This window comes from Cinclus cinclus, chromosome 10 (assembly GCF_963662255.1).
Source record: "Cinclus cinclus chromosome 10, bCinCin1.1, whole genome shotgun sequence".
Lineage (NCBI taxonomy): Eukaryota > Metazoa > Chordata > Aves > Passeriformes > Cinclidae > Cinclus > Cinclus cinclus.
The window spans coordinates 378,817-481,778 of record NC_085055.1 but is presented as its reverse complement, the minus strand read 5'-3'; the positions used below and the strand labels follow the sequence as shown (position 1 = coordinate 481,778).

The window sequence follows — 102,962 nt, the reverse complement described above, 5'->3', positions numbered from 1 at the left end:
AAAGGAAAGGAAAGGAAAGGAAAGGAAAGGAAAGGAAAGGAAAGGAAAGGAAAGGAAAGAAAGAAAGGAAAGGAAAGGAAAGGAAAGGAAGAAAAGGAAAGGAAAGGAAAGGAAAGGAAAGGAAAGAAAGGAAAGAGAAAGGAAAGGAAAGGAAAGGAAAGGAAAGGAAAGGAAAAGGAAAGAAAGGAAGGAAAGGAAAGGAAAGGAAAGGAAAGGAAAGGAAAGGAAAGGATGCAGTCACATTGCTGATTTCAAAGGCAGCTCGGAACAAAGGCTCCAACCCACGCAATAAAAGAGAAATTAAATGTTTTAAAAAGGAGCAGCATCCCCTTAGTTATTTTATCCCTCTGGGCATTGAACGAGGCAGATATTACTGTAATCGAGCGCCTGTGAGGTGTCTGGATGCTGCTGTACCTGATGAGATTCGTCGTCCCAACATCCCTGCGTAGGGGAGGAGGAGGCTGAGCCCTGTTTGGTCTGGAGCTGGTGTAGAACACTCCCACAGCCAGAGACAGCCCCTGTCGCAGTACGTGTGATGTGCACCAGCGATGTTTCACTGCAGCTCAGCCTTGGTAACAGCACAGGATGGAGCCCAGCGGTGCGACAGAAATCCCCATCACAGCTCCCTGAGCTCGCCCTGGGCCGGCGATCCTGCCACAGCCCCGCAGCCAGCCCAGGGCAGTGCCAGCTGGGCTCCGAGTCACCAGCAGTTCCACTGGAACCATCTCAGCCGTGCCAGCCAGCCCGGCACCAGCGGGCACGCCCCGCACCGCCTGCCATCGTCCCTGCCCGGGGGATGGAGCACCGGGGATGCAGCACCGGGGGAGGGAGCACCGGGGAATGCAGTACTGGGGATGCAGCACCGGGAAATGCAGCACCGGGGCATGGAGCACCGGGGGATGCAGTACTGGGGGGATGCTCTGCTGGAGCCTCCTCCTCCGCGGCAGCTCAGCGGGTCCCTGGCCCAGGGCTCCTGGTTCTGCTGCAATGGCCAATTCAACAACAGCGCCTGCAGTCCCACTCGCTCTCGGGCTGTCCGGTCACACGAGATTGCTGCCCAAAGAAAAGAGCCTTCCTTCAGGAAGGCTGGCTCTGCTGCTGCCGCAGCAGGATTTCATCCCTCTGTCGCAGAAGGCTCCAATTTGCACATCTTACCCCCCACGTCCATACTTCAGGTCAGAACACGTTGTAGATCACACCTGAAACTGCCTATTTATTTAATTCTAGAGATTTTTTCCAACCTAAACAATACTATGTGTCTGTAAGACTGCTCCCAGCCTCCTCTGCAATAAACGGGAATGTCCACGGAGGAGAAAAAACCCGTGTTCTGGGGTCGGGGTTGGCTGTTTTGTATCTACATTCACAAGCCCATTGTCATCAGTTATGTATGTCTGTGTCAAAGCTGCTTTTCAAAATACTGCCAGCCACGGCAGCAGAGAACACGACTGCCGTTCAGTTGCCACAGAGAGTTTCAAAGTCCAGCATATCCCAGATTGTATCCTGAAGCCTGGATTCACATCTCCACCTCAACATGCCACTGCATGCTTCATTGGAATGAGCTGCCTCCTCTTCCTGTGCCCCACATCATCTCACATGCGCTGTTTTCACTCCTTTGTTTCTAGGTTAGCTGTACCTTTGCTGAGCAGAAATACTGCAATTCCAAGGAAAGCAACAGTGACAAGTCACTTCAAACAGTGACAGCAGTCATGACTGCTAACACATGGCATAGCAAGGCTGCTGAGCAGGGACTGTCACTGTCATTTTACAGATAGGCCAATAAACCCCTTCAGGAGGCAAGGGTGCAAAAAAGGCAGATGCAAACTGGCGCTTTCCAAGTGACCAGATTAGCTGCTTTTGAATGCCAATAATCACTTGTGTTTGCTCTCCATTTGCCACGTTAATCCCACTGAGCATGTGTCAGTGACCCACTCTCCCCTCTTCCCCTGAACAGACACAGATCTTCTCATCTCACCCTTTGATCAGTCACCAAACACCATTATTGGACAATCTCTCTGACAAATCACTTACACAACTAACTCCATTTCAGTACTTCACCCAGACTGAGGTGGTGCACAAAGGGACCACCTATTTGAAGTCCTGACATACACTATTCACTGAATCCATATTTACTTGCTTCTTAATATTTTTTGCTGTTCCTTCATGTTAGTCTACATTTTTCTTAATAAATTTATCTTCAGTATAGGAAAAGGTGCTTCTACTAAGACTTTTCCTACTGTTGTGCTAAAGCCAAGGAATTTAGGCTGTGCTATCCTTTTAAGTGTATTCCAAAAACTGAGCCACACCTTGTCCTTCAGAAGCACCTGAGGAGTGGCATTAGTCAGTGCTGCTCTGTGCTCCATCACTGTCCCTTTGCAAGAGCTGGAAATGCTCTGTGGACAGTATGGGATGAACAGGGCAGCAATTACTAGGGCAGCAGACAAATGAACATGGACATTTGTGTCTGCCCAGCTGGGTGAGGATGCATTTGTGCATGTGTTCTTTTTCAACAGCAGATAAGTCTATGGCTAAAATACTAGCTTTTCAGGTGGCAGCTTTTAGGGAGCTGGCAGTGAAGCACAGCCTGTTTCAGTGGCCAACACCTGCTTGTTGATGATGGAAAGGCACAACCACATGACACAGCTGCTGCAGGACAAGTCTGATCAGCGCAGCCTTGCACTCAGCCAGGAACAAAGCACCATGCTCAGACATCTCCTGTGGCCCACATGCCTTCTTTGTGCTTGTGCAGTGCTCCATCCCACAGGGCTGATCTCTGGGGAGATCCCACAGCCTCTGGGAGCACAAATAATCACCACAGATCACTGCTGTTGGTCCTGCTGATGTCAGGCTGATCAGGGAAAACAGAAACTGAAAGGTGCTTTACTTTGACCTAGCAGACAGTAAATTGGGGTTGAAAATACCCAATGGCAGAAAATAGATAGACAAAGCCAAGTAAAACCAAGTTATCTTTTCTTATGTAAAACATCAGTTGCTCCCACTCACATGGCTGACAACTGCTGGCCTGTCTCCATGAGCAGGCAGTATTGCAGAACCAGCCTGGCAAACAGGAGGTTTGGGGTTGTGCAAACTGACTCACACTTGAGAGTGAACAGAGATCTGTTCTGCCTTTTTGATAGTGGAAATAAAGAAAAACTTCACAAGGAAATATGTTATGGGCCAAAGTCCACACATAACATTAGCAAATGGAAGATGTGCCAGCCTGGGAGGAACATCCAGACCCAGAGCTCTTGTCACTGCTCCCAACACCTCTCTCTGCCAGCCTGGCCCCGTGGAGCCCAGCATGGGTTTGTGGCAGGGCAGGATGGCTCCACTTCCAGGTGGAATGGCAGCACTTGGACTTTCTCCATACTGAGAGGTGAAACAATTCTACATCAGTTGGTGTAATGCATTTCTGTACACTTCTGTTACACAAGTGTACAGCAGAGTGCCTCTTCTGCTGTCCAAAGACCCAAGGTGTTGCCGAGATGCAGATTCAAATTACCTCAAAGAGAAATAAATATCAGTCACTGCTTTACAATTCAAATTCATATGAAGAAGCCAAACTCTAAATGCAAAATTAGATCAACCCACATTCACAACCAGCTCTTGTACATAAACAGAGCAAGTTTGCTCAATCTTGGATTTGTGCCACTTTCAGTGTTTTTCTAGTCTTGCCATGTTCATCCTAATCCAGGGACCCAGGGGAGCAATGTTTCTGATGTGCTGCAATCACACAAACATCGTGGTGTTTCCCTGGTATTTCTGCTCTCTGTCCCCACATGCACAAGGGTGTTGCAGATGCAGTTTGGAATAGCCTAGCCCTACCTGCTTCAAGGCTTCACCTCACAGCTGTCTCCATGGTTTATAACACTGCCTGGCTACTATTCCACCTGTGTTTGTCATGCCAAGAGTCCATCTCAAATGGAAGTATTTGGACATGTGAGAAACAAATCAGGTAGTTTTAAGAACAGGGAATAAGATACTGCTTTAATTAGATAAACATTAGCCACTGCAGCTTCAGCAGAAGGTTTGACAGATGAGGAACCAGTAAGCCACACAGGAACAACACCAGAGAGAAGTACTGTGGAAGGACTGTATTGCACACACAATGTAAACTGCCCTGAGGAATTAAGTCAGAACAAGGTTAAATATTTCACTGGGATTAATACTTCCTATTGAATTTATTTTTATAAATCAATCTGCATAATGTATGCGGGCATCCTTTATGTTTCAATTTTGCTTACAGTAATAAAACTAATTCTGCAATTCATCCTTGGCTGTATGTTATTTTTACATCCAAGAGCACCAAGTGATAGAAGCTTGGCAGGACAGATCTGACTAAGAGAGAGAAAAAGCACTGTACTTCCCCAACATAGCAGAACAAGCCGATTTCAAAGCAGTAGGATGAAAATGATTCAGCCTACAGTTAAAATTAGAGGTATGGTGAGATTAAGACTGTGAGAGAAGTACTGAATTAAATGTGTTTTTACTTGACTCCAACAAGCTTTTTTCATTAGTCCCTAAATGAAATACTAGCAGCTTTGAAGACTGTGAAACAGCCAAATCCACAAGGTCTTTCATGGAGGAAATGCCCCCTGCCATTGTCACCAGTGCAGTGACAGCATGGGCAGATGCCACAGATCTGGCTCCCCGTGACTCTCTGGTCACTCATCCCCTGCCACCAGTGCTGGCATGGGAGGACAGGGCAAGGCTGGGATAAGAAGAGAAGTGGCAGCGCTGTGCCACACACGTGCCTGCTGGCAGCAGCACCCAGGGCTCCCAACAAGAGCCTTGGCAGCTGCCTTTGCCTCCTCCTGTTCACTGGAGTGGTCGTTTCCCTAAGGAATGGTGGTTTCCCCAAGGCCCCCTCTCTGCCCAGCACCTGCTTCCATTTCAGTGGGGAGAGGCCAGGGCTCCATCTCCCATCCCTGAAGCAGCAGCCGTGGTGCTCAGCAAGCAAAGCCTGGCTCAGGTCAAACCCTGACACCTGCACAGCCACGAGACACCTGCCTCAGAGCCACCCTGACACTGTGGTCTGCATCTCTGCTGCTTCACTGTGCTCAAGAGACAGACACACAGCAGTTCTGGAGCCTCTTATAATGAATAATTACTGAACCTCACCCCAAAATATGTATATGTATATGTATATGTATATGTATATGTATATGTATATGTATATGTATATGTATATGTATATGTATATGTATAATGTTGTTAATATACATAAAGGAACATAAACCCCACAAATATTTTGAATGCTAAATGAAAAAAAATCATTAACTGGAACTGTTCACTCATCCAAATAACCAAATGAAGATATTCCCATTCCCCTCCTCCCAGACAGACTATTTACAGCCATCAGGAATGTGTCACTGCTCAGCATTCCGACCCACTGCCTCCGCAGGCTTTTCCTTTCTCCAGCAGGAAATCCTCCAGCTGGCCCTACTTAGTTCTGTAGCGCATTTCAAATTCAGCTTCTTTGCATCAATTGAATGTAGGTGCATGCAGGCATTTGGTACCTGCATGTGGGTGTTCCTCCTGGTGAGATTTCCTTACTTTCAATTTCCTTATGAGCAAATTAAAAGGAAAAAATAAAAAGAAAAGAGTAATTCCTTCAGTGATCTTTCTGCAACACACACACATGCAAAATTCTTACAGAAATGTAGAAAACAACAGCCACTGAAGGACTCTGCATCTCCCAACTTGGATTGACCAAGTCCTGCCTAAGTTTATGTTGAGCGGTTTGCTCAAGTAAGTGTTGCAGAATTCTCCTTAACAGGAAAATTTATTTCCCAAGCCTTTATGCTTAGAGGCAAAATTATTTGCAAGTTGGTGTCATATAACACCATGGGCCCAATGTTACCCTAGACATGGATTCCATAGAAACTTAAGCAAATAGATATTGAGTCTGTCTCCAGTTTTCCTGGGGATGCGCCGTGCCCACGGTGGGAACTGGGCTGTCAGGGGTAGGGGGCTTGAATCCAAGGGCAGAGAGCCTCAGGTCCTGCTCCAGGACAGAAAAGAGGCACAGGTTATGGGTGAGCAGGGAAACTAAACCCTGGGTTGGGCTGTGGGTAGAGCTCCAGGGTGTGAATCACTCTCTCAGAAGCAGTACCCTTAGCCTGGGGCTAAAAGAAGCAAAAGAGGGAGTAAGGTAGGACACTTGCTAGGAAGAGTATTCTTGGTTGGTTTGGTTTGGTTTGTTTGTTGTGGGTTTTTTGATGTTCAACAGCCCTCACCACTAAATAGCAGAACCTGTGACAATACAGAAGCTGTAATTGCTTTGCTCTAAGAACATGAACCACATTTTCACCAAACAAGAATAGACGTGTTGGGTTGTTTGAATTCCTGGTCTAGTTGGGCACGTCCTATCCCTGGCTCCAAAAAATGGAAATGCATAATGAGGGCAGCCATTTATCTCGTAGGTAACTGAACACAATTCCCAGCACAGGATAGCACTGTTGGCAAGATGTGGTATCAGTACAGGGAAACTTAGTACTGCCAGCTGAATAGATCCGTCAAATTTCTTTCTGCAAAATGTTATGTCTACAACTACTAGAAATAGCACAGCTGAGTGATAAAACTTAAACAAGTGTGAAAAATATTTGCTTTATTTTCAAGTCTGTTTTCCTTGTGAATCTGACAGCATTTTTTCTCTCAAAGTCATGTTTCATGTGCCCAAGGACTGCATTTTTCCACTCCCTACACCTGTGTTCTTATAAACAACAGCGGTGCTTAAACAGATTCTGCAGCAGCTTGTACAGGACTGAAAAGTCAGGCTTGTTGGACACGTTCATCTAAAAAGAAATAGGAATAAAACAACTTTATATAAAAATATTGCTCTTAAAACACTGAAATGCTCTTTAATGTCTGCTTGATGAGGCCTGGCCCTACAAAGACTGAAAGAATTTTCACATTGCCAGAACCTTCCTTCCATGAATAGGTACTGATTTCATGTACTACTTTAGGATCAGGTCTTAGAGGACACTATTTTTAACTATATGAAGACCAAACACGTCTAAAACACCTTAACCCTCAGGCTGAGGCTACACATACTTTAAAGCCATTCTAATATATGCATATCAGTAAATAGTAAACAGCAAGTGTTGCAATAACTCTCCTGTCAGTAATTTTAATACTGTACCAAAATATGCTACTGTAAATTAGCTAGTACATTATGGAGTGTCATAAATAATTAAAACTAAAATTATAACTGGCAAAATGAATGAAGCAAGAACATACTGTAACCCAGTGCTCTTCCTACTTGACTTCATAATTTTCTAATTTGAGTAAAATACTAAATCTGATTTTGTCTGAGCACAAAAAGGATATTGTTCATGTAATTTACTAATTTGGAAAGTAGCCTGGTTGGAAAGAAATTGAAACATGTTAAAACCTCCACATAAGCCATTCTATGATGGCACATCTGTCTACATGCCACACAACACAAACTGCTCTTTTTTCATCATTCCCAGGTCCCCAGGTGAAGCCAAAGGAAGCACATCCAGCAAGTGAGAACCTCCCAGGACAAAACTCTACTGCCAACAGTGGGACACAAAGCCCTAAGGAAGAGCCCATCCTACCTGGTCTGCAGGAGAGAGACGGAGCTTCTGCAGCCAGCCCAGCTGACACGACAGGAGGGAGCAGGACCTCTGTGACTTCATGGGCCAGGCTCCCCCACAGCACACCTGGACAGCACCAGGGCAAGGACCACTGCTGAGGGCAGGAGAAATAGGTTCTGCTTTGACACATGGAGTTAGAGCACTTCAGCTTTTGACATCCAGAGGTGAGAACAGACAGGTGAACAGCACAGGAGTGACATCACTGTATCCTTTACGGGACTTTTAAAGCAGACCAAAGGTGATTTTATGCAAGTTGGTAGAATTTGCTGCTCCATTACTTCAATCAATAGGAAGTGTCAAATTATTTTTGCAGAAGTCTTCTGTTCTGTATTTTTTTTGCTTTTTAATTTTCATTCTTTGGTTTCACTGAAATAACAGGTCTCCTTTTTTAGACAGACATAAAAGAGGCTGACAGGCAATGTCTGCTGCTTCATTGTCTCCAGGTGGATTCCATATTCTGCTCCTTCATTCCTCTCACCTTCCTGCTCTGTCTTCTCTGAAGTACCATGGGAACCTTCCACCTGCCCATTTTTAAAAAAAAAATTAATGCATTGGTGTTTATTTACTGGACAAAAAACTGTATAAATTAATCTGTTTATGCTGCCTGAGCTCACCCTGACTTTCACTGGAACAGAGCACCATCCCACCAACACACCAAGGCCAGACCTGGCATCCTGACCATGCAGTCCCTACCCCTCCAGAGCAGTGGGAAGAATGCTGAGGGGTGGTGGCCCTAGGATGAACTCTCAGGGAGAGATCCCTATGGAGTTTGAGCTCTGACCTTGTTTCTGCAGCCTCCAAAAAGGGGGTTCCTCCATCTCTGGAGCCCACCATGGTACAGAAGGATCTTTAGTGGCCCTGGCTTGGGCAGGTCCATGGCTGCACCCACTACCCCACCAGGGGGAAAGGGGAGATGAACAAAGGAAAAGCTTCATCTCTCTGTACGAGCCTGACTTGTGCAGTTACACTGCAGCAGACAGAAATCTTTGGGGACAACAATATGCCTGTTTCACAGGGTAAGGCAGCTCCCCCTGGCACAGTGGGTGGGCACAGCACTGAGAACATCCCAGGGGAGAAGCTTATTTAGAACTGCCTGCTGAGAGAGGTAAAAATGATCCTCTACCCATCTGTCCTGCCCACCCTGGCTGTGGCACCCTCCTGGAAGGCTGAGCAGGGGACACACAGCCTGTTCCTAGTACAGACAGCCCCCAGGCCACCCCAGGGAGTCTCAGGACCATGTGAGGAGCTTCACCAGGCACTGGGAGATGCTGGAGAGAAAGGGATGCTCCTGTGGGGATGCACTTCCCCCGGAGATCTTGAGGTCTGGACAAAGTTGTGTAGCTGAGATTTTAATATCACTCTGCTGTGGACAAGGACACTAGGGGGTTGCACTGGGTATAAGTAAGGACAGTTTATGGTTCTCAGGTTTTTAAAATAATGATGGATTAATCCTTTTCTTGCTAATCTGCCAGGACAGAACAGCTGACATAAGATTCCTCCAAGCTGCAATGAGTGTCCTCAGCTGCAAGAGCCAGCAGCTGTTAAGCACACAGTTAACTCCCGCAGATCAACTATTTCCCTTTTTTTTTTTTTTTAATAACCATTTCTTTAGGCAAGTGTCTCCTGGTATTTTAAAAATTCATTTAAATCAATTTAAAATTAATAACAAACCAGCAAAATCCTTAGGGCCTGAAAGCTCCAATCCCTGCCACTCTGGAAGTGATGAGTCAGCTGCAGCGTGGTGGCCACAGAGCAGCTGAGGGCTGCCCAGGAGAGCTGAATTAGGTCACTTGGTTTGCTATTCATGGAACCGTGGCTGTCCCTGCCATTCTAGGAGAGCTGCTGCACTCCAAGGGCACTGCCACAGCCCTTCAGAGCTGCTGGTGCTGCTGTGGCTCTGTCCTGTGCACTGGCCAGGTGGGAGAACCAGGATGGAGCCTCTCCAAGAGGAGGGAAGGGACAGTGGCTGCAGGACCCAGGGCACATGTCCCACTCCCTGGTGGCTGCAGGTGTCTCCTCAGGTTCCTGCCCTGGTCACTAAGCCATGCTCTGCTCAGGCTAGGAACAGGAACCAGCAGTGCCCAGAGCCAGACTTGTGGCTCCAAACTCTTCCTAAAGCATGGCTCACACCCAGCCCAGCACCACTCTCTTCCCAAGGGAACACTCACTCCCTGGGGACTGGAGCAGAGCTGCTCTGCTGCCTCACTCATCACTGTGTCTCACACAGGTGCCATGGTCCCGTGGCAGCTCCCTGCAAAACGCTGCACTGCAAGTTACCCACAGCACAGGCTTCCTGTGCTCCTGGCAGGTTTTCTTACACCAGTCATTCTGGAACCAGCTCAACTACAAGTATTCCATGACCTGGGAAGGCAAAGAGAACAGACATCAAAGGCTGCAGGACCAGACTCACCTGAGTCCAATTCCTGCTCTGGAAAATGTTTCTTCCTCCCAACATTCCTGTTCACCAGCTGCCTGAACGCCCAAGTGCCCCTGTTTCTACAACTACAGTCTCCAGAGATCTAGAAAAACATCTTCTGAACATCCTGGGAAGCACATCTGTCCTGTTGCTGCAGGGGAGTCCAGTGCCCATGTCTGCTTAAGCCTCTTGTATTCAAGGAGTGGTTTTGTCCCTGCCAGAGGGGCCCAACATGACAAAATAACAGCCTGTTCACCTGTTGATATTCAGCTGTGATAGACATGAAAGATTTTGGCTCACAACCTCATTTGTTCACTGAAGAGAAATCCAAATGAACCATAATGGTTGAACATTTTGTAAATTAGTAAGTATTGAAGCTCCACTTCTCTGGAAGGCTGCAGAGTGACAGACGTAGCGCAATGGCAAGTGACAAAACTTCAAAAGACCTTCCTTTAATGTCCCAGACTGAGCACAACAGGCATTCTTGAGGTAAATAACAGATTTATTAAAAAACAAACAAGCAAAACTTTCTTTAAGAGAACACGATGGCAATTTCTGTGCAATTTCTGCAGGATCTGTCTAAGGGCATCCCACAAATGCTCTGTGCCCTGCAAGGCATTCTGGGCACCCCACCTGTCCCTGTCCTCCTGCTGGTCAGCACAAAGCCTCTGAAGAAGACTGAAATTCAAAGACAGACTTTGTAGCGAAGCAACAAAACAATAGTTAGTGCTTTAATGATAAAATCTGATATGAGTGCCACCATTTTGGTTCCCAACTTCAGTTTCTTTTATGACTACTTCAGTGCTTGGACAAGAGTTTTGACTAAACCAGTCTCTTGTTGATAAGATCACAGGCACCCAAGAACAAAACTAAATCTACTTCCAGTTACTTCTGTGGCAGGAAAAGATGGTTCTAAATTTCTGATGTGTGTGTGTGGCCTGAGACATGGTGCTTGCTAAATGAAAAGTATGAACACTGTATTTTCAAAGCTCATTTTTCTTTTTTTTCTATTTGTTCAGTATTTTCAAGGGTAATACATGGAGGAAAAATGAGGTAACTTAGACGATTCTGAAATGTTACCTTCTTAGCACAAAGTGAAAATACAAATGCATTCCTGCATGAGCTCAGCAAAAGAAAGGGTGGCCATCCTCACCACATCCTGAAACATAGCCAGGTACTTTGTTCAGGACCGGCATTACCTTCATTCAGCATAGCCCAGGCATTAGCTTAAATCTGCAGCACATTTCCAGCGTACTTAACTTACAGCAACTTCCACCGTGAACCTGCGCGTACATTAAAGGGTGCTAATGATTATAATGCACATACTAGATCAAGCGGATTCTGCGACAATATTTTAACTTTCGTTTCGATTAAATTTAAATTATTATTTACACCACACTGCTAAAAAAACAGGGAAAGAAGTGCTGTAAGCGTAGCAGCAGGCGCACATATCTTCATGAATTCTGTATTTTCATCTTAATGAACTTAACAGACTCGCAAGTGCAAATACATTGAAGCTCCATCTAGTGCCAGGGGCCGGGAAGTTAGTGGGAGATTTTCACTGCGAAAGCAGCAACCGCTGCCGGAGGAGTCCGGGGAGCAGCAGCAGCCTGGACGGAGCGCGGAGCGGCTCTCACGGGGAGCGCCGGGGCGTTCAGGAGCTGCAGCAGCTCAGGCCAGGCACAGCTCGGCTCCAGAGCCCAGCAGCTCAAACGCGGAGCCACCGTGCTGAGAGGGCACCTGGCTGCCCCTGCTCCATCACCGCTCCCCTCTGCAGCCAGGGAGCCGGCTGCTGCCGTGCGTGCCAGCTCGCCCCGCTGACCTCTGTCCAGAACCAGCCCACCAGCGCCTCTGAAACGCCCTCGCTGTTTAACACAGGCTTGAGCATTTGCTAGCAAGCCACCACTGTCCCTGCCACAAACATCTACTAATGGCAGCACAGAGAATGGGCGTCTACTGCCGGCACACAAAATAGCCTAGCTGGTGCTAATGCTCCCTTCCTCTCTTTTTCTGTGTTTCTTTTCTCCAATGGCAAGTGCTAGAACTGCACCTGTTTCTAGCTCTGTAACAAAGCCACGCTGTCTGTCCCAACCCCTGTAAGCACACACTATTCTAACCCAAAACGAGGAGGAGGCTGGTGTAGCACAGGACAGTTGTTCAGACGGTTCAGTCAAAGCAGTAACATCAGAAGTTTGGTTTTATTTTTTTTTTACATGTGGAAATCATGTTTCTTCATTTAAGAAAAGTGGTCTTCATTGTGCATTTTAGATTTCATTTTCAAAGAAAACAGTAATGGAAGGAATCCTTTCGTTGTCCTAGTTAAATGTAACCCACCCAAGTCATAAAGCTTTGAAAAGCAGTATGCCAAGGGGACACAGAGTAGAGACAAATTGTATTAGATGCATCTGTCCCACATTTGTCTGAGCATACACTGGGAACTCCACCATTCCAAACAGACAGGACCCAGCCGCACGTGGGAGTGGCTGCAGGCACTCCAGCACCAACTGAGGATGCACTGCAAGCTCCACTGATGCATGAGCATGGCAGCAGAACAGACAGCTGAGGATGGAGAGTCACACAGCACATGACTGGACTCTTCTTCTTCACACTACCACCACCATGACTCTGCTTGAAGTTGTGTAAAGGCTGATAGCAAAAACTCTGCTGTGTCTGCTCCAAAAGAGCATCCTGCCTGAGACCCAACACTTCCTCCACACTTACTGTGGGGCACAGCCCATCCATGGCATGGGGGTACAAGCAAGGCCATCCTGGGGGTGCCAGATGAGTGCAGTGCTGAAGGAGCTACCCCAGTCACCCAGCAGTGACTCTGCTCACCAGGCTCACCCTCCACAATTAAGAGTTTGGCTGAGAGACAGAATGATTTATTGTCTTTTGAGAGGTACTTTGAAAGAAGAGAAAACATCCTAAATGAAACCACAACATTCTTAAGCTACTTTCCCCTTCATTAATTTCTACTTTTCCCCATTCCTCCCATTTTCACATTCTTAATGTTTCCTTTCACTTGTAGCAGAGTGGCTGCTGTACAGTTGCACAGTGTTAGACTTCCAGACTGAATACACCTCTTCTAAGATTACAAAGACAACTTTGAGCAGAATAATTTCCATATACTTTGCTCCTGAAAAATGTGGTATTTATTTGAGTGGATGCAATTGAGAAAAAAAGCACACCTATGGCAGAAATAATTCTCTCCATGATGAAACTGAGTAGTACTTCAACTACCAAAAATTCACACCAAAATATCCTAAATATTAATTACACACTGGCTCTTCTTTGACAACCTAATAGCAGACAAATTGACTGCTGCTTATAGCAAGGATCAAGTTTTTTGTGGCTAAATAAAAATCTGGTATTAGGTTAGAATGGTATCATTTTGCTGGAAAATCATGGCTTTTTAGATTTCATAATTATTATTAAATGCTTTTGAAGACACTGAATGTTTAAGGTATAAATTGTGTATCACAGATACATTTATGTATCCATGATTCAAAAATCCTTTGGATTTTTAAACAAGTAACAAGCATTAACAACAAAATCAGAGGTCAAACAGCATGCAGATAAACATATTTGTAGATTCCACCAGTGAAAGCAAGTCGAATGAAGAAAATAACACCCTGAGCAAAGCTCTGGTGCTCCCCAGCTGCATCATGTGGGTGACTGAAGGTGCAGCAGAAAGCAGTGCAGAAACAATCCCCTACAGTACCTGTGAGCTAGAGAAACAGAACTGTCTGCCAGGCTGTCACCAGGACACAGCTGGGACAATGCTGCTGCCCAGGGTGGTGTCCCCTGGAGAGGGTCCCATGTTCCTGCCATGCACCACAACAGTCCAGACTGGGTTTTCTTCTTAATGTGTGCTAGCACAGTGAAAAAATGCAGATCAGCTATTAAAAACCTAAATTTTTTTCTACCAGTCAACTGCAGCAGAGAAAAAAACAAGCAGATGAAGCCTGTGAAAAGTTAAATGTTCTTATTCATCTTTTATCACTTCTCGCTGTGGTCAGTGAAGTGTGCACAGGGGTCACAGGTTCAGACTTTACACCACAGTAAGATTGTTAACTGTCCCTGTTAAACCACACTGCACAAATATTCATTAAAAAATGACCGTGTCAAGAGCCCGTGCTTGCTGCGCTTCATTTTCTGCTTTTCTGCTTCTCTCCCTCTAACTCTGTGCTTCTTCAACCCTTTTATTGCATTTCTTAGCCTTAGTTTGGCTTTTAAGATTAACTTCCCCACAACCTTTCCCCCACTGCAACAGCCAGCAGCTAAAGGCATGGGATGAGTCACCACGAGTTTGGGCAAAAGAACATAAAGACCTTAGAACTGAGTATGTTCCCACCTTCCCAACACTGTGTCAAGCTATCTACAAACTTAATGAATTTCACAGTTTCGTACCCTTATTTCATAACTGAAAAGTTAACAGTTACTTGAGTTCTGTTAGCTTGACTTTAAGCAAAACAAAATATTGCAGGATCTAAGTACACCTAGGAGTCTGACTGCTTGGTAACTGTGAGGCACTGAAAGCTGCATCACATGGGCCTAATTCTGTACTTACTCCTATAGGGACTCATCAAAGACAACATTACGAACCTGACACTACCTCTCCAAGTAAGAATTTACAGACAATGTACTTTAATTTCTAAGAATAAGGTTTATTTTCTGTTGGCCACCAGTAAGAAAAAAAGTCCCCGTTAAAAATCCTAAAGATGAGCAAAGTTCCATGACTTTAGACATCTTCTTTAGTGCTTTGGCCAGTCTGTAAATCACATGCCCAAAGAACAGTCCTTCCTCCTATTTTAAGTACTTCTGGAAGCCATTGAAACGGAGGCAATTTCATGCTCTTATATAACATGGCCATATCCCTGTGCTTGCATCTGATTTTCAGAGTTACATTGTGGGTTTGTTCTGTTGGAACTTGATGGTTAAACAAAGAATAAGCAAGGGAAACTTGCTTATTCTCAGAATAAGCAGAACTCAGAACTACTTACATCACTTTGTCTTACATAGGAAGACAAAGGTTTTGCTGAGCTATCTTATTGGTAAAACCATATCAGTCCAAAATCCTCTAAGGAGATGAAACTCTCATCATAGAGAGTTAGCATGGAGTTGAACCATCATTCCAAACAATGCAAGATACACCAGAAAAGAAGTTTATTTTTCAGAACTTTCTGTATGGTTTAAGTGCCATTGTACAAGGCTCTCTGCCGTGCAGCCAAAGCTATGCTGGCATGGGACAGGACCTTCTTCATGCACAGGTGTAGAAGCTGTGCAATAAAATTCTATACTGTGGTCTTAACGATTGTTGCATTTTGAATTACCACATTTTTTTAAACCTAGTTCCAAATTCTCCACATATTAATATGTAATTTTCACAATTTGTTTCTAGCTAACACTCATACCAGTCTCTGGTGGCTGCTGAGGTTTCTGCCAAGTCCCTAGGGCAGCTGTGGAAGGATCCTGCCCAGCCTGACACTTCCCAGGCTGACACACAGCTCGTGGCTGTACCAGAAGAAGAGAATCTGCTGACTTGTAGCACCGGTGAATTGGTGTTTCCCTCTATTCTTCCAGAAGCACTTGTGGTGAAGAGACAGACACAGAGCCCAGCAGGAATCCAAAGCCACCAGAGCAGCACCCGGTGGGCACCAGCTCCCAGAGCCCAGCTCTGCAGCTCGTGACCTCTGCCTCTGGGAGGTTTATCTCCACAAAGAAGCCCAGCTGCATTCTACTCGTGGCTGACTGCCCTCCTGTCTGTACACAAGTGCTGCTTACAGTAACCTCCAAATGGTGAAAAGCACCAATTTGGTGAAGAACTGTTAAAACTTGTGACATTACAATGGTTGGACTAAATGATCTCAAAGATCTTTCCCAAGCTAAGCAATCCTACTGTGACAAGTCCTGCCTTTGGCTGTCTCATCATTCCAAGCACAGCAGCAGTACTCGTAGCTACAAGACTTCACAGAAAAACCCAAGTTACATTACTCACAATACACAACCCTCCTTCAAGTCTTAGGCCAATTTCAGTTTTTCTGTTAACAATAAGAAGCAGTCAAGTTTCTCACAAAGCTCTAAATAGCGAGTACATTCTGGTTAAGCACAGCTGGTACTTTAGAATTCTTTCAAATTATTATTTTTCTCTTATATGATCCAACATCAATTTTAGACAAAGTTCTAAACTGAAGCAAAAGACCGGTAATTGTTACGAGCTGCACAAAATCCTACCAAACGTGGCTGTAGTGTGCAATTAAATTCCAGAAAGAACAACTACCAGGTGAAATGGAGGAAGAGACTAAAATGCAAGAAATAATGATTTCACAACTATTTACCATATGGCTACAGCTTACAAGCAGTCCATTTCATATGTGAGTCTAGGCACTGATGTTAAAATGATCTACTATGTCTACCAATTTTAACAAGGATATTTTTAAACATATACAAGTATTTAGCTTCAGAAACGCCTCAAATTCCACCTAACTCTCATAGCAAAAAACCCCAACAACCCAAGAGGTCCCTGCTCTTACAATCTTTAACATACAGAGCATGCCCTCATTTTCTCAAATCCAGCATTCTCAAAGGCGTTGCTGCAGTAGTGACTACATAAACAGTACTGTAACAACTGTATAACATAGCACACAACCAAATGAGGCACTTAAGAGTGAAAATAAAATTAAAGACTCATGATTTTCAGAAACACTGCTGGTGACTGCTGAATCGGCAAACTATACAAAGCTACCTGGTAGCTTTGAAACATTAAATAATAGCAACCCAATTTAGACTTCACTTTCTAAATATATTAGTAGAGTTAGCTCACAAATAACATGACTAGAAGCTGAGCTACCAAGCAAGTGAGAACTCCTCTATTCTGATCCAACCACTTAAGGAGATCCCAGACTTCCATGCAGTTATTTCCAATTTAAATTGTTCAAAGCAGATGTCTGTATTCCCTGTATCACTAACACAATCTGCACACCAAAACAGCCCTGACACCATGATCACCTGGTCTGTGCAGCTGTCACAAAAGCTAATATTCCCCTTGAGGCAGCAGCAATATCACTGGCCTGCTCTGCACTCTGACACACAGGTGAAACACTTGTCAAAGAGGCAAAACACTGAAGTACCACACATCCACCTAGCACGGCTCTGGACTCTGGGGATGCAGCAGCTTCTCCCCACACCCTGGCCCAGCTCTGGGCTGGCAGTGCCCACGGGGTCCCTGCCTCCTGTGGAACAGGACTAGATTACGGGCTGCAAGGGCTCAGGAGGGCACAGATTGGGCAGAAGAGATGGACAAACATGCTGGAGGGTAAGATCCCTTCAGGCAAGAGGGGCATAGCCTTTGGCTAAAGTCCTGGAAACCCACAGGTTCCTGTGTGAGACACCTGCATGCTTGTACCACACAGCCTGCTGTCCAAGAGAAGCCCACCTCTTATTAATCAAAGGATGATGACACCAGCATAGCAAATAAGCAGCTCCAGAAGCCTCAAGGCCTGCCCCTGGGTCACAAGATGTGTGTCTCTATATCCATTAAATCCATTTACTAAAGTAACACAATTTGGAAACCTTATTGCAACTTGAAGACAATCAACAAAAAAAATCAAACACATTTTGGTTGAACTCTAAACTAACGGGCTCATCAGCCTTCCATTCATTTCAGAGGGATGCATTCCATTTTGTGCCAGTAAGAATGTTTATCTGGGACCTCCTACAGGCCAGGAATAAATAGAGAAGCAACCCTCAATGGCATCTTCAAACAGAAGAGAACCATTTCTCCTTCCCATGGAAGGAACCTCTGGAGGCAAGATGATGAAGGCAAGCCAAACTTCACAAAAAAGCTTTAGCCATTTTAAAAGCTGAAAGCAACTTTAAAGTCTGTAACTCATTGGTAGATACAGTAACACGAGAATATTTCTGGGATACATGGATGATGCTGTCCAAATTCTGAGGGGTAAAGGCACTGTGAAAACAAAATAGAGAAAAAACCTCCAATGGAATTAAGGTAAAACATGCAAATGAGCTCTTTTCCAAGTATCTAGTAATCCAAGCAATTAGTAGTAAACAACACTCAATCCCATGAGCACAGAACTAGGTTGTTAAAGGACTAGGAAACCCTGAAGTGTGCTCTAGGGGTATCCATTATAAATACCTGTGGACTTAAGGTAAAGGAAAAGAAGGGTAAAGGGAAAGGTTAAGGAAAGGTCAGGAAAAGACAGATCCATTTATTACATTCTATGCCTTGGCATATTCAGGAATGAGATCTAACACTGAATTTTAGCCACAAAACTATAGACATAGACAGCCACGCCACATCCCACCAGTCTCCATTGCCCCAAGAACCACAACAGTCATCCAGTAAAGCAAACCCACCCTGCTCAAAAGCAAGATGATCCTCCCACCAATTTCAGTGTTATGGAAAAGAGAGCAATTGCCTCGAAACACGCCCTTAAGGTGCTGGTGAACACTCCTTCGACCCAGGACAGCCTTGGAGCAGCCAAGCCATCCTGCCCAGGGCCCAGCATCAGTGCAGCAAACAAACGGCACCGGCCTCGGGTGTTGTAAAGGAACGTGGAACTAAATTACTGCCATAGAGACTTGGTGGAACCTGGAACAATAAAGCCCAAAATCGCCATTTACGACCCCTTGTAGAAATAAAACGTAGCGGATGCTGGTGTGTGAGACAGGAACGCAGCCGTGAGGTCCGGGAGGATGAAGGGCACGGGCGAGGCAGGCAGGGGCTCAGCCGCTCTCCGAGGGGCGCGCAGGCAGGCGTGAGATCATAAGGACAGCACGAATGCAGGGATGCACGGGGAGCGGGGCACGGGAGGGACGGGGCGCCGGTCCCTCTGTGCACGGCAGCGGGCGGCGCTCTGCCCCAGCGGCGCAGCCGTGACCCCTGCGGGCTCCGCGGGCACCGCCCGCCGGGAAGGCAGCGCGGCGCCGCTCCCCGAGCCCCGGCGGCCGCGGGAGCCGGCCCGGGCCGGGCCCAGCCGGGCCGGCAGGCGCCACCGCCGGTACTCACCGATCCCGGCCGCCGGTGGGGCCACGAGGGCGGCCGCACGGGTGTCCGGCCCCGCCGCGCCTCTGCCCCGTGCGGTCCGAGCCGGGCTCGGGGAGAGTCCCGCACCACCGACTCCGCAATTCTGCCGGGCCGGGCCCCCGCAGCAGTCCCGGGACTGCCCGCACCGACCTCCGACGGCCGAGCGGCCCCCGCCCCGGGCATCGGTGCCGGTCCGGCAGCAGCCCCGCCCCGGCCCCGCTGGCCCCCCCCCCCCCCCTCCCGGCCGCGGGGGCGGTGCCGGCCGCGCCCCTCCTCCCCCCGCCCCCGGCGCGGCAGCGCAGGGCTGGGCTGGGCCGCGCCGCCGCCGCCGCCGCAGCGCTCGGTACGCTCCGCCGCCGCACCGCCGGGACCGCCGCCCGCCCCGCGCCCCCGGCCCGCCCGCTGCCCGCTCGCCCTCGCCCGCCGCCCCGCGACCATGGCCGGCTGGCAGAGCTACGTGGACAACCTGATGTGCGATGGCTGCTGCCAGGAGGCCGCCATTGTGGGCTACTGCGACGCCAAGTACGTCTGGGCAGCCACGGCCGGCGGCATCTTCCAGAGCATCACGGTGAGCGGGGCCGGCGGGAGCGGGGGCGGTGGGCCGGGGTAACCTTGCGGGCGGGGGGCGCGGGGCCCAGCCGCCCGCACCGCCTTTTTGTGCGGGTCGGGAGCGGCGCGGGGCCGGTCCCGCGGGCGGGGGAGGCGGCCGGCCCGGGGCGGGGCGGGGGATGCGGACGGCGGGCCCGGTGCGGATCGGGCGGGCGGCGGAGGAAGGCGGCTCGAACGCCGCCGCGCCGCCGGCTCCATGTTTTCTTCGCCAAGATGGCGCTCTGCCATTGATGCTCCCCCGCCCTGCCCGCCCGCGCCCCCGGCCCTCCCGGCTCCGCGGCCCCGCCGCCCCGAGAGAAGGCCCGAGCGGGGCGGCCGGCGCGGCTCCCCCCGGCCGCGGGCGGCCCCGCCCCGGGCGCGGCGGGCCCGGTCCCGGTCGAGGCGGAGCGGGGCCGCCTGGGCCGCGGTCGGGGGGCCGGGCCCGCCGTGACGCTGCACTTTGCGGCCGCCGCGGTGCGGCCGGGCCCGCGCCGCACCCCCCAGCTCCGGGCCCGGGGTCCTTCCCGAGGGGGAGGCGGAGGCGCCGCGGCCGCGGGTGCAGCCCGGGCCGCGCGGGCGGGCCGGAGCCGGGGTGATGCCGCGGGTGCGGGCAGGCCCCGGGCTGATCTCCCGGGACAGGTGCGGACGGAGTCCGCGCCAGCCCGGGGTCAGTCTCCGGAGAACGCCCTGCGCCGTTTAACGGGCTCGGGCCCGCAGTCGCCGAGGCAGAGGCTCCCCCAGGCGCAGCCACCGCCGAGCGGCGCAGACTGCGCCGAACAAAGCCCTGTGTTCTGGAGCACTTCCTGCGGGGAGCCGGGGGAAATCACTGCCTCGGCCTCTCCACACGAGACAGGACCGGTTCTAAACAGAAATCGCAGCAATATACCCTGCCCTGCTAACTCTGAACTCTTTCCTTTGACAGCCAGGAGAAATAGATATGATAGTAGGAAAAGACCGAGAGGGTTTCTTCACCAATGGTCTGACCCTTGGTGCAAAGAAGTGCTCTGTGATCAGAGATAGCCTGTATGTCGACGGTGACTGCACAATGGACATCAGGACAAAGAGTCAAGGTGGTGAGCCGACATATAATGTTGCTGTAGGCAGAGCTGGACGAGGTAAGCACCCTTTTTTTTTCCTCTATCTTCAGATCTCTCAATTAGGAGTGTGACCGTAAGCATAGACTCCAACTGTTAAGAAAACCAGACTCCTGTATTTAATGGCTAATTTTGGGAAGTGAAGCAAGGGGTGGATGGCGGTGCTCTAGCTGAGTTCTGACTGAGAATTACACTCGTCGCCATTCCCACCTACATCCCAGCCCAACACCAGGCTGAGCAATCGTTAACAGGTCTCTGACAGGCAAGAAAAAGCAGGCTGCAGCTCCAAGCAGGCTTAGCTGGTATTCCATCACTTGCTACCTGAAGGTCAGGAGGGGTCTCTTAATGACAGGCAGTGACTGCAGCGTTCTCCTTGTAAATTGCTTGATGGAAAGTTTATTCTGCAAAGATGTGAATCTCATGTATGAGCTGCTCCTACCTAAAAAGTTCTACACTAACTCCTCTTGCACTTCCTATTGAGCCTGCTGAAGTCTATCCAGGCAGAAAAAGCCTGTCTAGTCTGGTACCACTGAGAAATGTGCTTCATGCTCACATACCTGTTCCTCATGCTCTTCATTTAACTTCCAGTAAAACCTATTATGGGGCAGCCACTCATCTGGGATATGAAATACTACCTTGGAGTGGTGTGCCTTATGTTGGGACACCTGGGCTACCATTTTTGGGCTACCTGTGGAAGAGGTTCATGAGTGACAAGACTTTCGCTTATAGGTGTAAAACCAAAGGCAGAGCAATTGTCTGTGGGCTAAAGCCCACGGCAGGCATGCAGAAGAGGGCTGGCAGCACTGAAGTGAAACAGAGTTCTGACTTGTGAAATAACTGTCTTAAGCTTTTACAAGCAAATTGCTATGGAGATAGATTCATAGAGCCATTAAGGCTGGAAAAGCCCTCCAAGATCATAGAGTCCAACCCTTCTCCCAGTGCTGCCAAGGCCACCACTGCCCCATGTCCTCAAGTGCCACAACCACATGGCTTTGAAATCTCTCCAGGGGTGGGGACTCAACCACTGCGTGGGGCAGTTGTACCAGGGCTGAACAACCGTTTTGGTGAAGTTTTCCTAGTACCTAACCTAAACCTCCCATGGCACAGCTAGGGGCCCTGCTATATGATTATGTGTAGGCAGACTGGCTGCAGCATTCCCAGCCTGGCAAACAGTCCCTGGGCCGTGGCAGTTCAGTGCTCATGGTGTCCCCATCCCTGCTGGGGGACATCTGATGGCAGCTCACAGTGGCTGTTGCTGGTGAGCCTCCAGTGTTCCTTTCACCAGACAATCTGGGACACCTTGCTGGAACTGGGGGAGTGGGGAGAGCCTCAGCATGACAATTGTCCCTGTGTTGTGTCTTATGTAGAAAGTGTGGTTTATAGTTGTGTTATTCCACGGAAAGTCTCAGCCCAACTCACCCTTTGGGGGTTTTTACCAGCATCAGAGCAGTTACTCTGGTTCCTATACCAGCAGTGGCTGCTACAGCACAGAACATGGGAATTTTCTTTTGCCACTCTCCAGTCACACTTGCACACACACTGCACCCCTGCCCCACAGGTGTTTAAACTGCCACCAGGATTTCAATGCTTGGTTATGACTGATGGTGAGAGGCAGTGTAATGCTTTTTTGATAGCTGGTGGCATTTTTCTTAGCAGTGAACTCTTACAACTTCCACAGTTAGAAAAAATCCCTGAGGGTAGATTGTGCCTTCTCCCAGCCCTGTCTACATCTGTGTTTCAACAGAACTGTTAAACTAGCTTAATACCCAAATACTTAATCTTGAATTTGAGGGTGTTTATTGCACTGCTTAAAACTTGCATTATTTCCATGTCTAACACACTCTTTTAAAAACATTTTTTCTTTTCTCTTTCAGTCTTGGTCTTTGTAATGGGCAAAGAAGGGGTCCATGGAGGCGGATTGAATAAGAAGGCATACTCAATGGCAAAATACTTGAGAGACTCTGGGTTCTAGTTGTTAGGCAGACTGTTAAGTATTAGGGGAAGATTGCTATTAAACTTTCCTGGCGGTGAGCTTTAAACCTTACATTCTGGAAACTTTACTAGCAATGCAGGGTGATGGGGTATGAACCTGTGTCTCCTTTGTATCCCTTTGTTGGTGGGGAAAGGTGTTTTTTTTTTTTTTTTCCCCTTTAATTCTTTTCATTTCTGTTTTGTTTCCTTGTGTACTCCAGCATTGGTTATAGTCATGGGAAAGGAAGGTGTCCATGGAGGGACACTCAACAAGAAAGCATATGAACTGGCTTTATACCTGAGGAGGTCTGATGTCTGAGCAGCCTCTCCCCATCCACGTAGCAGCTGTCTGCACCACCACCTGCTTGTGCTCAGTGCTACCAGACCATAGATGGTAGTTGGTGTTTTTTTATTTACCCACTTCCTACTGTCATAACTCCAGTTCCCCCTTGTTCACCTCTGTAACCACTGTAGGTAACCGAGCCTGTCTGGCCACCACCATGACGATGATATGCATGATAACTTGAAACTTGGGAGGGGAACATGCCAAGTGTAGGCTCTGCTTCGTCTTAGCAATTAGTGTGATATTGACAACTAAACCAACTGAGATACTAAACAAGGTGCCGATTGTACAATCTAATTTGATCAATGCCTCTTCAGCACTTTGAGCAAGTCACAGCTCACTAGTCTTCCTTTCACAGAGCACAGTTGGGAGGAAAAAAGTGCGTGCATATCTTCACTTCTGTCCCTCTCTTTGTTTCTGTTTTTTAAACCCATGTGTTTGCTTACACCCATTTTTATAGTGCCTGGTTTGTTTAACGAATTTGCCACTCAAAAGCTATTAATGTCACATAGTTTTGTCATTGCACTTCACTGTAGGCTGAAGTCTCTTACTTTTTCTTGATGTTGTCTGAAGGTTGTACTGCTTAACAAGTGCAATCACAAAACTATGAAAGGGTACAGATGTACTTCCTCCCATAACCTTAAACCACCATCCGAGGGACTCCCCAGACATTCCATCATTACAATAGCTCAGGCACTTTTTTTTTTTCTTTTTTTTCTTTTTTTTTTTTTTTTTTGCCAGCTCCTGTTCTGTAGCTGACTTGTGCAAGGCTGCCACTGTAGCCATTAGCTAGCCTGGTATAACCAGCTGGAGTGTGTCTGGTTTCAGTTTCTCATAGGACCAACTTTAATTTGCAGCTTGGGGGTCGGGGGGTGGGGGGTGTTGTCTTTGGTTTTTAATATGAAACTGCAATGTCATTGTGCAAAACTGCCACCTTCAGCTACCCTAGGAGCTCTGACTGGCTTCAGTCTTTCTGCCCGACCACTCAGTGGTACAGAGTTTGGCTGCTCTGAAGCCACTGTTTGGATGAAGGTTGGTAGTTTGTAAGCTAAACTGTCAAAATACCATTTCAAATTAAAAATCTTCATCTGGCCTGTCATACCCTTGCTGCAGAAATGATGGAGTGAGCTGCCTTGTCCACAAGTCATCTGAAATGTAACCAAACTCAGTTCAGGCACGGTTCTGACCTGTATGTCCATTGCAAGAACTGCAGAACTCTGTATACTAAAGAATAAATGGGAGATGGTAGTGGTTGGAATAACTGACTTGGCTGTCTTGTGATGAATTTTTTAATATGTATTCTGTGCCATACTATTGTTAAAAAAAAAAAATGAACTGTTGCTATTGTGAGATGGATTTTAACTGACTCTGAGAGTTTCTTTTGACTGGCACTACCTTAGGGACATTCTAGTATTTGCTTCTATTGTTGGGCCTTGTGGATAATGTACAGATTTAAACAAATTCTTGTTGCTGATTTGTCCATTTCTTTCCCTGCACTTTGTTACATCTGGGATACAGTCTAACTCATCTGATTTAATATGCATTTCAAAAAATGCCATAACTATTAAAAACACCTTGTTTACAGACAGATGAAATAAATTTATTCCAACCAAACAAAACTGGATTGTTGATAATTTTTCCACCTCACACCCAGGAAATCTGAGGCCCTTCAGTGCATGGCTGGCCACACAAACAGGAGGACTAAGTGCAGTTTGAAGTTTTGTAGGACAGCAGTAAATAGTAGGATATGATAGTATCATAAGTAGTGTGATAATAGTCAAAAGTCAAAAGCCAGGCAGTCTTTGGGGTAGATCTTAAATTAGGAGATGATTTCTCATCTCTCAATTCCACATGTATCCAGCTCTCTTGTGAAGGGTGCCCCTGCCCTCTGAATGCCCAATACACCATTCCTGAAACAAGCGGAGGGTGACTTGGCATTGGACCTGGCAGAGGAGTCTGCGGTGGCCTGTCCAGGTCAGAACACCCAGGGTGGGAATGTACTCCCCTCACCCAGAGAAGGGACAGATTTAAGGTCTCCGTTACCTTAAAAGATTGCACCTGTATTTGTTACTTCTGCTGAGAACTAAAAACACAGGCCCAAGAGGCTGTGATGGTGAACCCTGGAGCTTGGGGGATGGGAGGACAGGCGAGCCCAGATCATGGGAGGTGAATCTGTAGACAGGCTCGGCCTTCTTAGGCCCTTGAACTAGTCAGGTGCTTCTGGACAGAACCTGAAAACACCTTTGTTCTCCCCTCCTTCCCCCACACCTTCATCATTGGTGGCAGCTGCACCTGTTCCTCTGCTTGGCACTAGACCTGGGTCTAACTAAAACCTTCCTATATATAGTGTTCATATTCTCCCACTGCCAAGTGGCTCTGTGTCTGAACTGGATCTCCCAGTGCCAAAGTTAGAGCAGACCAACACACACCCAGAGCAGATTCCTGTTGAGTAGTAACTGGTACAGAGGATGCAGATCTGCTTTCCCCATAAAACACCAGTGAAGCTGAGCTCAGTGTCTGAACGCAAAGCTGCACTCACCTTTTGACTGCAGAACTGTGTTTCTCCCTGGTTAGGAGGATGAGGGTATTACATTCCCAAAGCGGCTTCTGTGGTTAAGGTCAGAGTGGATGCAATCGACTGTAGCAGCACCTCACGCAGAGCAGGTGCTGGCAGCACGCACCAGGCACTTGTCATTACATTCCTTAGCATGATACTGTTCCTTTCTGACCAATGCCCCTCTCTTGAGGTGTATGGCACCTGTATACTTCTGCTTGGTTAAGAATTAGGTGTTGTTCAAATTACTTTATCAAATGCATTTGTTGGTGAATTGTCCTAGCGTAACTGTGTCTGCAACTGATTGCAGGCACTAGAATTACACAAGAGCCATATTACAAAGTTTAGTTCAGTTCATGGTTCTGGAACTCCTCAGATTTTAGGAAGCCTGGAATACATTAGCGAATAAACATACACACTCGCAGCAACAGCGGCGACCTATTTTAAGAAACATCTTTCAGCTTAGTAATTACATTTCCAGAAGCCATTTTCCCATTTGGACTCACCTAGACACATGCACGCTGAAGGGGAATTCTGCCTGGTGGAAATATACCACTACACTAACTGTCATTACCCCATGGCTGCTGGCAGCAGTGGTTTGAATATGAATCATCCTTTCATTATTATCCTTTCACTGTGCCTCATTGTGCAAAATAAACTTCCCTGCTCTCAGCCAGGCCCAGAAAAGCAGGGTGTGTGGCTGCCTACAGTGTTAGGTCAGAAATCCTATCTGGGCCCACCTCACCTGCCATCTTCTGTCCAGGTTCTAGAGCTGGGCTGTGGCTCTGCAGGTGCTGCCAGCTGGCTGGGAATTGTTCAGAGCACCCTGGTCTTCCTTCACACTTCCCCAGGCAAACTACTGACTCTGGCCAGTCCAAACTCCTCCTCAAGCTAGAAGTGAACAAAAAGGAAGGTTTTCTGCATAACTCAGACCCCTGCACATAGCACTGGTCATTCCTTATACTGTAATTCACTGTGTGACACAGGAAACGTCTGCTCAAGATCCCAACAGTTCCATGTTCTGCATCTTCAAAAGCACTTCACCCTCAGTAATATAAGCGTACACAAGGTCTCAACTGATGCAAAAGTTCAATAAACATCTGGTATTTAAAGTGGAAAACATGTTTATTAACATTCTTTCAAGCTTTCCTTAGTCAAGGCCATATAAAAAAATCTCCATTTGAGTATATGCATGGTTTTACTTTCTACATAGTTACAGAGGTATTATATAGAATCTTTTTTGTGATACACTGGTAAGTACTGAGTTCTGTGAGACAGGTGTAAGCACTTGTTTTCAAATCAGGTATTTGAAAAGAACAATTTTTTATATACAGTTTAGCAGACTAATGCAGCATAAAATGCTCTTAGTAAGAGGTATATGAGCCAAAGATCAATATAATACTTACCCTAAACTTCTTTTTCTATGTGAAACAAAACCTCTGTCTTGGTTGTCTCCCAACTCCCACCTCCTCACTGGAAACCAGACAACAAAGTAGTAGCAAGGAGGGACAATTAATGTGCTTATGGTGGACCTGACCTTGTGAATTGCTCAAAACTAAACATATATTCTAAGTTTCCTCATCCTGGGAATTGCTCAATGGAACTGCTTAAACTTAGCTACCATGGCAAACACCAAGGATTATTTGGAATCACTGCTTTGAGATAAAATTGGAATTTCTTCTGCTTTGTTTTGACATACCAGCACACAGAATATTGATCTGTTCTACATTTGCCTTTCAGCAGTGGTGACAGTTTTTAGGAAAACTATACAAACATGCAAATACAGTTTTTGTTGGGCCTAAGGGGTAACACATATCTACATGTAATAAATATTGCTCTCAGGATGACCCAGTTGTAGCTACAAAATGGAAAAATTTTTCCAGAGAAATCCCATTTCAACAAGAGACATTCAGTCTCTGAAATATTTCTATTGATATAAACTATTAACATTATTCATTAGCATTGTGAAGTCCAGTTTAACTGTTGGTTTTGAGAAGACAGAATGTGTGACTGAATACCTGAACCAAAAAATAAATCTACCTGTAATGATTTAACCAGAGTACTACTACATGAACTGCTGCTCCTATCAAAGAAACCAAATGGATTACAGATTAAAAGAGATTCCCTATGCCAAGGTTTGTAAATAGCCTTAAGAACCCTTTTGTTCATACACCTATGGGTCATTAGTAGTCTCAGACAGTGTTTGCCACTCTGTACTCCCTGTCCTCACTGGGCTGCAGCTGAACCACTACACTTTCTTCATTCATCCCATTTTCTGCATCACTGCTATCAACATTGTCATTGTCATCCTCCTCATACTCCGAGGACTCAGTCATGTTCTGATGAGAATGGGACTCTGACAGAGCCCCGAAGGACTGCGTGCTGACCGAGGCCAAAGGTCTGAGCAGAGGAGTGTTCTCAGACACCTCATTCTCCTCTTGGCTGCTGTCTGTCTCCGAGTCAGAGTCCCCCTGGGAAGGGACCACTTTCTGCTTACACACAGGACAGGTTTTCTTTGTTTTTGTCAGCCACGGGTCCACACACTTGCAGTGATATGCTGTTAGAAAACAAAACACAAGGACATAATTGTAATAGTGAAAAGGATAGGGAAACCTGCTAAACCATGTTTCTGTTCAGTGACACTGAAGAATTTCTGAATGTAACTCACATAGAGAATTTTAGTCCCAAATTTGCTGGCACATAGCCTGTACAAAACACCTCATGGCTTAGGATCTCACTCATGTGGGTATATGCAATGAATACCTGTGCTCTCTACTGAGTGAGTGGGAACAGGCCACATCTGATGACAAACCTTAAAGTTTTTTGAGCAATTCAATCCAATTTGCAGCAAGCATGCCCACCATCATCATCCTCACATTGCCTCTCACCTCTACACCAACATGTATCAAAGCACCTCACTATTAAATAATACTACCACATGATTTTGTGGATCTTAAATTACAGCTGCAATTGGCACTGCAACTAGACTGTTAAAAAAAAAAAAGTATTTTTCTTACTTACGATATTAAAAATTCAGCTCTTCTTAGTAAGAGAGACTTCTATTTGGCAAAGAGCTGGTATTTACATGGGCCAGCAATACCACACTCAGTACCTGGTCAAGCACACTGGAAACACGTTCTACACACAAACTGAGGGTGGGGGCTGGTGCTGTTCAAGTTAAGTTACCTCTGCAGTCCCCCTACTGGGGGAGATGCCATGGACCTGCTCTTTCTCTTCTGAGAACTCCTTGTTTGTCAGCCTGCTTTGAAATTGGTTTCCTGACTGAGGTTCTAAAAAGCTCAGCCTGTCACCTGCTGTGCTGGTTGTGTATAGAAGGCTGCTACACCTCTGCAGTGGGCCAGACTTGAGAAAGACTGTCACAGGGAAAAATATTTCACTAACTGACTTCCAGGCGCAGTCAGGCAGTGGTGTGCATGGCTGCAGACCTCAGGACAGACTCATCCCTTCAGCTGTACCTCTAAGTCACCAAGAGCTCAATTGAAGTTTTGTGGTTCACTTGTCTTGGGGAAAGCGAAGGCCTATTCTGTTAAATGTAAAAGTATTACAATAAATATGGGTATTAAGGGGACAGCATCAAGCCCAGGTTTTCTTTCTTGTGTACATTGAAGGGAAAATGCAAAGTGGGAATGCTAGCTCTTTAGTTTTTAAAAAAAGAAAGCGAGCTTTCACTTTTCCTACTTTGTACATTCAGTCTTACATATTAGCAAAATGGAATTTTATAAACCACTTACTAAATATATTTGCTGTAGGTTTTGGACAGTGTTTTGGAAAGCTGTTTTAATCTAAATTCAAACCTAAAATACAGCTGCTTACCATGAGAGCATGGAAGGATCCTGAGCTTGTCTCCATCCTCGTATTCATCCAGACAGATGGCACACACATCGTATTCATCTCCTACAGCACATAATTGAGAATTAGTTGGACCTTAAAGGACTTGCAGCAGACCCTCATGATAGCAGATTCCTCAGGCTGAAGGAACCATCATGTCCCCCTGCCCATGCAGGGCAGTTCCTGCCAGCTGCAGAGCTACTGCTGAACTTCGCGCCTCTCTGGGACCACAGTTCATCCACTCTGGGTTAATACAAATGTTTTAAACTGTGTGAAGTGCTATCTCTACAGTATTTTTTCATGCTTATTGAAAGTAAGATAAAAGTATTTAAAATACAGCATTCACTTTACTATACAGGTATTAGTAAGTTACTGACATATATAAACTTAAGGCAGAAAAATTGCAGCTAAGAAAACTGGATAAAGAATAATAATAACAATCATCATCAGAAATGATAGTCTGGCCACAGGAGGAAGTTCAGTCCTGAACTTCCTGAAGTCTAAACTTCACAAACAGGATACACAGCACCGACAGTACTGACACTGTGTATGTTGGTGTGATGCGTTATATGACCAAAGGAGAAATACTTTTTAGAGGTTCATGCATTCACATTTCCCTTTTTTGTCAAGGTTTTAACAACATGCTCCTTCCATCAGTTCCCACCACTCTTTCCCTATTCCTGAAGGCACTGGCCTCCAAAGCTGTTCCAGTCCTGGAGTGGAATCAGCCCAGTCACTCACTCCCCCCGAGGGACAGAAAAAAGGGGCAGAAGGAAAAAAGCGTGAAAACTTTCGAGAAAAAGGTAGTCCAGTAGGTAAAGCAAAAGCTACTTTAAAAGAAAAATAAGGAATTCATTCATTGCTTCCTATCACAGTTTTGAAACCGAACAGCAGCAAGCAGAACAACGCAGCGAGAGAACAAATAAAATTCCATGGTTTGGTTCTTAAACCCTCTTTCTCAACAAATGTGGATTCTCTCTCTCCAGGCAAGGACAGAAAGTCCTGAACCTTTGGTGCCTTCCTTACCCCTCTGCACCCAGGATTCTCTTCTGGGAAGTGCATAAGAGCTGTGTGGAAAGGGACAAGAGTGCCCTTTCCAGAGACAGCTTAGGGCACTTCATGAGTTATAAGAAGAATAAATAAAGAGAAAACAGGATCAAACCTAGCAGGGTTGTAGGCAATTTCCAGAACTAAAAAACATGCCACATCTCTCCTTGGACGCTGCCACAATAGCCAGGAAAGTTCTGTATGTGAAATGACTGGCTGTGGGCAGTAAAGGCAGTGAGGACTAGCAGAGAAAGCTGGGGCAGCTGCTTCTGGTGGTATTGGCAGTTCATTAGGCTGGAGGAAGGTTACTGGTACTGTCTTGTTAGAAAATTGCTTTGGAGTAATATTGATACACAGCCAAGGAGAGACACACAAGACATGATTAAGTAGGCATTATCCAGAGGGCACCTGAGATAGCAGAAATCTGTAAATCTGGAATAATGGCACATGAATTAAATTCACTACTATAAGATGCAAGCTACATACTTGGAAATTTTAGCTGAGATTTCATGAGTTGTAAGCATCTGAGAAGAGACAGGGTGTAGCAGTTGATCACTAGTACTCCTAATATGATACAAACGGGAAAAGAAAACTGCTGCAGCAGGACACATTCAGAGCAGTCTTCCCAGAGGATAAATACTGTTCAGTCTTGAACAAGGCCCTCCACACCCCTCAAAGATTAATTTAAACAGAAACAAAGAAAGATTATGATCATACAGCAGAGAAACTACTATGCTAGGAAAATAATTTTTAAGAGCCTGATAATTTAAACCCACCAATTTCAGGACTGAAACTTCTCTAGAAATGTCACAGAGAAAGAAAACCATGGCCAGAGAAGAAAGAAGCTGAAGGGGGGGGGGGGGTGGGAAGACTATCATCTGACCAGGAATCATCAGGTTGGAAGTAAAACCAAAACCTGACCACTGGAACAGCAATACTCTGAACCAGCCTTTCAGCACACACAGCCAGCAATCCTGGCAATGGGACAAACCTCCCCTTCTCCCTAAATGTAGTTTGAGGTCAAGGCTTTAGATGTGTGATACAAATTCCTAAGAGAACAGCATCTGGGAGGAGATAGAAATGGACTCCCAGAGTTGCATCTGAATGGTCAGACAGGAAAGTTTCCTTAACGTCTGCAAAAGCTGGTGAACTCTTCTTTCATACACCTCTTGAATTCAGACCCATCCAGTGCTGCTACCTTCTGTCTCCTGATGGTACTTCTCCCATTACAGCATGAGCACTGTATTCACAGCTGAACCTGACTGTCCTTTCACTGTCTAGCACTGAACCATGCCCCCTCAGGCAGCCACTTGCTCCTGCTGCATGCTCCCCTGCCCATGACGTGTTCTCCAGATGGGCAAACTCCTATACCCAAAAACAACCAGCCTGGCCCAGCCCATGTGTGCCCACCACATGGCTGGCATGTGTGGCAGCAGCTTTCCCATCACTTTATGGACACGGTTGTTTGAGGGACTGGACATTCACAGGTTCAAGTGCTGCACTTCATGTTAGTCCATCTCATCACATGGGCAGTCATCTGCCCAACATGTGGTGCTGGGTGCTGTGCCCTGCTTACACACTGTTCAGCAAGGGAAGGCACCAAGGACAGTGTCTCAGGAAAAAAAAAGGGGGTGTGGCCCACATTGCCTAAGGATGGACAACCCAGATCCATCCTGCAGTACCCTGAGGGAGTCCAAAGAACAGTGCTGCAAAGTGACAGCTATTCTCAAGCAGGCTCGTCTTCCCAGGGCATCCCCTGGCCAAGAACAGCAGCACCTCAGAAGAAAATGACACAGCATTGGAACTTCATACTCATGTCTATGACAGGTAGATGCATGTAAAGTTTCCTGCCACCACAGGTATTTCTCCCACTCCTGGCAATACTGCAGCCCTGGCCCTCACCACAAAGCAATGTGCAACAAACCCTTGGCCCTGCTGCTCCAGCAGTGGTCACAGTGTCCATCCACTGCAGTCCAGTTTCTCCCCAGCTCCCACAAATCATCACACCTGAATTAACCAGTGCTGTTCTGAGGTGTCTGCTCCCCCAGTGCCTTGGGGAAGGGAGACAGATCCACACAGCCACCGAGGTCAGGGACACCAGCCCTCCTTGGCACACAGGACTTCTTTCTCCTGGACTAGTTCCCAAGCTGTTCCAGCTCCATGACCACATGCCCCTCAAGATCTAATTTAATTTCTAAAAGGGACCCTTTTCAAATATTTTCATCTCAAATTCCCACTACTCTTAAAATAGAAGCTAACTCAGAACCATTAAAAGAATAATGAAAAACAAAGTACGAACATAGCTGCAAAACAATCTTCCTTAAATAAACGGTGTATGAAAAGTATCTCGTAACCAAAATTATCTTCTAACTACTTGGCACATATAAATGAAAAAGAATATTTTCAGAAATACAGAATTACCTAGCCACACATGTATGTGTGCTTTGAGCAATGCAGAATACAAAACTACAGCTGAGACTTTGGCAGGGTTTCTGTTGCATTTTCTCTATTAAACCACAATGAACTCTGCAGTCATGCAGATGGGTCACTAATGAACAGTAATTGGACCAGTTATAATCCCATTTTCAGGAAAAAAATAATTAATTTAGGAATACATAATAAACTGCAGAACTCCACTTACTGTAACAGTCTTTAAAAGTCATTAAGACATCCTCATGGCCCACTATTGCACAATCACATGTATCTGCATATACGTACACAAAAAGTCAACACACATAGTATTTGAATAAATTAATGAGAACTTAATGAACAAGTTGAAGAACAAAACCTTGGGAACCTTCATGCAATTTCTGCACTGATTTTTTTTTTAAGCAATGTTTTAATGATCAGCCACAGTCTTCTCTGCTTCTCTACATTAAAGAAGTTTTAGAACAGGGTCAAGCCAAACATTTTGTAAGCTTTCCTTCAAAACTTTTCTATTTCTTTCAAATGTACTTAAAATTACCTCTGAAACTTAATACCCCTTTGATTTACAAGGTTTTTGGTGTTAAAAACAATAAGGTCCAATGAGTCAGACAAAGAATGCACTTGCCTTTCTTAAACTTATGCACGGGAAGTTTCTTAAGCTGATCCTTCCTAAGCCGATTCCTTCTTGCTCTGTGTCTGTCCTGAACAAATTTTGTTATCTGGAAACAGACAAGATAACATGAACAATAAGTTACACCAGTAAAGAACAATAGAAGTTTTGATTTATGAAGCTTGGCAGTAAATTGATCAAAAGGGGAGCCCCAGCTAACACAGAATAACCTCTTCCCTTGCCTGAAGCCAAGCAAGCCAAAAGGATGTTCTCCATGAACACAGCACTTGGAACTGAGAATACACAAGGATTTTTTTGGGAGCAAAGAGAAACAAAATGGTATGTATACTACATAAAATAACGTCCATTGCTGCAATCCTGTACTGAGGCCTGTGAAAAGCAGGAAGCATACTGCAGAGTAAAACACAATTCAGTAAGTTTAAACAGTTTTCCTTACAGATTTAGATTATTCCAGCTGTTTCAGAGGTTTATTCCCATATTCATCAGAACTGCTTCCATATTACCTAAAATACCACTTTGGGGAATAAAGTAAAGGGTTTACTTCAAGTCATTGCCATACTAGGATAGCTCAGTAGAAAAAATGACTAAATAACTAGTAATACCAAGCTCTCATTACATAACTATAGCCAAGAATCCATTTCCATTTTCTTGGTAGTCCCTAATGCTATTTCTGTTCAATTTCTAAATCTAGCACCTATGACACATTTCTTTTCAAATATCATGACAAGCAAAGAAATGAACAAAGGGTATTTCAATCTAAAATGTTTGTTCAGACTCTTTCACCACAGCTAAACAATAAGCTGTATGTACAAACTGCAGTTTTTTTCTGCTGTAATCCAGATCCTTAGTGACAGAGTCTCACATGAATCTCCTAGTTAAAAACGAGATTGTCTCAAAGAAGCAGGGACAGAAACAGAAAAGAATGAGGACCAAATCCAACCTGAGACCTCACTGGGATCAATTTCACTGCCCCAACTAATTGTCCAGTGCTCTAGTCTGTTGAGCTGTCTCTGTGAAGGCCTCTCTATAGGCAAGGGAATCAGCATCTCCTAGTTCAGTAACCTTGGCAAATTTACTCAGTGTGTCTGGGTTGCTGACAGCAGCACTGCAGAGAACTGGCTGCAAAGCTGAACCCTGCTGCGCACCACTGATGCCAACCACCAGCCAGGTGTCCCCCCTTCCCTGCCACTCCCTGAGCCTGACCCTTCTGACACCTCACCCACCGTCATCTGTACACAATCAGCTTCAACACGGTGGTTTTGTCCAGAAGGACACTGTAAAAGACAGTAGTAAAAACTTTGATAAAAAAATTTCATCTTTAGATCATTCTGCTTTGTCTTCAGAGAGCAATTGCAATTGTGCCAAACATGCCCAGGATTGTTAATGAAATGTGTAACTTGCAGTGCAAAAATACTAATGTAGAAAAATATTTTATGTAAGTGTTCATACAACAGTTGATGCAGTACTTGCTTTTTATTAAAAGGCAAAATAATAAATTAGGCACACATTATAAAAATGGGTGCTAAGTATCCTGAAATACGTAGCTATGCTACCATACCATTTCAAGGAAAGATGTCAGAGCTGAGAACCCCTACAGGCAATGCATGTGCTGAGATCAATGCTCTGTGCTCACACATTGATAACTACACCTACCTGCAGTACAAAACAATGAGCCCTGCACCCCGGAGCAGTGGGACTAATGATTATTAAGTCTGGTAAGGCGGGATATGCTCTTAGTGTACAAGAGCATAAGGACAGGTCACTCTGCACAGGGCCAAAAAGCAAGCACTTGTGAAGTGTAAGAATGGCAGTGAGAGCAGTTCCTATAAGCAGTTACATGATAGGGAGAACATCCTGAAGACCCCTGATATCCTTTTGACAAAATCCTACACCTCTTTTATTGAGAAATTAAGTGATTACAGGTAAGCATGGTACAGGTATGTGCAGCACACACAGCTTCACTCTTCCTTTACAGTATACCATCCTCTAATTTCAGTGTGTGACAGTCCCAGATGATTTGAAACAAAAAAATATTATTAAAAGACTTACCATAAATATGACGATGAGAATAAGACAGATCCCTACTATTATTAGGAAAGGGATTAAGTAGTACTCCAAAGGAAGACTGAACTCTGGGATTAACACAACATGGCCACTGTGGGGAAGAAGAGAATTAATGAACAAGTTGAGGAAAAAATACAGTAAGAAAATAAAGCAAATGATTGTCACACAAGATCCACTACAGGAATCCTACCTGTGCATAACAACATAGAAAATTCAGTCCATGCCCACACAATGTAAAGCTGATTAAATTAAAACACTGTTTTCTTAGAACATTATTTGAGTTAAAACTATTTACTGACCTCAATCAAACCTAGAGAAACCAGGAAAATCACCTCATAGCTGCTTTGACAGCAGAATGAAAAAAATAGAACATGACTATCGAACAATACAGTGAAACCATTCTTATTTACTAAAACATTACAGGTTGCTCTCAGGTACAAGATTTCACCTGAAACACATATAACCTCTGCTATCACAACATCCTATTTTAAAGCCATAAATATTCAAAAGAGACAATGATCTAATTAATGCAAGGAGTCACACAGGGGCATGTGAGTTAACCTACCCTTTTTCATACGTAAACTCCTCTTTAAGAGAATTAGCTGACTTCTCACCAATAAAGACAGAAGGAATGTCAATCTTCTTTAAAATCTCAACTGTATAAAAAATAGGGAAATAAAACTATTATTATGTGGTCAGTCTCTGGGTACTCAAGATACAAGACCTGAACATTATGAGACTATCACAACAGGAAGACATTTTTACATATGACATCCAGACCAACACACATGCATGTTACAGCTTTACTTCATATAAGCGCTATTATTTTTCCTACACAATTTCTAGGAAATTCACTGCAGGTAGAAAAATCAAAAAATCCTAATGGAATAAATGGAGCCTAAAAAAAAAAAGTTGACAAAAGAGGATCACGATTTTAACCAGAACACCATTCTTCACTCAGAGATTCAGTTGATTTCCAGAATTTTTGGCAACTTACATGATTTTGTGAACTGGTTCTATAAGTTTTAATTAAATCTGTCTTCCCTCCTTTTCACCCCAAACATAAATAAGCACACTGGAAACAACTGTGGCTAGATAAGGTCAAAAGGAAGAAAGAAAAAAATTAACAAGTCCCACACAGTTTCCCCTCAAGAAACTGGATGAGCTGTTGTCTTCTGTTTAACAGTGAAGGCAGTAAAAAATGAAAACTTATCGAAAGATAAATCCCATATCCTAGAAAACTTTCTCCTCAGCTTCATTTTATATTGACTTTCCCCCTAATATTTTACATTTAAGGCTCAAAGTAACCTGCATTTAGTCCATCTTAAAGCAGTCAGGTTCCCCAAGGCAAAAGCACACATGGCTGAACATCAGCTCACACTATGAGGTCTGTGTTTGTTGTGGACTTGTTCTATGCTTTGGTTACTCAGTGAAACCTGAAAATAAGATTCACATGGGTTGAGAATTCATTAAACCCACTTTCATGTAACTGCCCGGGCTGCTCAGTTCCCATTCAGTTTGTCGAAGTTCATTCCTAGTTTACTCAATGGCATTTCCACTGGCAAAAGATTTTATTTTCCTTTTATTTACCTTCTTGTTCCATGCTGAACAGCTTGAAAACCGGACAAAATAAAGAAATGCCACAAAGAAAGCAATAACAGCACTAGAAACACAAAGCACATGCCACAGAATAAACCAAACATTCTGACTAGATTTCAAGATGTTCTGAATGCATTCACTCCATGAAGGTTAAAACTGGAACAGCGAACACAAGAAACAAACAGTAAATGGTGCACTGGTCTCTAACTACTCTTTTTCCAACTGAAAATAAGTGCATGTGATATGCTAGAATGCATTTGTTCAGACAAACAGGAAGATGCACCCAACAGAGCAACAACGAACTGGAATGACTATCACAGATGAACTTCATGATCTGAAGTCTTTTCCAACCTAAATGGTTCTAGGATTCTAAATACAAAAATACCATAGAAGTTTTATTGCCTTCCAAATGTGCATTTTCTACTTTTCCTTTATTTCTACCTAACTAGCAACACATCAGCTCTTTTCTACATCAGTAATATAAATCTAGGTCAGAACACTTGAACTAAAATTTGAAGGCATACCAAAAGAAACGTTCAGAGGAGGCACAAGTCAATGTATTTGTTCTTAATGCAAATACCTCCTGTTATTAAATCCTAGAAGCAAGAGGATTTATCTGGGTTTTTTGTTTAGTTTGGTTTTGGATTTTGTTCGGTGGTGGTGGCGGTTTTGTTGTTGAGGTTTTGAGGGGTTTTTGGTGGTGGTGCTGTTTCCAGTGGGTGAAATGATATTCAAACAGGAGAGAAGAAGTGATACCTGTACTTACTGTCGTTGGATCCCATGCTTATGAGGTCATCAGAATCAACATTGTGAACTATAGCTGCCTTGTATCCAGCCCTCTGGGCATTTAAGACCTGAAAGCCACACAAAATACTTACTGGAAAGACTATTGCTTCCAAATACAGTAGCCTGTCTGCGCTTTCCCAGATAAGGTGCACTTTCACAAAGTGCTTAATACGGGCACAATTTGCACTTATAAACCACATGTCACTTTCAAAGCAAAATCTTATCATTATTCTTACACTCATGTAGTTATTTTTTTTCAGAAAGCCATTTTACTATTGTCTGCAGACAGACTATTTATATATATTAAAAACAGAATTAAAAACTTTCTACAGGTAATTAAAATATTTCAGTGTAATTGAAAATAAAGGCACTAACTCACTTTGGTAATCCAGAAATTACCACTTGATAGTCCATTAAGTCAGATGAGTAATATCTTTTCTCTGGTTTAGAGATGTGGAATACCACGGCTGAAAGCCCAGGTATAAGAAGCTTTCTCATGGAAAAGTGCAAAATTATAACTATGGGTACAAAACTATTAACATCCTGTGTACCAGTCACATTTCTAATATAGACTCACCTTTTCACCAATACAAGGAAAACCCAAGGTCCATGAAAATGGCATTTACTGCAGCAATTATTACCAACATAAACTTAGATAAGTTACAGCTGTTCATCTTGGATATTGCTTTTACTCCATCCACCACAGTATAAAAAAACTTCACAGAAGCTGCAGAAAGCACTTAGAGCACTTTGAGACAATTTTGGGCTTCATCCCAACAAAACTGATTCTCTTCCCAATATTGCTAATGACTATATTTCAAACAGCAGAACAATTATATTGGAAGATGCAGAATGCAGACACCTTGAGAAATCCCAATATTGGGAAAAAAAAAAAAAGTAAATCCACTTAAGAGATATTAACTTACATGCATGGTTGGGAGTTCGGCCAATATTGCATCACCACAGAAAATATTCATAGTGCATACATAAGGAAATCAAGAAATAGCTATGTACCTGCACTTGTAATTTTCAACTTAAATAGAAAGAGAGAGAGGTCTTCTGATTTTTGTTAAAATATGCATTGACAGAATATGCATTCTGTCAGTCAAGTAGCTGATGGGTAATTCAGCTCACATCTCAGCACACGTGCCACTTCTTGGCAGAAAATTTAAGGCAAAATGCTGAACTACACATGCAACAATATAATGCAATATTGCAAGAGTATTAACAACATACTAGAAACATGGATTCACTGGGTGCAGAGTATGCAGATACCCCTGCTCACCTTGGAAATGCTGACCCACTTGTTACTTTGTTCTCTGTCTAACAAGAAATGAGTGGGAACCCTCTTTTCTATCAATATTATACAAAATATAAAATGTAACCAAAAATTCTTATATACAAAACTAATGTGACAATCCTTAAAGGACTGACTATGGAAATCCCTCAACAGCAGTGGAGAAATCTCCCAAATTCAGACTTTCTCCTTTAACCATGTCTCCAGAAGCAAGACTGTCCTGTCAGTGTACGGACAACAATTAGGCAGACAAAGCAGACATGTAAAAAAGGCCAGTAGCCACTTCCCCCTCTTTCTTTTCCCCCTGAGCCGCATGCACACACAGGGGCAGGATTCCCAGGACAGACTACATGCCATCCCCGAGCCTGATGTGAAGGCAGATTACATGCAGTGAACCTGTATCTGCAGGTGGAATCTACAGTCTAGGTAGAATTTACATGTTTAAATCACCACGTAGCTCAACCCACCACACAGCAGCAAAAACAAATACAGATGAATCTCCTTTTAGTTCATGAAATCTAACAACAAACTGAAGAGCCCTGTTTTCCTTAAGACATTCTTAGCTGCCCCATTTAGGTTATCAGGTTAATTTTCAAGAAAACCATAGTCAAACACAAATTCTAATTTTGCATTTTTAAAATCATACAATGTTAAGGGCTGGAAGGGACCTTAAAGATGTGGCCAGAGCACGTCCAGAGAAAGGAATGGAGCTGGGGAAGGGTCTGAAGAACAAGGGGTGGCTGAGGGTGTCTGGGGCTCAGCCTGCAGAAAAGGAGGTTCACAGGTGACCTTTTCACTCGCTACAACTCTGACAGGAGGGTGCAGCCAGGTGGAAATAGGGCTCTTGTCCCAGGCAACCAGCAGTAAGACAAGGGGACATAGTCTTGAGCTGCTCCAAGGAAGTTCAGGTTGGACATTAGGAAGAATTTCTTCACAGAAAGTGTGATAAAATATTGGCGGTGGTAGAGTCTCCATCCCTGGAGGTGTTTAGCAAAAGACTGGACATGGCACTCAGCGCTCTGGTCTTGTTGACATAATGGTGTTTAGTCACAGGTAGATCATTGGCTGGGCTTCGTGAGCTCTGCTTTATCTGTCCGGAGACAATAAAATTCTCCCTCCCTTTCATATCAGTATCTATTCCACTGTTAGCTATAGAAATTTTTCTGAAGCAGCAGTAAACTCTTCAAAACAGAGGGTAGGGGGAAATCAAATTTTACCTTGACATCAAAGTTGCACTCCAGCCTTCGGATCAACACAATAAAAGCACCAGAGGAGTTGTCTCTCAGCGGAGGTGGGGCTATAGGCTCACATGCATTCTCTGGTTTGGAATTTATTAGAAATCCCTAGAAAACAAGACCAGAAAAAGAAGCTTAATTTCTCTTTAACAAAAGGGTCAGTAGTCAAGTATATGGAAAGAAAACTGCACATTTTCATACAACAGCTAAATAAATTCTTATTATAGGCTCAGTCCTATATCATAGTAAGATTTCTACTTCCCTGACTACGTATTTTGTTTCATCAGAATTTTTATGTCTGTAAAGAATTAGAAAGTTTAAAAGAAAATAAGAGTTTTCCTAATCCCATCATACTCAGACTCTGCAGTGTAATTCAAGAAAAAAAGAAGACGGCGTATACTACCTTGATAAAGTGTGACTATTGCTTTAAGACAATATATGGATAATATGGAGACTAATCAAGAAACCAGAAGTACAATGGCCTAAGAAGCACCAATACAAACTCAGCATTTGCCAATTAACAACAGCACACAATAGTTCCAAGTATGACTCCAGCACTGACCTAGCACACAAAACAGCTGGTTTGCTATGCCAAGCAAAGATCACTCAATAAGCTACAGCTGAAAGCTTCAAGTAGGGAACTCTGGCAATATCTACTTTGAAGCAATCTCTGAGTTGTTTTTAGGTGGCTGAGACGGTAGCCTTCTGCTGGCAGTCTGTAGCCACTTACTATAGAATCTGACAGATTGTGTTTTACAACTTGCATGCTAATAAATCTTAATAACAAGCACTGAAAGAGTATACCATTTTCGTTGTATTGTAACAAATATCATAGCCTTTTTAAAAAGTAATTAAAATCTTAATGCAAACAAAAAAAAAATTTAGTATAATATTCAGGTCTAAAAAGCCATCATTTCTACACATGTGATGACATCTATCTTAATTAAGACACTGAGCTAACAGTTAAAAAGGTCAGAATCAAAGCTCCTTATATCTATTTCTGGTGTATTAAATTGGCTCACTACATGGGTAAATCATTTAATCACCCTCTCATTCTCAATATAGTCAGTAAACAACTACACAGCTTTAACACACCTTCTCCCCACGATAATACCCACTGGGCATGGAAATGAAGCCTGCTCAAGGGGAATTGCAGAGAAATTCCTGAGTTACAGGAATTCTTGCAGTACTTCATTACACTTTGGGATTAAAAGGGCAGCATGGAATTAAAGAGTGATCCACCCTTTTACCTTCTCACCAGCTTCTTTTTTTTGTGTAGTGGTTACTCTCAACACTGCAACATTAACAATGCTGCAGAGCCAGTTTTTGGGGCCATACAGGCTTACAGACAGAAGCAACACAAAAATAACTCCCTGCCCACATGGGCTATTCACAGTCTCCATAGGGTATATATGATAGAAATTCCCCTTCTCCGGAACTTGGAAGGTGGTCTGCCTAAATTTTTGTATAAGAATTCTAAGCTGTAAAAGCATACACATCTCAGTCATAAACCCTCATATGCTGTTCAAAGGGGACAGCAAGACAAATAAATCACTGCCACATGACTGATTCCATGTAGCCACTTCCACAGTAAAAAAAAAGGAAGGAAGACTGAACTTCCCACATGCCCTAAATTGCCTGGATGGCCAGACACAACACAGCCTCCTTTCTCATGGACAAGTGTTCCAATTGCCAAAGTGGAACAGAAAAGACGTTTTATTCAATGAACAGACTTACTGACACTGACTTGTATGAATGTGATCTAAAGGAAACAAATGGCTCCTGTCACTGCAGAGCACCTCAGGTCAGGCAAGCAGAAAGAGGGAGTGTGCCCCTTGGGGCTCAACTCAGCACAACACACCAAAACGCTTCAGCTGCATCATCTCAGCAACAAACTACCTCAGAGAATGTGAACCCTAGAACCAAAATGGATATTCATCTGGCTTTAAGTACTTTTCTAAGCAACAGGACTATGACACCAGTTCACAGCATATGTAATTTATTCTAAAATAATTTAGTTTCTACCTCCTCTATCTTATATTACAGAGATAAAAGGAATAAAAGCCTTGGCACCAGTTACTACTGCCACCAGAATATCTGGACAGCTTCAACCACAGCAGAAGCCAGAAAGAGTAGAATGAACCTTATCATTGCTGTCTAAGGAAAATGTATTTATTTAACCTCTCACAGTTCCTTCCCATTTTACTTTCAACTTAATCTCTCTTCTGTTAATTTCCCTCAGTCCACCTACGCATCCTCCTGTGTTCCAACTGAGTGTACTGACCATATTAAAGACATGAAAAGTAATTATCCTGCTGTACAAAACATTCTTGCTGCTGTATTTCAGAAGACATCGGGTCTTCAGAATTTCTAATCCAGCACAAAATAATGATAAAGCCTAACCTGTACTCCCATGGCCATATCCATCTTGGACAGTTTTTGCATATTAATAATTTTGCATGAAGTCAATACAGTTTTTCCCATTCCAGTTCCATTAGCATTTGCAAACCTTTACATCTTACTTCCGTCTTCTCCAAGATTAGATTAATTTTACAATTTCGTATTATATGTTTTTCCATGTCAATGACAATGAGATTAAGAAAAATTTTAAAAAAATTAAAACCCACATGCCTGTTTTCTGCTAATTCAATAGATCAGCAGTTCCCAGTGCCTTCTCTTGATAATATGAGGACCAGCTTTCAAGTCACCAGCATCCCGACCTCAACATGATGCTATTTCAGGAAGTAAAGACACTAACAGATAAGTAACAAGTTTTCCCCACGTATTGATACAGAGTAAAATAAAAGAGCATGAGTGTAACCTAGGCTTTAAGGGACACTGGGAGAAAGGGGGGGGGGGGGGGGAGGTGGGACCTTCTCCCCTGCTATGGGGTGTGCACCGCAGTTGAAACGAAACTACATAAGGAGAGGTCACAGGGCCAGTCACAATCCCTGCCCTGACCCACCCCAGTGCCAGGCACAGCGCACAGGCACCAGGGCACAGCTGCAGCTCCCGAGCCTCCCCACGGGGCTGCTTGAGCAATGCAACAAGAGTAGCAAACGCAACAGTTGTAACTTCCCAAAACACTGAGCTACAGTTGCTTTACCCACAACACATAACCCGGGCCAAAGGAAAGGAAATAATCTCTGTTGGAGTGCCACCCTTCCCAGCATGAAAGGGCTTTCCCACCACAGGACTGTACAGAGACGATGAATCTTCCAAATACCTTTTCCAAAATATTGTAGTAGACAAAAATACCTTTTCCAAAATATTGTAGTAGACAAAAGTCTGGGATCTGCAGATTCCAGTGCACGGTAACTGACATCATGCGCAGTATTGCCATTGAAACAGTAACAGAAAACAGTCACCTACCAAACTTCCCACAGGTTTCTATTATTTACCTATTTTTAATTTATTTGTTAAAAATTTCAGCAAATTCTCCTTAAGTGGACAAAGATTACCTAAATCCTCTTCTTACGAGAAGAATCTGCCTATTCACAGGCAACATCAGCTCCTTTGCACACTTTTTTTTGTTTGAGCGGTTGATAAATAATGTTTTTATTTTGTCTTGGTACTATGTTCCTTTAATTTTTATCGTTTTTAGCTTACAGAAGAAATGTTCATCACATACTGTTGTCTTTAAACATACTCAACATTCCAATTCAATCCAGCACTTTCCAATCAAATCCATCATTACCTCGAACACTTTGTGCCCCACATTGAGTTCCAAAAAGGACTGTAGGGGTTTTACCCCATCCGGCCCCACAGAGCCACTCACTCACTCCCCCACCAGCAGGGTCAGGGAGAGAACTGGAAAGGTAGAAGCTAAAGAACTTGTGGGTTGAGATAGAGACAGGCTAATAAGAAAAGCAAAAGCCACACACACGAGCAAAGGAAAGCAAAGAATTGATTCACTTCCTCTACAGGCAGGCAGGTGCTCAGCCACCTTCAGGAGAGCAGGGCCCCATCACACACAACAGTGACTTGGGAACATAAACACCACACTCAAAAGCCCTGCTCCCTTTTCTTCCTTCTCCCCACTTTATATCCTGAGCATGCTGTCCTACGCTCTGGAATATCCCTTTGATCATTTTGGGTCCTCTGTCCTGGCTGTGTCTTCTCCCAGCCTGCCGTGCTCTCCCAGTTTCCTCCCCAGCACGGCAGGAGGAGGAACAGAAGAGGCCTTGGCTGTGCTGGCACTGCCCAGAAATAACAAAATCACCTCTATACAATCAACCCTGTGCTCAGCACAAACCCAAAACACAGCTCCATAGCAGACAATGGGAAGGCAATGAATTCTATCCCAGTTTAAAGCAGCACAATATATATTGTTTTTTACCTTCAAGCCTTCTGCTGGCAGCCTGTAGCCAAATCTAGCAGGTAGATCATCAAACGTCTCGGTTCCATTTTCAAGGTTATACTAAGAGAAAGACATTTTTAAAAAAATTATGTTTGCAACAAGACAAATAGTTAACAAGTATAAACAAAACCAAACAACGCTGTGTATTTTTTAAGATTAAAATATTTATCAGACAAAGGACATCTTGTTACCATGTCCACGAAATCACAAAATTGCTTATTCCACCTGTCCTCTACTCACATGTTAACATCATTATTTTCTTATCTAGCTGTCAAAATAAGAAAGTAATAGATATTTTGTTGAACCATTTATATGATAAATCTTCCTTTCTACTGTCTAAAATTCAAACACCACTATATGTGCAGAACAGAAACTACAAACAAACCAAGCAAGCAAAAATCTGAAGAGCTGGGGCGTTTGGATGTGGAGTTTTCCTTGGATGTTAGTGGTGGGTGTTTTGCCCTGAATTCACTTGTGTACAGGGAAAAACAGCTTCTAAGAGGTGCTTTACTATAGACAAAGAATAGTCGCCATATGCCATCCCTTCCCAATTCCCTGCTATGCATTCAGATTAGTAGCTGAAAACTATCTCATTCTAAAACAGAGGAATACTGTAAAAGACCCTAAATCTGTGCAAGCTTTGTTTCTCCTTTCTTTGTTCATCTTCTCTGGCTGTATAACATGCCTGACCAATTCAGAATTCATACAGAAAAAAAGTGCTGTGTTTATATAGCATATTTTCATTTTACAAAAAGTGTTCCTGCAGAAGTTGTGAACTCTGCAGTTAACTGACTTGAATGTGCATCGGTTGTTTTATTACACAATTTAGTGAGCCAGAAATGCTTGTCTATTCATCATATCACCCAGCTGTCACACAGAACAGCCAAGTAAGGATTGTGTTAGCTTCAGAGGGATGTTTCCTACAAGGCTCAGAAAGGGGAGCTCAAACTATAGGTCAGAGAAAAATACTGCCATGATTTATCTCAAGTCTTCCAAAGGAGCAACGTTTGGAAGGAGCTTTCTTCCCACAGACTTTGAGGGGAAAGATGTAGGAACGGAGCCAAATTTCAAGGAAGTTTCTTTGCTCTGTGTAACCAGTGTGCTCCACACCATCTCTCCTCCTGACCTACCACCACCACCTTCCACCCACCTTCTTCCAAACATCCTGAGTTTGGGCTGCTGTCAGTTTGCCTTTGAATCACTTGACAAGCCACAGCTTAAGCCAGGAGTTTGACAAAAACCTATTTGTTTTTACCCCTTTTTTATAAATTAACCAATATTGTCTCACATACACGTAACAGCACTTTACACAAACATGATCTTTTGAAACTGCAACTATATGAGAACACAGAAGCATAAAACCACTCCTAAATTAAAAGGGAAACAAAGAACTCCCTTCCTTGGTAAACCCAAAACTTTGGCCAGAGTTTTGCTAACAAATGGTTAATCATTAAATGCTGAAATCTCTCACGACTAAGTGATCTGTACATCAGCAATTCCATGCGACAAGGTGCAAACATACCCTCTTCAGAGCATCTTTTAAGCATTCCACTGGCTCCTCTATACAGCAGTTTAGTATCTAGTTCATATCTTCATTTCTCACTCCAAGATATTATCAGAATATATCTGCAACTTCCAAATACCCAAGAATAAAAGACCCTTCCTTTTTATATGGAATTATTTTAGAATACTACACACAAAGCTTAAATAGGAAAAAAAAAAACAAAAAATCAAACTAAACTTCCAAAGCGCCCTGTTTCGCTTTTTTGAGGTTGGGGTGGGTTGTTTTGCTTCATTTTAAGTAACTTTTCTAAGAGAGGAAGAAGCAAGAACGAGTTAGGATTTTACGAAAAGAGGAAGCACAGGCTTGGTGACAGTAAAAAAGGGGGGAAAAGGGAAATTGTGTTTACAGTAAAAAGTTTAAAATCTCACAATAAAATGGTCATGTCAGTGCCATTGTTTCTTTACATTTTTTCTATGAAAAGCATTTATAGAACAGTAACAACCTGAAAATCCCAATACCAAACTTTAGTATTCATCAGCCCCACTTTACCACAAACTTCCAACTATTTTTTGTTTTAAAATCTGTCTCAGAGTTTGTCACACTGTTCTCCAAAATCGATATGACATTAACAGCTCTTCTCCATATCACTGGAACAAGCAGGAGACTAAAGAAAATAGGTTTAATTATTTTAGTAGCTTAAGCTTGATCCTACAAAGACATTTACGACTTCCTCCTTAAAATGCCACACTATATCAAACTGTTAATAAACAGCATAGCATCAGCTTTTACCACTCATCTATGTTCATTATACTGTTTATTGTTTTCCTTAATGTTAGCAGATATTTTCAGCTATCTAAAAACTGTATCTAGGTGTAAGATACACAAAACCCCTTACTGACAAGGCCCCCAGCCCACACAAATAAATTATACTAGCCATAGAAGATTATTTAAATCCAGGAACCCTACAAAACAGCACCCATCACCAAAACTTAAACTACTGTCTAAACCAAAGAATGGAATTAACAGGGTTATAACATGCTACAGGACATCTGGTCAGAGTGGAACTCTGCAAATGACTAAGGGAATTAGGTGCTTTCACTGTGATCGTACCTGAGCACATACCATCTGTAAACTCATTTGAAAATGCACAATTTAGTGTTTATTGAAGTAAACTGTTAAGGCAATTCCATTCCAAGCAACCTGCTAGAACATTTATTGCATTAACTGATTCTTTAATAGAATAGCTGAAGAGATTATTCAATTTTATAGAGATTTCATCCATGTGGAAAAATATTATTATACTTACTGCTAAAATATCTGCCTCCACAGGTAGAAGATTCAGGAAGGCAAATAACTGCACCGTCACAATAGTGTATATCTGAGTGGCAGACAACATCAGCATTCCTATTGACAACAGCATATTTTATTCAATACCTGCAAGAAAAGAATCAAGAGTCGAGGCATGCAGCAAATACGTTCCTGTGTCATTTTACAACAAGACTCTTGGTCACTTAAAACTTTTCTGCTAATGAAGTATGGAAAATGTTATTCAAGGTATACCTCTGAGAAACCATTTACGTTACAGTTACATGATTATTTTAGAAGTTTCTTTTGCTAGAAGCAGGTCCTCCTCCATGGGAGCAACAGCATGCACAAACTACAGAAATTATAAGAACAAGACTTCAAAAGGCTTTAGGACACCACAAAACCATTCAAGGGGTACAAAGGGATAATCATTCACATTACATGAATCATCCTTAGACACTTAATTTTAAACTTCCCTTCCTCTAGCCAAATCCAAATCAGCAAAATTCCTGATGTACCTCGAATAATTCCACTAAAAGTACGTATCCCAAACACATACTTGCAAAAGCAATGCGATACCAGCTTGGAGGAACTTCAGATTTCTCTCAGGCTTAGCCACAACATGACTGTGAGCAAGCAACCTCTTAGGAACACAGAAAGCACAAGGTACCTTATTCCCTTTATAAAAGCTCACACCTAACCACGACCAAGTCAGAAAACCCAACATTCAGAATTTAGATATACATGATCCAGTACACCTCATACTCATGAGTACAAAACAAGCACCAATGAAGTGCTACACCCAGCAGGAAATCTGACCACTTTCACTCCTGCATGTAAGAGAATTGTATGGTCCACAGATGCCTAAGCCTCTCTAGAGATTCTTCTGGTCTCAAATAAGGAAATTATTGGAAACTACATAAAATAGTCACAATACAAAACAATAGAAATGGGTCCATTTCTGGGTCCAACATAGCTATAAGAATTAAAATAACTGACAGACAAGTTTTAAAAGTGGACAGTAGGCACTTTATACAATTATCCAAACATCTGGATCTCCTCTAACTTCTTTTACCAGAGTTATTAAAAGTACTTCACAAAAAAAAAATCAATTAGGTCATTCCAAAATGCTTGTTGAAACAATTTTTTTTCTCAAAAATCTTCAAACTGTGGCTTCTTATACAAATGGTTTAATGTGAATTTGTTTTCATTTGACTGCAAATATTTCTTCTGAAAACTGTTGACTTAACTGAGAAATCACAGCCAACATTACTACTTTCTTTTTCGGAATCAAGAAACACCCAAGAATTCCTGTCCTTCGGACCTATCCTTCATGGGTTTTTCAAGCAAAAAGCATTGTCCCATGATGTGAGGTTCTCAATGTTAATTAAAGCAAATACCAGAGAGACAGACTTGATTTAAGCTAACATGAAGATAATTAGAATTTATTATTACTATTTGGAGGAAACAGCTGATACTTTCAAAAACAGTTCTCATTATTCTAACTTGGTCAGAATCAGACACATAATGACTTGTGAAACTTTCAGCTGGTTCACAGAAATGAAGTTACACTGACAGGGAAAAAAAATGGCAGTGAGTTACAAAATGAATGAACTTTTATTACTGAATTAAGGTTTCTCACCTTCTCTCATCAGCCTGCCCTAAAAAAGAGCATGTAAGTGAAACTGGAAAGATAAAAGAACCATTGTTTCAAAAATACAGCCATTTTTACTATGATAGAAATAACTACACTTGAAGCTATCACAGCACTTTAACCAACACAGTAAATTCAGCACAGAGAAAAGCAATAAAAGAGTATTAAGCAAGGTCAGAAAACACAAGAATTAAAGTGGTCCTTGCAAACAAAATGCATGTACAGTGAAAGCTTCCCTGTCAAAGTTACACAAATTCTTCTGTGCTCAGGATCTGATGCCTGAAATGCAAGCTAAAAAGCCTTATAATTCCTGAAATTCCACGGCTCTTTGGAAAGCATGCCCCTCTCAGCTGAGGGAGGCAGCTCAGTACACACAGAAAGGCAGGCGTGTGGAAAAAGGCTATACTGTAAACCAAACCAAAGAAGTTAAACCTGGCTCTACAATAACATTCCACACTTTACACTTGATTTACCAGTGTGTATAGACAAAATCGTCCTTAAATAACTTTGAGCATTTCTTTCCACCCTCCATGTTAGAACTCACAAACCGAACTGTGCCTGAGGTGCATCCCTCTGTGATGGGACTGAGCAGGACAGAAATGGGAAGGGGAAAATGTGGGGTGTGCTGGACCAGGACAGTTACGAGCAGCAAGACACCCCTAGAGTAAACGGATCAAGCACATTGAAGATAAAGGTCACAAAGGCATTACACAGCTCGAGACACAGAAAAGAACTTGAACAGCTTTTGGCAAATATTCACAGAAGAGGCTTCATAAACTACACCTAAATATGAAACTTTCAGATATTTGTATCTCAATCAACTCAAAATGTGTTTCAGAGTGTAATACAACACAAAGCAATTCCATGTTCACATGGTTATGTTTACGTTTTAACTCAGTAAAACATCTTTTCCCTCCCACTTCCGAAAAAAAACCCCAACTTCTGTACATCTGTATGAAACAAACTTAAACTCTACTATTTTAAAGCCAGAGGAGATCATAAATAAAACTAAGACAGCTAATAACAGTAATTCTCGTTCACATCCTCTAATTCCCCTATATCTGAATTCTTGCATTTTGATGCCATCGTCTCATTACAGACACAAATCTGCATCTCAGACCTATTACAAAACTGGACACTGACGCACGCGAAAATCAGCATTCACACCCGTTAAGATGCAGGAACAATTCCTCTCAAATAATTCTGACGTTTTTACTAAAAACATGGCTTTCAGCCAGCCAGACTGCACGCTACTCATTACCCTGCAAGCCCTACCAGCACCCCGGAACACAGCCAGCCTCAAGAACCATACACCCTGCAGAGACGAAGCGCACGACCAGGGGTCGAGCTTCCACCGGGCCAGCAGCGACGCTCGGGGAGCGCTCCAGAGGTCTCCGCTCCGCTTCGCTCAGCCCTAGCTGGGCCTAAGCCGCCCACGGAACCGCGCCCCGCCTCGCCACTCCAAGGGTGGAGGCGAATAAGCACTGCGCAATGGAGCGCCAGGCCCGTACGTGCTCAGCCGCCGCACAGCCGGGCCGCTTAGGAACCCCAGCGGCCGCGCCCCAGTGCTCATCTGCGGCCCGGGGAACCCGCCCCGCGCTCACCTGCGGCCCGCGGCCCCGCGCTCCCGGGCGGCCTAGGCCGACGCCATGGCGCGTTCCGTGCGATCGGCGCCCGCGCCGGAAGTCCCGCCTACCTCCGCGGGGCGGTGGGCGGTGGTCGGGACAGCCCATTGGCCACAAGGGCTGTCACTCAGTTACGGCTCCGCGGGGGGCGTGGCGCCGCAGTGGCGCCCGCCCCGCCGCCAGGGGGAGCGCGGCACCGCCGGGGCCAAAGCGGAGCCTCCGGGAGCGCCTCGCACATCTGGGGCACATCTGGGACACGGCTGGGGCACGGCTGGGACACGGCTGGGGCACAGGTCCTGCCAGGGCAGGAGGCAACGCGTGTCTGTAATTCCACAGACGTATGGGTGTGTATGTGGGGTTCCTATGGCTGGAGGATGTCTTATCCGAAACAGCAAAGCCAAACTCTCCGTCAAGAGAGGAGGAGACAATTAACCTGAGGGCAAGAACGCCCACCTGCTTCACAGGAATCGTGCGAATTTCCCAGCCATAACATTGCAAATATTTCCACGTAAATATATCTACGGCAATTTATAAGTTTGTAAATTGGAAAAAAATTATGTTGAAATGCAGAGCGTTTCACCTGGGAGTCTTGTTGAAACACTGCATCTGCATGCATGATTCTCGAATTTCTATTCAGAGTCTGAAGCTTAAATTTGACAATTAATAGTGTGATTTCCTCCATATAAAGAAGCTTACTTCAGTCACGGGGGTGGCCTGTGTCCGTGACTGCCAGTCTTGCAGAAAAGTGCAGCATGGTCTGAGCAAAAGCTAGTGCTTCCGGGTGGTGACAAAATGCAGTAGCACCTTTTTTCCACTCACAGTTTCCACACATTCTGTTATTTAAAAAAAAAAATGCAAAAGTTGTCCAGCCTTTGTGATTAACAAAAGGAACAATGTCTTAAAGGAAAAACAGTTATGAGAAGCTGTTATACATAATTTTAATAACTCAGAACCCTGGGGGGGTTTGGTTGGTTGGTTGTTGTTGTCGTTGTTGCTGCTGTTGACTTTATTTAACAAGGAACACACTTTTTTTTTTCTGTGGTTTCAACACACCGGGACAGCAGCATCAGTGTCTGGGTGACAGCACAGCGAGATCTCCACATTACCGGGGCTGTACATGGAAGTGGGCTTGAACTGCTGCTTGAAGGTGGAATAACAGAATAATCAGGAAGGAAAGGAAACACAGAATTAATGTTACCTCGCTTCAGCACAGGTCTGTAAGACAGAAGAATGGTTTCGTTGCAGCGACACGCACTTGGGGAGACCCGTCACTGCTTCCGTCCTCGGTGCAGCCCCTTGTGCGCTCTCCCGTAGCTGCCCGGGCAGTCCCAGCCCCGCCGTCCCGGGGCACCAGTTCGGAGCCTCCGCACCCCGGGACGTCCCAGTGTGTCCAAGTGTGTCCCAGGGTGTCTCAGCCTGTCCCAGCGAGTCCCAGGGTGTCCCAGGGTGTCTCAGCCTGTCCCAGTGTGTCCCAGTGAGTCCCAGGAAGCTCCAGGGGGTCCCAGCGCTCCCCCGGAGTCCCCGCCGCGCCGGCCCCGCGCAGGCGCCTGCGGGCTCCGCCCCTTCCCGGGCCGGTGCTGGCTCCGCGGCTCCGGGGCGATGCTGCTGGTGCTGTCGGCGGAGCACCGGGCACACCTGGGCTGTTTGCCGCGGGCCGGCGGCCCAGGTCGGGGCCGCGACGGGTCCGCGAGCGGGGGGAGCCGAGCCGAGCCGAGCCGAGCCGAGCCGGGCCGGGCCGGGCCGGGGCTGCGGCGGGGCCTGAACGTTCTCTGTCTGTCCTTACAGCCCTCGGCGAGCTGGGGCGGCTGGCGCTGGAGCAGCTGCGGCGGGGAGCGGCACCGCGGGCCTGCGAGACCGCCGCCAGTGAGAGCCGGGCCGGGGAACCGGGCCGGGGAGCGGGGGAACCGGGCCGGAGAATGGGGGAACTGGGCCGGGGAGCGGGAGAACCGGGCCGGGGAGCGGGAGAACCGGGCCGGGCTATGGGGAGAGGGGGCACCGAGCCGGGTCGGGCCGCGGTCATTCGGCGGCAGGAGGGCGGGAACGCGGTGCGCTCTGCGCCGGCCACGAAGGAGCCCCGAGCCCCCGGTGCCGCGCGGTGCGGGGCCCAGGGACCGGGCTGGCCGCACGGAGCCCTTGCAGCGCGGGGCTCGGTGCTTTGTGCCCAGTGCGGGGAGGGCAACGGGCATCTCTCTTCTGACACAAACTCTTCTCTGTATCATGCCATAAGAGATTGGTTTGTTTTTCTCTTTTTTTTTTCTTTTAATAGTTTGGTTTGAGGGGGTGTTTAACATGCTGTACATTATTATTTGAAGGGTGTGAAACCCTCTCCTTTTTTTTTCTAAGCACATTTTGCACGTTAAGCGTTGGACAAATTTGCGGCTTTGAGTCTCACTGCTGCGGCAGTTAGCAAGTAAAAAGCACTTTGTGTTTTCTTTAAAGGAAAGCTGAACATTGGTGTAGACATCATTGAGCACGGGGTAGAAGGACTAGTTTATCTTCTTACTGAGAGTTCCAAGCTTATGGCAAGTATACCTTTTCATAAGGAATTTTGGGATACACTCAAGAGATTTCTTCGGGACACATAGACCTCTAAAAATACTGGTGAATGGGGAAAACATAGCTCAAAGTTTTAATGATATGTATTGTTTTAGTTTTAGAAAAAAGTGTTTCATGCTGTTGTTTTATTGAAACACTGTGTCTGCATGTATGACTCTGGAATTTGTATTCAGTATCTGAAGCTAAAACTTGACAAGGTTTCAGTAGTATAATTTATTACATATAGAGAAGCTTACTTCAGGTTTAAGCACTAAGTAAAAAAACTCAAATGACAAGTTTGTTCAGCTACTACACGGGATGTGTACTAGATTAGCCCCCTGTTCAGCATTCCTTTGTCCAATGTGGTGGGTTTGAGAGCTTTTTCAGATCTTGGCATCAAAAGTTTGAGTGGGTATAAGCAGATACTGAAAGATTACTAGTTGGACAGTTACTGTTTCCATCAGAAAGACTGGTAGCTGCTGATATAGTAGAATATTTGAGCAATGACTGCATGGAGAAGGGACACAGAGAAAAGGAATGCCAGATTAAACTCAGCCAAGTGTTGCTCCCAAGAGTAGGTGGGGAGAGGATGGAAATGGTGCAGAGCCTTTCCTTGAAACAAAGGGTCTTGGCTGACAGGTTACAGTGTGCTGTGATGGAATGTGGTTGGTTACAGATTGTGTTTGCGGGGTGGTGCATTGGAGAGGTACAATGGCATTTTCTGTGGAGTCAGTAACACCTTTCCCCATGCTGGGCCAGGCTGCTGCAGTAAACACAAAGGTCTGTGAAGCTTCTTTTGCCCTTGGGACAGGAGTCTGAGCACTGTGCTTTGTGCTGCTCATGTGCAGATCACTGCTAGGTGTTTGTAGTCTGGTTATCAGTGGCACAGTAGCACCCTGACAAATAGATGACCCAAAGAAGATGCTGGCTCATGCTGTGCTTTGGTCTTTGATGTGAAGGCTTACATGTGAGGGGGTCGAATGTTCTTTAAAAAAACTGTTCCTGAATCTCATACAAATCTGCAGCAATACATCAACATCTGTAGATCATTTAAGACCTGGATATTTGTTTTGTCCAAGGTGTAGAATTGTACTTGGACATTCCTGCAGGAAAACAACTGCACCATAGCATTCGTGATGTTTAGTTACAATTTTACTTGGTTTTCAAGAAATTATGATGATTGCCTGGCCTAAATTGGTATTTCTAGATTTCTGAGGTTGACTTCCAAGATTCCATTCATGTTTTGGGATTCTCAGATGAATTGAACAAATCCTTGCTTCAGCTGTACCTTGACAACAGGAAAGAGATCAGGAGCATTCTTGGAGAGCTGGCACCAAGGCTTCCCAGCTACCACAGTCTGGAGTGGAGACTGGATGTGCAGGTGACTGCCCTGATGTTTTTAGTATTCCATCCTTTCCTTCATATCTTTTTACATAATAAAAACCTGTTAAACAATGTAAAAATAATTAAAGCAGCAGTACTTCATGTGTTTAAAATAGACACAACTTTGTTAGTGTCCCACAGCCAGCCAGTTGTGAGATGAACATGATATGCAATGATGCAAAGTACTTGTTGCCTGATGAAAATTGGAATTCTTGGCTGTGTTGGTGTTTTTAAAATATTAACATATAGTAAACATATTTGGTCTTGATTATCACCTTGTTTTCAGAAATATTATTAAAGCATTGATTAAAGTGGGTTAGTATTCCTTAATTATAAAATACAGTAGTAGCTTGTGTGTATCTTTAATGTGGATGAAAGGGTTTCTGAACAGTTGTCCAGGCAGGTTCTACAAACCTGATGAGAACAAACATTGATAACCATTGATCATTTTCCTGTTCCTGTCCCACTGAACCCCTCCTGCAGCTTGCAAGCAGAAGTTTGAGACAACAGATCAAGCCTGCTGTGACTATGAAGCTACATCTTAACCAAAATGAAGATCAAACTGCCCAGGTGTTGCAAACTGACCCTGCTACCCTTCTCCACCTTATCCAGCAACTGGAGCAAGCATTAGGGGAGATGAAGATGAACCACTGCAGAAGAATAGTGCGCAACATGAAATAACCTTGATTCCTCTCTGCTCTCTTACTAAGCAGTTTGTAAAACTACTCAAAACACTGCTCACAAATATATTTTGAGGCAAAATAAACATCTGGGTCAGATGAACTACTTTCTGTGCCAGGATCTTGAGCCAGTATTTACTGGCTAAATGTCCTTGGCTGCCAGCTTTGCACATCTTTATGTGGTGACCTTTTTCACATAATCATATTCATATATAATACATGGTAATTAAATGTGATCGAATATTACTACTGGGGATTTTTGATTAGTATTTTTAATGTATTTGGTCTCTGTTTTCAGGTGAAACACAAGGTTAGACAATACATAGGTGAGTGGTTTCCCTCGTTCCATCTCTCCTCACTACGGTCATAGTCTGGAACTCAGGGCAGCAAAACAGGAATTTTAGATACAAATCCTAGAAACTTTGTGTTATCTCACTACAGCCTGATTAATCTGAACATATTCACCTTTTTCTCTCTTAAACATTTTGAAAAATCCAGCTGCTATAGAGCTGATTGGCATCATGGTAAGTGCTGGCAGTCTACACATGGGTCCATATCTTGAAGCATGTGCTGAGAAGGGGGAGGCTTTTCCTTGGGGATTCTGAATAAAATGGTCAGTTGAAAGCAGATGTTGAGAATGCAGAATGTCACTGGAGAGCCTGCATGTTCCTCTGTGCAGTGTGTTGCAATATTGTAGAATGAAAAGCTGTAACCCTGAATGGTTTTGTTTCCTTTTACAAAAAAAATTACCTCAACTAAGGATGGTCAAAGGTAAACATAGAAGCTGAGTGAAACTGAGAGAAACTCAAACTCTGGCAGTGATCCAGAAATAAACTCAGGAGAGGGAAGGAGAAAGATCCTTTCCACCAAGCATCTTACTTTTAAATGGTACCTTTCAGTTTGTTCTGGGGGAAGTACTGAGCCTGGAAAAGCAGCTGCTCAGAAGCAGGATTTGGGCTTAATTATTGGAAAGGCAGATTTGCCTTTAGGTAAGGTTGGAACTGGTCTACACCTCTGCAAGTTCTCACTTCTGTCTTCACAGCATCCAGGGCAGCTCCTGAGGGCTTAGCACTTACACTGTGAGTGACTTGCAGGGAGGCTGGGGGGTGAAAAGGCACATGTGGCAGTAACCCAGAGATACTGGTGAAATACAGACTGATTTTGTTGTAAACTCCCAAATTAAAGGTGGCATATAAAGGCATATAAAGCTACATTTAATGCATCTTTAATTAATTTGCATTTGCTTTATAGAAACCTTTGAATATGACAAGGAGACTACAAAGCATTTTTCACAAGCTACTAAAAAAAGTTACGTTGCTAATTTTAACCCGTTTTATTTTTAACAGGGTCTTTAAAATTTGCTACTGTTCCTTTGTGTTCTTTGTTCTCCATTGCCATTTAGTTCAGAGGAACACAAGTTGTCTGTTCCTGTATGTTGTTCCCAGATGGACATGGAGCACCCAGCTGTAGTTACTGCCTGCTCGGAGTCTCCTTGCACAGAGCAAAACCAAAGCAGAGGCAGAACCGTGCCAGGCTGTGTGCTGGTCACCTGGTTATTCAGAAAGAACAAGGCTTCCCAGGGACCCTGAATGTTTTATTTTATTTTATAACAGACATCTGCTTCACCTGTGTAGGTTGTCTCAAAAAATGTTGGTCTATGAAGAACTTTGATGTAGAGCAGTGATGGATCTAGAACAAAAATTACATGTGGCATTATTTCTTTAACTCATTAGATGCTCATCAGATAAGGGTACTTTTAAAAGTGCACTTACTTCTTCTGAGCTCTTTGCTTGGGTTTTCATTGAAGTAGAAATTCATTACCTGTGCAAGAACCACGTGCACATACCCCCATAATATCATATGCAAAGGATTTAAATTAGAATATTGAAGGCAAGAAAAAAGTCTGCATAGCCCTGGAGCAGGTGCTGTGATTAGTGCTGCTCTTTGAGCTTGTTGCAGCAAGGAACCCAGTATGAAGCAGTAGAAGAATGGTATGAAAATTCTTTGGGAAGGGAAACATAAACAAGTCTCAGGAGTACAGGTTTTCCTGACCAGAAATAGGGCAGATGTTGGGAAAAATAAGTAAAAAAAAAATCCAACCAACCAAGCAAACAAAAAAACCCCCAAACCCCTCAAAACAATAACAACAAAACCCCTAGACCCTCATAAAAACAAAGAACAACAAAACAAAGCTCGAGGAGGAGATCTGCCGAGCCAATGGAAATACAAACAGGAAATGTGATGAAATGTAGCTGACACAGAATATTTATTGAAGCAAAGCCATTAGGAAATGCACAGGATCTGTTTCACAGAGCTAACTGTAGTTGTATACAGGTTTAAACTGCAACACAGAATCTGCACCACCAATGTTCTATGTAATGCTGATTGGAGGGACAAAGACAATTCAGTCAGGCCCATATTCTCCACTGGAGAAGCCAAATGCAGTTTAGAGAAGTTCATGCTTCTTTTAAAGATATAGGGAATAAAGTTTGGAAAAAAAATTACTACAGACTTCTCTAGTGTAAAGTCTGATTACTGAGGAAGGTGTATTCTTATCAATCAGCACAGCCCAGAGTCTGAATAAAATAAAATAACAGAATGCATTACTAAAATAAAGTCGTGTTTGTTTAATCAATGTGTGATACCTCTATGTGTGTAGTCAAAAACACTGGTTGCTTCCCTCTGTAAAAGCCAACACTGAAGTTGGAAAGTGAACAATATTATTCTTTATAGACGTGGCTACTGAATTTAAACAATTTTTGATCTCATCACTATTCAGAAGTTATTCCAAGTGCACCAAAAAATGAGAACACAAGAACACAAGATTAAAACAACAATTGCATTTATTAATTATAGGAAACCTCAGGTATGCCTTTTGATGACAGCTCTGGTTTCTAGTATAGGCTAAACCAAAGACAAGTGCTAAATGGGCAGTCAGCAGAGATCCTCAAAGCATCACGCCTGCATTTGAAACTACCCCTATGGACAGTGAGCTGAGAGGACTTGTGATGCAGCTCCGCACAGGACTCCGTACCTGACAGCCAAGGGCCAAACCTTGTCCAAACCACAGTGAAGTGGTTGCCGTCCATGTCACTACGAATGCTTCATTCCTCCCCATCGCCATAGCATCACTAAATCATGCAATTAAACTTGTACACGAACTAATTTAAGCATCGTTTCGCTTCCAGAAATTAGTATCGCCCATTAACTTTCCGAACAACGGTTTTGGAGCAAAGCTCATTGGCTTGGCAGAGACAAAGCACTCCGAAAGTTCCCCGGGCGCCACGAGCCGCGACTGGACGAGGGCAGCCGCTGTGCGCGGGGTCCCGGCGGCGCAGAGAGCAGCGGACGGCCCGGGCCGAGAGCGGCACAGCGAGAGCGACGCGAGATGGGGCGAGGGCGGGGCGGGCTCGATGGGAGCCGGGGGCCGTCCCGTGCCCAAAGTTTCCGCGGCAGTTGCATAACTGCGGGTGGGGCTGCGCGGGGGCCGGGCCGGAGCCGCCGGCACTGCCCCGGTCCCGGCACTGCCCCCGTCCCGTCCCGTCCCTCCCCGCCCGCCCGGGACACCGGCGCGGCTGGCGGGGGCGCAGAGGCAGCGTCCGCCCGCCTGCCCGCCAGCCCGCTCGCTCCAGAGGGCTCGTCCTCGGCGGCGGCCCGGCAGCGGGGCCGGCCCCGGCCCCCGCCCGCCCCGGCACGGCACGGCTGCGCCCGCCGTCGGGCCGGAGGAGCGGACGATGAACCCCGCGGCCGCGGCCCCGCCGCCGGGGCAGCAGGTAATCCACGTCACGCAGGACCTGGACACGGAGCTGGAGGCGCTCTTCAACGCGGTGATGAACCCCAGGCCCAGCTCCTGGCGGAAGAAGATCCTGCCCGAGTCCTTCTTCAGGGAACCCGACTCAGGGTCGCACTCGCGGCAGTCGAGCACGGATTCGGGCGGGCCCCCGGCGCGCCTGCCGCCCGTGCACGGCCGCTCGCACTCCTCGCCCGCCTCGCTGCCCGGCGCGGGCGCGGTGCCGCAGCACGGGCACCTCCGGCAGCGCTCCTGCGATGTCACGGACGAGCGGCCGCTGCCGCCGGGCTGGGAGATGGCGCTCACGCAGACCGGGCAGCGCTACTTCCTCAAGTGAGTGCGGCGGGAGAAGCGGCGGGGGAAGCGGCCGGACCCCGCACGGCTTCGCGGGGCTCTCGTCGGGCGAGGGCTGCGCCGTGAGGTGGCGGGGTGGCCTCCGGGTCCGAGGTCTATGCGACATTCCGGAGGGGGGAAATCCCTTCCCGGTGGGAAGAGAGAAGGGAGGGAGAGCCTGGGGCGCTTCTGGAGCCGGGCAGAAGTCCTGCCGTACTTGCTGATAGCGCATTTCTTTCCTGCTTGGCCGCATGTCCAAGATCTTGAAACTTAACGTTTTTTGGCAATAAGTTAAATAACAGCTATTCCAGGGCCTTTCTGGAGCGTGGGAGCAGAGCTCTGCGTGTCCGTGGCCGGTCGGAGGCGGTGGGTGGGTGGGAGCTGCCCGGGGGCTCCGGCCGTGTGTCCTTAAGGCATCCCCGGCTGCGGGACGCGGCTGCAGTCGCCGTGTTCTGGGACATATTTTGAGAAGTGTGGTGGCACAACTGCCGATATCACTTCTGGCCAGTCATTTTCGCCAGAGTGCTTTATTTATGACAGTTGACATTTGATTCAAAGCCGCTTAATGGGCCTGAAAGTACGTAATAGCTGTAATAAGAGGTAAGGGAACTGTGCCTTTTTTTGGTAGATTCTGTAAGTCAGCTACAGATACATCGCAGTCGTACTGCATTAACTTGGTAAATAGGATAAAATATTTGCTAATGAAATAAAGCATTTACTGAATGAAGCATCTACCTGAGGATACTGAGGGAATTAAACTGCCAGGGCTCCAGGACGTCATTTACTTGCTCACTACAGCCTTCTTGGTCAGAAGAGTAAAATCTCGAGTTCACATTAAGCCATGTGTGGGTATTCAGCCATCATAAATGTCATATAGACAATGTCTCAGGGGAAAAAGAGAAAAAACTGTTTGGAAAAGTGAAAAAAGTAATAATTGACTTGATTGTATAATAATTTCTATGTCCCATGGGTTTGGAATCTCTATTGGATTACTCAAGAGCCCAGTCTCCAAATGACTCTGCAGAGTTGAGGTTTTTTTGCCTTTTGTCACAAACAGAGCTGCCAGCAAAGCATTTAAATACCTTTCTCTATGTCACTGTATATTGTTTATGATACTGTGTGCTTATGTCCCAGGGTCCAAACTTAGAAGTTTGTTATTAATCTGTTTTATCACCTAAATGAGAAGATTTTGTGTCTCTACACTTTGCATGTATTTTTCTCAATAGAGCAAGCTACAGAGAAGTCAGGAGCACCTTAACAGACCATTCATAAACAATTATTCAGTATAAATCCTTGCTAGGGTTTGGCCAGGGAGTGTTTTCAGATACATCTGGCTATAAAATTGCATAATTTAATCTTTGTCTGCTCTTTGTTTTTTGACTAATATCAAAATGAGCTCCTGTGGTTTCACCTTCCTGTCATGCATTTCTGACCTAGAGACAGAGTTTTGCAAGTCGATGGATTCTTGTTGCTTAGGCCAAAAATATGAGGCCATTAGTAAATAAAAAGCATAGGTAAAAACTCAAAGTGGTTTTATTTTTTTTTTCCAAATCCTGTCAACAGTAATACTCTGATTAACAGCATCCTTTTTCATATAAAATACAATATTCATTGTGCATGTTATTTGTTACCTAAGTTGATATTTGTTTTGTATCCCCAGTTTTATCTGTCCAAAAGAACTTCTCTCATTTATATAAAAATTATTTGGAAAAATGCATTTCTTTATACCTTTAATGTATTTTGTTATACCCCAATGCTTTGGGGAGTAATATTTAGCTATAAAATGCTCACATATGAATTACAGTATTTTACAAATGGTGTAATATTCTTCACGTGAAAATACAGTTTAAGGTTCATTATGGAAAGCATCATTTAAAGCTGTGTGCAATAAAGTAACAGAGGAATTGAGTCAGGCGATGTGCTAAAAATTGTATTTGATCAACCTAGGCATACAAGGTTACATTTCCCTATAGTCAAGGAAAAAAAAAAATAGCCAGTGCTTTCCAGCATAATGATAAAGATTTATTTCTTGGCACTATTAAAAAACCTGAGAAACCAATTCAAAGTAAATAGCCAAATTAGGTCCTATTAATGGCTTTATTATCTGTTGAAGTTCAAAATGCAATTTGCTGTATTAAAATGTATTTTTGATAATGATTTAACAGAAGTACTAGTGTGAGTTTCAATGAACACTGGGCTAACCTTGTTGACAGGGAATCAGCTACAACTTGAAGCAGTTGCACTCCTGCATGTCAGTTCCTGCAGAAATTTTCTGGCTGTGACTGGAAGAAACATAAGTAGCCTGGGGACCACTCCACCCTGTAATTAAATACCAAACTGCACAAGTGGGGGCTGGAAAACAGGCTAATGAACACACACTTGCAGCAATGTTATCTAAAACATTTTTCTGTGTGAGCATGTGTGGAAAAAAATGTAAGTGTGATTTATTTCTGATAAAAAGCATTTCTGTAGAGGCAGGACAAATGCCTGCACTTATGCCTGTGAGTGGCGGATGTCGTTGCATATTGATCCCCATGCTGGGCTGTGTATACATATTCTGTAAAGAGAATGTTTGCAGTGTTACTTAGACCAGTTTTGGTTTAGGTGGTACAGCCTCATATTTCAAATGAAGACTGAAGGTTTCATATTTTCTCAGTGTGTGTAGAGAGCTTCTTGGTCAGACTCTCATAAACAGATTTGTGAAGCTTTTGCCACTGTTATCTTTATCACTGTTATTTTTAAAATGTTACAGTAAACATTTGCCATACCAGGACATATTCGCCAGTAAGTTCTGCTTGCGGATAAGGAGGCTAATTACTTACAGTATTTAATTTACATAAAATGTTCAGATTTTTTTCTTACTGGTTTCTGTTGGAATAGAGCTTGATTTAACACATTATCAGTTTTATATAACTAAGCGTGCTCAGCAGGACAGTAGAAGAGTAGTATAAATAATACAAATACTATAAAAGGTAATACAAATACTATAAAAGGTAATACAAATACAATGAAAAGTGCTTTTTTTTCCCCCCAAGAATGACAAAACAAATAATACTAAGATAGCTGGACTGCTGAGTGATTTTCTGATATGGTCTTTCCTTGAGAAGCATTTGTGTTAATTGTGTAGAGACTTGTTATTTTACATCAGTGTTGTGCTTGGTGCTGTACAGCATTCATCATGAACTTTTCCATCTTGGGAATGTAGTTACACAGCTGGAAGTGTGGGAGAAGATGGACAGTCTTGAGGAGGTAACTCAGATAAGTGCTGGGAAGAGTGTGGAATTCTATATTCCTGTCTGCAGTGCTGTCCCACAGGTGTGGCCACAGTCACAGGTGGGTGAGGGGTGTCCTGCAAAGGGCTTTGGCTTTCCTTGGTCCTAGCAGAAGAGTGGTGCAAGCAAGAGGCTGTGCATCCCTGCTGGCTTTGGTGTCAGTAGAGAGAGATGTTTCACAGATTCATGTGGCTTTTGGAGCACTTAGTCCACACCTTAAGGGAATTCTTTTGTTCCCTGGTTCCACTGTTTATTCCTGTGGGACTTAAAACCTGAACTGTTCCCCTGGCCAGCATCCCTTTATTAAAAATAAATTATAACATGCTAGAGAGTACCAAGATGCATTAGTGCCAGTGGCTTTTATCCAGAATTGTTGAGTGTGTTAAAGGGTTAGTAATAGGCAGGAAAACTGTGATACACCACTGAAGTTTAATTGTCAGAAATTAAACTGTAGCTCACATTTGTAACTCATTTTAGTGACACTTAGGGAGTTCTGAGATTGGAATGCACACATTAAAACTAAATTTTCAGGCTGTAATTGACGGCATTAGGGGTCTGTCTGACTGCTCCTCAAGTGCTGATTTAATGATGATGATGATGATGTTGGAGTTCCACTTTAAAAACTACCAAGGATCCATGAGCTACTCTTTCTTCTCTGAATTTGGCAGTAGCAACAGCTAGAGTTTCTGATGAAGGCTGGCATTTGTTAATTTTCTGTTTCAAGATGCTGTCTTTCCATGATGAATAGACTGTTTTTTTTACAGAATCTAAAAATCATGTCATCAGTGGTGCTCAAACGAATTTGGTGGTTAATTTGGAATTTGGTGGAGCTTAATAAAATCTAAGGACAGAACCAGATATGGAATAAAGTTGCTTCAGGGGCACATTTGATTTGCAGGATATGATCCAGTTTCCTCTCCTATTGAGTTTTATGAGTTTGGGTACAAGCTACATTTTAGATTGGGCTGTAAAACAGCAGTGAAGGAAGCTCTAAGCAAGACTGCCCTGACTCTAGAAGTATTTACAAGAAGGGTTTCCTTTGAGGAAATAGTTAAGTAACTTTTTGTTAAGGGCTGTCTAGAAGCAAAATTTGGATTTTGGTGTCTGCATTTCTAAATTATTTAAGGAATCAGTGGTAACTGTCCTATGAAACTACTGTGTTGATGCAGAATTTTATATATTTGAGTTATGTACACTTTTAAGAGAATAAATTAATAATGTGGACGTGGAATTATTGGTTTAATGACATTTGTCTAAAGCTAGTCCTTAAGTCGTAGTGTTAAACCCAAAGTCCTGGAGTATATGTGCATTAATGGATGATAACTGTCGTACTTTCATCTCATTAGATGAGCTGAAAATACAGTTGCTTTATGCATTAATGATTAGGAAATAGTATCAATCAGCATGTTCTTAAAAAGATATCTATAGAATTGATACAGGTGTTAATTAAGAATGCTACCATGAAAACTAGATGTTTTGTTTGAATCCATCTGAAAGGGTTTTGTCTTTACTAATGGTTTGGGTTGCACAAAGAAAGAAGATTAATAGTAATTTTATTTTTACCATGTTTATGTGCTGCTGTAGCCAACATCTAAAAACTAGTCTGCCTGACCATCTTTATTCTGTAATTAGTAAATGACAGTGTGGAGAGCTGTCTGCTTCTGAAGGTTATGTATGTGCTCAATTTTGAACAGGCTTGGCAATATAGAATCTGTAAAGTCTTACTTTCCAGCTTTTTGCTGTTCACTCCTTCAAGTAATGTTGGAAGAGTCAGTGGCTGGGCTTTGTCTTGTTTCCTTTTGGATGTTTTGGCTGAAGTTGAAAATTCTGTATTTTTGATGTTGGGGCCTGTTACAGGACAAGAGCTTCTTTGTTTTTGTTTGGTGCTCAGGGGCTTTGCTTCCTTGGCAGATACAAATTGTATCAAAGCAAATAAATCCAAAGGAAAAGTCATGAGGGCTGAATTTCAACATACAGATTTGTAGCATTTTCCCTCTTCATTTAGGGAGAGAGTGGTCAGCATGGTGTAGAATGGAGGTATTTGGGGGATTTGTTTGTTTGTTTGTTTGTTTGTTTGTTTGTTTGTGGATCTTTCTCTTTTCTTTGATTAACTCAAAGTCCAGACCTAGAGAACTCTTCAGGAACAGAAGAGCTGGGAACACTGCACTGACCTGCAGTTCTCCCTACCTGTGACTATTTTAAAGGCAGATGTGATGAAAGCTGCACTGCAGACAGATACAGACTTGCTAAGGGAATTGAGCAGAATGTATTATGTTAAAACTGAAATAATTGCTTAGAGTGTCACCAGAAAATAATGCAGTATAAAGGGAGATGTGAAAGAGGAGCTGGCCTCTCATGTGTGCTCATGGTTCACAGCATGTGCACCAGCACAGCACAGCAGCAAAGAGCTGCAAGTTCAGACACAGCTTGTCCTGCAGTGACTTGTTTCTCTGATCATATGTCTGCTGACTCCTCACTGTCCACATGGCCAAAATGCTCCTTTTTGTTATTAGGTATTGATCTGCCCCTGATAATTTTTGGATGTATTATTCTGGTAGTCTTCCAGGTTTGAGATATAACAGGATTCTTCCATGGTACATTTGAGTTTTTTCTTGTACCACAAGTAATCATTTTTTCCTACCTGTGATCAATTTTCCTAGTCTGTCTACTGTTTTGTTGTTGTTTTTTTTTTGTTTTTTTTTTAATTAAATGTTCTGTGTTCCTGTTTTTCAATGGCTGATTGGTGAGCAAGGGTCTAAGCATTACAAAATGCAGTAATAGTCTTTGGTCAAGCAATTATTGAAATTGTATTAAAGTGTCTTGTTTCCAAAACCAAAAGTAGTATTTGAACTGTGAGCCTTAAATTTTGTGTGGGCTTATAAAGAAGTTCTCAAAACTTTCTGATTTATGTATTTTCTTAGTCTTCACTGGCACTGTGAAGCCCCCTGAGTACAGCAGCATCTGAGCAGAAGGAAGTACGAGTCATTGGGAAGCTGACCTGGGCTGGAGGAAACAGCAGTGCAGTTCCTGTTGTGCTGCTGATTCTCTCTTTGGAAATCACGTCATTTCTCTTTGCCTCCTTTCTGGGCTTCATTTTAGCATCTCTTCTTGTCCATGAAAAACTTCTGTGTATTGAAACAGGCAGTGTACAGTAATAAACTTTAAATATTGCTTCATGGAAGTTGTTTCTTATCATGCAAGCTTACACCCTTTTGTGTTCTCATGGATCAGCTCAGACTTTAATCACCAAAATATCATAGGCAGTTGTTGGTGATTCCTGATTGATTGCTGGCAGCAACAGGAGTTCAAAATCCCTGAGAAAAATACAGATTGCTTTTGAAATACACTTCTGCTGCTGGCTTGTTTGCAAAAGCAAGCTACAGTTTGTACAAACTACAGCAGCTTCCCAAAGCTTTCAGACATTAGAACACAAAGATGAATAGACAAGGAAGACACCTTACCCTGCTGGAGTCTGTTAGATTTTCAGATCATATTCCAAAGGTCTCTTCACCTGATAAAATCGTCTGGCCAATGTTGGTTGTGAGTTGCCTTTTTATAAAAAGAGTGGAAGAAAAAATAACAAAACTGAACTGTTTGGTGTTGTTTGTTTAAGCAGCCTTTTGTAAGCTTAAGGTAGAAATGCCAAAGTTGTTTTCAGAAGTTTCTTAAAATCCTGTATTTTGAAATGCTTCAGGAATAAAAGTGATTGCCATTTGAGAAAGGCTTTGGATTGTCTTAGACTGTTTGGACAAAAGCAGCTTTTCTAATTTTGACATGTGCTCCATATGGTTTATCTCAGAGCACACAGGCAGTTCCATCTGTGAATTCCTGTCTTTGCAACCTCTTGCCACTGCCCTCACCTGCCTGAGGTGTCTCTGACTCAAACAAAGCAGGCTTTGCAGCAGCAAATCAGAGCAGTCTGTGCTGTGTGGGCATCATTGTGCAGCTCTGTGGGGAATGCAGGAAAGGTCAGCCTTTTGGAGCTGACAACCAGAATTTAGTGTGGGAATTCTTCAGAAAAGGTTTTTATATTTCACATTTGGTTTTGATACTGCACTTCCCATTTCATGTTTTACTCATTGTGTTGTATATGTTTAAACAGAAAGAGAAGTGCTTTTGATTCTTGAGATTGGGGAAAATATTTTTTTGCAAATGAATTAAAATGAATGATGAAGAAAAGATGATGTAAAGAAATGCCTACTGTTACTTAAAATGTAATTTCTAAAGGCATAAAGTGGACTGAATTGTATCAGCACATGTCAAAACTGAGGGTTTGATGTGAGTGAAGTTAATGTGAAAATTGTGGACCACATTTTCATTGTGAATAAATGTGTGTCTCTGCTGCCTACAGCTTTAACTGACGTGGCCTTGCCAGCAGGAGGGGCACAGTGATGCCAGTGATCCTCCCCATCCCTTCACACTGCCGAGGATATACCTGCTCTAATGCTTTGGCAGCCATTCCTTTGATGGAGACTTTTCCAGTCGTGGGATGGTATTTTCACAGATGCTTCCATCACTGTCTCTCAGCCCTGACATTACTAATAGTAGATTATGATATTAGATAAAGCTTAATTTTATTAGAGGTGGTGGAGTGCTCTACTTCTTTATTCATCTTTTATAGTTGGCATTTTGATTTTCTTCTGTTTCTGGAGGACTTTATGGAAGTGGAAAATGAATGACATGATACTGCAAAAGGGCAGGCAATGCAAAATTTAATAACTAGAGTAAATGAGATTTCTAGTGAGGCTATTTACAACTTACTGAAAGTGCAACTGTAAATCATTGATACATAAAAGAAATTAAGGTTTTGTTAAAGCTTCAGCAGTGAGACTAGTCAGTAAAGGTATGTATGGTGTAAAACACACTTTTTCAAAGCTAGGAGAGATCCTGGTTTGAGATTTGTAACTGTATAAAAACCTTACCAATTTTAGGCCATAAGACATAAATGAAAAAATAGCTCTTGGTATTAGCCATGCTAATGCTCTCCCAAATATATGAAGAGATACTCGTTTAAGCAGTCATGTGCAGTGACTGGGTAATTCACATTATTATGATTATTTTCTTTCTGTGGTAGTCTTTCTTTGAGGACAGAGGGAAGATCTAACTTTGATTCCACGAGCTCTGGGTACTTATATATGTTGGGGATTATTTGGCAAATTTGCCATGATGTTCCATTGCCAAACATCCCAGCGAGGGGTCGTGCTGCCATGGCAGGTCCCTGTTTTGTGTTGCAGCGTGGAAATGAGTGAGAAGTCTGTGGCAGCAGAAGTGGCTTCAGGTGCTGTGCGTTCCAGAAAGCAACTCCTGTGTTGATTCTCTTGCCAAATAACTGCCAAAACTTCTGCATTGGCATGGTCCTGGTCTTGGTGCTGTGTATTTATGGTCAAGTATTGCTCAAAACATTCATTAAGTGTTGAGGTTTTCATGTGGCCTTTTTTTAGCAATTATGACAGATCTTTCTTGTAACAAAGAGTTGGACAGTGGAGGGTGAAAGAGAAGTGTAAGTTTGCAGATAAAACAAACTGGGATGCAGTTAAGACACAGGAGCACTGCCAGTTTCCATTTTGTGCTACTTTCCCTGCAGATACAGACATACATTGCATTTATTTGTTTTGTGGTACTCCCTGGTTTGCTTTACGAAAAGCATGCCTTATACCAAGGATATTGTCTCATGAACATTTCCTTTTTCTGTCAGGATGGCTTCTACTAGAACAATATTTTCAGTGGTCTTTTTTTATCTTAGAGAAACAAATGTCTGATTCATTTTTCTAGAAAAAACAGGAAGCTGTGAAGTAGATAGACTGGAAAAGAAATGCATACTGTAACTTAAAATGTAATTTCTTAAGGTATAAAGGTATAAAACTGGAAGTAACTCTTTGTTAGATTCTAAGGGGATATTACACTTTTACTGTTTTTCTCCTATTATCTGAACTTCATGTGAAGGACAATTTAAGATGATCTTGTTAAAAAAAAACCAAAAAAAACCCCAAAAAACACCTACTCATGTGAAAACTTCAGATAAAAGCAGCTTCAGCACAGCAGCATTTGGAAGCATGCAGCCTCTGCACCTTTGTGAGTGATGTTTTCTGTGCCCATGTTCAGTCTTGCTGCACTGGGTCTGACACAGTGACACAGATTTTTACCACAACTAAGTACTTCTCAAAGCAAGAGAAAAGACCAAATGGGGAGATTGAAGTTGGGAGTTCCTTCTGGCATGTATGAGGCTGAGATTTTTTTAAAATGAAATGACATGATTAATGGATAAAATGTTCCAATTTATTTTAATAGACTGAAAAACGCTGCATGTTCATAATCAGGTTACTAAGCATGGCTCTTTTTTTTTTTTTTTTTTTTTTTTTTACTTCCATAGAAATGATTGATCCTAGAGGCAGATTATTCTCAGATGGGTGTGCAGATCTGCTATTGTGACCTTCTTGGGTGCTAGAAATATCCATAGATATTTTGTACCTGTAAAAAGCAGAATGACTGTATGTTGAAAGGGAAGTGGAGCATTCAAAATCCCATACCACAGTAATTACTGCAGTGGGATTCTGGTGCTAAGTACATGCAGTCCCAAGTAATAACCAGTGGTGAGGTATTGATGCTATGCTGTGTCACTGGTGCTGGTCCTGACCTTGCTGTGAGTAATCTGGTCCTCCATCCCAGCACCTCTGTTACTGTTCTGTTCTCCCTGGGGGCTCTAGTCTTTATTGTTGCAGTAAATACAAAAATTGGAAATGATTGAAAAATTATTCCCTTAGCACAAGCATTGTGAAAACATAAAGATTTGTCCTTTGTGCTTTAGTAGCAATGACAGAGGATGCATCCTAAGGAGAAGTCAAGCTGAAAGGCTTCTGTTATTCTGGCACTTTTGTACACTGACAGATAGGAGATGAACCTTCTCAGAGCTGTAATGAAATAGCTCTGCTGAAAGTATGTTCAGTTTTGGCTTCTGCTGATAAGTAAAATACTATGCGGAAAGATTATCTCAACTGTATAAAGCACCTGGGAAGTGCAGAACCATCAGCAGTGCCTCTGTCTTATTTGGTGTTTTTTTTCTTGATGACTGTGCTAGGAACAGCAGAGGAGAAGTCTGAACTAAAATTCCTCTTGGGCCATAGGGAAAGAACATACCACTGCAAGAATTCCACCTGATACAGACCCAAGTTTTTCCTGACTGTTGTGCAGGTCCCTCTTGCAGCTTGCATTTTAGGTACTGGCAGAAGGGAAATGTGTACTAGTCATTCAGTTTCCAGCATTTTTATCAAAAACAAAAGTTGCAAAGGTGTTTCACCATAGGGTCTTTGGAACAAAGACAAGCTATGTCAGTTTTTAAAATTGAATTTATATGTGACATTTTACATAAACCACAGCTTTAAAAAAAATTATTTAATGTTTACTCCTGAGACTTTGCAGTTTACAATTGAATTATTTCTTTGGGACATTTGAATAACTGTTCCTTTGATAGTGTAATTCCAGATGGCATATGCAAGACTCTTGACCTACCAGATCATCTCTGCTAGGCCTAAATAAATCATGCAAAGTCTTCCCTTTGCTGAATTCTTTACTGAATTCTCACTTTAAAAATGTTTAATTCAATTTAAAATCCTAATATTATCACCCTATTATAAAGCAATTTAAATACATGTATTTCAGAATCCTGATACAAAGTTTATTGATTTGTAATTTTTAATTCTAAGGCATTTTGGATTTTACAGGGAAAAGTTTTGCTTTCATGAATATTAAAGAAGCAATAGAGTACAAAACATACATAGAGCTGTTAAATTGTATGGTGATTTGATTTGAAAGAAGGATCACGTGTGTGAAGTTTTCTTCTGAAAAAGTTATGAAAAAAGTGCCTCCATGTTTTAATGCAGTCTACATGAACAAAATAGGCAATTTTTCACACTTCGATATAAAGAGTTTTGTGGTTAATTCATATGTTTGGAATCTTTTTTTAAAAAGTGAGCTGTAATGAAGATCATAGTAAGCATTTTAAATAAGCATAACCAGTTGATGACAAGTGCTAAGTGAGTGGAATATTATTTATTGTTGTAAGAAACTTACAGGTTCTTAATAGAACTGTTACTGAAATTGATGGATATAAGCCATTATTTTTCCGTCATAGTTCTGAGAGTCACCTTTAACAGATCCATTCTTTTGCATCATATGTCACCATGATCAAAATAGTGACACTTATAATTGGTGGAACGGCTAGACTGTGTCTTATTCCTTAATCTGTTATTAAGATATTTGTGCTTTCACTTCATGGTTATTATTTAAAGTAATGTAAAGCAAGAGGATGATCACTTTAAGCACAGGTGAGGCATACAGTTGTTCTTCAGTTCTCACAGCTGGCTTGGCCTTTCTTTTCCGAATAAAGTCTAACCTCAGATATCTGGATTAAATCTGGATTAAATTAAAAAGGGCTACAAATTTAAACCTGGGGTTGATTAATGATTTGATAAAAGAAGGGGCTGGGAAGTGTCCTGCTGCTCCCCCTGCTCTGCTCCCCCTGCTCTGCTCTGGCCTTGCCACTGAGACAGGGAGCAGCTCTGCCTGGTTCTCTGTCCTGGCTTCTTTCTGTGTGAGAGCAAAGAGGCTGCACAGAGCTCTGCCAGCAGCCTCTGATTTCATCTGTGTGGGAGCTCTGGCTTTAGGGGCACAAATCTGACAGGTAGCTTGGGTTTGAGTCCCAGTTCAGTATCCAAGAAAAAAGACTGTGATTTTGTTTTGTCTGATGTAAGCTGAACTGAAAATGAAAATAGAGGATGATTGCTCTTACTGCTCAGGTAATAATCTGATTATTTCATTATTGTGAATTGTGATACTGTCAGCATAGAGTTAAATTTTACAAGCTAAATTTTTTAATAGGACTTTATTACTCTTCACTGAGCTCAGTACACCAATAAAATATCACAGATACCTATTAAGATGAGTGAATACCTTGCAGGTCATATCTTAATTTGCATTCTCACAAAGTTTCTTTTGCCTCCTAGCAGTTTATTTTTGGTCAGAGGTTCTTTTTCACTTGCTGTTTGACTTTGGATAGTACAAAGTCTTTGGCCTCTTTTGAAAAACCATAAAGGATTTTAAGAGTTTTAATAGTAATAAAATACAGTCCAGCAAAATATTTGTGATGTGAAATTGTCCAGGAGGGCAGATGTCCTGGGTTTGCGCAGCTTGGAGAGGAACAGGCTGCGGGTGACTCTGCTGTCTGTGAGTCCTTCCTGGGGGAGCAGAGGGGGTGCTGGACGCTGCCCATCCCTGGGCACAGGGCACAGCTGCGCTGGGGAAGCTCAAACTGGACATCAGGCTAAAGCTTTTCGCTGATGGGATGGTCAGACACGGGAACAAGCTCCCCAGGGAAGTGCCCCCAAGCCCATTGTTGGTCAGAAAGTGCTTGGGTGACTCTCAGCTGCTTTAACTTCTAGGTTGCCCTGTGTGGAGTCAGGAGTTGGACTGGATAATCCTCATGGATCCCTTCCAGCTCAGGATATGACAAGTTTCTATTAAATAATCCTGCGCTTTTTAAATAAGTCCAGTTGAAATACTGGGAGACTGTTTTTCAGTTAAGAAGCTGGTCTGAAATACTTCATTCCTACTAGATTTTAAAGACCGGATTTTAGGTACCAGATTTTAAATGGTTTATTAGGAAATTTTACAGCACTTGGGGCACTGCCTTTTAAATTACATTTTTCAGTCAATATCAGCATTTTTTGTAGCTATGATACAACATTTTAGCATTTTAAAAAGTCACATCTTTTCTGAGGGTAGCTAAGGTTTTTCTCCAACCCCTCCATACACACACGCACACATCCCACACTACTCCCCAGTCAAAATTGTATTTGTTAGCCAGGTTAAATGTCTAGGCTAAGCATTGCCTGATCAGTCACTCTGTTGCATTCCTAAATAAATAGATTTAGGGCCTGCATCTGACTTGCTGATAATGTGTGTAATTTGTGCTGCTGCCATTTCACAGCATTATTCCTTTAGAACACAGCGCAGTGTATTCCTGTGACATGTGCCCATCTTCTCACACCAGTAATCCCAGACAAGTGTTCACTGCACCCCATTAGAAATCACTAAGGTGCACCTACACTGCTAAACATCTGATTATTTTATATTTATTCTGAGCTTAAGGGAAGCCCTACTTGTCCACATTTGTACTTAAAAAGATTTCAAATAGACTATGTTTGACTGAAATATTAGTGCAGTGTCAGTAATGACAGGAATTCCTTATGTTCAGCTAAATTTACTTGAAATTCTGGTCTCTTTTTTAAATTCTCATGTACAGAGAGCACCAGTGCAGAACTGTCACCCTTCCTAAGCTCAGGTCAACTGTCAGCTTTGAGACATTGTTTCTTTATTTTGGAAGTGTTTTGTTTGAGAAAAGACTTGGTATTTTAACCAGCTCCTGCTTTTCATCTGTTTTTCATGGCAAATGATCACATTTCTCAACTATTTGCAAACAGTGTCTGGCAGGATTTCCTGGATACACATTAGTTTTGAGATTGTAAGAGGTCAGCTTTCTGATCTCTGGTGATTAGTGTGGTTATTTGTTCTGCCTTTTCTTCCATGGGAACTAACCAGCTCATAAGAAAGGTAGAAATAGTGTCCAAGAAAAATTCATCGCTAGCTGATCACCTCCACCATGAATCATAAAGAAAAAAAATAACCCAAGTAGGACATCTCCTAACCTTTGTGTGTTAAAACCTTCTGAACAGCTGGAACCAATATGTTTGGGGTCAGAGTTTTATAAGAAGCTTCCGAGAAAGTTATTCATAACCTGATCCCATCTTTGTCTATGAGAGTGAGGTACTGAGGTACTCACAGCACATAACTCATAAGTTGAAGTTGTGTGAACAGAGGACAGTGGATAACTAGTGCTGACTGTGAAAAGAGCCATGTCTTTTAGACCTTTTTTTAAATATTCTAAGCTGACCTCCAAAATTAAGAGGGTATTAAAACCAGGTAAACCAGCATATGTTTATAAAAATTTGACCAATTTTAATTTGTTTCTTGTGACTCCACTGGAAGAAGTGATGGAATTTTTCTCATGTGCTTATGTTATGTAAGAGATTGAAGCCATGGAAATTTTTCCATGTTGCAAGGGAACCCCCTAAATGTGCAGTAGGGAATACTAGAGAAGATGCTGACGCTGATAAAAGACAGGGTTTTGTCATTATTTGCATAGAATCCATCAGACATTTCCTCAGGCCCTGAAAGTGAGGGGTGTGTTTGGGTATCAGAAGTCCTAATGGATTTCTGAATCTTATCGGGAAGAAGAAAGAGCCATGTTCTACATTCCGTAGCTTCAGCAGTTGAATTTGGTTAATTGCTTTCCTTTTCCTCACCTTCTGAGGACAGAAAAAGAAGGCAACATTCTGTTCTACCTTTTGTCTGTTTAAGAATTATATCTCTTCTGAATTGTCTGTTTTCCTGACTGTATTCTCAGTAGTGATTAAATGGCCCAAATGGAGGAAGTAAGATAAGTCCTGATGCATTCAAAGTCATGGTTGTCTCAGCATTCATTTAAGTGAAGCAGATTTTCTTCCATTGAATTTTTTTTACAGAGGAAATGCCAAAGGCATCCTGATCACTGCTTTCTCTGCCCATGGTGTCTGGAGCCTTTGTTCTGCTATACAAATGCAGAAAGTTTTGGATTTGTAGGGTTGGGGCTGGAGGGGAAGGACAAGCAGCTCTGCTGGTTGTTTTTTAGATAGTTGTGGATTCTCCCCACTCTGGTGTCTGCAAGAACATCACCAGTGCCACTGACTCGCAGTTGGGGCAGTGGAGATGCTGTGTGGAAGGTTCTTTAGACCTTGCAGAAAGGTTTGGGCAGCACAAGTCCATCAAGTCACCATTCGTGCTCGTGTCCTTATGTACACACACTGCACATGATAAAAGAAACTCATAGTGTTTATTTAACTTTAAACATATAGGCTTGAAACAGTGGTTCTTATGACTCTGTGATTAATCTGCGCCATATAACACTTGAAAGGATAGCAGGGACCAAAAACCAGAATTTGTGGTTGGATAAAAACAGAAGTTTGGCATATTCAGTCATTGGCAAGTGAATAAACTTCAGTGTTTACAGGTATGGTACCAGTCACAAAGTTGCTCCTGATGATATTTCAATAAAAAATTATTTTCTAAAACACTGAGAGATTTGAGTGGCTTGATATTTTAAATAATTCTATCTACCTCATAACCACTACTGAGGTAGATAAATATAGACCCAAAGTAATTTTATTCATCTAAATAGTTATGCCTGTGATATATTGAATGAAATTTGTTGCCTAAACAGTATTTTGAGTTGGTTATGTTGTAACTAAATCATGGGAGAAAATGCTTTTGCATTTGCTCTTTGGCAGACTAAAGTATTATTTACAAGATGTAAATCTTGGTCTGAAAAGTTAGGGATTTGGGCCATGGAGGGAAAAAAAAATAGTATCTAGTTTGGCTCTGCATGTCTGTTGTGCTGTAGCTACTGACATTCATATTAAAATATAAATATTGCTGTCTGTGAAGTTCAGAGAACAGAAGTTATTTTGACTTTTTTGGAGCTTAATAAATGTACTGACCTGAAAGCTGAGGTTATGAGAATGATCTCTGCCTTGGAGCTGCAGTACCAGGAGCTGCTTTGCACAAATGTGTGTATTTTGAGCCAGTGTTAAGCTTCTAGAGAAGGAGGAGTGTCTGTTTGGGAAAGCTGTTCCTCAAACCAATCTGTGTTATTGTTTGGAAATCCTGACCAAGCAGTTCAAAAGCTTGTCATAAGAAAAAGTTAAAACAACTGCTGTGCATTTGTGGAAAGAAATTCTGGAGACTGTTGTAACAGTATTTTGTTGTCTTTTGAAGAAATGGTTTTCCCTGTATGATTTCAAAATCAGAGAGTAGGCAGGATTGCAGATGGGCCTATTTATGGAGTAGAAAATAGTTTTATTTCTGCAACAAAAATCTTTTACAGAAGTGTACTTGGATATATTGTAATGATCTGAAGCTCTTGACAAGTTATTCTTCGAATTACAAGGCAAAAGCAGTGCATAATTGTGAGTTAAATAGCAAAATAGAGTCTTATTGGTATTATGATAATTAATTCAACCCTCTAAATTCTATGATTAAAAATGCACCAGTGCTAGATTTTATTTTTTTTTAAATGAACATGCCAAAATGCACAATACGCTGGAAACATTAGTGTTTTTCTGACAGACTCAGAAAGCAAAACATGAAATAAAAATCTAGAATACAGAGAAGAATTCTGGGACTAAATTCTGTGGAGTCATACCTTTCTCTGCTTCTGGCCAGTGCAGTAGAATATGACATTAAGTATTTTTTCTATAACTTCAAAGGTATTTTGTGTCCTGTTTTGCTCTGGGTCGTTTTTCTATCCTACCATCTGTTCTTGCCTGGGGAGGATTTTCAATGTGTCCTTATAAAGGGACTCTGCATAGTTGAAGTAGGAGTTCTTGTTTATGTATTAATTTCTACTAAATTTCTACTAGAATGGACAATATGTTAAAGTAATAGCAGCTTGTCTAGAAATGCCACCTTTGTAGACAAAGAGTGTTTATTAGGCTGGGCCACTTCTCCCATTCTTGTTACAAGACAGCACCAATTTAAATTTTATGTATGCAAACCCTGATTGTTCATAAATATGGTCCCTTTTGATATGGCTTTTATGCTGGTAAAGTGAGGCATTCCCAACAAGACCTGTGAGAGCCCTCTAGCTCAAGTAGAGAGCAGGTAGTTTCCTTTCATTCTATAAACTGTTCAACAATTTCAGAAACTGAACACATCTGAAAATGTCATGTATCTCTCATGAAAGAATGCTTTGTCTTCAAATTGCTACATGTTCCCCTAAATAAAATAAATATGGTTTTAATAAAATTATTAATATATCTCTTTAAATATGAGTGCTACAGACAGTCATCAAGGAAACAAATACATTATTGCTGTTGTATATTATATACATTACAAAACCCTAAGAATGTTCTGTACAATAGCTTCATTCAGTGCCTTTTTATTCCTTTCCAGAATTGGGATTTCATCCAAATTCTAAAGGTTAAGTTGTCAATAGAACTCAAAGGGTGTTTTGTTTCCATTTGTATAACTAGTTTAATGTTTTTTAAGGCCTCCATGTACAGCAACAATGGAATCAGTCAGTTACAGGGGACCTTAGCAGGACATTCTCAAAGTTCTCTTCACAGCAAATTATGCTGAAACTAATTCAGGAAAAGAGCAACTCTCTTCACTGAAGGAGTTACTTAGCATAGCATAATAAATATTCAAATACAGATGTAATGTTCCAGCTTCAAGATCAGAGATGATGATGAACATGCAGCAGGAGAACAAAGTCCATGGTTCAATCAGTTTAATAATTACATTGTGGTTCCTTGTTAAAGCTTCATGTAATTTTCATTAGACATTATCAGTGTCTGAAAAAGCAAGTGCCATGAATTTGATTAGCTAAAACTTGTGAGCTAGAGTACTGCAGAGCATCACTTGAACTCCCACAGCAACAAGTGGCTGAACTATTGAATGTTATTAATTTCTGCACTCTAAAAGAAAGTGAGGGAGAAATACTGGATTTTATATTTGTATGCTTTTAGTGATGTAAGGAATGATATATTCTCATTCTTTCCAACTGTTTAACAGCAGAAATGGAATCAGGAGCATGCAGCTCTAAGCTCTTCCACCTAGTAGTTATTTTTGTTTCACATGTATACACTGGGTGCGTGATTTTTGCAAAATATTATTAACATTTGGCTTTGAATAAGGCAAAATTTTGTGCATTCCTTATTAAAAGTGAGTAATGTTGGTATATAATTAAATTGCTGAGGCAGCTGTTGTGGCTGAGGCACTCTGGGGGCACCTTGAGTGCTTTGCAGCAGCTGTGAACACACAGTGGCTGCACCAGGTCACTCTGAAGTGCCAGCAAGGGCTTTGGAAGTGCTGGAAGAGTAGGCAGGATTCTTCCTTTTTGAGAGAGGAAAGTTCTTCATACTAAAACCTTAATGCAGCACATGTCTTTGGTATCTGATTTTGGTGTAAAATGAAAATACTGCTGTAGATTTTTGTTAATCTCTCCCATTTTTCCCTCCTCTGTCAGAAATCACAAGACCAGAACTGGCTGTGAAATAGGCTGACACTGTCCCAGCCATTTCACAGCTGATGCTGTCCTGGCTGCAGGGCACTGTTGAGAGCAGTGGCCTGGCCCTGTCCTCCTCTTTCCAAATATTTTACTCCATTTTCTTCTCTTGGGGCTGCAGTCTCAGGCAGATCAGCCTGTTAACATAGCTGAAGCAATCAGCAACATTTGTTTCTGCACGTTCAACAAGCTGACTGAGGTGTCCACCCTTACCTTGGCATCATGGGCTGTTGGCAGGAGCTGTGGCACTGCCATGCCCATGAAGCCATGAGAAGGCTGCCTGCTTCTGGGCTGTAATACAGTCTGTAATCCAGGATTCAGCTGGGACCTTAACTACCTCATGCATCATTTGTGATTTAGAATGCAGAAAAACAGAAGAAACTTCAGACCTGGTTTTATTTGTAACAGCCCAAGTACTCTTTGGTCTGCCCTAGACATTTGGAAACACCAAGAAACCTCAGCATGCTAAGGCACCTGTGCTAAATAGCAGGAAATATGCTGTAGCTATCTGATTTTCCCATCTCAAAGTATTGCCCCATGAAAGGAGCATCTTACCCATTTGTCAAGTTGTATCTTCACAAGGTAGCTTAAAGAAAGGTCCTAGTTCTTCATCTTCTTGTCATCTGGTTTAGTGCTTGCTGAAAAAAAGTAGATTTTTTTCTCCATATAATTGCATTAAAGGGTGCATGTATTTGAAAGAACCCCCTCCAACCTACACTAACACCCCCCATGCCTCCCTGTGATTCCTAATAGGCACATACTCATGGTGGTAGCTGAAGTCACTGGAAGCTGTGTTTTGCACACAAAAGCAATATATATTTTGTAGATTCAGGGGCTAGATGTTTCAAAGTACTCCCTGAAAACACTGGATACTGCTAAATATGTTGTACCCCTGATCTGGAGAATGGGGATAGCTTTGCAAAACCGAATGGAGATGTCTGAAGTTTCACTGTGATGATTTTCTCATTATCTTTTAAAGATAGCTTATTACATTTGTCACTAGAATGGATTTTGAAAATTTTGCAGTAGGTATGGGATGAAGCTGCATGTTAGTTAAAGAAAATCCTTCATAGCACAACAGAAACAAAGCCTTTGAATAGTGAAATGCACTTAGTGAGTAAGACAGGTACCCTCTGGAAAAAGTGTGTGATTAGACACTTATCTGTGGCATTACAGTGCATGGCCACAAGGGAACACAGAGAAGTTAGCACTGAGCTAGCTGTGTTCATTGTGTTAAACTTTCCACATTCCTTTTTTTTAATTTTTTTTTTGGGGGGGCGGGGGGGCTAATGTGAATATAAACTGAAAAGAAAAAAAATCTGAGACAACTGCCAGCCTAACGACATTGATGCTTTGTCTGCACAGTCTGGCATGTAAACTTGATGCCAATCAAGAATTTTCTCCAAATGTTTTCTATGAGGGCTCACGCCAGCGTGAAGCTCATTGTCTTTAGCAGGATGTGATTCAGATCATAATTTAACTCAGTCCCATTTCCACTGAAGTTTGAATTTAATAGACTGTAAACAAGTGACAAGCCATAAAAATTGGGCTGTCCTACTGAAATTGCAGGATTTTGAAGCACTTGTAGGAGAAGTGACTGTCTCTTAATGTGTTTGAAGGTGGCTCCTACATCATGGGGACTGCTGCAGTCTACTTAAAGAGTTTCAGTTATCAAATGAATGGCATCAGGATATGGTGCTGTACTTCCTGTAAAGTCTTTTCATGTTATGATGAGGGCAGAACTTGGCTTTTGAAATATTCCAGTCTATGGTGAGAGAAGGGGAAAAGCAACATGGCAAAGGAAGACATCCAGCTGCATTTAAGGACAGAAGACTGTATTTTCATGCAGTTGTTGGACCACGTCCTGCATTTCCCAGCAAGAAGCATTCACAAATTCTCTTTCAATGTCCAGGAAAACACATAGCATATGTACAGTTTTTTTCATAAGAGGTAGTCTAAAATATTTCTCACCCACTGTTTTCTAGTAAACAATACATTCCTCCTGCTTTTGGACTAGAAGGATGGCAGTAAGAGCAGTGCCTCCCCCGGTCTGCAGTGCTGGCACAAGGTGACCTGGGAGGGACAGGCACGGGCATGCTGAGGGTGACAGGCTGTGCATGGTCTGGCAGCAATTGCTAGTTGTTGTGGCAGCCCCCAGCCAGTCCTCCCACCAGTTCCAACAGCTGCCATAAGCTGCTGTGATGTACCACCTAATTATAGCATTTTCTTGATCCTCTTGATCCCCTTCAGAGATTCCTGGCCCTACCCTTGGCCAAACTCACTACCTAAAGGCAAGGGACTCGTGGAGGTATGACAGTGCCACCACTGCTGCCGCCATCCTTAGGGAGGAGGTTGTGTTTCTGTGGTGACCAGGGGGTTGGAGGTCTCTAAGTGTCCCAATAAATGTAACTTCTGCTGGTAAGCATTTAGCCCAGTTTGATAGGGCAGTGTCATATATACACACAAATTCCATTAGTTTCTGGGAGAATTGGACATGTGCACATAGGGTAATTGTTTGTAAAGCTAAAAATTCTTCCCATTCACATCTTGCATTTTCCTCACCTGTGACTGTAAGACATAGAGATCACATATCAAAGAATGCTAGAGCTAAGGTTTTTAAGTAGATGATACTAGACTTTTACAGATGCCCAATAATCTGTGAGTTTGTACACAGTTCCCCTTTTGCTGCTGCATCCTGCATGGTGCTGGTTACTGGAATAGTGTGGGGCATGGCTCTGGCTGTAGTTTTACCAGAAATTGCACTGCAGTAACCTGAGCAAGCTCAGACAATAGACTTAAATGTTGTGTAATTTTCTGGGGTAATTTTCTTAAATTTGAAAAACTTCCCATATGTATAAAGGTGTATCTGCCACTTCACACAGTGTCAGAGCAGTGTGAATGGCCTCTGACTTCCAATACACTTTCTTTCTGTGCTGTTTTTGTTTTCTGGGAGCAGCGGGATGGGGAGAAGGTTGGGCAATGCTCGGGCTCTGCTCCAGCAGATGTAAACAGATTTCCCAATGTTTGGCTTTGGTGGTGCAGCGGAAGCTGGAGGTGCTCCAGGGCAGTGGAGTGTGGCTCTCTTGGAGGGGCTCCTGAGTCAGGGCTGTGCTGAGTGAGTCACCAGCTGCCCACTCAGCAGCAGCTTCACTTTGATGTGGCTCCTTGCAAAACCCACGCTTGGTCCCTGTGTTTAAGCCCTGATAAAGCACACCAAAAAGCTCGACCATTAGCCAAATTCCTGTTTGTGTTACTTCAGGTGATGGTGCGCTTACAAAATAATCGCTTTGTCTTTCTCAGTTCCCCTACAACCTTTTTAGATTAGTTGCTCTGAATTTCCTAATACCAGAAAAAAAAAGAAAAGAGTCTGAAAATAGAACCCACTGAGATACATTGGTTGTTGGAGTGAGTACAACCAGAAGGAGAATTTGTGTCCCTCATGCTGCTGCTTGCTTTAAACTCACTGAGATGTCCTGGCATGGCTGCAGTGGAAGTCAGGGATTAGAGCCTTGCAGTTAAAAAATGCAGGGCAAAGCAGCAGCAGGAATTCAGAGGAACACTGACATTTCAAAGCAGGAGGTTGACACCCAAACAGGAGGCATTTAACAAAAGTCTAAGGTGCAACAGGTAGAACAGAATCCCAAAGTCTGAGTAAAATACTCCGCTGTTTGGATCTGAGCTTTGGTTTAATTTTTCTTTAATGAGGGTCTACCATTGGGATACAATTTGCCACTTGCTGAATTGAAGCTCTGCAGGACTTTAAGGGTGGGAATGCCATGGTCTGAGCAGGCTGGAGAAGCAGTTATGGTAGATGTTCTCTGTCCTATTTATCAGATTCTTGAGTATCTCATTTGAGTTGTAAATATTTAACTTTCTCTGCTTTAATTGGAACATGTAAAGTTCTTGTTTGCATGTGGAGACCCCCATCAGTCTCACCCATGATGCAGAAGCAGAAGCTAAAATTGACATCTCTGCTTTCCTTTTCTGCTTGTTTATGAATGAATGAAGACCTGGTTGAGAAATGGCCTGCTCTGATGTTAGGATTTATAATAGCAAGAGATGCAAAAATTGCTTATGAAAAAATTGAAATTGAGACTTTTAGTATGGATTTTAGGGGTGCATATGTTTGAATATGCCTCAAATAAGAATTTTATAAAAGTTATAAAAGTGAGTCATAGAAGTTCCTTACTTATCTGTGTTGTTCTAGTTCAATGTTTTAGATGATTGTTATAGTTTGAGGCGCTTTGACTTCATGCACCATATGGAAGAGTTCTTATACTTGAAACCTAAGAGTAAAGAGAAGAAAAGCTAAAATGTAATAAGGATTTACAATGGGGGGAAAATAAAGTGTTTTAATCCTAGAGAGAAGCAATAGTGAGTGGTTTCATTGTGAATAATAACAAACAAATACTCTAGAATCTGCAAAGAAAGGAAATGACTCAGCAGTTTGAGGCTGAGTAACATTCACATAAAAGTGTGATCTTCTGTTTGAGAATTGTACATTAAATGCAAAATATTAGAAGAAAATGGCTGCAGACTGCATAAAGATGTCACATTTTTCTGTTCTTTAAAAATGGTCTAGGTTCTTCTCCTTTTTCTCTTCTTGTAATTCACACTATATTTGGTTATACATGAGATGTATGTACATCACAATATAGACTGAAACTTGATTGTGAAATTGGTCTGATGATCAGCTGGGTGTGCAGTTGTGGCAGTGGTGGCCATGCCGCTAGGGTCTGCAAAAGCAATGGCAAGTTTAAGATGGAGCTCAGTAAAGATTTAAGGCTGTTATTTTAGAGACAGTTGGATTGAAATGGTTTTCCAGACATAGAATGTTTAAAATTTTATTCCTCTTGACACGTTCTTCTTCAAGACTCACCTCTTTGTAACAAAAAAAACCAAACAAAACAATAGAGGAAACCCCACTCAAGTATAGACAGTAACCTGGCTAGCTGGGTGGGCTTGGAGCCAGGCAATCCCTTAACAGATACCAGACCATTGATTGCTTTAACGTGCTTCCTTTTCCATTTCTTGTTTCAAATAGAATTGCATGCTCATCCTTAAAATGCTTGTCCTACTAAGTTTCTTACAAAACAGATGCATTTCAGTGTTAACTTTCAGTTGCAACAAAACCGTAGCTCTTTCACCACTGAATTCTGTGGCCAAAAATAGTTTACAGTGAGCATTGTTATAGTTACCTCACTGGAAAATTTGTGTGGATTTGTGCCTGACTCCACTGTTTTCAGGGTAATAAATGTATATGAGTGTGCATACTGAAATGGTAGGTATGTTGTTAACTACATTACAATAAAAACTCTTAGTGCCTTTACAGAGAAACTGGTGATGACACATGAGGCTATAATTTGTCTGGTTTGGTAATGGGAATATATTCTGGTATTCTTGGAGACATACAGAAAAACTCATTTTCATAGTGTGGAAAGCAGCAAAGCTGTTGGATTTGGCAAGGCAAACACTTGTCTTTTCAACACTCAGTAAAATTACTATTTCTGAGTGAGGAATGGCCATATATTGAGTATGTAGAAAAAAGACTGGTAGGACAAGAGTAAACAACTTTCAGATAATTAAATGATCTGAAGATGAGTATGTATTACAGATTTTTAGTACAACAATAGAATTTAACAATTGTTCAAGTAAAAGTAATATTTAACAGTAGTGCAAAAGGAATTAGAACAGAGGGAGCAGAGGATCAGAAGGAAAAATGAACAGCCAGATGATAGATAATTTCAGGTGATGAAGGGTGAATGTGAAGTGACAAGGGCAGACATGGAATAAGAAAAACTGATAGGACTTTCATGACATTATGCTTAACTGTTTATATAATATACCAGATATTTTGTGTTAAGCTTGTATCTTTTCTTTCTCAGTCACATAGAAAAAATTACAACGTGGCAAGATCCTCGGAAGCCTGTGAGCCAGCCTCTGAACCACATTAGCCACCATCCTGCAGCCACGTGCACACCGGCGCCGCAGAGGTCTATGGCAATGTCTCAGCCAAATCTCAGTGAGTACTGGATGGCATCTCTCTGGTGAAAACACCAAAGAGATAGGAAAAACACCTCCTGATTTGTTTGTCAAAGTAACTTTTGGTTCAAGAAGGTAGCTCTGATTCTGCTATCAGACCTTATAGTGTGTTCTCCCCTTCATTTACTTAATTTTTCCTCTGTAGTCTTGGCAGCAGGTGAATTTGTACTGTTTGAGGTGAAGTTCTAAGGTCTTGTCTTCTATTTTAGGCTCTCCATGGCTCTTTGGTTTAGTGTTAGACACAGAAAAATAAATTCTCTCTGTGCCTTTTTGTTCTGAGTTGGTATAAAACCCCCCACAAGCCCCCCTGTCGTGTCCAAGATGTTGGATTACCTGTCCACAGTCAGTCCTGTGTTTCTTCAGGTCAGAATGTGTAGCTGGTTTGCTTGTTTGTTTGCTTATGGTAGTGGGGCTTTTGCATAGGGAGGTCCTGCACTGGAAGCAACTTGAAAACTACTAAAAAGTCTGCTTTGCAGTATGAGTTACCCACAAAATTCTTGTAACTGATGTCGTTCCCCTACTGCTTCTGTTTAGCACTTCAAGTGTAAATTTAATTGTCGACGTACATCAATCTGATATTGCCAAATTTAAGCCTTAGTGAATATAAAGCCATGAAAACTTAAAAATTTTGAAGAAAATTTGTAAATGGAAGAAAACATTTTCATGTATAATTGAGAATTACAAATAATCCCCAACATTTCACTTCTGGAGCTTTAACTTCTCTACTGCTCAAGAAGATGAGAACAGGTGAGCTTACAGGCTCAAGATCATGAAACTATCTCCAAAAGGCAGACATAAAAACACATAGCGGATTCTTGTTCTGGTTAATTTTTGGTAAGTTATCTCATGATTTCTTGATTGTCACTTGCAGTGTGGTTCATGAGTGCTGTCTCTTCACATGCCAAGAAAATGCTGAGCATTAGCATTAATGCTAATTATCACCAATAGAAGTAGTGCAATATTTGCTTTTGTCTTAAATTTATAAGAAACACCTAGGCTGACCTCTGAGGTAATTAACTTGAGTCCTTTTTTCTACCTTTATTTCATCACCTGCCTTGTTTGCATATATGCAGTAAGAGTGTTGGTTATGCTACAAGATTTAGTGGGCAGTAGCAAACTATAATGTGAGTGTGGGTATCTGCAGAAGAAACCAGAATAAAATCTGAAAGGTTTGGGCATCTGCAGAGTGTCATAGCACATGGCAAAACTAACAATTGCTGTGCTGTGGCTTCAAACCACAGCTGCGTGTGGGTCAGTCTGTTTATAGTAGTGCTGCAATGGCCAAGAGGTAAGAATAGGACAGCAGGGTTTTTGTTCATACCAACTCCTCCACTTATGTTAACATCTGTTACTTTGTCCCTCATTGAAAAACACCAGTGCCCTAAATCAGGACACCGTACAGAACATTTTTCCCCTCAGTTTATTAGTGGAAGTGAATGAAAGCCAAATCCTGGGCTAAAACACATGCGTAATGAATTTTAGAGGACGGTCTTTCTTGAGATTCAAAGGATTAGAAATAAAAGTCTATACCTAATGAAAAGTCTGTTATTGAAGGTATTTCAGGTGCCCAATAAGGATATTTCCATAGACTTCAAAATCTGTCCCATTAAATATGGGTTGTATTTCATTCAGTACCCTTCATTATATATAGACATATATGATGAGATTCTACTTTTTTGTGTAGGTGTATATGCAGTTCTTGGCATAATGGTTCAGATGTGTGATTGAACTTCCCAATAGAAATAGTATGTAAAAATCTACATGGTGTCCATATTTATTTAATGCAGAAAACATTCCATCAATATGTCTTGGTGAACTTTTTCTCATTTTGATGGCTTTCAGAGGCACACTAAATGTGGCACTATTTTATTAAAAAAATATATCTTGTAAGATTTAATCTAGAAACTGTGTACATGCATGTGTATACACATAGAGAAATTACACAGAAAGATTGCAGTAATTTGCACAGAACACTGCAGCCTCTGAATACTTCATGGGGCAGTTTAAAATACATGTGGCTGTCATTTCCAGTGCTAAAGTAGAATGTCCCTGTTTTTGAATTGCCATAGCCAAAAGGTATGGGATTTCTGCTCCTCTGTGCTGGCAGCAGTGAAAATGCTCAGCCCTGTTCCTGGATCTAATCCCCACTGCAGGAGCTGTGGTGGCCTGGCAGCCAGAGCCACAGCCACAGCCAGAGCCACAGCCAGAGCTGAGCCACAGCCAGAGCCAGAGCCACAGCCAGAATTCAACCAGAGCTGAGCCACAGCCAGAACCAGAGCTGAGCCTCAGCCAGAGCCAGAGCCACAGCCAGAATTCAACCAGAGCTGAGCCACAGCCAGAACCAGAGCTGAGCCTCAGCCAGAGCCAGAGCCACAGCCAGAATTCAACCAGAGCTGAGCCACAGCCAGAACCAGAGCTGAGCCTCAGCCAGAGCCAGAGCCACAGCCAGAATTCAACCAGAGCTGAGCCACAGCCAGAACCAGAGCTGAGCCAGAACTGAGCCACAGCCAGAACCAGAGCCAGAGCTGAGCCAGAGCCAGAGTTGAGCCACAGCCAGAGCCAGAGCTGAGCCAGTGCTGAGCCAGAGCTGAGCCAGAGCCAGAGCTGATCCACAGCCAGAGCCTGAGCTGAGCCTGAGCCAGAGCCAGAGCCACAGCCAGAACCAGAGCTGAGCCACAGCCAGAGCCAGCTGTGCTTGTACCAGCATCTCACAGACATGGGTGGAGCCGTGGGAGCTGGACACCCAGCAGTGACTCTCTTCTGGCTCTAATTTTGTGACTTTGCAGCAAATGAAGTCTGGGCATCTGTCATTTGCCTTAGCTTTTTCTATTTTTATTTATTTGTTTGTTTGTTTGTTTGGGGATTTTTTTTTTGTACTGTAGGAACCAAAAGAATTTTTTCTTTTGACAATATACCACTTAGAAGGATTTAAGTATTTCAGGTCTGCACACTGGTCTGCACTTCCAATTACTAACACATGTGTTTTCCTTGTACCTCTTATGAAGATGAGGAAAATATGGTTTGTTTTGTAGAGTTTGTTGCTTTGGTTTATAAACTCCTTTCAGCAATATTTGCTGTGAATTGTACAAAGGCACTTACAAATATTTTATCAAAGCACAGAGTGTGACTAGATACCAAATGATAGTATGCCTGTGTTGGAGGCAACAAAAGCATATAGTGAAAGTTTGTTGAAGTTAGTAGTCATACTTTTAAAAATCTGTATTTTTCTACCTTTGCGCTTACTATGGTTTTATGTTGCCTATTTATGAATTATAGGTGAACACTTTATTACTGTTAGTTTTCGCACTAACATTTAAAGCACTGCCTTTTAAATGTTATGGAACAAAGGCATCGGGTGTTTTTCCCTTTGATGCATCTTGTTAAATTTACAGAAAAGTAATATATGCTAGGCAAGTTTCTGTGCTCATGTATACACCACCCCTAAATTCAGTGACATTTCATGAATGAAAAGGAAGATTTGTCACATAGATTGAAAGCACGTTCTTAGGTTAGCATATATTCAGACTTGTTCAATTTGTTTTTTCTTAACATTTTACCATCATTATTCTTCTAAGATGATTTGTAGATGTAAATACTTAGGAAAGCACAGCATTAATAGGAATGTTTTCAGTGTATGTTTTGTTGGAAGTGATCAGCCTTAGACTGAAGACAAGCAGAAACAGTGTATTTCTTGCACCTGATAAGGGCTTCAGAAGCTTCTTTTACTGTGATGCCCATTCTGCACAGATCCCAGTTTTCTGTCCATTGTAAACCAGAGTCTTTTCCAGCTAATTGACAAGGTGTTAACTGTCTCTTGCCAATCAGTTACTGCAGTAGAGGCAAGGGTCATTTGTGGAAGGAGGGGTTACTCTAGCTGCCTGTTGTAGTTGTCAGGCCCAGGTCCCTGCACAAGGAGAGCAATCCTTAGGGACCCCTGAGGTGTGCAGCTGCAGTGCACCAGGCTAAGGCTCACTCTGCTGCCTGAGTCTGAGCTGCACAAACCCTTCTCCCCCATGGCCTTCCCTGCTCTAAAAACATCGTGCAGCATGACTTTGAGCTACGTGAGGCAAGATTTAGAGGAAAAATAAGGTCCTTACAGGAGTTTATTTTTCAGGATTTTTAAAATTAAATGCTACTTGTTTTGCAGTCTTTATTCTACATTATGCAACACTCAAAACCATTGTTATTTCCATCCTTCTCCCTTCGAAGTGTTTTAAAGAGATTTCTTTTGTGATTGTATTCTTCATCCAGTGGGTAAGCACAATCTGGTCTTCATTTAAATATTTTTCAAATTTAACAATTTGCAACTCACTTTGCCATAAAATAATGAACCCCTCTAATAGTATTTATGTTTTCTGTATAAATTAGCTTGAATTTATGTGTGAGTTCCTTAAAAAGCTCATACAAAAAGAACATACTATCTGCAAAAAACCTTGGAAGACTTCTTGCCCACCCTGTGGCACAGTTGGATGTGGGACTTGGGCCTTGGAGCAAATAGCAGTTGCAAGGCACAGTTACTCTGTGTCCCACGAGAGTGACAGAAACCTGTGTTAAGCAGTGCCCAGAGTTTGCTGCTTTGAGAGTTTTGGGCACTTCCACTTTGCCGCTTTTCCTATGAGTTTGTTTGGGTGTGGATAGGGGCTTTCAGTTTACCTAACTGTGGTTAAAATTGGTGTTTGGTCTGACACAAGCCACCAAAGCCCAGCCAAATGGGGTGTCCCTGATGCTCCCCCTGCCCAGCCACCACTGTCCCCTCAGCCTCTGCCCAGTGGACACTCCAGCAGCAGCAATTCCAGAAAGGTGTGCCTGGTTTTACCCCTTCTGTTACAAAAGAGAACTTGTGTGATTCATCAGACTGTGCACAGAGATGGGATTGACGGGCAGAAAGGGTTTTAAATGCTGCAGTTACTTATGACCTGGCTGCCAGGGAGGGAGTGACAAGGTCTGGAGCTCAGGAATAAGCTGTGCTCTTCTAAGTTTTAGAGCTGAGCCATCTTCAATTACCCCCTCTGTTTTCTCTCTTGCAATGCATTATTTTCCATGTAAGTTTGGACAAGATGGCCTTTCAAGGTCCCTGCTGACTGGGGCTGTTCTGTGATGATAGTTGATATTTAGTATCTATTGATCTAGGTAATGCTGCTTTCAGAAAATGTACCTGGATCACTCTTATTTCTGTATACTGACATAGTAACTTATAAATATATATTCTCTTAGGTTCTGCCATAATGAATTCATTAATATGCACATTTGCAGGGAAAAATCATAAATAACGTTATAGTTCCAGTGTTCCTGTACTCTGTCTACATCTGGAGCAGATTGTATTACTTTATCTCTGTGCTAGTGGTTTATGAGCTGTCTGCTAGTCACATCCTCAAAGAGGTTTGATAAGAGCCTCATTAGTGCAGTCATTCAGGTGTACTGTGTGGAGGGACAGTTTCTGGGAGATCAGCATTAATGTTGTGAGCTCACAGAGCCACGTGGAGATTCCTGTTCTGCGGTAAGGACTTCTTTCCTGGATGAGTTTCCACACATGGCAGAGGCTGTGCACAAGTTATGGTTGTGTCCATCACAGAATATTTTAGGGGGGAAGGGGCTTTGCAAGGGCTCTAACACAGCCTGCTGCTGAGAGCAGGGTCAGCGATGGGAACAGAGCAGGAGCTTTGTGCACTCAGGTGTAGAAAACCTTTGTGACACAGGAGAAGGTCCTGGTGTAGTTCTCAAGTGTTCATCAGGAAGGAGACTGGCACCACAAAGGAAATGGATGCTCTGTCATCAGCACTGAGTGGAGAGTCACACACCCACGCACACACACAGACACTTAAGAATGGAGAAGAATTTCTGGCAGAGGGAGAAGAGTGCCACACATACTTCAGTTTGTTCTTGACATCTCCACTTTCATGTGATCAGATTATGTGTAAATACTGACTATAAGAAAAATAACATGGCTCATCCTGACAGAAGCTGGTAATACTTATCTCCACTTTATTGATCAACCAGTTCAGGCAGAAAACAGTGGAAAGCCTGATGTTAATTTGTTTAGGATCAGTGTATGCATTGATCCTAAGAGTTCAAACACATTTACTTCTTTTATCAAACTCCAGGTGAAAACTATTTAATTTTTGGTTTTCCTTTCTGAAGGAGAGAGCCTGTCCTCAGAAGGTGCTCTGTCAAGACCCACAAGCAGGCATGACCCATGTGATACAAGCAGGATGGCTTTCACTATTAATTCACTGGTTCTCTAAGATGAAGGACATTGGATATTACAGCTTAGATTTTTTTTTTATTGTGAAGAGCCTCTAATGCTTGTTGTTGAATAGGAAATCATCCATGAATCTTAGAAGCTTAGCTTTCATCTGTATGGCTGTTGGTATTTCAAATAGGTCTGGACAATTGGGAGTTACAGCACTTTACCTCTGCTTTCATTTTTTTTAACCAGCCAGGAAATCCAATCAATAAAACAATGCCAAAATCCTATCTAGGAACAATAAACACATGAACCAAAGTTTCCATATCCTGCCATGATAAAAGAGGTGTAACTACTATTGTTTAAGGATGATAAAAGGCAGTTTTGGTAACTATGTCAAAGCCATTCTCTGGAGATAACACAGAAACTCCCAAAGTGTTCAAAACCAGATGATATGTATTTTAGTGTTCACTAATGTCCAGGATTTTTCAAGTATTGGTTTGCATTGGCTGGAAATTCGGCTAGAAATCTGTGACACTGAGAGGAGAATATTTTTCCCTCTGTAATCCATACCCTCATACAGCATGCATGGTGGAAAGGCTTCCTGTTCCAGGTAATTCTTAATTACTGGATATCCTGAAAGAAGCAAACACAATTCATTTGTGGTCCCTGTGAATAATCTTGGCACCTGCTTCTGATGATTATGTACAGGAGAGCTGAAAGCATTATAGAGGACGTGCACGTTCTGTGGGAATTAGAGTTTTGTGATGCAACTCTCAAAATAAGGAGGGGGTTTTGGTTTTTTGCAATTAAAACCTCTAACAAGTGATTTATCAGGCAGATTTCAAATGGAGTAATTTATTTATGTTTAAGGACAGTGGTTAATAGGTCCAGAATCTAATAGGAATTAACTTCGGTATCAGGTGAATTAAATCAAAGGATACACATCTTTAAACCAGCAACTGACCATCTAGTAAATCTGAAGTGTTAAAGGTTGATGTGTTCAAGAGAGATGTTGGCATTTTTTCAAATTCTAGTCGTTTTAAATTTTGACACAAAGAAGTTCCTGTTGGTGTAAGCATTTCCCCTCAAGTAATCCAAACACATGCCAGTGCAAGAATGGAAGGTCGTTTCCATAGTTTCAAAGTGAACGAAATGCAAAAGCTGAAGATTGCATGAAGCAAAAGTAAAAATCATATATCTATATATATTTATTTATTATTTTAAATCTAAGAGTCATCAGTAATTAATCATTAACATTAAAGCTGTCTCTCCATCAGACAGCACCCATTATCAGTTTTTGTTACTGATTTATTGTTAAAAGTGCTGGCACAGTAAATCTCTAATCTCTTATATAACTTCCTGCTAAATCATAGCTTTGGTGTTGCACCTGCAGGTTGTTTGTATTGTTTTTTTTAATCTTGAATCATTGAAGATGGGAAAGATTAGTTAAATGTGACTATCACAAACCTTAGCAGTTGAAACTGTTGAGAAATCTCTACATAGCTATTTTCAGCTCAGAAATCTGAATAAAGCAGTCTCTGTGCACTGGCATAGTGCAACTTTTTGCTTTAATACTTTACAGATTTTTGGAACAAAATGCACCAGAACTGAAAAGCAGCATTTTTTGCTGACCTTGTTGGAAGGCTAATGCTTCTTTCTGGGAAATAAATGAAACAAGCAGTTCTTTGTTGGCAGGAGTGATAAAAGGAGGGGAGCCCAGTCTTTTTTTCTTTACAGTGTCATGACTAAGTCAGAACTGTAGTATGGCTGGGTTAATTTTTTTTTTGTTTGTTTGTTTTTAACCTTTGTAGACATTTGTTTTTCATCAGACTGTGTGAAACCTGGCTAGTTCATCTGAATTTGGGTCTGGGCTACCTATAAACAGAGCAGAAAGATACACAGCTGCATGCAGACACTTCGGACACTTGAATAATAAAATTTGGTACAATCAGTTCAATGCATATGTCAAAAATTATTGACATTTGCATGTTTTGGCTTCTGCAACTTGCAGTGTCTCTTGTCCACAAAATAATCCTTGCCTAGTATATATCTAGCAAAGTCATTAACAGAAAGGTCAATGTCAGAAAACCTAATTCACTAGGATATCATTATTAATTTAAAAGCAAACCAAAGCAATAAAATAATTCTTTTTCTTTCATCTAACTGGAAAAAGAAAACCACTAGGTCTAACTTGATGTAAGCTAAGTGGTTTCAATTTCATGGACTGCAATGAAACCATGGTTGCATAGTTCAGGTTTGAAACTTGGCTCCATATTTTTACTTGCTTTCATTTGGGCTGGATAATTGTGTAATGGCTGTTTATTGAAAGATTTACTTCATTTTGCAAAATAAATTTGGTTTTCCCCAGGAGAACTGAATCCAAGGCCACCCTGAGTCTGTCTGCTGTAATGACAAATACTTTTCTCCTCTTATGTTAGACCCAGTCTCCTTTACCACAGAGTGATAGATTTGAGCTTTCAAATATTTTTTTTCTTTGCAGAACTTCAGAAATGCTACACTGGAGTCTCAGGCCCTGCCTAGTGAATTGAAGCTTACTGAAGACCAATTGTTTTTGCTTAGTAACTTTTTGACCTCTCCAAACCAGTGCAATGGTCCCAAGGCAGCACAGAGCTCTGGAGGGAGGAGCTGTCAAGGGTCCTTGGTGTATCTGATGGTGTCGGGATACTGAGAGCGGGCTCTGTGCTGGGCAGCCTAGCTGGAATGTGAAATTCAGGTTTTTCTTTTTTAATCCAAACTCTATTATGTTCCTCATACCATTCAAATACAAGCTCAGAACTGAAATATAGGTTAAAGCAGGCATTACTAAAACCTCATAAACAGCACAACAGATGTGCCATATGATTCTATCACAAGGAACAGAGATTTGTAGAATGTCATTATTTGTTATGATGCCTAGAAAGGCTGATAAGAGGCTGGAACAGAGACTAGACAGAGTTAAAAGAATAAAGTAGATATTTATTAAAAGACCTTTAAAGGATACACTGTGGGTAGTGCAAGGGCCTGGCCATGGCTACACCAAAGATGGACCCAGGATGGATCCCAGTCACGAGTTTTCACACTTTTATCAGTTCTGATCCATTTCCACATTGGCTTCATTGTCCAATCCCAGCTCCAGATTCTGGAGTCCCATCCTCCCAGATTCTCTCCTCAATTCTCTGCTCTTTGCACTTTTTTGGAGCTGAAGCTGCAGCGGTGTCCTTGGTTCTGGGGCTGGAAAAGGACTGTTTTATGTGACTGAGCTGTGGGCAGAACTTGGAACACTTTGTATGGAGTTCAGAGTTACATACTAATGTGGTGCAGAATTGGGAAAATATGGAAGCTAAAACTTAACACATCAGTTAAGTTGCTCACTGGGGCTGACTCAAGACTTTCCTTTCACTGGGCTTGTTAAGTCCATTAGTGACAAGGAGTTATCAGCTGTACACCAATCCACTTTTACTGCCTGGGTTCAGTTCTGGCTCAGTTGAGCAGTTCCAGGAAAAGCACTTAGGTAAAATATTTTTCATAAACTAAGCTCAGATATATAGCACAAAGGTAATTTGTCCATTGTTTGGATTCTTTTTATTATACTTAAAGACTTTTATTTATTCTATTTAAAGATTCAGTATTAATTTGAAGTGTAGACAATATCAGACCTGTCAAGCATGCTTAAAAGAATCCCAGGTACAGTATTTTTCTGTTTTCCATATGCATATCATTGTAACTCTACCCTTAAGAAAAGCAACTTAGTCTATTCCATTTTTTATCCTTGTTGTTTGAAAAACTGATACAGTTAAAATTGGTAAAGCAGTAAGAAGTCTTAGCCCTGTAACAGCTGTATCATCACACTGCCACACTTTTTTTGAAGAGACTGGTGTTCTGCCCGGGTGCTGAGGTTTGCCCAAGTAGGTAGGGTTGCAGGACAAAGCCTACCTGACATTACCTACAGTGTTGCATATGAAATTGTATGAAGATCTAGCCCAGGTCTGATAGAATCAGAATCATCAAATCATTTGGGTTGGAAAAGCCCTCAAAGGCCATAGAGTCTCACCATCAACCCAGCACTGCCAAGGCCACCACTGACCCATGTCCTCAAGTGCCACAACCTCACAGTTTTTAAGTTCCTCAAGGGATGGGGACCCTACCACTGTCCTGAGCAGCTGTGCCAGACCTGGACAAACCTTTTGGCAAAGAAATTTTCCTAATCTCCAATCTAAGCCTCCCGTGGGATGACACACTGGCATCAATCTGTGCAGTACCCTCCAGAACACCTGGTTCTGGAAATAAGTTGCAAGGATGGTTTGGATCTGCTTGCATGCTTTCCACAAGGTCCAGAAGGATTTATTAGTGTGGGCTCTGCACCACCTACAGGTAATAAAGCTGCCCTGAGATCCAGAGATATCCTGAGTTATCTGGAGGTAACTCAGGACTAACTCACACCCAGTCCATGCAGCTGGACCTGATCTGCATTAGTAATAAATCTAAACTGGGTTCTGAACAAACCACAGAGTTAAAATGTTTAAAATTCACTGTGTTTCACTCCTGGCTTATCTCGAGGATATCAATGCTGGATGTTATTTTTAGCACCATAAACAGGAAGAAATTTGTCTTGGTAAGTCAGTAGTGATAGTGTTGTCTGAGGTGACAAGGCATTCTATTAGCTTTGTGACATGCTGGCACCAGAGTGACACACAGAGACAGCTACACAGACTTGCAATTTGTCCATCTCACAGAGAATTCTGCTCTGATTTATTGTTTCTGAATTTGATAAGAAAAGATGATGCTGATTTAAGAAACATTAACAATCGAAACAGCATTAAGTTGCTCAGCAGCAGCCTTCTGTCAGCAAGTGAAGGGGTTTACCTGGGTATAACTCAAGTTTGCTTATTAAAGGTCCTGTTTCCAACCCTGCCATCTATGATGTTCTTCCCCTGTCAGCCTTGTAAATATCTTACCAAAGGTAGGGGATTGATGGGTCATATCCTAACAGATAAGGTTTCAGATGTTAATTGGAAATTACTTCTGGTAGTAATAATAATAATAATAATAATAATAATAATAATAATAATAATAGATTTAAATCCATCAGTAAAGAAAATGTTAAGTTGAAATATTTTTACTAGCTTACTGCCTATTATAGGCAGACATTTTTAGGAATTTTCAATTTAAAAAGCTTTCATGTTATTTACTAGTTCATTAGGTAAATATTTTAACAAACCAGGATAAATATAAATATTTCTGTATTGTAACTATTCTTGTTTGATACATCAGACCATTAAAAATCATTTATTAAGCAATTGCTAGTGCAGATCTTGCCAGATGGAGTAGTTCTCAGAATCATTTGAAGTACAGTAGTTCTAATAACGCTCCCGTAAGTGAGCAGCATGTGTCCTGGCCCTCTGGTAGCTGAAAGCACAGTTGTGCCCAAGGTGCCATGAGTTGTTGTCTCTCCCCAGTGGCGAACGTGCAGCCCCAGCTGCCCCCCAGCTCAGCCCTGCCGCAGCAGAGCCGCCCCCCGCAGCCCCCGGCGCTGCTGGCCCTGCCCGCAGCCTTGGCCACGCAGCAGCAGCAGAAACTGAGGCTCCAGAGAATCCAGATGGAGAGGGAGCGAATTCGAATGCGTCAGGAGGAGTTACTGCGACAGGTAACACCAACAGTAGTCTTACTTTGTTCAAGAGCATTTAGTTAATGCTAAATTTTTAGCAAGTACAGTTAGTAACTCTGTTACTTTATGTCAAGACTAACTATGGTTTTACAGAAGAGTTACCAGAAAGCTAATATAAACAGATAATTTCATTTCTTTTCCCTGGAAACTAGCACTGAAGAGAACACGGAATGCTGTCAGTCAGAAGTTATGGACCTGGTATCTTTCTTACCAGTCCTTAATAGCCACGTAGTCAAATTCTCTTCTGTGTCTCTCTGTAAACAACTAGGGCAACTAACACTGATTCATGTGCAGTTTAACGTTGTTTCCGTAGGAGACCGTGTTCATACTTCACTGAAGATAAAGGAAGAACGTATGGCATTATTCCTGACTCCAATCCCTACTCTCTTACTTTGAAGCCTTTGCCTTTTAGTTAAAATAAAATCACGTTCACATCTTACATGAATACCTCTGATCTGAAGACTTTCCAGAATTGGTTTTTGTGGATGATTTGTCTATTGTTCTGTTTCTTAAGTTTCAGTTCTATATAATGACTCATATTATACAAAACAGATTTGTAACTTCCTTTATACTGCCTTAAAAGAAATTAAGTTTAGGAATTGTGTTTCATTTGTTACAGACAAGTCCAGTAGTGGTGTTGTGTTTTTATGGCATATTAATTCCTTAGTGGAAAAAAAATAAACTGCTTCTCTCAGAAACGGCATGAAAGAAGTACACTTTATCAAGAAACTTATAATTATTTGTGGCCTTGCAAATGCTGCAGTTAACAGTTCTAAGTAGCTTTAAAAATGGCAACTTTCACAAGAGTAAGGTGGCAGTCCCTGACATGGGCGGTGCTGTCAAGTCTTCTGTGTAGTTTCTCCTTTCCCATCAGGAGCTTATGACAGAGATGAGTTTGAGAAGAGAGCGAGAGATCGGGAGCTGAGTCATGATTGTCATCGTGCTAACAACAAGTTTAGCTGTTTTTACTCTTTTTGGCTCTATTCTTGATTCAAAACAAGAGCAAGTTAGTCTTCAAAACAGTTGTGCCAGTAACACAAGACAGGGTTTTGCTGCTTTGCTGATGTTCAAACTGATTCATTCAGAGCACTCTGCAGCTGTGCTGTACTCAGTCAAGACTCCCAGTTACTGTGGGAGTAAGTACCCCAGTACCACCCTGCCCCTGTGGTGTTTGTTGAAGCTCCACATCACATGAAGCAGTACAGCATCACTTTGCATTACTGAAGTTTTTACATCTGGTGTAACTCGGGGAGGAAAGCAAGATGCAAAGTCTCTTCTTCCTAACAGAATGTTGTGGACTTCCTTCCAGTAGCCTCAGTACCCTGAACCCTGGCAGCTGAGGGCACAGTGAACCCCTCGGGTCATCCATGTCCACGCACAGTTACTCCTGTCCTGACCCTCCCTTGCTGTTTTTGCTTTTCTAGCGTAACCTAAGGGGTAAATGCTGAGTAAGGGTGTATGCTGCTGCTGCTAGCAGCTGTGAGGAGGTGCAGAGCATTTGAATGAGAGGGGAAGGATTCTTTGTGGAGGGTCACAAACCTTTCAGCCCAGCAGCAGCTGCTGGCTCCCCACAGCCATTCCTGGCAGCAGCTGCTGGGTGGAGCAGCATGCCCAGCTGGGAGCTGCTCATAGCTCTGGGAGCTCTTGGCTTAGGGAGTTTATTTCCTTCTTTGTCCTCCTCTTCATGAAGTTGCTAAAACCCAGAACTCTAGATTGAGTACATGCAAGAAGGGCAACATTTCAGAAAACCAGTATGACAGCATCTATTTAAAGGTTTCCTTACTCAGTTTTGTCATTCTAGAAGGAGTTAATGTTCTTTTTTACTAATTTGGCTTTTGGCCAGCTTTCCAAAGGAAAAGAGAGAATCTGCTTGCTGCTTAAGAGCTTATTGGAAATGGAGGTTGGTGGAGGTGATGCCAGTCAGAAATCTCTGACAGGTCCTGCCGAGAAGGTGCCCCAGCACTTCTCTGTGTGCACCAGGGCCATTATGCACTGTATTTGGAAGGGTACAAATAGTCCCAAAAAGGCAACGCTTCTCAGAGGCTTCTTTCAGGTCTGGGGCCTCCTGTTGAATAAATTGTCCACAGAAGGGTACCGGGGCTCAGAAGAGGCTGAAGAAGTAGTGGAGGGACATGCAGAGGAATATTTATCACTGTCTTGTCCTCAGAGAGTAGGCCTTTACTAGCCTGCTACAACCTGGAGAGAAAAATGCTCCTTCCACTGCACAGACTGGCCAAGGGTGTGATTTAGTGGTGGCACAGGCAATGTCTACATCTCTTGCTTTCCACCCTAAGTATGAGGACTGGAAGAAGGGGTATTGCATCTACCTGCAATGTAAACCCACTATAAAAATGATCTCACTTATCTCCCCCAGCTGTAAATGAGGGTTTGGCAACTAAGGATGGAGCTCAGGTCAGCTCTGCCAAGGAGAGTTCCGGGAAATGTGACAAGAAAGTTCTGGGTTCGTCTGGCATACAGCTAGAAAAGGGTTTACATCAGAACTGCATTCTGAGGCAGAATCATTCAACTCACTTTAATGGTGTGAAGTTTTTAAAGTGTTTTGAGGGTAACCACTCATGAAGTTTTTGGCATGACTTTGTGATATCAGAATACTGTGGATTTTTATATTTTATTTTATTAATTATTTTGAAAGTCCTTTTTGGGTTTATGTATGTCATGTTGCCAAGCAGATCATTAAGGGCATTTGGTCCTTTCTTAGCTGAATGCCAGAGAGGGTCTCTGCTTGCCAAAGTGGAGGGACCCTCCTGCATTCAAAGACTGAGAGCTCACTGGCATGGCTGAGACAGTAATACTGCCACTCACAGGGCTGTGGGACATCTCTGCTATTTTTTGCCAGACTTTTATCCTAGGGTAGAATATTTACAAATATTCTTCTTAAAAGCCTTGTAGTCATGCTTGGAATAGAGAACAGGACATTATAAGAATGTATAATACAGCTGTGGGCATTGTGTGGTTGATCCACTACTCCATTTCCATTGCTATAGTCCTGTCAAAGGAGCAAAGGAATCTGACATCTGTAGTAGCACTAAAATTGCAATGTGACTTCTAAATAAATGACCTACAACAGAAGAACATATGTCACATATGGTGGAGCCAGTACTCTGTCTGCTTCCCCAGCCAAATCTGACTCCAGTGCGCAAGAGTCTGTTGTTCCATATTTTGAAAATACACATGGAGTTAATATTAAAAGCAACATGCAATATGCTGAAATAGAGACATGGGAGGTGGGCTATTCCCCAAGGGAGAGTAGATCAGGTAACTCTATAATAAATGTGGTGTTTCCTGCAACAAAGAAGAGACAGGAAGTTAGATTATGCAGCTGATAGTGGGAGTTTTTCTTTAGTGTGCTGCAGGCTTTTCAGTTTACAAATGTTTTACTTTGGAAGGCCTGTCTAAACCTTGTGTGGCTGTAGGTGCCATTCTCATATTTTAAAAAAGTACTGAAAATATCTGCATGTAGATGGCTAAAAAAAGGTACCTTCCCTTTCTCTGAGGTTTGTACATTTTCACAGACTCTAGCTGATTAAATTCTAAATAGAAATGTCACCATTAAAATTGTCACTTGACAAATTTAATCATAAGCATAACCTATCATACATAAGCTATTAAGAATCTTAAGAATGCTTGTTCTTAATACTTGCTAAATACTGACAACATCTAATGTAAATTATAATTTATCAATTAATATATTGATAATTTTGTTATAAAGGAAACATTGCATTAATGAGCACAAATATGTGTTACATTATTCACAAAGAGACCAGACCACTCCTCCTCAATGGAAAAAGAAAAATTGAAAACATAGTAAAACATCTTATTCTAGCCTTGAAAACCTGTTAATCCTTTCCATACTGGGGAGACTGAATGATTGATTCAGAGGAGAGAAGTTTTCTACTAGCATTTAAATTAAATATTTGTTTTGCTTTTTTCATTAAAAAAAAAGTTGAGTAAATTATGGTAAACACAGATACAGCTTTATTATTTTAAGGTCTTAGAATTTTTGTTTGGAACATCCCGTTGGAGTGAGACAACCTCTATATAGAACTGTGTACCACTAGATGTCATGGGTGTTTTGCAGAGATAATGCTGGAAGAATTTATCTTTCAGGAAGAGTTGTGAATTGTTTTCTTTGGCTGTGATTGCTTGTTTGTCATCCTGCAGGCAGGATGTGTGTTCATTCTAAAGATCATTGAATCACAGTCTTGGTTCCAGTGGTTTTCTTGTAGCATGTTAAGTACTTTGTGGTTGCTGAATTACAGGCCTGGTTTCCAGACATGGTAGAACTGACAGCTAGATTCTGTGCAGGTGGGTATGGGAGACACTGTCTGTCTACATCAGGATTTTCTTCATATCAGTGTAAACAAATACTCATCAGTGACATAACTCAGAGTTACTTTCCTTCAGTGTATATGTTACGTAATTGTAACTTGTATATATTATGTACTTGTTACAAGACTACAGTATTTCTGAGTTTTGGAATAACCATTCCCATATATTATTTGTCTTTTCAGGAAGCTGCTCTTTGCAGACAACTTCCTATGGACTCAGAAAACATGGTCCCAGTTCAGACAGCTGTGAACACCTCTGCCATGACACAGGACATGAGGCCTATTACAAATAATGGATCTGATCCTTTCTTGAGCAGGCAAGTTCATTCTTCATCATTAGGTAATTGCTTCTGTTGCCTTCTCTAGACTGTTACAGCTGTCCCTTTAAAATAGTCCCTATATCATATTTTTTTGTTTACTTACTGCAAACAGGGGGTATGGCTGAGTGGCTGACCTGAAATCTTTCAGTTTATGCTTCAAGAAGGAATCTTAGAAAAAGCAATACAGTTGGAACAGGTGGTTTTAATTCTGCTGTTACTGTATGTAGAAGACTAGGTAGAATCGGTACATTACCTAAGTATAAATACACACAGCTTTTTAGGCTGTAAGAACTGATTTCAGCTAGAGAGTTATATATGCATGTGTGTGTTTCAAAATTTAAGAGTGGCCTCAATTGAATTACTTTGTTGTTTGGGCTGATGTGACCCAAATATGATATTGGCTGACCAATGGCCAACAGTTGAGGATGAGGCTTAATGACTCAGTATCTGTTTCATATGTGTAACCTACTGTGCTCCCTCCCAACCCTGTGCTCAGGAACTGTGTCTATCAGAGCGTCTTTACTGAGTCTTTTCCATGTTTCAATTTGTAGTGGGCCATACCACTCCAGGGAACAGAGTACAGACAGTGGCTTGGGATTAGGATGCTACAGTATACCAACAACACCTGAAGATTTCCTCAGCAACGTTGACGAGATGGATACAGGTAGAATACTAGGATTTAGCTTAAAGTATAGTCCAGTTAATAACTGTGGATTATGACTAGTAATGTTTTATAATTGCATAACTGAATAATAATCTCTGTCTTTCCTGTCCAAGAGAACAGACTGAGACTGTGGGAGAAACTGCCTAGAAAGTGCTCAGTGCCCAGAACATTCTCAGCTTTAACTTAGATCCAGATTCTACTTTTTTACCTCAGACTGATATTAAACAGAATACATAAAACCTGGAAAATGCGAGCCTTAATTTCTGTTTTCATACCATTGTCCATGGTAGGGGAAGTAAAAACATTGTTTTGGGTTACATGTACAAATCAATACATTTTCTAACTCTGGGAAATCAGTCTTGTTTGTAAGTCTTTACATTGGTGAAATCGGATTTGCCTTCAAACTGAATGTATTTACCTAGCTTACATTTTGATATGTATTTATTTTATGTTAGTGTCCTCATAGTGTTTAAAACACTAAAATAATTTACTAGGAAATCAAGGGTTTTTTCAGAGAGTGAAATTCTCAGCATTTCCTTACCTAAATTTCCTTTTAAACTCATCAGAAATTTGGTATTATGCAGAGAATTAAAAGTTTATCTATTAAATGTTTTCATGCTTGTTCTTATTAATTTATGGTGTGTGTGTGGGGGGGGTGGAAGAGTAGTATTATGGATCTAAATTGCTGTAAAGCCATTTTTTCAGTTCTTTCCTATGGACAGCATTGCCTTTGGTGTAGAGATCAGGATGGAGGTGTGTGCTGTATCAGGATGTGTGAAGGTCCTTTGTTGCTCCCAGGGCACACCAGAAAACAAACTTGAAACTATCCTGCTTCCCAAGTGGACAGCCAGAGCTAGATGCTTTGAGCACTGCTGGAAAGGACCCTTTGTGATTCTGAGAACAAAGCAAGGATGTGAAATTATTCTTAGAAGTATATGTACTATGCACCTAAATACAGTTTTGAGATAATATTTGTGGTGAATAGGAGTGCTCACAAGTGCTTATGGGAAAGGCGGGAATCAATTTTTATGTCAATTCTGTTGTTTTAAATTGCCCACAGTAAGTTTGGTACTTCAAAAGTTATTCTTTACTTTTCCTAGGAGAAACTGTAGCACAGACAACAATGAACATAAATCCACAGCAAACACGTTTCCCTGATTTCCTCGACTGTCTTCCAGGAACAAACGTTGATCTTGGGACTCTAGAGTCAGAAGACTTGATTCCTATTCTCAACGACGTGGAGAGTCAGTTGGAGTCAGTGCTTAACAAAAATGAGCCCTTCCTTACCTGGCTGTAATCAAGCAATACTTATTGGGCCTACAGTGCAATTCAGATTTGTTTTTTCTCTTGAGGTAGGCATAGAATATCTGAATAGCCTCAAGAGATACAACATACTGCCTTATTGACTTTTGTTACATCATCTTTATGGTCAGTTTATTATCTGTCTGGATTTTTTTATACTAATTTAAGTATAAAATGAATATTATATATATATAAAATACATACATGGATATATATTCCGTAAAAAAACCCCATACCACTTTACACATCTGTGTACTTTTTTACCTTTTCAA

The 102,962-nt window shown here is 42.5% G+C and overlaps 4 protein-coding genes across 16 annotated transcripts; 3 read left to right on the top strand and 1 right to left on the bottom strand.

Moving 5' to 3' along the window:
* Positions 1–19,517: 19,517 nt before the first annotated feature.
* On the top strand, positions 19,518–24,671 carry PFN2 (profilin 2). 2 transcript variants are annotated; one of them, XM_062499195.1, is made up of 3 exons: positions 19,518–19,649; positions 20,592–20,784; positions 22,956–24,671. In XM_062499195.1, the coding sequence occupies exons 1-3, from the start codon at positions 19,518–19,520 to the stop codon at positions 23,051–23,053; spliced, it is 423 nt and encodes a 140-aa protein (XP_062355179.1). In that variant the 3' UTR covers positions 23,054–24,671. The 2 variants fall into 2 exon arrangements, with proteins under 2 accessions (XP_062355179.1, XP_062355178.1); XM_062499194.1 differs by having other exon boundaries at positions 22,638–23,093.
* Positions 24,672–26,737: 2,066 nt separating this feature from the next.
* On the bottom strand, positions 26,738–52,248 carry RNF13 (ring finger protein 13). Of its 6 annotated transcripts, XR_009933469.1 has the most exons (11): positions 50,665–50,701; positions 47,737–47,864; positions 44,906–44,986; positions 40,549–40,674; positions 38,015–38,102; positions 36,215–36,305; positions 35,635–35,740; positions 33,580–33,673; positions 29,466–29,546; positions 29,108–29,175; positions 28,150–28,188 (listed from the first exon to the last, which is right to left on the bottom strand). XR_009933469.1 is itself a non-coding variant. In XM_062499183.1 (10 exons), exons 2-10 carry the CDS (start codon positions 47,848–47,850, stop codon positions 27,824–27,826), a joined length of 1,146 nt encoding a protein of 381 aa, XP_062355167.1. In that variant the 5' UTR covers positions 47,851–47,864; positions 52,213–52,248; the 3' UTR covers positions 26,738–27,823. The 6 variants fall into 6 exon arrangements, 5 of the variants coding, with proteins under 5 accessions (XP_062355167.1, XP_062355166.1, XP_062355168.1 ...); XM_062499183.1 differs by lacking the exons at positions 29,108–29,175; positions 50,665–50,701 and adding an exon at positions 52,213–52,248 and having other exon boundaries at positions 26,738–28,188; XM_062499182.1 differs by lacking the exons at positions 29,108–29,175; positions 50,665–50,701 and adding an exon at positions 50,994–51,079 and having other exon boundaries at positions 26,738–28,188.
* On the top strand, positions 51,223–55,858 carry COMMD2 (COMM domain containing 2). Of its 7 annotated transcripts, none has more exons than XM_062499192.1 (6): positions 51,223–51,362; positions 52,076–52,227; positions 52,800–52,877; positions 53,454–53,536; positions 54,757–54,930; positions 55,416–55,858. In XM_062499192.1, exons 2-6 carry the CDS (start codon positions 52,206–52,208, stop codon positions 55,611–55,613), a joined length of 555 nt encoding a protein of 184 aa, XP_062355176.1. In that variant the 5' UTR covers positions 51,223–51,362; positions 52,076–52,205; the 3' UTR covers positions 55,614–55,858. The 7 variants fall into 7 exon arrangements, with proteins under 7 accessions (XP_062355176.1, XP_062355174.1, XP_062355173.1 ...); XM_062499190.1 differs by having other exon boundaries at positions 51,223–51,522; XM_062499189.1 differs by having other exon boundaries at positions 51,232–51,358; positions 52,079–52,227.
* Positions 55,859–59,346: 3,488 nt separating this feature from the next.
* Positions 59,347–102,685, top strand: WWTR1 (WW domain containing transcription regulator 1). The gene is made up of 6 exons (XM_062499057.1): positions 59,347–59,735; positions 84,047–84,183; positions 95,847–96,034; positions 100,588–100,721; positions 101,276–101,388; positions 102,489–102,685. Exons 1-6 carry the CDS (start codon positions 59,347–59,349, stop codon positions 102,683–102,685), a joined length of 1,158 nt encoding a protein of 385 aa, XP_062355041.1.
* Positions 102,686–102,962: the final 277 nt, after the last annotated feature.

Excerpts from the sequence above, each read along its gene's own strand:
- PFN2 (XM_062499195.1), top strand. The coding sequence starts at position 19,518 with ATGGCCGGCTGGCAGAGCTACGTGGACAACCTGATGTGCGATGGCTGC. Across the intron at positions 19,650-20,591 it reads GCATCTTCCAGAGCATCACG|CCAGGAGAAATAGATATGAT; the intron begins GTGAGCGGGGCC and ends TTCCTTTGACAG. Across the intron at positions 20,785-22,955 it reads TGTAGGCAGAGCTGGACGAG|CATTGGTTATAGTCATGGGA; the intron begins GTAAGCACCCTT and ends TGTGTACTCCAG.
- RNF13 (XM_062499183.1), bottom strand. The coding sequence starts at position 47,850 with ATGCTGTTGTCAATAGGAATGCTGATGTTGTCTGCCACTCAGATATAC. Across the intron at positions 40,675-44,905 it reads TGCCAGCAGAAGGCTTGAAG|GGATTTCTAATAAATTCCAA; the intron begins GTAAAAAACAAT and ends CTTGTTTTCTAG. Across the intron at positions 29,547-33,579 it reads CGTGCATAAGTTTAAGAAAG|GAGATGAATACGATGTGTGT; the intron begins GCAAGTGCATTC and ends TATGTGCTGTAG.
- COMMD2 (XM_062499186.1), top strand. The coding sequence starts at position 52,614 with ATGCTGCTGGTGCTGTCGGCGGAGCACCGGGCACACCTGGGCTGTTTG. Across the intron at positions 52,878-53,453 it reads GGCCTGCGAGACCGCCGCCA|GAAAGCTGAACATTGGTGTA; the intron begins GTGAGAGCCGGG and ends TTTTCTTTAAAG. Across the intron at positions 53,537-54,756 it reads CTGAGAGTTCCAAGCTTATG|ATTTCTGAGGTTGACTTCCA; the intron begins GCAAGTATACCT and ends TGGTATTTCTAG.
- WWTR1 (XM_062499057.1), top strand. The coding sequence starts at position 59,347 with ATGAACCCCGCGGCCGCGGCCCCGCCGCCGGGGCAGCAGGTAATCCAC. Across the intron at positions 59,736-84,046 it reads GGGCAGCGCTACTTCCTCAA|TCACATAGAAAAAATTACAA; the intron begins GTGAGTGCGGCG and ends TTTCTTTCTCAG. Across the intron at positions 96,035-100,587 it reads AGGAGGAGTTACTGCGACAG|GAAGCTGCTCTTTGCAGACA; the intron begins GTAACACCAACA and ends TTGTCTTTTCAG.